This window comes from Papio anubis, chromosome 9, assembly GCF_008728515.1.
Source record: "Papio anubis isolate 15944 chromosome 9, Panubis1.0, whole genome shotgun sequence".
Taxonomy (NCBI): domain Eukaryota; kingdom Metazoa; phylum Chordata; class Mammalia; order Primates; family Cercopithecidae; genus Papio; species Papio anubis.
Genome location: NC_044984.1, coordinates 38,361,814 through 38,505,992, shown reverse-complemented (window position 1 = coordinate 38,505,992; position 144,179 = coordinate 38,361,814). Strand labels below are relative to the sequence as shown.

At 36.6% G+C, this 144,179-nt stretch overlaps 1 protein-coding gene, 1 long non-coding RNA gene and 2 pseudogenes across 5 annotated transcripts in view; 3 read left to right on the top strand and 1 right to left on the bottom strand.

The window, feature by feature from the left end:
* The window catches only part of PUS7L (pseudouridine synthase 7 like), a 78,424-nt gene extending 68,772 nt beyond the window's left edge, over positions 1 to 9,652 (top strand). For 2 of the 3 annotated variants that reach the window (XM_003906232.5, XM_021922219.2), the window contains 3 exons: positions 783 to 1,063; positions 6,589 to 6,642; positions 7,644 to 9,652. In XM_003906232.5, the coding sequence (XP_003906281.3) occupies positions 783 to 1,063; positions 6,589 to 6,642; positions 7,644 to 7,976 (668 nt within the window). In that variant the 3' untranslated portion in view covers positions 7,977 to 9,652. The remainder of the gene's footprint in view (positions 1 to 782; positions 1,064 to 6,588; positions 6,643 to 7,643) is intronic. The other variant, XM_021922218.2, reaches the window with a different exon arrangement.
* A 64,431-nt stretch (positions 9,653 to 74,083) lies between these two features.
* LOC103875720 lies at positions 74,084 to 74,866 on the bottom strand (annotated as a pseudogene).
* A 12,872-nt stretch (positions 74,867 to 87,738) lies between these two features.
* On the top strand, positions 87,739 to 115,213 carry LOC110740667. The gene is made up of 3 exons (XR_002515622.2): positions 87,739 to 91,697; positions 108,335 to 108,647; positions 113,536 to 115,213. It is a non-coding gene; the product is annotated as an uncharacterized LOC110740667 (long non-coding RNA).
* An 8,572-nt stretch (positions 115,214 to 123,785) lies between these two features.
* Positions 123,786 to 124,605, top strand: LOC101009460 (annotated as a pseudogene). The gene has a single exon (XR_634631.4). The product of XR_634631.4 is annotated as a peptidyl-prolyl cis-trans isomerase A pseudogene (transcript).
* Positions 124,606 to 144,179: the final 19,574 nt, after the last annotated feature.

The window sequence follows — 144,179 nt, the reverse complement described above, 5'->3', positions numbered from 1 at the left end:
GCAGCTATTCACAGGAAAGTAATATTTTTGTGCCACACCACAATGTGTAAACAGTGTGGGCACTTCTAACTCTTATGAGTAATTTAAGTAATACTAAGGAAAATTCAAAGTGATTTATTTGTATCTGTTGTAGAGTCCCCGAGATGAAAATTTCCTTATGGTAATGATTCTTCAACATTCATATGCATAAGAAACACCTGGTACATTTATTTCAATGCCAATTCCAAGGCCATACCTGAATAAGCATCTTTTTGCTAGATTCCAGTCATCGGCATTTCAAAGTGCATCCTATTTTGTGAGGCATAATAGTGTGCCTGAAGGCTCCAGATCTCAACCCTTTCTTAGTAAAAAAAATTATGTGTTTATGTCCAGAATAGCTCTTTAAAAAACTCTAGTCTCTGCTAGCTCAGCAATAGCAATTAAATTATTTAATCCTTGAGGGTTTTTTGTTGTTGTTGTTGTTGGTTTGATTTTGTTTCAACAGTCCTGTGAATAACTTCATTAGTTTATCTCTATTCTGAAGTAAGGGACTTTAGTAAGCTGTTATGAATGTTGGATTCTTGCGTTTTTCTTTTTTTTTTAATAACAGGAAAAGTGAAAGTAGGTACATATTATGCTTATTATTTTTTTAAGCTCTTCAAGTGTAGCTTGATTTAACCGAAAGCATTAAATATCATCTTAATACCCATGTTCATTGCTTCAGTTTGAGATTAGAACAAAAGCCTTTGTAAATTGGTCTTTAAATAAAAGTGGCTAACTACCTGATTTACCCTTTATTTCAGAGGATGCTAAAGGCACGCTTTCCTTGATGCCTGAATTCAAAGTGCGGGAGAGAGCATTGTTGGAGGCATTGCATCGCTTTGGCATGACCGAGGAAGGTTGTATCCAGGCATGGTTCTCTTTACCCCATTCCATGCGCATATTCTATGTTCACGCATATACCAGCAAAATTTGGAATGAGGCAGTATCTTACAGACTTGCAACCTATGGAGCAAGAGTAGTGGAGGGTGATTTGGTCTGTTTGGATGAAGATATTGATGACGAGAATTTCCCAAATAGTAAAGTAAGTATCATTCCATCAGTTTTCCAAGAGTAGTTACTATACCAGAACATGAATTTTCAAAAGCCCTGATTATAGAAACACTTTAAACATACATGTAATTTATTTATCTGTTTGTACTTAAATTTACTCATCTCCTGCTTCAAGTCTGCTGTCAGTTTAGGCTTAGCACATGTTGGTAAATGGAAAGATAAAAATAGTGGTATGGAGTGAAAGATATAGGTAGTAAAGCTTCCTTTAAAAAACTCATTTTAAAAAGGATTACGCAAATAATGCACAAAACAGCCCATCAAAATAAAAATCAAGGCCAGGCGTGGTGGCTCATGCCTGTAATCCCATCACTTTGGGAGGCCGAGGTGGGCGGATCACGAGGTCAGGAGTTTGAGACCAGCCTGACCAACATGGTAAAGCCCTGTCTTTGCTAAAAATACAAAAATTAGCGAGGCATGGTAGCACACGCCTGTAATCCCAGCTACTCAGGAGGCTGGGGCAGGAGAAACTCTTGAACCCCGGAGGTGGAGGTTGCAGTGAGCTGAGATCGTGCCACTGCACTCTAGCCGGGGTGACAGAACGAGACGCTGCCTAAAAATAAAAATAAAAACATTGCAGATGACTCTGCAATCCCTGCTAGTATCCTAATGTGATTCCCTCTGCTTCCTCCAGAGACTCAACCTCCGTTGTTATATGTCTTTCTAGACCTTTCTCTATGCTTTCACATAAATATCCATTGAAAATCTATTTTTATTATATTAGTTAACACTGAGAAAATAAAAGGTAGGATTTAGAGACTCAAAACTTAAAGTATGGAGAGGAGAAGGAATATGATTTTTATAATGGTATAGGGAACATGTAATGTGTATTTCTTTTACGGAAATGTGATTTTATCTAAATGTGATTCATAATTTCCTCTTAGCAGTGTCTTAGAGACATTTATATTAGTGAAGTTATAATATAGTTTATATTTTAAAGCTTGGTTCTTCCATTTCCTCCTTGTCAAGTTTTTTTTTTTTTTTGAGACGAAGTCTTGCTCTGTCACCTAGGCTGGAGTGCAGTGGCGAGATCTCGGTTCACTGCAAGCTCTGTCTCCCGGGTTCACGCCATCCTCCTGCCTCAGTCTCCCAAGTAGCTGGGACTTCAGGTGCCTGCTACCACGCCTGGCTAATTTTTTTCTATTTTTAGTAGAGACGGGGTTTCAACGTGTTAGCCAGGATGGTCTTGATCTCCGAACCTTGTGATCCCTCCGCCTCGGACTCCCAAAGTGCTGCGATTACAGGCGTTAGCCACTGTGCCTGGCTGTCCAGTTGTTTTTATCTCTGTGGATTTGAACTAATGAAACTGGGTTCCATAAATCATGCAAGGAAGTTCATTTAATAGTACTGTAATACAAAAAGAACAAATTATTTTCTAAAATTATCATGTCAGTCTCATAAATTTTAAAAATTAGTGAAAATTTGAATAACACTTTCATATGTAACCTAATAAAATCATTGGATTTTAGAGAAGAAAAGGATTTTTAGAGACACTCTTTTTAAATTCCCATTTGAAGGGGTGGCCTGCCCCTCCACACCTGTGGGCGTTTCTCATTAGGTGGAAGGAGAGACTTGAGAAAAGAAATGAGACACAGAGACAAAGTATAGGGAAAGAAAAAGTGGGCCCAGGGGACCGCTGCTCAGCATACAGAGGACCCGCGTGGCACCAGTCTCTGAGTTCCCTCAGTATTTATTGATCATTATCTTTACCATCTTAGAAAAGGGAAGTGGCAGGATAATAGGATTATAGTAGGGAGAAGGTCAGCAGTAAGACATATGAATAAAGATTTCTGTGACATGAATAAGTTTAAGGAAAAGTGCTGTGCCTTGATATGCATATGCAAACATCTCCATAAACCTGTTTAGTGCATAAAGAGCAGTATTGCCGCTAGCACGTCCCACCTTCAGCCCTAAGGCGGTTTTCTCCTTTCTCAGTAAATAGAACATACAATGGGGTTTTACACCAAGATGTTCCCTTGCCCAGGGATGGGCAGGAGACAGATGCTTTTCTCTATCTCAACTGCCAAGAGGCCTTCTTTCCTCTATTACTAATCGTCCTCAGCACAGACCCTTCATGGGTGTCAGGCTGGGGAATGATAAGGTCTTTCCCTTCCCACGAGGCCATATTTCAGACTATCACATGGGGAGAAACCTTGGACAATACCTAGGTTTCCTAGGCAGAGGTCCCTGCGACCTTCTGCAGTGTATGTGTCCCTGGGTACTTGAGGTTAAGAGAATGGTGATGACTTTTCACAAGCATACTGCCTTCAGGCACTTCTTTAACAAAGCACACCCTGCACAGCCCAAAATCCCTTAAACTTTGAGTCACCTCAGCACATGTCTCTTGCAAGGACAAGGTTGGGGGTAGGGTTACAGATTAACAGCATCTCAAAGACAGAACAAAATGGAGTCTCTTATGTCTACTTCTTTCTATATAGACTATATAACAGTCTGATCTCTCTTTCTTTTCCCCACACCATTTTATAGAATGAAAATTGGGTCCCAGATTGGAGAGGAGACAGATTCAGAGTCACACAGGTAGTGGAATTAAAAAGACCCAGCTGCCTAACTCCTAGCCCAGTTTGGTCTCTACTAGAAAAATCATGGAGTATAGAGAAGTAGTCTGTAGTGAGAACTAGAACATGGTCCAGTTTTTCAAACATAGAGGTAAAACAGACTCTGAACTCTACATAAAGGAAACATTATCTAAATTAATGTCAGAATTCTTGACGTATTAATTGAGGTTTTTTGGTTTTAAGTGATAGAAAGCCACCTCAAACCTACAGTAATTTAAAGAAACACGAGAATTTATTGGCCCTTGTAACTGAAAGCCCGTGATTGATTCAGGCACAGCTGTATTTGGGACTTAAGTGTCCTAAACGATCGCCGTTTTTTTGATCATTCAGCTCTGCTTTTCTCTGTGTTAGATCCATTCCCAGTCTAGCTTACACCTTTGGTGGCAAGATGGTTATTAACCACTCTAGACTCATTTGTCACCACTCTAGACTTGCTTCTCTGCAGAAGAATGATTTTTCTTTCCCAACAGTGCCGACAAAAGCTGTGTAATTGAGTCTCAGTGGCTAGGAATGGCCTGGCCTGGATCATATGTACAGAACCAAACCAGAAAGTGTGAACTGCAGTATGTGATTGACTAAACCTGCATTCCTGGGACTCCTTCCTGGGACCCTAACCCACATCTGACACCTGGGAGAGGTCCCTTGGAAAACGAGAGTGCTACTACTTGAAAAGAGGGAGTAAAGATTGCATAAGCCAGAACATCAGCTGTCTGCTTCACTGTTTCATTAAATGGATGAATAGGCAAAAACTGCGATTACTTTTGCTCCAACCTAATAGGAAAGAAATAAGAAAATGGTCACTAGGAGGCAGCATATGTTGCTAAGAATGGTAATTTAGTTGAGATACAGACTCAAACTCTGTGTGAAAAGAAACCTAGCAGCATTATAAGTTTTATTTTACCTCATGTGGGGGAGAAGAGATGTGCCAATGATCCCCTTTTGATAAATAACAAAAAATCGTTATCATTTCTTAACACCTCCCAGATAACGTATCCATTTAAATATTGGAAAGCACACTAATTAGTAAGTCATCCATTTCTAAATCAGATTTTTGGAAGTTAAAGATTACTTTCACAAGATACAGCAACAATTTTTGAAATGCATGAGTTTTATAAGACTTCTTCATTCAGAATAACATTTACAAGGATAGTTTTGTGACTGGCATTTTAGCTGCTTTCTTTTTGGAGCTGTAGGAGAAGAGAAAACATTTTCTCATACATATTTTGCAGAATTTCCTTTTATGAGCAGCAAAAACAATGTTTCTATATATTTTAAAATCGATCACTTATTTTATTAGCACTGAGGAAAGAAAAGGCAGGACATAGAGGCCCAAAATATAAAATATGAAAAGGAAAAAGAATACAATTCTTAATAAATGGTATATGGGGCATGTAATGTGCATCTGCAATGAAAAATTATAGAAAACTAATCTGATTCCTTCTTTTGATAGGATTACTAGACTAACAGGTGTAGCTACATTTCAAATCACTTGGTAACTTCTTTTTGTGTGTGTGTATGGGCAAGATGGAGAAATGTGAGTTAGACAATTAAAAACGTAGGTGAATTTGTAGTTGGGGAGCAGCTATACAAGGAAAACATGTTTGCTCATGAATTGTTGGATATCAACCTGGAGGGAATTCTCTAAAGACAAAGCATGGTGTTTTATACCTTGACCATGTTTATTCAATGTTTTCATAAATTACTTAAATCACAGTATGTAGGTATACTTATGACTCTGTGAAAGAGAAAAGGCTAGAAATGATAATGCAAGAGAGATCATAATTCCATGTAGTATGTCTCTTGTAGTTTGATCAGATCACATCTGAAGCTTTCTATCTGTTTCTGAGTGCAGTAATTGAAAGAGGTTAGTTACCAATAAACAAAAAAAAACCCCAAATTATAAACAAAAAAGGTGTGACATTGTTGATAAGATGAGGGAGAGTTGAGGGGAAAGCAGGTAGATTTAGAGGGGCTCTAGACACTGTACCATGTGATGAATACATATGAGAATGCTGTGAAACCTTGTGGAGGGAGGATAGATGCCTTTCTGTTTGAGCTTTCATATATAAGAGAAAGCAAACTACTTATTCTGTGATATCCTAAAGCAACATTTCATAGAGTTAATCTATCATGCACCTTTTTTTCCTCTTGTATGTGGCAGTTGTTACCATTCTATGAAACAAATGCTGAGAAATACCACTTCTTTAAATTTTTTTTTTTTCAATTTTATTTTAAAGACAGAGTCTTGCTCTGTCACCCAGACTGGAGTGCAGTGGCACCATCGTGTTTCACTGCAGTCTTGAACTCCTGGGCTCAAGCGATCCTCCTGCCTGAGTCTCCTATGTAGCTGGCACTACAGGCATGTGCCACCACACCTGGCTAATTAAAAAAAATTTCTTTAAATAGAGACAGGCTCTCCCTATGTTTTCCATGCTGGTCTCAAACTCTTGGCCTCAAGCAATCCTCCCAAAGCACTGAATTGCAGATGTGAGCTACCACATCCAGCCAGAGAAACATCAGTTCTGTAGAGAGTATTATATTTTCGGGGGACAGAGATAAGTGGGGGTGGGCAGTGGGTTGATATTATAGAAGCGGATTTTTGATTCAGCCTAACAAAGAAAAACTTTGTGATTTAGAAAAAGATTGCTGGTGATTGAGGTGAAAGTATTGCCTCAAAGTTTTCAGCAGTCCACCTTTCTCCATGTTATCCAACGTCAGTGATTAGTGGTTAAAGCAGGAAGAATCATTCTAATTTTTATGTATTCTACACCTCCAGAAACAAATTATGATAAGATCTTGTTTGGGTCTATGTATATTCCAGCGTAGGAACTGATTTATATGTAATAGAGTTAGGGAAAATTGAAAGTGGAGGAAATTTGGAACATGTGGAAATCGTTCATATTTTCATGTTTTTTAAAACTAGGTTCACCTGGTAACTGAAGAGGAGGGATCAGCTAATATGTATGCAATACATCAGGTAAATTTGCTTAAAAATTAGTATCACTTAGACCTAAGTGTAGATGTTGTCCCCAAAAAGCAAAATGTTGACTAGTTCCCCTCCTCTTTTTTTTTAAACAACTTTTAAATTAAGGTATAATTTATATACAATTAAATTCACGTAGTTTATAATTGTCTAGGCTTTGATCAACATATTTTTGATAAATGTAGGACTGTGTGTCCGCCACAAACATCAATCATAAAGAACAGTTTCCTCCCCTCTCCAAATTTTCCTGTGCCCATTCCCATCCTTCACCCTGGGCAACCCCTGGTCGGTTTTCTGTCACTATGGTTTTGCCTTTGAAATAATGTCATATAAATGGAATACTACAGTATATGACCTTTTGTGTCTGGCATCTTTCACTTAGCATAGTGAATTTCAGATTCATTCATATTGTGTATATTTGAATTTTTTACCTTCTTCCTTTTCTTGACTACCTTTTGGTATTGTTCAAGAAAACTGTCTAGAAGACACCAGCAAAGGAAGAATACCCCACAAAATGCAATGTTTACTCACAAGCAGCTAAGAAAATAAATATTGAATGTGTTGCTATGTGTTTGCTTTCTTGTTTGGAAGAAATAAGAAAATGTAAGATTGCCCACCAAGATACTGGTAATGTGATTGAGCAGTAGAGGTTACTCTTCATGTTACAGACAGTACATGCTTTATTCTATAGAGATTAAGTCGATATCAGCTAATTAAGTGTACCTAAACTTCTTGAATAGTGAATTGTCTAATAATATCTGATTTGAGTTGGTTACCTTAGTTATTTTGAGTCCTTGATTTTAGTTAGCTATTTTCTTTGGCAGCATAAAAATATCATAGCATATTATTTAAAGTATGTTTTAGGCTGATTGTGATGTTTATATTCTGAGACTGTTTTTACAAATCCGGGTCCCAGTCATAAAAGTACGTTAAAAATATGATCATGTATCTTTTTGAAGGCTATTTTCATATTTTTTCCGTCTTTTGTTTCACAGGTGGTTCTTCCAATACTTGGATACAATATTCAGTATCCAAAGAACAAGGTAGGGCAGTGGTACCATGACATACTTAGCAGAGATGGACTACAGACATGTAGGTTTAAAGTACCTACTCTGAAACTGAATGTACCAGGATGCTATAGACAGATTTTGAAACATCCCCGTAATCTCTCATACCAACTAATGGAAGATCATGACATTGATGTCAAAATGAAAGGTTCCCACATTGATGAAACAGCTTTGTCTCTTTTGATCTCTTTTGATCTTGATGCTTCATGCTATGCTACCGTTTGTCTGAAGGAAATAATGAAGCATGACGTTTTAAACTGATACGCTTGGTATAACCGTATATGTGTCACTCTTTGAAGGAAAGGGAACTAAAATGTCTTAAGCACCTCCCATGTGTTAGGAGCTTCATAATTGTTATCTCTTTTAATTTTCACAGCATCCTGAGAAGTTAGGATTTGATACTATAATTTTATAGAGGACATGTAAGTGTCAGGGTCTAAATTTAAGGTCCATGTGACCCCAAAGCCGGGGTTTTTTTTTCTATTATATGTTTCAGTGACCTTTATTCTGTGTCATAAAGTTACAATCTTTTGAAACCATTAGGAATATATATAATACTGCAAGAAAACATTTAAGAAAAAAAGTTGTGAATGTTCATATCCTCCAGCTCCTTGCTTAGAACCTTGGTGAAACTAGGTTGCAGTGAAGCAAATGTTGGAGAGAAACACAGATGAAGCATTTTGCTAATTATTATTGTCCTCCTTTCCTATTTTTGAAATTATTGATCAGAACAATATACAAGGGAACTATCATCCCTCTGTATGTGATAGGTACCCCAGAGTAGTTATTACCTCTTTGTGAGACATAATCTTTGATGAAGACTGAAATAAAATTTCTCATCCAATTTTTATATCTTGGCATATGCTGATCCTCTTGACCATTTGTAATTTTTTTTCATATTATCTAAAACAGGTGTTAGAGTCAGGCAGATTTATGCTTAGATTCTGGCTCTGACACTTACTGGTGACTTTGAGTATGTTGTTGATTTTTTTTGTGTGTGGGTTACTGATAGAATCAAGACAATGCCAAATAATAGGATTATCTCCACATTTTCTGTTGCTGGAGGAATAAAACATTGTGCCCATTTGAAAATTTTAATTTTTGTTGATTTAGCTATCCCACATTATAAATCATCCTTAACCATTTTATATCAGTTAAATACAGGGGTAGGGTGGGGGAGGAATGACTGGCATGTAGGCATGTATTGATTTGGGAATATCTGAGCATTTCTTTCATTGTTGGTAAGATATCATGATGAAATTAAAACAGCAGTATGGAGCATTATATATCAGTAATGTGATACTTTATATACTTAAGCCAGTTTAACCATTTTGGGAAATGTTAGCATAAGGAAATAAAATCCAAAAGAAGGAAGAGAAGCTATATGCAATGCAAAATTCGCTTATTGCAATATTTTTATATACAAATAAAGACATTAAAAACAGTTTTCACAGTCCATCATTACATAACTAAAGTAAGTGAAATGATATGTATCAACTTGATGGTAAAATATGTAGTTATTTAAAAAAGCAATGAACAATTTAGTTTCATGAGAAAATGTTGTCCCCAAAAGTAGAACACATATATTGCAACTGCAATAATTCTCTGAATTCATCTTTCACAAATAAGAGACATGTTAGCATAGTGATGAAAAACACAGATATTGGAGGCAAACTTACCCAGTTTGAACCCTGGCACTGCCACGTATAGCACTACAGCCTTGGGAAAGTTATTTAAACTCATGTGCTTCAGTTTCAACATCTGTAAAATGGGCATGTTAACATTGCCTACCTCATAGGCTTACTGTGAGAATTTTCTAAGTTAATATAAGTAAAGCAGCTTTAAAAAGTGCCTGGCATTTAGTTATTGTTAAATAAATGTCTGCAGATGCAAGTTTGGAAGAGAAAAACAAATAAATAAAAATGCCTTCCTGTTAAGATGATGGGGTATTTGGATTTTTTTTAATACTAAAAAGTTTTTTTTGTTATATGTTTTGGCAATAAATAATTCTCAACACACAAAAATTGGATATTGTAGTAGCATTGATTTTCTTTGGATTACTGCCATCATTTTAATATTATATTGAGAATGAAGTGATGCTCTATTAAGTAGTAAAAAAATTTAGAAAAAATGTTTTATTTTATATGATAAATTATGTCCTATAAATGCAATCATAAAATGAGTTATATACATTATTAAATCCTAGTTTTTAAAAGTTTTGAACAGCAGTCAGAAAATGTGAAAGCATGGAAATGCATCATTGATACTACGTTCTTTGCCTGCAGATGGCACTGTAATTTTAGACGTATTTATTTATTTAGTAAATATTTCAGCTGTGTATAAAGGATCACTAAGTTTATTTCATCACCATAAAATGTATTGAGATATCATTCATATGGAATATTATTTTATATGCCAATAAGACTTGCCATGTTAAATTTTTTTTTGTTTAAGGACTTTTATTATTAATAGTATGCTTTGGACCAGCTGATCACTAGTCACTTAGGTTTTTGCAGTTTTACTGGGGCATTTCAGACCTTCATAGGCATGATCTTTGGATTAGGTTTTTTTTTTCTTCACATCATTATTAGGAGATAATTTATTTGTGAAGTGTCATGTTAAACTGCAAAGATGTCCTTTAAGCATCACTATTAAACATGCCAAAGGAGAAGCCATATCTTCAAAATACCCACTTAACCTACCCAAACATCTCAAACCCACCTTTTGCTGACCTTCTATAACCCCATTTCCAAAGTTTTGCTTCATTTTTATTGTTTCTTCCAACTTTTATTTTAGGTTTGGGGGTACATATGCAGGTTTGTTACATGGGTAAATTGCATTTTGTGGGGGTTCAGCATACAAATTATTTCATCACCCAGATAATGAGCGTAATACCTGATACATTGTTTTTCTATCCTCATCTTTCTCCCACCATCCACCCTCAAGTAGGCCCTGGTGCCTGTTGTTCCCTTCTTAGAGTCCACGTGTACTCAAAGTTCAGCTCCCACTTAGAAGTAAGAACCTTTGGTATTTGGTTTTCTGTTCCTGCGTTAATTTGCTTAGAATAGTGGCCTCCAGCTACATCCATGTTGCTGTAAAGACATAATTTTGTTCTTTTGTATGACTGTGTAGTATTGTCTGATATATATGTACTATATTTTCTTTATCTAGTCCACTGTTGATGGGCATCTAGGTTGGTTCCATGTCTTTGCTATTGTCAGTATTGCTGTAATGAACACATGTGTGCATGGACTTTATGGTAAAGCAATTTATATTCCTTTGGGTATATAACCAATAATGGAATTGCTGGGTCAAATGGTAGTTCTGCTTTAAGTTCTTTGAGAAATCTTCTAACTGCTTTACACAGAGGCTGAACTAATTTATATGCCCACCAGCAGTGTATAGCATTCCCTTTTCTCTGCAGCCTCCCCAACATCTGTTATTTTTTGACTTTTTAATAACAGCCATTCTGACTGGTGTGAGATGGTATCTCCTTGTGGTTTTGATTTGCATTCCCCTAATGATTAGTGATGTTCAGCATTTTTTCATATGCTTTTGGCCCATGGATATCTTCTTTTGAGAAGTATCTGTTCATGTCCTTTCTTCTTTTTTTAATGGGCTATTTTTTGCTTGTTAAGTTCTTTATAGATTCTGGATATCAGACCTTTGTTCATGCATACTTTGAAAATATTCTCTCCCATTCTGTAGACTGTCAGTTTACTCTGTTGGTAGTTTCTTTGGCTGTGCAGAAGCTATGTAGTTTGATTAGGTCCCACTTGTCAATTTTTTTTTTTTTTTTTTTTTAGATGGAGTTTCCTTCTGTCACCCAGGTTGGAGTGCAGTTGCTCATTGCAACCTCTGCCTCGCAGGTTCAAGCCTTTCTCCTGCCCCAGACTCTCGAGTAGCTGGGGTTACAGGTGGCCGCCACCATACCTGGTTAATTTTTGTATTTTTATTAGAGACGGGGTTTCACCATGTTGACCAGGTTGGTCTCAAACTCTTGACCTCACGTGATCTACCCACCTCGGCCTCCCAAAGTGCTAGGATTACAGACTTGAGCCAGCATGTCACTTGTCAATTATTGGCTTTGTTCCAATTGCTTTTGGAGTCTTTGTAATGATATCTTTGTTAGGTCTTATGTCCAGAATGGTATTTCCTAGGTTTTCTTCTAGGGTTTTTATAGTTTTAGGTTTTACATTTGAGTTGTTAACCCATCTTGAGTTGATTTTTGTATATGGTAAAAGGAAGGGGTCCAGTTTCAATCCTCAGGATGTGGTTAACCAGTTATCCCAGCACCATTTATTAAATAGGGAGTCCTTTCCCCATTGCTTGTTATTGTTGACTTTAACAAAAACCAGGTAGCTGTAGGTGTGTGGCTTTATTTCTGGGTTTTCTAACCTGATCCATTGGTCTATGTGTCTGTTTTTGTACCAGTACCATGCTATTTTGGTTACCATAGCCTTGTAGAATAGTTTGACATCAGGTAGTGTGATGCCTCCAGCTTTGTTATTTTTGAATTAGTTTTAATTGCCAAGGTTGTTTGAGCTAGCAGTAGTGCCTGGGAGTCGGTTAGGTGAAACAAATTGAGGTCTTTTTATTAATATTAAGATTAAAACACCTTGATTTTTTTGTGAGTTGTAAAAAACTGAAAGTCATGTAACTTTTGATTTAACTAACATTTTCTGAGTATCTATTATGTCAGTATCTCACATTTTAATCCATATTCCCACCCTGTGTGGAGGTATTATCTTCACTTATTTTGCAGATTGGAAACATACCTGAATAGTTTACTAACCTAATCAAGGTCAAACAAAATAGTGTGTGGGGTGAGCGTGATTATACTTCCTAAATCAGTACTGTTTTCATCTACCTAACATTTGCCTTCTGAGAACAAGTTTTTGGATAATAACTTCCATTTAGGCTGGGCGTGGTGGCTCACGCCTGTAAGGCCAAGATGAGTGGATCACAAGGTCAGGAGTTCAAGACCATCCTGGCCAAGATGCTGAAACCCTGTCTCTACTAAAAATACAAAAATTAGCTAGGCTACTTGGGAGGCTGAGGCTGGAGAATTGCTTGAACCTGGGAGGCGGAGGTTACAGTGAACCGAGATTGCCCAGCCTGGGTGACAGAGCAAGACTCCATCTCATAAAAAAACAAACTAAAAATTAAAATATAACTTCCATTTCTACCAACTTGATATTACTTGCCATTGATTTAATAGGCATATTGGGCCATGTCTTGGCAGAGACAAGATACCTTTTGAGATTCTGAGACCAAAATATAAAGTAAAAGGGATCCCTTCAGGAAATCCCCAAATCATTTTGGAGTTTTCCCAAAATATTTTGGGATTTGTATCGTAATAATATGTAAAATCATTGTAGATCATAGGAGGTGTTTTAGATGGTACCTGGCACAAATATCATTGAAAAAGCATAGTGAGAAACTTGTTCTTTCGCAATTCATTTTCAGTCTTTGCATCAATCATTCTGTTTAAGGAAGGAGAAAGCTGCTTGATACTATTTACATATATCAACATTTGCTAATTTACCTTTTTAGCCAGCTATGCAGGCTTCAGGCTCAGAAACATCAGCAGGCAACAATATAATATGTAGCTAGAATTTAATAGGATTGCATTGTTTTATTGAATTTATTTTCCCTTTTATTTATGGCAATCAGTTCTGGCTTCCTGTTTATGTGATGGTATTATGTTTCCTTTAAAACTAAATTTAATTTTATTTATTTTTGTATTTATTTTATTTTATTTTTAGATGTGTGATTTCATTTCTTTTTTTATTATTATTATACTTTAAGTTCTAGGGTACATGTGCACAATGTGCAGGTTTGTTACATATGTATACTTGTGCCATGTTGGTGTGCTGCACCCATTAACTCATCACTTACATTAGATATATCTCCTGATGCTATCCCTCCCCCCTCCCCCACCCCACCATAGGCCCCGGTGTGTGATGTTCTCCTTCCTGTGTCCAAGTGTTCTCATTGTTTAGTTCCTACTTATGAGTGAGAACATGCAGTGTTTGTTTTTTTGTCCTTGCGATAGTTTGCTGAGAATGATGGTTTCCAGCTTCATCCATGTCCCAATTTAATTTTAAAGAGGTAGAATCAATTTAAAGGTATTAAATAAATAATAGTATAGACACAGCAGTAATTATGATACCAATACCTGAATGATTAGAGTATGGGAAATATACTGGTACAGTTGAGAATCCCTGAAATCAGAGATGGGCTCTACAACTGCTTTAATATGTGACTTTAGTAACCCACTGACTCTGTTGTAGAATTCTCAGACTTGAAGTACTGTTAGTTATCATTTTTCAGTCCAGGATAGTGTTGCATCAAACAAAATTATGAAATATGTACACATTTAAGACATTATGAGCAGAGGCATTGATGATCACATGCTATATCTTAAGATTTTACTGATAGAGATTTGATTTTAGAAAATCGTATGAAACACTAAGAACAGTGTCTGGTGCCTAGCAAATTCTCAGTAAATTTCAGCTAGTATTATTATAGCTAGTATTACTTTACTATGCTCCCTGATAAAATTTTTATAATAAAATGGTTAGTGACTTTTCATTGAGGTCTGATCTGACTTAGTCTTAGCATAAAGTAATTACAATTCATATTTTTAGAGGTTTTTTTTGTAGTAGTAGAAACAACTATTTCTAAATCTGGGGATTCAGTAGTTCATTCAAATTGGAATCTTTAAGAGCTGTCTAGGTCAATGTTCCTTAACATTTTCTATCTGGGAGCAATCTTTAAGAGAACAGAAAGAAAATGAAACTCTATATAATTTAATGCAAAGTTTTTTTACATTAATGTAAGAGTAGGAAAAGAGGTTGGAGGAAGATATGGGGAGGTAGGAAAATAGGACTTTTTTCTTCCATTTACTTTTGATGTTTGAATTTCAAACATGAGTATATAGTGTATTATTTTGCAGTTAAAAACACTGAAGACTACTTAAAGATCAAAGAGGGAAATTTTAAGGGAATTAACGGGTTATGATTGCATTTGTTCAGAATGGTTTTGGTGGCTCATGACAACATTTTGAGAGAGAGAGATTTTTATGCATTGTACATTTTAATGGCACCAATGGCAGCTAGGATAACTAGTTTAAAGTTTTGGGCCTGTGTTAATAGATTTTGCTTTCTAATTTCAGAAAGATTCTGTCTTATAGTACTGTTTTAATCTGTTTTTCTAAGCCCTCTGATTTATATGTATTTAATAGGCCACAAAATAATGTCAAATATATGGCATAATAACCAACAAATATTTGAATAAGTGAAAGGTACTCTATAAAATGCTATGGGAAAGACAAAAATAAATAATATCCATGTGTTTGAGGGATTAACAGTGTTATATTCCTTAAGTTTTCATTTGATTTGAAATGCCACTTGCAAATGGAATATGCAGACTAAATGGCAAAGAGAAAATCAAGCAGCATCTTTTCATTTCACTTACAGCTCACTGTATGACCAGTATGTTACTTGACCTCTCAGCACTCCATTCTAAATCCTTAAGTGATACTTATTTAGCATTTCTAAGCATCTTGAGATCTCCTCTTAAAATATGCTTTGAACTATTCAGTCTAAATGCTGCTTTCTAAAAAGCTACTAGTTTAAAGAATGGGAAATGGTGTTAATGGAGTTAATCTTGTGTAATTTCAGTGTGGGTTGTCAAGAATACCTCTAAGTAAAGAAAATGACTCTAATCTTCTTAAGCAATTCATTTTCTCAGCAACTTTGAGGCAGGAGTTAATTTACTCTGCCTGTGTACACAGGCCGCCTCTTACAAAAGGAAAATTTTACTATGGAAAGAAGTCAGGATAGCCATGAAATTATTTAAATTTAGTCTTTAGAACATATTACAAAATATAAGATACATTAAATTGTCTTTTTTGTTAGAAACTCAACTACCAATGTAGAAATAAAACTCCTGTTGCAAGGATGGAGTTTAGCCATGGAGTCAAAACAAGAGCTATTTGGTTATTTTAAAAGAGAAGAGATCAAAGAGCTGATCACTCCTTAACTAAGGGTGTTTGGGCAACAGGATAGGGTGAAGAGTGGAGGGGGTTAGAACTCAATTCTTTATGCTTTTATACCAAGGCTCCCTTTTCTAATAAGCCTTACTGGTATCTCCTTAGACTAGTTAAGTCAGGATTCTGAGTTTTTTAGTACAATAGGGTTTTAATCTGAGCTGATCATTGTTTCCAATGCCTCCTCTGTGGCAGGGGAACGAAAAGGACTAGTGTTCTTTTCTAAAAAGGGAAGATGGATATTTTTTCTATAACTTTTATAATTCCCTTATAATAAAATGAATGATAGGTTATAATAGAATGAATTTTTTTGCATGTAATTTTCAAAAGGAAATTAATTTATTTTTCTGTAAAATATCTCAAAGGAATCTAATGCATATTTATTCTATGTAAATAATAATGTAATTTTCGCATTTAGGAGGCTATAGCAAATCTGGGAAGCAGTTATTCTAAGTTGGAAGAGCATTCTCTCAATGCATTGAAAACATTTGATGACTATTTTTTATCTTTTCTTTATTTTGATTATCATAATAATGCTCTAATTGGCTGGCCTTCGTTTTTCACTGTAGTCAGTCCATCTTGTTTACTATTGCCAATTATTCTCCAAAAAGTAGAAATGTGATCCTGTCATTGTTTTGGGGCCATAGAACATTTCAGAAGCTTCCCAGTATCTATGTAGTAACAGTCCAAACCCCTCAACATAGCACATTTAGACCTGCAAGTATGGCCCCAAATCTTCAAGTGGCATCTGTCACTACTCCGTAGTACATACCCTTTGTTACAGCTGTTTCACAAATACAGGTTGAATACCCCTTATCTAAAATGTTTGGGACTAAAAGTTTCAGATTTCAGATATGTTTGGATTTTGGAATATTTGTACATGTATAATGAGATACTCTTAGAGTTGGAACCCAAGTCTAAACAAAATTCATTTATGTTTCATGTATACCTTATACACATAGCCTGAAGGTAATTTATTTTTCCTTTGGGAGCACTGAATAGACTACGTGTTGTGCACCTACATTTTGACTGTGACCTATCATATGAAGTCAGATGTGGAATTTTCCATTTGTGGCATCACATCAGTACTCAAAAAGTTTTGGATTTTGGAGGATTTTGGGTTTTGAATTTTCAGATTAGAGATGCTCAGCCTGTATAGCAGATGTTCCCATGTTATACACCTTAACCTCCCCTTCCCATTGGCTGGAACATCTCTGCTTATATTAAATGTCTTTTCTGTGAAATCTGTGTTCTCATAGCCTTTTGTATAGTTCTCTACCATCTCATTGCTCACATTGTATTGTGCTTATTTGGTTAAATATCTGGATCATCTACTGTGAATTATTCAGGAGCATTGATCTTTATACCTCTGGCACCTATCAGTGCCTGACATGTAACAGGGTTAAAAATGCTGAGTGAATACTGCAAATATACCTTAGCAAATTTATTTGGTAAACACTCATCTCAAGAAAGTTCTAAAATAGTTCTTTCCCCTCATAGAGAGTTTAGAATATTAAAATTGGGTATCATTATAATGCTCTTTCTTTTGTAATAGTTACCTCTTTGCCTTTTATTGAAATATTAAATGCATTATAGAATTTCATTTAAAATTTAGAACGAGCTGTCAGGTATGATAACTATTGTCATTTAACAAATGAAGATTCTAGGGCTTGAAGAAGTTAAGTAGCTTCCTCCAGGTTGTAAAGAGAGTTTAACCTGGCCCTTTTTGGTTTTAGGGCCATGATGATAACCACTTTGCTCTACTGATTTCTAATGGAAAGTGCTTCAATTTTCCACTTTGCCTAGCTAGTGATTATGTAATTTCTGCTTATCTCTGAATTTATCTGCATATTTCTAAAACTTTATGACATTAAGGAAAGTTGGGGAAAATTCATTTTAAGTGCTGTAATGACAATAGCTGTCAATCATTGAGTACTGTGTATTTAGCATTTTATATTTTATCAACAAGTACTTACATGTGGGATGAGTACTGTTATTATTTTCATTTTATAGATGAGGACACATATAGAATGCACTTAGGAAACTAGAGAAAGAGAAAACATGGATAATTATCTGGAACTAATAAGACAGTAAAGTACAGATTTAAGAAGTTCAGTGAATCCCAAGCAGTATAAAATAAAAAAACTACATTGAGATACATCATAGTGAATATGCAAAACATCAATAATAAAAAGAAAAACCTTAAAGGCAGCTTTAACAATATACTGAATGACCAATATACTTAGCAGCCATAGAACCTCTATTCTTTTAAAGCATCCATGGAACATTTGTAGAAACTGTGCCCTGGACTATAAGCATATGCAATAAAATTTCAAATGACTGAAACCATATGAGTATATTCTTTTGCCACAACACAATTAGACTAGAAATGAAAAACAAAAGGATAACAGGAAACTATCTATATATCAGAAATTAAGAGATACACTTATTTATTTTTTATTTTTTGAGATGGAATCTCACTCTATCACCTGTCCAGTGGCACAGTCTTGGCTCACTGCAACCTCTGCCTCCTGGGTTCAAGTGATCCTCCTGCATCATCCTCCCAAGGAGCTGGGATTACAGGCATGTGCCACCACACCCAGCTAATTTTTGTATTTTTAGTAGAGATGGGGTTTCACCATGTAGGCCACGCTGGTCTCGAACTCCTGACCTCAAGTGATCTGCCAGCCTCAGCCTCCCAAAGTGCTGGGATTACAGGTGAAGAGATACACTTCTAAGTAATCTAGATGTCAAGTAAGACATAATGAAATTAGAAAATATTTTTAAGTCAATGATTAAACCATACTACATGTCAAAACTTGTGCAATGCACTTAAAGCAGCATGTAGAGGGAGATTACATTCATAAATGCTTATGCTAGAAAAGAAGGAAGCCTGTACATTATGTAGCTATGCACCCATCTAAAGAAGTTAGGAAAATGACATCAAGTAGAACATCAAAAGAAAGAAGGAAAGTATAACTTAAAACAGAAATGAATGAAAAAAAAAAAAAAACAGAATAAAAGAGAGTATCTGCAAATCCAAAAGTTGGTTTGTTGAAAATACTAATAGAGCTGACATACCTGTAGTGAGACTGATGGAAATAATGCAATTACAACTAACGGATATCGTAATTATAAAGGAAATCACTATAGGTGCTATAAAAATTAAAAAGATAACAGAATATTATGAATGATTTTCTGCCAATATTATTGAAAGTTTAGATAAAATGGAAAACTCATTTAAAAATATAATTTAACAGTATTGTGTTATGTGAATACTATAACGATAATCCTGTAATCATTAAATGAACCAGTAGTCTAAAATTTTTCCATATAGGAAAAGTCAGGCCCAGATGGGTTCAATGGTTGGTTCTACTAGACATTCAAAAAAATAATAATTCAAGTCTACACAAACTGTTCCTGAGATTAGAAAAAATAAGGAAGAGTCCCCCCACCTATTTCTTACGTTATGAGACCACAGACCTCAAAGATAGAAGACAGCTTTTGCATCCAAGAAATCCTCCATGAACACCTCTTTAATCACAAGTCCTCAACTTCAAGGTTAGTTTTATTTCAACTTTTATAATACTTTTCTTACTTTTCTTTATAGCTTTCCCACCCATGTATTCTTTCTTAAAAAATATACAGTTTTGTCTGACTTTGAATTTTACGTGAATGGAATTGTACATGTCTGTGTTTTTGTGTCTTCCTTCTTTTACTCAATACTGTTTCTGAGATCAGTCATATTATTTGTTAATATTTTGTTTAGGATTTTTGCATCTCTATTTCAGTGTGAGTTTGGAATGTAAATTTCCATTCTCAGACTATCTTCTGGCCTGAATTTGGTTACATGAGTATATGTTTTAAAAATATTACTTACACTTTCAATAAATTTTAAGGACTTTTATATTGTTATGTGTCATAAATTTTTTAGAATGCAAGAATAAATATAAAACATCCTTTGGTTTGAGGAAACTGCTAAATCTAAATCTGTTAATAATCCTTTCAGCTCTGTTGAAACAGGTTCGTTTTTAAAAGCTGCCCTGTTTTCTCTTTGCTTTGCTGTATTTGGGGTTTGGGGAACACACACACACACATGCGGATGCACACACATGAACACATATATTGAACTTGCATATATATATATATATATATTTTTTTTTTCTTGAGATGGAGTCTCACTCTGTCACCAGGCTGGAGTGCAGTGGCACAATCTTGGCTCACTGCAACCTCTGCCTCCCGGGTTCAAGCAATTCTCCTGCCTCAGCCTGCCGAGTAGCTGGGACTACAAGTGTGTGCCACCATGCCCAGCTAATTTTTGTATTTTTAGTAGAGACGAGGTTTTACCATGTTGGCCAGGGTGGTCTTGATCTCTTGACTTCTTCATCCACCCCCCTCAGCCTCCCAACGTGCTGGGATTACAGGTATGAGCTACCGTGCCCAGCCAATGAACTTGCATTTTAAATGTACTAGGGAGGTAGTCTATGAGAAAACCCATGGTGATTACCATGAACACAACAAAGGAAACCATCAATAGAATGAAGACACAACCTACAGAATGGGAGAAAATAATTTGTAAACCATACGTACCGTAAGGGGTTAATATCCAAAAGTAATAGCAAAAACAAAAACAAAAACAAAACGATTAAAAAATGGACAAAGGACCTGAATAGACATTTCTCAAAGAAAGACATATAAATAACCAATAGGTATTTGAAAAAAATCCTCAACATCGCTAATCATTAGGGAAATGCAAATCAAAACCACAGTGACTGTCATCTCACATCTGTTAGAATGGCTATTATAAAAAAAGACGAAAGATAACAAATCTTAGCAAGGATGTGGAGAAAAGGGAATCCTTGTACATTGTTGGTGGGAATGTAGATTAGTACAGTCATTATAGAAAATAGTATAGAGACTACTCAAAAAATCAAAAATAGAACTACCATATGATTCAACAGTCTTACTACTGGGCATATATCCGAAGGAAATGGAATAAGTATGTTGAAGAGATCTTTGTACTCCCATGTTTATTGCAGCAGTATTCACAATATGGAACCAACCTATGTGTCCATCAGCAGATGAATGGATAAAGAAAAGGTGGTACATATACACAATGGAATACTATTAAGCCTTTTAAAAAAAAGGAAATTCTGTCATTTGCCACCATATGGATGAACCTGGAGGACATTTCAACTCCTGTGAACTTTGAATGACTCTAAAAGAAGACTTTAAAATTTTCCACAAAATTTTATATGCAGTTAAATAGCATTTACCATTTGCTAGGCACTCTCACAAACACTTTGCCTGTTATTCTTTTAATCCTAAGTTTAACCAAGAAGTGTATGTAGCCATTTCACACACAAAACCCACTATTAAAGTATTATGGTCAGAAAAGCAAGCTCGAATGTCCCGTTAAAATTTCAAAAATACTTTATTTTGAAATTTTATACAAATTCTATACTTAATATCTTCCCTAGTAGTTGTATTTTGTTTTTCTTATAATTATGTAAAGAAAGGTAATCATTTTTCCCCACTAATACCCCTAATCCTCTCCAGTCTACTTTAGAGTGACACAATTATCATTTTCTTCATGTGAGGGGAAAAAGTTGGGGAGCAATACCCTATATGGAGTCGGATAAAATAGAGGAAGCGGCTGAAGGCAAGATTCCTCATTATTCTTAACCATTCTGCATTTTCAGGATATATTAAAAATAAATAATGTTATAAAATATGATGTCCATATAAAAATGGCTGTTTATTGCCCTGTGTGTTTCTCCTTTGTTTTTCCTCTCTCTTTTTGGTCATGTCCCCATGCTCTCAGTCTTCATTGGACTTGATCAGTTCCACAGCCACAGAAAGCCATAGGTGGTTGGTTGGCTTCATAAGATACTTCTGTGACCTTTGTACTGCTGATTACTTAGTGTTCCCCAAAGAAAACTCACTAGGAGCCATCCTTCAACTTCAATGCCTGCTCTAATTTCACAGGGAAATATATCCTTGCACTTATAACCCCTCATAGCTCATGTAACTCTACTAGGTATACTTGCATGACTTAGTGCACTAAGAAAAGCTGGAGGCTACCCTACAGTTCACTCTGCCTATTTCTGGAGTTTTAGAATGCTTACTTTTATTAAGCAATCACTTTTTAGATGACGAATTAAAGTATTTTGATAATCAGCTGAATAGCTCTAGCAATTGCAGTTGATAGAATTTCTTTTAGTAGGAACTACTGGGAAATACTCTGTATGTGTTCTTTGATAAGAAAAATTAGCAAACTTAGCATTTTCAATCCTTGACTACTGCATTTACAATTACATTTCATGTTATTCAAGAGACTAGATATAACACTGTCTTATGAGACATGAGTTAGAATTTAGATTTCTGCCAAAACATGTTTAGGTGACTTCTGATATGAACATGGCTGTGTAAGTGGGGATTTTTCCCCCTTCTGGAAATCATACAAAAGTAATGAGAAAAATGACTTTGGAAAAAAAAAAAAAAACCTACAAACAATATATAAGCAAATTTAACGAACATCTATGAGCTACCAAGAGCAGATGAGACCTGAAAATTTGCATAGTAGAGAATGAAAAAAGTGGCAAGACTGTTCAATAATAGCGGATCTCAAAAGCAGCAAAAATTGCTTTTTCTAAAGAAAAAAAGTTAATTTGCTTATTTTCAAGGGTGTAAAAAATTAAGTAAGCAAAACTGGCAGCAGAAACCCTGCTGAACCTGATTTGGGGCTAAACAAAGCATCACAAACAATGGTGTGCTATATTTGTAGAAGAGGGAATCTTTGAGTTATAAAGCTTGGAAGATTATCTTGGCCTCTCCCTCCTAATCAAGATCTTCCTGCAAATAGCTGGTCTGGGAAATTTAACTCATTGAATTACAAGTAATAAAGGATATTGGCACGGCCTCAATACATAGATACTGTAAGATAAACATGTGGAAGAGAGCAACAAGATTTACCAACAGACTACACAAAGGTGGCCATAAAGAAGATAAAAAATGTGATAAACACTTACAATTTTTTTGTAAAACAATAATTTTTATAAAGGATGACTATAAAAAAGAAATGGATCAAGTATAAAAGAATATAGGAAAGATACGACAAGACAAAAGGAGGAGGAGATGAAACCTGAGATAGTGGATCTTAGGAAAGATGCAAAAGACAAAAGCAAAATCATCAGAAAAATGGAAATAAATTGAAAGAAGCACAGGTAACAATAGACAATGAGGAAAGCAAGGAAAAACAAAGACTATCACTAGAACAAAATTGAGCTCTCACAAGTATGAAGATTTAAACACACAACAGATACCCACAAATGGAAGAAAAACAATAAAATGAAATGTTAATGGGTTAGGGTATACAAGACTACAAAAGACCTTTATGTTTGTGCTAACAAGAATCTCTGAGACAAAACAAAAATTATACTTTCCTATGGAATTAACAGAGGGTCTTGGATTTAAGGAAAGCTTGATGGACTGACTACAAGGGTGAATTTTTTTTTTTTTTTTAGCAACACGGTCTTGCTATGTTGCTCAGGCTGGAGTGCGCTGCCTATTCACAGGTGTGATTATCATAAGGCACTGCAGCCTCAAACTACTGGGCTCAAGCAGTCCCCCTGCCACAGTCTCCAAGTAGCTGGGACTACAGGCACATGGCACTGCCGCAGGCTGACATGAATTCTTTATGGCTAAGCAGAGAGCCATTTTAGCTCCCGTTCTGAGGGTACTTAAACTGTGTGCCAGCCTAAGCTCAACTCAAACTCTAGAAAGAATCAGAATAAACAGCCTTTCTTCCAACAGCCAAATAAGGAAAGAGCTTGTACTGTTTGAGAAATAAAACAAACCACCACTGATATCTTATACTCAATGTTGGAATTGAATTTTTAAAATAAGGCATTTAATGAAGGAAGAAAGTGTGATCCATAATGAAGAGAACATTTAATGTTAAAATATTGAAGAGCTTCTCCTAAAGATCAGAAAGAAAGCAAAAATGTCTGCTCTCACCACTTCCGTGATAGTAGACGTCCTAGCCAGGGAGGTAAAGTAAGGAAAAGAAATTACATGTAAATACATAAAGTTTGGAAAGGAATAAATTTTTATCTTTGGAAGACAACATGATGATGGACATATAAAACACAAAGGAATCTACAAACAAACAGCCAGAAGTAATCGATGCTTTTAGGAAGTTCACAGACTAAAAGGTCAATGTGCAAAAGTTAACTTTATTTCTATATAATAGCAATGAATAATTGAGCAATGAAAATTTAAAAGCAATAATATTTACAATAGTATAAAAATATAAAACAATTCAGAGTGTATTTAACAAGTGATTACATGTTCCCTACACTGTTAACAAAACGTTTCTGAGAGAGAAATTCAAAAGTCCTAAATAAATGGAGAGAGGTATGATGTTCATTGACTGGAAGACTCAATGTTGTTAAAATGGTTTACCCCAAATTGATATACAGATTAGATTAAATGCCAACCAAACACAACCTGTGTTTGATAGCCTGTTGTTTGTGAAAAACGGTACAAATCAGCAGTCTCCAACCTTTTTGGCACCAGGAACTGGTTTCGTGGATGACAATTTTTCCATGGATGGGGCTGGGGGTTGTGGAGAGATGGTTTTGGAATGAAACCGTTCCACCTCAGATCATCAGGCATTAGGAGCCCAAAACCTAGATCCCTCACATGCACAGTTCACAATAGGATTTGCACTCCTATAAGAATCTAATGATGCCGCTGATCTGACAGGAGGAGGAGCTCAGGCAGTAATGGTGGCTTGCCTGCCACTCACCTCCAGCTATCTGGCCAGGTTCCTAACAGTCCAGTGCCAGTACAACTGGGTACCAGTCTGTGGCCCAGGAGTTGGGAACCCCTGGAACAAATGATTTGGAAAATTGTCATTTTCTCATAAATTTCACATACACTTGCAATATGATTCAGTAATTCCAAACTAGATATTTACCAAAGATTAACGAAAATACATGTCTACCCAAAAGAAGGATAAAAAATGTTCATGGTAGCTGGGCGCGGTGGTTCATGCCTGTAATCCCAGCACTTTGGGAGGCCGAGGCGGGCGGATCATGATGTCAAGAGATAGAGACCATCCTGGCCAACATGGTGAAACCCCGTCTCTACTAAAAATACAAAAAATTAGCTGGGTGTGGTGGCGTGCGTCTGTAGTCCCAGCTACTCAGGAGGCTGAGGCAGGAAAATAGCTTGAATCTGGGAGGTGGAGGTTGCAGTGAGCCGAGGTCGCGCCCCTGCACTCCAGCCTGGCGACAGAGCGAGACTCCGTCTCAAAAAAAAAAAAAAAAAAATGAATAAATAAATGTTCATGGTAACTTTATAATAGTCAACAACTGGAAGCAACCCAAATGTCCATAAAAGTAATATGTATAAACGAGTGACGGTGTATTTACATAATGGAATAAAAAACAATTTTAAACTACTGATCATGCAACATGCATGCATATTAAAAACATTATGTTACATAAGAGAAGCCAGAAACAAAACAGAACATGTGCTATGATTCCATTTATATGAAGTTCAAAGCAGACAAAATAAACTATGGTAATAAAAATAAGAACAATGGTTGCCTCAGTTTGTAGGAGGGGAGGAGAAGCCAGTGTGCAGAGGAAAGGAGTTTTGATTTGATCCAAGGGCCACAGGGAATTTTTCGTGTGAAAGAAATGTTTGGTACCTTGTTTGAGATGGGATAAATGGATTTATTAATTTGTCAAAACTTGTTACACTGTACACACTAAAGATCTGTGCATTTCTGAATGTAAATTATACATGAATAAAAATATTATAAAATGTGTGTGGTAGCCATGGCAATTTTTCACTCAAATACTTCTCCAAGAGTGAGAGTGGCAGGCGGCATGCAGTTAGCTACAGGCCTGCATTTAGTCACCTACATACTTTCAGGTTGTACTGCAGCGTTGACGACAAGGACATGTTCTCTCCTGCAACTCCACCAGTGCTTAGCAGGGCAGGGATATTAAGGCCACATCTCTGCCCAATGTGAGACTTCTCTAATGCACAGTCTTTGTTCTGGAGCTCCCTGTAAGGTTGGCCATGACTTTTTCAGAGCTGCACTGCAGTCAGAGGATCTTCCTACCCAACTGTCCTTTCCTTCCCCGTTTCCTTCCCCTCCCTCTTCTTAAGTTTCAGACCCATACCATGGTCTGAAGGCTTTTCCTGCCTACACTTGCTCCTTCTCTTCATTATCTGTCAGTCATTAGCCCCCAAAACCTTTTGCTTGTCTAATTCCATCTTGGCTTCTGATGCAAACTGTCAGTTTAAAATAAAACTGTGAGGAAAATGAGGCCATATATATGTCATATCATAGCAGAAAGCAAATCTCACTCTATCCTGTATACAGGCTCACTTAAAACAAATGATTCAAAGCGATCATATATAAAGTTGTGAACAAAGGTAACTATGAACAGAAAGTAAAGGTCATAATGTTAATATCAGTATAGAATGAATTCAAGTCAAAATACATTAAATGAGACAAGGATGCTTTATAGTGCTAAAACTTCCAGATTACAAAATTATAATGAGCTGGAATAGTTATGCATTGAATAAAAGGAGTTTCATCAGTCCAAAAGCAGGTATTATATAAATAGAAGGAAAAATAGAAATATACTACTTTTAGGACACTTCACTTCCCTCCATCCATGACAGGGTAAGTTGGAAAAAATATGTTTAGATATAAAAGAATTATGTTAATTCATAAGGTAGATATTTTATATAATATAAAATGAGCTATATACATGGAGAATATAGAATAAAACTTGTTTTCATTGCCAATGTAGCAGTCTATGGAAACTGGCCATATATTTACAAACATAAAAAATTAAATCCCAAAACATTGAAAGAGTGGAAGCATTTTTCAACCATAATTTAATACGAGTAGAAATGCTTAATGAGCATAGCAAAAACACAGGTACTGTGAGGTCCCATGAGAGCCGGGACATTATTGGTTTGTGGTTTTTTATCATTGTATCCTCAGCATCTAGCACAGTGCCTGGTGCATAGTAGGTACTCAATAATTCTTATGACTGAGTAAATGAAGAATAGAAGACAATAATATTGATGTAATTCTTTGTGAAGGACTACAACTAAATTTATTCCATGTAGATGAAAGTCTCTCTGGAGGCAGAGAGATGCTATGCTCATTGATTGGTTTATTTGTTCATTCTACAAGTATTTACTTACATGGCAGACACTAGGCTAAGCATAAAGTAAACAGTGATAAGGGGAATAGATATGGTTCCTGACCTCAAAGAATTCACAGCCTGGGAGGTAACTGTTGAAGAACTTAGCAATTCTCTATTTCTAATATTTTATGTACAACTGTAATTATACATTTGTAATGGTGCTGTAATAGAGGGTTCTCACAACTGTTTTCTTGATTCTCACAGTACAGATGTTGTATCCAATATACAGATAAAGAAACAGATACTTAAAAAGTTATGCTTTGTATTTCATTTAATTTAAGGAATATTTATTGAGTGCCCACTATATGTCAAATATTTCTGTAGGAGCTGGAGACACAGAAATCAACGAGACAGAGAATGATCCTTCTAGTGAAGATGGTGGGAGGGGGCTGGCAAACAAGAAACAAGTAAGTTTAAAAAATCAATTTTAGGCCGGGCGCGGTGGCTCACGCCTGTAATCCCAGCACTTTGGGAAGCCGAGGCGGGCGGATCACGAGGTCAGGAGATCGAGACTATCCTGGCTAACACAGTGAAACCCCATCTCTACTAAAAATATAAAAAATTAGCTGGGCGTGGGGGCAGGCACCTGTAGTCCCAGCTACTTGGGAGACTGAGGCAGGAGAATGGTGTGAACCCAGGAGGCGGAGCTTGCAGTGAGCCAAGATTGTGCCACTGCACTCTAGTCTAGGTGACAGAGCGAGACTCTGTCTCAAAAAAAAAAAAAAAAAAATTAATATGGTATTACAGAATAAATAAACAGATTGATGCAAGTAGAAAGTGACTATAGAGAGGGAGTTCGAGGAAGGACTTTCTTAAGGTGGTGACATAGAAACTGAAAAATAAAGAGTTAGGGGAGGGGCGTGGAGCAAGATGGCAGAATAGAAGCTCCACCGATGGTCTCCAGCCCCCCAGCAAGGACACCAATTTAACAACTATCTACATGAAAAAAGCACCTTTATAAGAACAAAAAATCAGGTGAGCACTCACAGTACCTGGCTTTAACTTCACATAACTGAAAGAGGTACTGAAAAGGTAGGAAAAACAGTCATGAATCACCAACACCACTCTTTCCCCATTCTCTGGCAGTGGTGGCATGGTGTAGAGAGCGTTTCTGAGCACTTGAGAGGGATTGACTCAGTGCTGCCCTGTTAGAGCAGAAAACAAAACTGGACCAAATTCAGCTGATGCCCACCCACAGAGAGAGCATTTCAATCAGCCTTAGCCAGAGGGGAATCACAGATCCCAGCGGTCTGAACTTGAGTACCCACAAGCCTTGCCATTGTGAGCTAAAGTGATCTTGGGCCCTAAATAATCTTGAAGGGCAATTTGAAAAGATTGAAAGGACTCACCTGAACTCCTAGCTGAGTCCTAATGTGGAACTGGACCCAGAGGCAGTGCACTGTGGGAGCATGCGACCTACTGACACACTCGCGGGGCAACCAACAGAGTGCTGGCATTGCCCCTCCCCTATCCTCAGGCTCCACGGCTCATGGCTTCAAGACTCCTTCCCTCTGCTTAAAGAGAAGAGAGGGAAGAACGGGAAGACTTTATCTTGCATCTTGGATACCAGCTCAGCTACAGCAGGATAGGGCATCAGCCAGAGTCGTGAGGCCCCCCATTCCAGGCCCCAGCTTCTGGATGACATTTCTAGATACATGCTGCACCAGAAGGGAACCTGCTGCTTTGAAGGGAAAGATCTAGTCCCTCAAAGGATTCATCAACTGCTAAGTGAAGAGCCCTTGGGCCCTGAATAACCAGCAGCAATACCCAGATACTACATCAAGGGGGTGAGCCTCTGAGACTCGCTGGCCTCAGGTGAGACTCAGCACATTCCCAGATGTGGTGGTTATATGATGAGATTCCTCCCCTGGTTACAGCTTGAGGAAAAAATGGAAGCAAAAGTAAAGGGGACTTTGTCTTGCACCTTATGTACTAGCTTGGCCACAGAAGGGTAGGGCACCAGGTGGGCTCTTGGGTTCCATGATTCCAAGACTTGGCTCTTGGATGGCATTTCTGTACCTGCCCTGGGTCAGAAGGGAGCCCACCGTCTTGAAGGGTGAGTCCCAGGCCAGGCAGCATTCAGCATAAGCTGACTTATGAGCCCTTGGGCCTTAAGGGAACATCAGTGGTAGTCTGGCAGTACTTCTTGTGGGCCTGTGGTGGTAGTGGCCATGGTGTGAGGCTCCTCTGACTTTGGAAAGGGAGGGAAGAGTGGGAAGGACTGCATCTTGTGATTTGAGTGCCAGCTTAGCCTCAGTACAATAGAATACCTGGTAGACTTCTAAGGTTGTTGACTCTAGTTCCTGGCTCCAAGATGGCAGTTCTGGACTCACCCAGGTCCTGAAAAAAATTGCCATCCTGAAAGGAGGGACACAGACCTGGATGGCTTTGCCACCTGCTGATTGTAGAGCTTGCAAGTGATAGCCAGGGAGTGGTTACAGCAGGCTGTGCGTGAGACCCAGTGCTGTGCGGGCTTCAGATCTGACCTCGCACAGTTCCTGTATTGGTGCCCACAGGAGAGCTTGCATCACTCCACCCCCAGCTCCAGTTGGCTCAGAACAGAGGAGAGAGAGAGAGAGAGAGAGAGAGAGAGAAAGAGAGAGAGAGAGAATCTGTTTGGGAAAAAGTAAGGGAAGAGAATGAGAGTCTCTGCCTGATAATCCAGGGAAATCTTCTGGACCTTTCCAAGACCATCAAGGCAGTACCTCTGTGAGTCTGCAAGAAGCACAATATTAAAGGGCGTGTGGTGCCCCTTAACACTGATTCAGCTTAGATCACAATACCCACATCATTTCAAACATCTGGAAAGACTTCTCAAGAAGGATGAATATAAAAAAGCCCAGAATGAGAAGACTACAATAAATCCCTAATGCTTTAATGCTCAGACACAGACAAATATCTACAAGTTTTAAGACCATCCAGGAAAACATGACCTCACCAAATAAACTAAATAAGGAACCAGGGACCAATTCTGGAGAAACAGAGATATTTTACCTTTCAGATAGAAAATTCAAAATAGCTGTGTTGTGGAAACTAAAAGAAATGAAAGATAACACAAAAGGAATTCAGAATGCTATCAGAAAAATTTTATCAGACAAATCCGATAGACAAATTTTATCAGAACCAGGGACTGATTCTGGAGAAACAGGATATCTGATGTTTCAGACAGAGAATTCAAAATAGCTGTGTTGAGGAAACTCAAAGAAATTCAAGATAACACAGAGAAGGAATTCAGAATTCTATCAGACAAATTTAACAAAGAGATTGAAATAATTAAAAAGAATCAAGCAGAATTCTGGAGCATAAAAATGTAATTGGCATATTGAAGAATGGATCAGATTCTTTTTAATAGCAGAATTGATCAAGCAGGAGAAAGAATCCATGAGTTTGAAGCCAGGATATTTAAAAATACATGGTCAAAGAAGATAAAAGAAAAAAATAAACAAAAAAAAATAAAGTATGCCTTCAGAATCTGGAAAGTAGGCTCAAAAGAGCAAATCTAAGAGTAATTGGTTTTAAAAAGGGGTAGAGAAAGAGATAGGGGCTGGAAGTTTATTCAAAGACATAATAACAGAGGTCTTCCCAAACCTAGAGAAAGACATCAATTTCCAAGTACAAGAAGGTTATTGAACACCAGGCAGATTTAACCAGAGGATACTACCTCAAGGCATTTAATAATCAAACTCCCAAAAGTCAAGTATAAAGAAATAATCCTAAAAGCAGCAAGAGAAAAGAAACAAATAATATACAATGGAGCTCCACTGTATCTGGCAGCACACTCTTCAGTGGAAATTTTATAGGCCAGGAGAGACTGGCATAACACATTTAAAATACTGGAAGAAAAAAAAAATTAACCCAGAATAGTATATCTGGCAAAAATATCCTTCAAACATGAAGGAGAAATAAAGACTTTCCAAGACAAACAAAAGCTGAGGGATTTCATCAATACAAGACCTGTCCTACAAGAAATGCTGAAGGGAGTACTTCAATGACAAATAAAAGGATGTTAATGAGCATTAAGAAATCCTCTGAAGGTAGAAAACTGACTGGTAATACAAAAGCACACAGTAAAAGACAGAATATTATAGCACTGTAACTGATAAACTACTTTTATCTCAGGTAGAAAGACTAAACAATGAACAAATCAAAAATAATAACTACAACAACTTTTCAAGACATAGGTAGTACAGTAAGCTATAAATAAGAACAACAGTAGTTAAAAAGTTGGGGGACAAACTTAAAGAGTAGAGCCTTTAGTAGTTTTCTTTTTCTTGTTTTTTCCTTATGCCAACAGGATTAAGTTGTTACCAGTTTAAAATAATGTGTTATAAGATAGTATTTGCAAGCCTTGTGGTAACTTTAAACAAAGAAATATACAATGAACATAATAAAAACAAAAAGAAAGAAATCTGAACACATCACCAGGAGAAAGAAATCACCACTCACTAAAAAAGGGAGGGAAGGAGGAGGGAGGGAGGGAGGGAGGGAGGGAGGAGGATGGAAGGAATGGGAAGGAAGGGAAGGGAAGGAAGGAAGGAAGGAAGGAAGGAAGGAAGGAAGGAAGGAAGGAAGGAAGGAAGGAAGGAAGGAAGGAAAAGAAAAGAGAAGAAAAGAGAAAAGAAAAGAACAAGAAGACCATAAAACAACTAGAAAACAAACAACCAAAGAAGGCAGGAGTAAGTCCTTACTTATCAATAATAACACTGAATGTGAATGGACTAAACTCTCCAATCAAAAGACCTAGACTGGCTGAATGGATGAGAAAACAATACCCAACGATGTGTTGCCTACAAGAAACACACTTCACCTGTAAAGACACACATAGACTGAAAATAAGAGTATAGAAAAAGATATTCCATGCCAATGGAAATCAAACAAGAGAAGGAGTAGCTATACTCATATCAGACAAAATAGATTTCAAGACCAAAACTATTGACAAAAAAGGCTACTATATAATGGTAAAGCAGTCAATTTGGCAAGAGGATATAATTGTAAATATATATGTACCCAACAATGGAGCACCCAGATATATAAAGCAAATATGATTAGAGCTGAAGAGAGAGAGAGACCTGAATATAATAATAGCTGGAGACATCAATACTTCATTTTCAGCATTGGACAGATCTTCCAGACAGAAAATCAATAAAGAAACATCAAACTTAATATTCACTATAGACCAAATGGACCTAACATATTTACAGAACATTTCCTTCAACAGCTGCAGAATAAACATTCTTTTCCTCAGCACATGAATCATTCTCAAGGATAGATCATATGTTAGGTCACAAAACAAGTCTTAAAGCATTCAAAAAATTGAATTATCTAACATCTTCTCTGATTACAGTGGAATAAAACTAAAAATCAATAATGAGAGGAATTTTGGAAACTATACAAATACATGGAAATTAAACAGTATGCTCCTGAATTGCCAGTGGGTCAATGGAGAAATTAAATAGGAAATTGAAAATTTTCTTGAAATAGCAATTGTAAGGCATTGAACTCAGTGCTGTCCTGTTAGACCAAACTCACTTGATGTCTACCCACAGATGGAGCATTTAAACCAGCTCTAGCCAGAGGGACATCGCAGATCTCTCTGGACTTGAGTTCCCACAAACTTTGCCACTGAGGGCCAAAGTGCTCCCAGTCTCTAAGTAAACTTGAAAGGCACTCTAGGCCATAAGGACGGCAGCTCTTAGGCAAGTCCTAGAGCACTTGGCCCAGAGACAGTGGACTAGGGTTACATGTGACATACTGAGACACTAGCTGGGGCAGCCAAAGGAGTGCTGGCATTACTCCTCCCCTACGTCCAGTCTGCACAGCTCAGGGCTCCAAGAGACATTCTCCTGTTTGAGAAGAAGAGAGGGAAACGTGGGGAGGACTTTGTTTTGCATTTTTGATACCAGCTCAGCCACAGCAGGGTAGGGCACTGGTCAGAATCACGAGGCCCCTATTCCAGGCCCTAGCTCCCAAATGACATTTCTAGACACACTCTGGGCCGGAAGGGAAACTGCTACCTTGAAGGAAAGGACCCTGTCCTACCAGCTGAGATCAGGCCACTGTACTCCAACCTGGGTGACACTAGCGAGACCTTCTATAAAAAAAAAAAAAAAAAAGAAAGAAAGAAAAAAAAGGACTCCATGAATAAACTATTAGAACTGAATAAACAAATTCAGTGAAGTTGCAGGATATGAAATCAACATAGAAAAATCAGTACCATAGCATTTCTTTCTTTTCTTTTTTTTAGTTTTAAGGAGCAGGGAGTTTAATAGGCAAGAAAGAAGAGGGAAGAAAAAATAAGAAACTCCCCTTTACAGAGACAGAGGGAAGGGGGCTCCAAAGCTAAGAGACAGAACCCCACCTGCCACAGATACCAGCCAGGTATATTTGCAGAGGCTGGAGGAGGCAGTGTCTGTTTTTCACAGGGCTCAGGGGATTGGTTTGACTAGGCATGTCATTCACATAGCAGGTGAAAAAAGCTAGCCCTTTCACCCTAGTCTTTTAATATGCACATGGAGGGCACCATGATGTTCTCCACACGTGGGGATATGTGGGGGAAGCCATGTTATCAGGAACATGTGGGGCAAGGGCAAGAAGGCTATGGGAATCTCCATGTTGGGTGGACTCAGTTTCTAACAGCTGGAGAAACTTTTCCGGAGATGCTTTAAAGAATGAAAACTTCCCAAGACCCCTTTTTCTCTCTATCTGCCTAAAATAATTTCTTAATAATTTCCTAATAACTCTTACAACATTCCCCTCTGTGGAGATGCCACACTGACTGCTATTAGAGGGTTTTGGGCAATGACTCTTTCTGGCTACTTCCTGCTGAAAAGGGGCCTCGAATGGGGAACAGCAGTTAGGGCTCCTCCTGGGGTTGATTTAAGGGTCCTCGGAAGAATGACATGTCCATGTGTGGTTCAGTTTGCAGCACCATTTGGAGTTTGATTGCTTCTAGGCGAGAAGAAACAATTCAAGTTATAGCATTGAGTATACAGGGTCCAAATATTAATACAAGACATATAAGCAAAAGAGGGCTTAATAAAGTGACTAACCAATTCCATAAAGAAGACTGGAATTCATTAAAGAGGGATTGTAGCCACCCAGGGCTGGAGCCAGCATTTTCCCTGAGCCTGTTAATAATTTTGATCTGATTTTTAAGTACTTGTAGATTTTCCTTTACTTTACTAGAGGTGTTAATCCAAAAGCAGCATGTTTCATTTAAAAGTGCATCAGTATATTCAATAAAAAGTCCTGGCAGACTTAATGATAGTAAAACTTTTATGCTTCCTTTTTGTTAGTAACTATTATCCTGGTTATAAGGTTAATAATTAATTAAAATACGACAGCAATGGAAACTCTCTGTCTAATATTTTAGTTAGAAGGTGCTACCGTGTATAACCCTATTGCAAATAGTAGGGTGAGTATAGCAATTCCCACAAGTGTAGTGTAGTAAATAATTTCCATTGAAAAATTTACTTGCCAAGATATAGAATTTTCCTTTGGGGGTGTCTATGAAGTTCCTTGGTTTTATTTTCCTAAACAAAGAAATCTTCGGGTTATGGGCACCCTATTCACTTTCATTATCTGGCAGAGTTTGCAAGATAATTGCCAGAACTAGTATATTGATCCAGATATTTACATTCCCCATCCCTTTTTGTTTCTTCCAAGCTTCAGGCTTCAGGAGATCACCACTTGATTCACAGGAATAAGCAGGGTCTAAAATGCAGGCCAAAAGCTTAAAAACAATTAATGACTAGGATTTAATGACAAACGTATGATAAGCTTTGGAACAAATTTTTTCTCTCCGGTCCCCATTTTTGGTAAAAACTAATTATGAATAAACTTCAGTTTTATACTTGGCCTGATTATTTGCATAAAGTGCAGCAAGAGTGGTTAATTTTACATAGGCCTTTTGGATTAGCTTTGATGAAACTCTGTTTCACAAGGACTCTCAGGTAAGACCTTTAAAGTTGAGCCCAGCCATGGGTTTGTATCCTCTAATACCTGTGACTTGAGTGATCCTCTCCTCTTGAGGTCCCAAGGTAAACTCAGAGCTCCCAGACCTGTTAGGAAGTAACACTCTTTACTGACCACAGGTTAGGAATCCTGTGTGGGGACTGTGTAGGCAAGGTATGAGGCCAGCTTTCCCCAAGGGGCTTTTATTGGCTTTGCATGTCAAGCTTGATTTCTTAAAGGGAAACACACCATTTCAGTTAAAGCCTTGGTAAAATAACCAGTTTTTCCAATTGTGTCCTGTTGACAAAGAAAAATGGATTCTTACTGCACTGTTGCAAACAAGTATATTGCCATAGGTTAAGAATACTTACAGGTAGTCTCCAAATTTTAGAGGAACCAGGCGGAGAAAAACGAACATGCCCCAAATTTTGTTCACAGTAGTATACCTTACTCAATTATTAAAGGCCATAAACAGTTAAAAATAAGTTTTCTTGACTCTGAAAAACAAAACAAGGATCAGCAATATTCCAAGGAAAAGTTGAAAAGCTTGCTTAAACTGTTTGAGTGGAGTCCATTTAGTTAACTCTTGTTTTGCTTAATATTTGTGAACATGTCAGTTCTTTAGGAGTCCTGTACGTTCTTTCTCTATTCCAGTGTTACAATCTTCAAAGCTATTAAAAACCTGCATTTGAGAACACCTGTTAAAGTCCTTAATATGGCTTGATTATAAACCATCTTTTGAGAAGGTACAAAGCAAGACAATTGTCTGTGAATGGCAATATTTCCAGGATAGTTACAGTTAAAAACATGACTGACAAAGAAGTTTGTTTATCTCCATGGTTTACAACAACTTTACCCTTAATTATGATTGATAGCATTTACTTAGACATTAGAATTTTAGAAATCCCATACAATATTTGAACATATATTAGTATTATTCCCCAAAATATAACTTAAAGAAGATTGAACATCATTTTGGCAATCTCATGTGACTAAACATCTATACATGTCAAATAATCCTGTTTACTTCTTTTTCAAATGTTTCAGGGGCCCTCTGAACCATCTAAAAAGCCAGGCATCAGGAAGGACAATTTCCAGATTGCCATAAATTATTTTGCAAAATGATTACTCAAAAGGCAAAAACCTATCATTAGCCTTTACTATGACATGCAAATCCTGTTCAAAGCCAAACTTTACCCTTACATTCGTTTATTAACGTTAACCCCAACTTGTTTAAATGAAACTTTATAGATCATTCCTTCTTATTTTAATCAATTTGACAATGAGGTGAAATCTTTACAAACCTTTTATAACCCTTTTACTATAGGGCAGATTAGTGTCTTAAAGCCCTCTTTGCTATGCTTTTATTTCAATGCTCAATTTATGAAAAGACCATATAGATATGATGGAAAAGGACAGTATAGTGCTTTTACCATGGATTTCATTGCAAGGCAACCCAAAGTTAATTGGCTTAGTTTGTAATCAGCTCATCCCTGATGGGAGTCTCATCTCCCAGTCAGGGGTGGGGACATTTCCCTGTTTTTCAGATGGCCAAGAACATGCTTCTCTGATTTATTACCATTAGCCATCCCTTATAGCGTATTTTCTACCTAGTTATTACACACCAAAGCTCTCTCATAATGCGAAGTAATTTCTGATATCCCCAAGACTCAAAACTGTCAGATAACACAATGCAAAACAGAACAGAGCCTTTGATTTTGAAAGGGATCTATCTCCTTTTAATTCCTGGGGTTTCGTGAGGAAAACAGTTTTTTTCTGAAATCAAGATCTGGGGTCTGTGGCACCTCTTCTGTTTTCCCCCAGGAATCCCATACTACCAGAAGTTACTTTAGGGCCTCTTATGCATGCATTAAGAGTGGTAAGACAAAAAATGGAGAAACATAATTCAGTCAACTGAGAAGAAAAGAGCCTTTTTCCAGAAAAACAAGATCCAAGAAGAGAAAAACATAAAGGCCTTTTAAATATACCTATAACTTGAATATTCGCTCTTAATTAAGCTGAGCACTCTTTAAGAAAATCCTTTTAAATTCCTTGTTACTTGACTTTAGCCACACCAAGCAGTTAAGATTTTTGGCTTTTGAAATTTACAAAAAATAAGCTCACAGGTGAAACCAACGAGGCTTAATTAAGTTATGACTTAATCACAAGTGTACAGGGTATTTTTAAAGGTGTGATAGGCAGCTTTTGAAACTGTCATTGCAAATTTGTGACAGTGGAAGAGATTGAACCTAAACAACTCCATTTTGTTTCCAACCCATAAGCTGTCCTTGCCCATCCCTGGGCATAGGCTGAACCAACTTTAGGAGGAGCCTGGTTTACAGTTTATAGTCTAAAACAAAGATGATGACAGGCACTTCCAAGATATACTTCCTTTTTCCCTGGGGACCAGACCAATAAACTAAGCACAAGACTAGAAACCATGACCCAGAAGCCATGCAGCTAGAGGCTACAAGATTTTTTACCCTCTCTAAACTGCTGTCAAGATCAGTGCCTAAGATATTTTGTAAACTCTGCCCTTGATGGATCAGCTGGCACCACCCAGATTGTCAAACTGGCTTATCTGATTTAGCACAAGAAGAGGCTACTTCCTGCTGAAAAATGGCGGAGACTAAAACAAAGTATTGCCACGCGGTTATAGATTATGTTCCAAGGACATAAAATAAGATGGAGGCCTGTAGCCAAGTTTGTTACTGACCATTTTGCTGGGTTGGCTTGAACAGCAGGCCCATGGGATCCTGGGCCTGGTTTCTAATCTTATCCCTTTTACTAGTTTGCACAGGTAAAGAGAAGCCAAAAGCCCTAATGGTAAGAAGTTTTTATCCTTTTGCCAGCATGTCAGACTTCTGGGTTCCCTTCCCCCTAGCTCAACTCTAAGCCAAGCATTTTTAAGGTTTGGAAAATTAACTTCTCCCAGGTTGGAAAAACATTATAAAAGAGATAGAAACCATTTTAATTCACAAAAGAAGGAAAAACACCATAAAAAGGAGTTCCAATTAGGGTTTTTTAAGAGGTATTTCCTCTCTTCCTATTGGGAATGGTGTTTCTCCTATTTCTCTGCCTTCGCTATTTTCTCTTTTCCCTTTTGGCCTACTACAGGAGGCATATTGTTCATGTCCAAAATTTTCTCCTGCTTGCAGAGCTGCCTGTTTTAACCGTAGTTAGGGTTTGGCTTAGCAGCATAACATTCCTGCATGAGAGGTCAAATACCTGAGTTAAATTTTGGAAAGCTTCTATATACCTATCAGGGTCATCAGAAAATTGACCCAAGTCTCCCTTTACTTGCCTAATGTTCTGCAATGAGAAGAGAATGTGAAGGGGCCCCAAATAAGGGGAACCCTCAGATGATTTCCCTGAAAGTTACCTTTTTAAATTTTGAGGAGCGATTTTCCCTCGGCCTGCCGATATGGCCACAAAAGAAAATAAGCCACTTTTTCTTCAAAGTTTCAAGGTTGAAGGAGTCCCAGTGCTTCAAAATACTCTTCAGGGGAGTGCATGTTGAAGACGATCTGTTACCCATCTAGAAAAAGAAGTGAGAAGAAAAGCATCCTTTTAGTCTCTTTCCTTTCAGTATGCAATCCAGGATGGAGGAGAAAGTAGTAGGAGGCGTCCATCCCCCCAACTATCTTCTCTGCTGCTTTCCTGGATTCCCAGCACCCATTTAAATGTGCCGCCCATGACTGCAGGTGTGACCCTCCAAGCCCTGGCACCAGAGGAACTGAGTTTGGGCCTTAGTCATGCTGTCCCCAAGCAATCAGTTCTCTGCCTTTTATTTCCCTTTGACCTTCTAGAGTTGTGTAGCCTTGTGCCTTCCAAAAAAAAAAAGACCGATTTCAAGAAAAACCACCTAATCGGGCAAGGCCCCTTTAAGGGAGAGGGCGTGCTAGATTGAACTCTGTATCCTGCTATTACAGCCCATACTAAAGCGTTTACCCTTTAAAAAATGGTTCTGGTTAACATCTGGACTTAAAATCCCTTACTAATTAAGTACTGTCTTAATAGGAGACAAAATTAATGCCTTAAAGGAACTTAGGAACCAGAAATTCTCAGTTGCTTCTGAACTTTTCCCAGCCTTGTGCAATGGCAAGGTTCCCCATGGAAAGAAACTATTTCAAACATGCCCAACATTCCCAATACCCATGGGTAATGGGGGTTCTCCACATTCTCCCCAGCAAGCCTCACATCCGTGACTTGAGTACGGCAGCCAACGCTAAGCGTATGTGCTAGGCTGACAGATGCCCATTGATTTATGGGATTTATTTAAATATAGAGGCAAAGAGCACCTCGGAATGATAGAACAGATTTTAAGCTTGCTCCCATGCTCACTACTCCGATGAAGGCCGTACGCGGATTCCAAGTCAATGCACCAAATGATATGGCTCTGATGGGTGGAGGAATGCCAGGTTCTTTGTCTCGAGTTGAATTAGAAAAAACCACATGGACGCATGAGGAGTAGTTTTAAGGAGCAGGGAGTTTAATAGGCAAGAAAGAAGGGAGAAGAAAAAAAGAAGCAGCTCCCCTATACAGAGACAGAGGGAGGGGGGCCCCAAAGCTGAGAGACAGAACCCTCAGTAGCATTTCTATATGCCAGTAGTGAACAATTGGATAAGAAAATATAAAGTAATGCCATTTACAATAGCCACAAATAAAATTAAATACCTTGGAATTAACCAAAGAAGTGAAAGATCTGTTACAAAGCTATAAAAGACTGATGAAAGAAATTGAAGAGGGCCCCAAAACATGGAAAAAATATTCCATGTTCATGGATTGGAAGAATCAATATTGTGAACATATTCCTACTACCCAAAGCACTCCACAGATTCAATGTAATCCCTATCAAAACACCAATGACATTCTTTACAGAAACAGAAAAAAATTCCAAAAATTTATACGGAACCACAACAGACCAGAGTAGCCAAATCTATCCTAAGCAAAAATAACAAAACAGGAGGAATCATGTTACCTGACTTCAAATTATACGACAGAGCTATAGTAACCAAAACAGCATGGTACTGGCATAAAAATAGATACATAATCCAATGAAACAGAATAGAGAACCTAGAAACATATCCACATATCTACAGTGAACTCATTTTTGACAAAAGTACCAAGAATATACACTGGGGAAAAGACAGTCTCTTTAATAAATGGTGCTGGAAGAACTGGATATTTACATGCAGAAGAATGAAACTAGACCCATATCTTTCACCATATACAAAAATCAAATCAAATGGATTAGACTTAAATCTCAGACCCCAAACTATGAAACTACTATAAGAAAATATTGGATAAACTCTCCAGGACATTGGTCTGGGCAAAAATTTCAGCATAGGCAACTAAAGCAAAAATGGATAAATGGGATCACACCAAGTTAAAAAGCTGCACAGCAAAGGAAACAATCAACAAAGTGAAGAGACAACCCACAGAATGAGAGAAAATATTTGTGAACTACCCATATGACAAGGGATTAACAAACGGAATATATAAGGAACTCAAACAACTTATAGGCAAAAATCTAATAATCTGATTTAAAAATGAGCAAAATATATGAATAGACATTTCTCAAAAGAAGACACACAGATGTCAAACAGGCATATAAAAAGGTGGTCAACATCACTGATCTTCAGAAAAATGCAAATCAAACTGCAGTGAGATATCATCTCACCCCAGTTAAAATGGCTTTTATTCAAAAGGCAGGCAATAACAAATGCTGATGAGGATATGGAGAAAAGAGAACCCTCATACACTGTTGGTGGGAATGCAAATTAGTACAAACACTATGGAGAATAGTTTGGAGGTTCCTCAAAAAACTAAAAATAGAGTTATCATATGATCCATCAATCCCACTGCTGGGTATGTATCCAAAAGAAAGGGGAATCCGTATTTCAAAGAGATATGAGCACTCCCATGTTTGTTGCAGCAGTGTTCACAATAGCCAAGATTTAGAGGCAACCTAAGTGTCCATCAACAGATAAATCGATAAAGAAAATGTGGTACATATACACAATGGAGTACTATTTAGCCATTGAAAAAAATGACATTCTATCATTTGCAACAACATGGATAGAACTGCACGTCATTATGCTAAGTGAAATAAGCCAGGCACAGAAAGACAAACATAATAAGATCTTATGCATTGTAGGATCTAAAAATCAAAACAATTGAAATCATGGTGATAGTGTATAAGGATGTTTACCAGAGGCTGGGATGGGTAGTTGGGGTTGAGAGGGAAGTGAGGATGGTTAGTGGGTACAAAAAATATCTAGAAAGAATGAATAAGACCTGGATTTGCAAGCACAACAAGGTGACTCTAGTCAATAATAATATCATTTGCAACAACATGGATAGAACTGCAGGTAATTATGCTAAGTGAAATAAGCCAGGCACAGAAAGACAAACATAACATTAAATTGTTAAATAATGATTTAATTGCACACTTAAAATGACTAAAAGAGTATAATTGTATTATTTGTAACACATAGGTTAAATGCCTGCGGAGATGGATACCGCAGTTTGCATGATGTAATTGCTACACACTGCATGCCTGTATCAAAACATCTCATGTACCCCATATGTACATATGTACATATGCCTAGTATGTACTGACAACAATTAAACGTTAAAAAAAAAGAAAAGAAAAGTGAAAAGTTAGAACCAGCCATGGGAAAGTCTTCAGTGGGAACATCAAGTTCAAGGCAATTAGCAGGATGTGAGGTTGGCACATTCAAGGAAGAAAAAGTCTAACGTCAGTGTTACACAGTATGAGATAAGATTCAGAAAGCCAAATCACGTTGGGTTTTATAAACCATGGATTCTTTTCTGCATGCAACAAGAAGTGACTGAAAAGTTCACACAACTTACTTAGCATGGGTACTCACGGATGAGGATTGTGTGGCATTACATATAAAACAAACTAATTGTGCCTACACTGATTTCAAACACAACGTGGACTCAATAGAGAGGTTGTAAGTTATTATCTTCATTATCTGGGGAATTTCTTTAGGCCAGTGAATCACCTTGAAGACACTGAATGTTGTCCTTCAAAAGTGTGTGTGAAAGGAGGGTGGGAGGGGGTAATGCCCAGGAGACACTGAGGGTATTGCTCCTTAGGAAAATGTTTGAGAAGCCCCATTATCAGAGGGAAAAGGATGTAACCAGGACTTCTGGATCTGGGGGATTTAAAAGCAAAACACTCCCAGATCTTTAGGGAGGGAAGAAAGACAGTGATTCTGTGTCTTTAAGTACTTAATGTGGTAGAGAATGGAAACAGTCCTATGAGACTCTGGGAAGCAAGTATCAGGCAATTTCAGCACAGCCTAAGCAGGAGTGTGTGTCACTGCTGGACATTCACTATCTGTCAGACTATAGGACCAGCAACACCATGTAGCAGAAAGAAGCCAACTGCGGAACCAGCTCCCTTTCTGCTTGAGTGCAGAAGGCAGAATGAACCTCTCTTCTACTGGATAAAGCCCAGGGATTTTGGAAAATTCAGGGGAAGGGTGGAGCTCAAAGAAGAATGTTGAACTTACTACTAAAATGGCAGGCATGTGCTTAAGCTATCAATTGGGAAAATAAAAAAGAAGTGACCTAAGGTATATCCCAAGCTTGTAGAGCAGTTTGTAAGTGTGAAATATACAACTCATTTCAGGAATATTGCCTTGTCTGGAGGGATGAAAATAAGATTTTTGGTACAAAAAGTTACGTAAATCATTTGAGATTCAGTAGCTCTTTCAGGATTGCAAAATCAAGCTGGCACCAGAGTCTGTGCTCTTATCCAATAGTATTTTTTTTTTTTTTGGTCTATCCATTAATTAAAAAAAAAACTGTTATAATTTTAAAAAATACCATTGTCTTTATTTGGCATACAGTTTTTATTAAATATTGGTTCCTGGTTAGTGTATTTTATATTCAGTCATTTTCACCATTGCTCAAATAGTAATTAATGAGTTATCCAGGTCTGCTGCCCTTGAGAACCTTCCATAAATACTCTGTATTGTGGCTGTTTATTATGATTATGATTATTATTATTATTAGTTTTTGCTGCTCAGACCTTGTTCTTTTTTTTTCTAATCATACCTTGCTTTTGCTCATTTTATGTTAACTCTGCTTCATTATCTGTATTCTTGACATGATGAAAATTCAGGTTCATATCTGAGCAGTGGTGGTCATGTGGGATTAGAAAGACCTTTGGGGGTTACCTGGTTTCACTCTTACCATCCCTTTTCTTCAGCTCTCTCTTAGGTCCTATGAGCTGCTCATATGTTTTCTTTTACTTAAGTTAGCCAGGTTTGGTTTCTGTTGCTTGTTACTTAAGTATCCGAACTAATACATAAGTCATGACAGGGTCTTCTCTAACTTGCCATTCCCATAAATAAGTCCTCTAGGGAAGTAAGACCTGCCAGGAAAATACATAGTTAAGCTGATCATGAATGTTAATCATGGTTTTAATAGTGATATGTATTATTCCTGCCCTATATTGTATGCATTTTCATAAGAAATGTTTTAGTGGAAGAAATACGTTGCTCATAATATAGTAAGGTCTAAATCAAAAGATGCCCAGAGACCATCTTGAACAATATTTCTCACTGTTGTAGTACACAGAGATAATATTCACAGCTCATACTTTGGACAGGAGCCAAAAGAGCAAAGAAGAAGGGTGCAGAGAGATGAAGTAAGCAGGAATTTATTCCAGATGTCTGCTGCCTAAAAGCACCTTAAAGCTTTGGTAAACTTAATTTTAACATAGACACAGATTCCTGTCTTCTTATGGTATTTTATATTTGTATTTCCAATTTGACTTTTTTTTTTTTTTTTTTTTCTTTTTTTGAGTCAGCGTCACACTCTGTCCCCCAGGCTGCAGTGCAGTGGCGCAGTCTTGGCTCACTGCAACCTCTGCCTTCCAGGTTGAAGTGATTCTCCTGCCTTAGCCTCCTGAGTACTGGGATTACAGGTGCTCGCCACTATGTCCGGCTGACTTTTGTGTTTTTGGCAAAGATAGGGTTTCACCATGTGGGCCAGGCTGGTCTCAAACTCCTGACCTCAGGTGATCTTCCCGCCTTGGCCTCCCTAAGTGCTGGGATTACAGGGGTAGGTCACCGCACCTGGCCCAGTTTGACTTTTGACTTTTCAAAATTCCCGCAAAATAAATATAGATTATACAATGCAGTTTTTATACTTTGTAAGACCGTTTTGTAGTAAGGCTTAACAGTTTTTTTAATAGTATAAAAAGTCTTAAGATTAAAATTTTCTTTTTATAATTTCTTTCAAGGCCAAGAAACGCAAGTCTTTTTGAAACTGAATATAATTTTGTTAAATTTTAAATCTGAAATAAGCATTAAAAACAGGAAGTAATATTCTAAAATAAGGTTATTTACTAATACTGTTATTTTTGTCTCAATATAAAATACTTTATTTAAAAAATTATAGTTGTATTTATTGTGGTTTATATTTTCTTTTATTGATTTTCTGGTTCCTGGTTGGTGTATCCCAGAATCATTTATTTCAAAACATCCTTCAAATAGTAAATAACAACAATTTTAGGACCTATATTCTAATGTTGTAATTGAATAATTATTTACTATATTTAATATAAATAAATACTAGTAATTATTATATAGCTTAATGAAAGCAGTATTTATAATTTTTATTAAATTTTGTTTTCAAGCCTTTAACATAAATGGTACTAAGTAATCTGAATATCTATGGTTTTTTTTTTTTCCTCATTATTTTCGTGTTCTTCTGTTTTTATTCCTCATTCTTATTTGCCAATTCCAACCATTCTTATAAATGTTTTTTCTCTTCTAAGAGGTCTTGTAACACTATTCCAGCATAACGTTCCCTGTCTCCAACAGTCATCTAACATGGGATCACAGGCTCCTTTGTGATAAGTTTTTTGTTGTCTTATTAGTCAGTATTCCATATATTTTACCTCAAACTAAATGGTAAATTCCCTGAAATCAGGGACTGACGCAGTATAAACAAATAGTTTAGAATCATGGCCTCTACAGCTGTATGCCTTGGGTGAATGTCTGCTCGGTCACTATTTTCTTATGGGCATAGGACTCAATTTCTCTAAGTAGTTTCCTCTTTCTCTTAAAAATACTCTAAAAGAAATACCTGCTTTCAGTTTTCTTTTTTCTTTTTTTTCCTTTTTCTTTTTTCTTTTCTTTTTTGTTCTTTGAGACAGAGTCTCACTCTGTCGCCCAGGCTGGAGTGCAGTGAAGTCATCTCTGCTCACTGTAAGCTCCGCCTCCTGGATTCACGCCATTCCCCTGCCTCAGCCTCCTGCCTAACTGGGACTACAGGTGCCCGCCACCACACCTGGCTAATTTTTTTGTATTTTTAGTAGAGACGGGGTTTCGCTGTGTTAGCCAGGATAGTCTCGATCTCCTGACCTTGTGATCTGCCTGCCTCGGCCTCCCCGAGTGCTGGGATTACATGCTTGAGCCACAGTGCCCGGTCACCTGCTTTTATTTTCAATAACAATAAGCATCAGTTTATCCAGAATATTAGCACGATTTACTGGATTTATTTCTGATGATATTCTATTAAATATGTGTTATCCTCACTTTATAGATGAAGATTCTTTTGCTCAAAGAAGCCAAGAACTTCCATGAGGTGATATTGTAGGAGGTGAAACCAAAGCTTGAACCTAAGGCCATGACCCATGCCAAAGTACTTTGCATACTGAAAATACGAAATTAGGTGATTAGCTAGCTTATAGTGTCAGCTCCTCAGGACTGAGACTGGAGAATTACTTGAGCCCAGGAGTTCGAGGCTACCATGGGCTATTATGACACCACTGCATTCCAGCCTGGGTGACACAGTGTGACCGTATCTCTAATAATGATAATAATAATAGTAATGATAATAAACAATAAATTTAAAATAAATAAGTTAGGTGATTGATGAGTTGTCCGTTTTTCAAATCTTTGCCTACTTAGGCTTTCTTACATGTAGACAGTTGTTAATTTCTTTGAGTTTCTCCCTAGTTTATTGCAAACTCCCCTCTTCCAACCTTAAGAATTTTAAGAATAGGGTAGGGCAATTATCTATCAGCTACCATTTGATTTCTAATCAAATTCTGAAACTAATTTGAAATTTCCTGCTTGACTTGCAAAGTCAGTCTCTGTTCCTTCATTTCGTGCTTTCCAACCTCATCTTTTCTTAGATCACCTCTCTGTGACTGCATAGCTGAGTCACTCTTTCCTGTTCACTGCTCCATTGCTTACTTCCTTTCTACCCCCAAGCCGTTACATCTGTCCTTCCTCACAAAATATGTTTCTTGTCGGTTGAATCTGTTTTTAATTCAAGTCTTCAATTATCCTCTGTTGCCTGGAACACTTACAGCTTGTCTGAAATCCCATTTGTGATTTTACCCCTTTACTTTAGATTTCTTCTTCTTTTTCTTTTTTTCTTTTAGGAATCTTTTTCTATTTATTTTCTTCTAGAATTATCTCTCATCTATATTGCTTGTTCAAATGACTTTTTTTTTTATGCTGGCTATAGCAGAACAAGTTAATCTGTTAATCACATATATATTAATTAGAGTTCACTCTATAATTTTAACTATCCATGGATGGAAAAAATCTTTCTGCCTCTTTTTATAAATCTAAATATAAAAACTAGCATTTTATATATTTTTTAATGATAATGAAATTTTAGGAGTAAGTAAAATTTGGGTAACAGAAATTTCTATGGAAACTCTAGTAGACTTCAATCCTACATTAAGGTACATAAGCAGATTTGGGTGTAAATGAGTTCAGTGTCTGTTAAAAAACTTGAGCATCTCTGTGTGTTGTTGTAGAGAAACAATTATACTGCCTATTCCTGCATACTGATTGCTTTTTTCTGATAGCAGCGATCACAGTGGCTGTTATGACCCAAGGGAGCTCAACCTCTTGGGTTGAAGGGTTTGTCCCTTCAGATCTAGAGCCTGAGAGCAAAACTCCATATTCTCACATGTGAAACCAAATGTCTTGTTTCAGGTTTTTAGCAATAATTTAGATTGTGAATTATCCTTTTGAAGACACAAGACTAGTCAGCAACATTTAATTCTACCAAAGTAAAAATGTCTTATCAGAGTCTCCATGAAATTGACCCAACTATTGATTTTAAGAGATCCTAATTTGACAATTTTATAATCCTGTATTTGCTAAAACTCTATCATGCTCATAGATTAGCTCAAGAAAGTCTAATATACCTAGAGTTTGGATCCCTATATCAAGAATTGCTTTATTCTTCATTCTCTTAATTCTTCTTCCAAGCCAAAGGTATCTGAAATTTCATGCCAGTCTCTTGCTATCAGACAAATTCTAGCCCTGGGCTAAACACATAGAAAGCCCTACGCTCACTGAATCTTTAGCTCAATAATAAACCCCATTTATATTGTTGATTTCCCATGCCTATTACTAAAGCCACCAACTTGGAACCTGAGCCTTGCTGCTACACTTCGCTTTTTGGCTTGAGTTTCTGATCTTGTGTTGACCAGAAACTCTAATTTTCAGCCTCTGTCTTCTAGCATGGCTTCAAGTCCTCCCAGACAACTGACCTACCTGTTTTCTCATTAGATTCCAAGGAACTTGCCAACTCCAACCTGTCTTTGTTAATGTTCTTGATTTGGATCTTTGCCCACTTAGATATTCTTTAATTTTAGCCTTAACATTTACTCTTTCATAGCCAGATTCTTAGTTCTATCCCTGAAACTTCCAGCCTTGTTTGTTTCAATCTAAATTCTGGTGAAATATCCTGGTCAGTCATTCAGCAACTTGAACATTATGTATAAGGGAAGAAATATTGCCTTTCTCAACCCATAGCCTTTATAATTTATAATTTAATCGCAGGGGAGTCACAAGGGTTTGGTGTACAGATTATTTCGTCACCCAAGTAATAAGCATCGTACCTGATAGGTAGATTTTGATCCTCGCCCTCCTCCCACCCTCCACCCTCAAGTAGGTCCTGGTGTCTGTTGTTCCCTTCTTTGTGTCTATGTGTACTCAATGTTTAGCTCCCACTTATAAGTGAAAATATGCAGTATTTGGTTTTCTGTTCCTGTGTTAGTTCCCTTAGGATAATGACCTCCAGCTTCATCCATGTTGTTGAAACTTCATCCATGTAGCTCTTTTTTATGGCTATGTAGTATTTCATGGTGTATGTGTACCATATTTTCCTTATCCAGTCCACCATTGATGGGCATCTAGGTTGCTTCCATGTCTTTGCTACTGTGAATAGAGCTGTGACAAACATATGCATACATGTGTCTTTATGGTAGAACAATTTATATTCCTTTGGGTATATACCCAGTAATGGGGTTGCTGGGTCAAATGGTAATTTTATTTTAAGTTATTTAAGAAATCACCAAAACGCTTTCCACAATGACTGAAGTAATTTACATTCCTATGAGCAGCATATAAGCTTTCTCCTTTCTCTGTGACCTCTTCAACATCTGTCATTTTTTGACATTTTAATAATAGCCATTCTGACTGGTATGAGATGAAACCACATCTCACTGTGGTTTTGATTTGCATTTCTCCATGATTAGCGATGTTGAGCATATTTTCATATATTTATTGGCCTCATTTATGGCTTATTTTGAAAAGTGTCTGTTCAAGTCCTTTACTCACCTTTTAATGCACCTGTTTGTTTCTACCTTGTTAGCTTGTTTTAAGTTCCTTATAGATTCTGGATATTAGGCCTTTCTTGGATGCATAGTTTGTAAGTAGATTCTCCCTTTCTGTAGGTTGTCTGTTTACTCTGTTGATACTTTCTTTTGCTGTGCAGAAGCTCTTTAGTTTAATTAGGCTCCATTTGTCAATTTTTGTTTTTGTTGTGATTGCTGTTAGTGTCATGATCATGAAATCTTTGCCAGGGTCTATGTCCAGAATGGTATTTCCTAGTCTATCATCCAGAGTTTTTATGGTTTTAGGTTTTATATTTAAATATTTAATCCACCTTGAGTTAATTTTTGTATATGGTGAAAAGAAGGGTTCCAGTTTCAATCTTCTGCATATGGCTAGCCAGTTATCCCAGCATTATTTATTGACCAGAGATTTCAGACTCCATTGTTTGTCTTCATTGACTTTGTCAAAAACAGATGGTTGTAAGTATGTAGCATTGTTTATGGGCTCCCTATTCTGTTCCATTGGTCTATGTGTCTGTTTTTGACGTCAGGTAATGTGATACCTCCAGCTTTGTTCTTTTTGCTTAGAATAGCCTTGGTTATTTGGATTTTTTTTTTTTTTTTTGGTTCTATATGAATGTTAGCTTCCAAGTTCAGACAAGATTAAACACATTCAGGGTGGTATGGCTGTAGACAGGTTCCATACGAATTTTAAAACAGTTTTTTTTCTAATTCTCTGAAGAATGTCATTGGTAGTTAGATAGGAATAGCATTGACTCTGTAAATTGCTTTGGGCAGTATGGCTGTTTTAACAATATTGATTCTTCCTATCCATGAGCATAGAATATTTTCCATCTGTTTATATCATCTCTGATTTATTTGAGCAGTGTATTGAAATTCTTGTTTTAGAGATGTTTCACCTCCCTTATTAAATGGATTTCTAGGTATTTTATTCCTTATATGGTTGTTGTAAATGGGATCGCATTCTTGATTTGGCTTTCAGCTTGGATGTTGTTGGTATATAGAAATGTTACTGATTTTTGTACATTAATTTTGTATCCTGAGACTGCAAAAGTTGTTTATTAGTTTAAGGAGCTTTTGGGCAGAGAATATTGGGCTTTATAGGTATAAAATCATGTCATCTGCAAAAAGAGATAGTTTGACTTCCTCTTTTCCTATTTGGATGCCCTTTATTGCTTTCTCTTGTCTGATTTCTCTGGCTAGGACTTGCAGAACTATGTTAAATAGGGGTTGTGAGATTAGGCATCCTTGTCTTGTTCTGAATGTCAAGGGGAATGCTTCTAGCTTTTGCCCATTCAGTATAATATTGGCTGTGAGTTTGTTATAGATGGCTCTTATTATTTGGAAGTATGTTCTTTGATGCCTAGTTTGTTGAGGGTTTTTAACATGAAGGGATGTTGAATGTTATCAAAAGCCTTTCTGTACCTATTGAGATGATCATATGGTTTTTGTTTGTAATTCTGTTTGTGTGATGAATCACATTTATTGATTTGCATATGTTGAACCAACCTTGCATCCCAGGGAAAAGCCTACTTGATCATGGTGGATTAGCTTTTTGATGTGCTGCTGGATTTGGTTTGCTAGTATTTTGTTGAGGATTTTTGCATCTATGTTCATCAAGAATATTGGCTTGAAGTTTTCTTGTGTGTGTGTGTGTGTGTGTGTGTCTTTCTGTCTGTCTGTCAGGTTTTAGTATCAGGATGATGCTGGTCTCAAAGAATGAGTTACAGAGCAGTCCCTTTTAAATTTTTTAGAATAGTTCCAGTAGGAATAATACGAGCTCTTCTTTATATATCTGGTAGAATTTGGCTGTGACTCCATCTGGTCCTGGGCTTTTTCTGGTTGGTAGAGTTTTTATTACTGATTCCATTTTGGAACTCATTATTGGTCTGCTCAGGAATTCAATTTCTTCTTGGTTCAATCATGAGAGGTTGTATGTTTCTAGGAATTTATTCATTTCTTCTGGGGTTTCTAGTTTGTGTGCATGGAGGTATTAGTAGTCCCTGAGATTTTTTTGTATTTCTGTGGTGTCAGTGATAATGTCCCCTTTGTCGTTTCTCTTTGTGTTTATTTGGATCTTCTTTCTATTTTTTTCCTATTAGTCTAGTGTGAGCAGTCTATGTATTTTATTTATTCTTTCAAATAATGAACAAACTAAACTTATTAATCTTTTATATGGTTTTTCATAGCTCAATTCCATTCAGTTCAGCTCTGGTTTTGGTTATTTCTTGTTCTCTGTTAGCTTTGGAGTTGGTTTGCTCTTGTTTCTTTAGTTTCTCTAGATGTGATGTTACATTGTTAATTTGAGATCTTTCTAACTCTTTGATGTGGGCATTTAACACTATAAACTTCCCTCTTAACACTGCATCAGCAGTGTTTCAGAGATTCTGGTATGTTGTATCTTTTTTCTTATTAGTTTCAGAGCATTTCTTGATTTCTGCCTTAATTGCATTGCTTACCCAAAAGTAATTCAGGAGCAAATTGTTTAGTTTCCATGTGATTGTATGATTTTGAGCAATTTTCTTAATATTGATTTCAATTTTTATTGTACTGTGGTCCAAGAGTGTGATTGGTATGATTTCAGTTTTTTTGAATTTGATAAGGATTGCTTTATGGTTGGGCATGTGGTCAATTTTAGATCATCGCCATGTGCAGATGAGAAGGATGTATATTCTGTTGTTTTTGAATAGAGAGTTCTGTAGATGTCCATTAGGTCCATTTGGTCAAGTGTCAAGTTCAGGTCCTAAATATCTTTGCTAGTTTTCTGCCTTGATGATCTTTTTAATACAGTCAGTGGGCTGTTGAAGTCTCCCTCTATTATTGTGTGGTTGTCTAAATCTCTTTCTAGGTCTCTAAGAACTTGCTTTATGAATCTGGGTGCTCCTGTGTTGAATGCATATGTATTTAGGAGAGTTAGGTCTTCTTGTTGAATTGAACCCTTTACTATTATGCAATGTCTTTCTTTGTTTATCTTTTAAAATTTGTGTTCGTTTAAAGTCTGTTTTGTTTGAAATTAGAATAGCAATGCCTGCTTTTTTTCTGTTTTTCATTTGCTTAATGGATTTTTCTCCACCCATTTATTTTGATCCTGTGGGTGTCAGTGCATGTGAGATGGGTCTCTTAAAGACAGCATATAGTTGGGTTTTGCTTCATTATTCAACTCACCACTCTATGCCTTTTAATTGGGGTATTTAGCCTATTTACATATAAAGTTAATATTGACATATGCGAATTTGATCCTGTTATCATGTCGTTAGCTGGTTATTATGCAAACTTGTTTGTGTGGTTGCTTTATAGTGCCAGTGGTCTATGTATTTAAGTGTATTTTTTTGGCAGTCAGTATTGGTCTTTCCATATTACTCCCTTCAGAACCTCTTGTAAGGCAGGTCTGGTAGTCAAATTCTCTTAGCATTTGCTTGCCTGAAAAGTATCTTATTTATCCTTTGCTTATGAATTCTGTTTCTCTTTAAATATAAAAATGCAACACCCTAGGAGGGATATGTTTTATTTATATGTGTATGAATAAATTGGGACAAGAAGTAGTACAAAGAATTTTAACAAATGCCCATTAAATAAATGAATGGTTCAACTAGCCACATTATTTGCTTTTCATTGTTTATTTTTGGACCTGATTATTTTATTTATTTGTATCTATCTAGTTTATTTCCTCAAAGGTTATGATGGAATTAAATTATTGGCCAATTAATAACAGAGTAATTTAAAGACTCACACCTGATTGGAATGTCATGTGCGGAGTTTAACTTTTGAGTATAGTTCCAAGGTAGTTTTCTCCTTGAATATGTTTGCTGCTTTTTCTGTAACTAGTAGTAGTAACTTCAGCTTTGCAGTATTTATATCAGGCATAAATATAAATTCATTGCCTTTATAAAGCTTGTAAACACTGTGCAAAAATGTTATCTATACTGAAACTTTTAATAGGACCTACATGCTAGATAGGGATCTTTGTATTTGGTGCTTACATCCAAGGAAATTAGCGGGTACAGTACCATGTATCGGATACGGCAATGTTCAATTACCAGTACCAGAAACCCAAAATACCAATGACTTAAATGAGAGTAATTTATTTACATCTCAAGTAAAATTCCAAAATAGGCAGTACACTGCTGGTAAGAAAGATCTGTTCCACAAAGTTCTTGGGAAACAGATTCCTCCTCCCTTTTTGTTTGACAATGTGTTGATTTCCATTCCCAGTGTCTACTTGTGGTCCTAGTTCACTGCTCCCTTCACATTTGCTAAGGCATGAGGGGAACATTGACCAAAAAAGGAGCAAATATGTGGGCCAACTACTTTTACAGAAAGGTTTTGCTTGTATGTTCTTGCTAGAATCCAGTCACATGCTGCTTGAAGATGCAATGGAAGCTAGGAAATGTAGTTCTTATTCTGGACATCTGTGAGTCTAACCAAAAAGTCAAGAATTTTTTGTTATGGAAAAGGAAAAGAACTATTGGAGGAAATGAGGAGTCTGTACCACCATATGAGAATTACTTTAGGTTAAAGATGCTCTGAAAATAAAAGTAGAAATACTAAGTCATTGGAGAATAACTCAGGGTAGTCATTGGAATTTTTTAATATCAAAATCACAATGTGTTCACATCTTATAACCTGCCTTGTGCCCTGTCAACTTAATATATAAAATATACTTGGAATAAGTGAAAGAAAAATAAGTAAATAGTAAAAATAACACATTATCCATATGTCCTCATAATCTGCTTATCAAAGCTGGTTAGGTATAAAGAATATGAATTGTTCAAAATTATCTGAAATTGAAATAAAACTCCTTAATAAAATAGAACTTCAGTAGTTTTATATTCCTATATCATTGCTTTGAGTGTGGGAAAAAGAACAGTACACTTCACTGAAACAAAGGAGATGAACTAGAAATTCTGACAAGCACCATTTGACAGAAGGTGGGGGCTGGTTGGGCTAGCATCAAAAAGAATTAGGAAGACATGCAAATGTTGCAGAACAAAAACTCTGTGGTAAATACTGAATATAACTCTATTACCTTTTGAATTTCTTGGTTATTTTCATATTGAATATGAATGAAGTTTTAAAATGATGAAGAAATATCTAGAAACATATTTCATGCCAGTTTAAAGAAAATATTAATTCAACAATGTTCCAACTTTAGTGGTCTCTTAAATCATTACTAGTACCACTTGTTTTTCACAACTTTCTCCTTTTTTGCACCTGTACTTGCGAGATATGAAAGATGTGCTACTCTTCCCCTGACAAAAAAACCCACTTTATTCAATTTATACCTTACTTTGTGAAGGAAAGCTTAGTGTTCTTAGAGCTTCTGCTCTTGAAAGGATTGAATTCTCTAATGTTACATTCAAACAAATGTCATTTATTAAATAGTTGTATTTCCTCATTAATGTTAGCATTTTTCTTATCTACCTGCTATGAAATTGTAACCAAAATAAAACTTTAGAGACAATGTGAGGTATCTATTGCCTACTCTTTTCCTTTCTTTGCATCTGAGAGCAGCTGTGTTTTAGAATAAGGGGGATAATAACACAAAAGAGGTCTTTCTTGATCTCTTCCTCAAATATAGCTAGGAATTTAAAATAATGTTGACATATATTTTGTAGCACACAAATATTATAATCTGGCCGTTGACATTCTGTGCAATAAAATTAGGTCTCCCCCCCAACCCACCCTCACTCAAACTATCCTTTTCTCTTTCTAATTAAGTTTAAATGAGTTGGAAGTTATTCATCCTTCTTCTTTCCTTTGGGTTACCAGGGCAATGGGATGCAGATATCCAACAGCCATGAAGATTCTGACAATGCCAAGAAAATGCATTCCCTTTACATTTATTTAGTGAGAAGTCTCAAAAAATTAAGGATGGGGTGTGACTGTTAGAAGAGGGAAGAGCAGGAGTGGATTCAGGTTTTGTGAGGCCTGGGATTTATTTAATAGGGAACAGAGGAGGTTCCTGTTTAAGAATAAAGATACAAAATATCTTTACAAGCTTACAAAAAGGATCATGCAACCATGGTGGCCTGTGCAAAGGAGAGGTCCTGAAATGTTTAGCATCACAGAAAGTCTGCATCTGTTCCAGTGTTCAGATGTATTTTGTGGGGATTTTGCCATTGATTTATGTTATACTTCACCTGGTCCCCCTTTTGACTCACTCGACTTCCTTGGGCAAAACACTGGGTTTGTTAAATGACAGAATAGAAGTTGGGCAGTGCAGCCCAACTTCTCATGATTCCTGTACAGCCTGTTTCAGCATATGTGCTGGAACCCAGAGGCTGCTCTTTCTTTTTTCTAGCAAGAGATAATATGAACTTAATCTGGAAGGGGAATGATTAATGAAGAAATTTTCCCTTGTAAAGAATCATGTTAGATGGTGCCCATTTATCCTATGCATATTGACTATCCATTATAAACAAAGTATTTCAAGTAGAATTCCAAATGCCATGATATCTAAGACAATAATCCTATAACTTCTATGAAGTTTTCATAAGCTAAGTTAGGAAATAGAAATTTGGGTGTTTTTGTGTATGTGAATATAAATGATAATTTCATCAGTAAAGTGGTCAAGTATTATTACTTAAAAAAATTCCTGACACTTTATATTTACAGGTTACTAATAAATAGTTTAACAATAAAGTAATGAGCTTCATCTTTAAACACACTCATATTTTGAAATAAATATGCTTCTTCTTTAAATGGAGTCATTTTTGAAAGTGATATGCTTATGCATTTATTTCAATATTATTGAAATACTTGTTTTGGAATTTCCCACATAACTTGTTTTATACATAAATATATGTATGCATGTATGTATAAATAAAATGTAAATATGTGTTTTATCTCTTGCGAGGCCTATATATACATGCACACACATACACATACATTCATGCAAAAAGTTTTATCTTCTGCATGACCTATATATGTAAAACTACAAAATATACTGCTGTGGTTGTATTTATTTTTGTGTGCAGATATAAGAGTAAAGTAAAGGGAAATAACATAAACATGGATATGGGACATCCTCAATATTGTTACAACGTTGTAATTTGTAATTGTAAGGTGTAAGTTCTCCATATTAATCTATAATTAAATGTAATTCCAAGTCTTGTTTTTGGAATATTTTACTTTAGAATTTGAAAACTTAAAAAGACATTTTATAGTGCATTTAGGAAAAATTTATAAGAAATATTAAGAAAATGTTTCAAACAATAATAACCAAGAAATTTATCCTATCATTGATGCATATTTTAATATGTAAGACTTCAGCAATGAATATGTTCTATATTAACATATATTATGTAATCAATTTAGTATTGTACCAGTGTCAGATTGTACAATTAAAAATAAGCCAAAATATCTATAATGATTTAGTGTGTGGATACGATGACATGGAAAGTCATTGAGCAAGGTCGCATAATAATAACAGCATTTACTGGTTACTTACTGTGTTCCAGGTGCTGCTGTAATCACTTAACATGTATTATTTAATCTCCACAGTAAACTTGGGAGGTTGCATTAGTCTTATTTGGTAGATGTGGAAACTAAGACATAGAGAGATTATGCAAATTGCCAAAGATATCAGTGGTAAGTAAAACAGGCAGATTTTTAAAAATGTTTAATTTTTAATTTTTCTTTCCTTGTCTTATGGTGTTAGTAACAGGCAGGTTTTGAATCTAGGCAGTCTGGCTCTCAATTCAAGCTCTTAGCCACCATGTATTATTGTTCACAATGCCCCTTATCCATTTTGGATGCTGATTATTTTAAAACATTGTTAGTATCATAGGCAAAAATTTAAGAAGTGTTTTTCATTTTTAATAGAATTTTTTTAGTAATGGGATTGAACATTTAAAATTATTATATATTTATATTTCTTTTTTGGTGAATTGTCTGTTCCCACTGATATGTTCAAACTTTTCTTATGATTTGTAAGAATTCTTCATAAGGATGCTAATTTTTTATCTGCGATACAGATGGCTTTAGCCAAACTGGACTTTACTTATTTTCCCCAAATGGCATATTCTGTCTTGTCCCTGGTTCATCGATTATACTGTTTTCTCTCTTTCTGAAACACGTTTTTCCTGTGTAACCTGTACTCTGCAGGATCTCAGTTTAAACATCTCTTAGTAAAGCATTGCCTGAACTGAACAGAGAGGCACTGCTGCTAGGCAAGTAAAATGCCCTGTGTTTCCCCTCTCTGAAACACAAATCATACCTATATTTATTAATCCAAAATCCATCCTAATAGAAGGCAAATTACCTAAGGATCACCATCTTGTTAATCTTGTACACCTCTACAACTGGGGCAGAGCTTGGTACTACTCAGTTTTGAGTACCCTTATCATTTTGGATTGTGCTTATTTGAATCTTCTCTCTTTTTTTCTTAGTTAAACTAGCTAGTGGTCTATTGATCTTATTTATCTTTTCAAAGAACCATCTTTTAATTTTGTTGATCCTTTGTATCATTTTTTTTGGTCTCGATTTCATTTAGTTCTGTTTTGATCTTTGTTATTTATTTTCTTCTTCTAGCTTTGGATTTGGTTTGTTCTTGCATTTCTAGTTCCTTGAGTTATAATATTAGGTTGTTAATTTGAGATCTTTCTATATTTCTAATATAGGGGTTTAATGCTATAAAAATTTCTCTTAGCACTGCTTTTATTAAATCCAAGAGGTTTTGGTATGTTGTGTCTCTGTTTTCATTCATTTTTAAAACATATTTGATTTCTGACTTAATTTCATTGTTTACTCAAAAATTATTCAGGATCAAATTGTTTAGTTTCCATGTACTTGTGTATTTTTGAGAGTTCGTCTTAGTATTGATTTCTAATTTTATTCTACTGTGGTCCAAGAAGGTCCTTGATAGGATTTTGATTTTTTAATATTTATTGAGATTTGCTTTGTGGCCCAAGCATATGGTCAATTTTGGAGACTGTTCCATGCTCAGATGAGAAAAACGTGTATTCTGCGGTTGTTAGGTAGAATGTTCTGCAAATGTCTATTAGTTCTATTTGGTCCAGAGTCCAATTTAAGTCCAGAGTTTCTTTGCTGAATTTCTGACTTGATTACCCGTCTTGTGTTGCTAGTAGGGTGTTGAAGTCCCCACTATTTTTGTGTTTCTGTCAGCCTCTTTTCTTAGGTCTAGTAGTTTTTATTTTATGAATCTGGGTGCTCCGGTGTTGGGTGCTATCTATGATTGTTAAATCTTCTTGCTTTATTTAATCCTTTATCATTATATAATACTCCCTTTCTCTTGTTTTCCTGTTGTTGGTTAAAAGTCTGCTTTATCCAGTATAAAAATGGCTACTCTGCTTGCTTTTTTTTTTTTTTTCATTTGTATGAAATATCTTTTTCTACTCCCTTGAGTCTGTCTTTAGTTATTTGGGAGGTCTCTTGTAGGCAGCAGATAGTTGGGTCTTTTTTTTTTTTTTTTTTAAATCAAATTTGCCACTCTCTATATTTTAAGTGGAGTATATAGGCCATTTATGCTCAAGGTCAATATTGATATGTGAGGTTTTTTTTCTTCTGGTCATAGTTTTTTTAGCTAGCTGCTTTGGAGTCTAAACTGTGTAATTACTTTATGGGATGTGTGAACTTTCTACTTATATGTGCTTTTATTATGGCAAGTATCACCTTTTCATTTCCATGTTTAGGACTCCTTTGACCATTTCTTGTAGGACCTGTCTAGTGGTGATAGATCCCTTAGCATTTGCTCATTTGGGAAATACTTCGTTTCTTCTTCATTCATGAATCTTAGTTTGGCAGGATATAAAATTCTTGACTGGCATGTTTTTTTCTTTTAGGAGGTTAAAGATAGGCCACCAATCTTTTCTGATTTTTAAAGTTTCTGCTGAAAAGCCTGCTGTTAGTCCGATGGGATTTCCTTTATAAGTGATTTGATGCTTCTGTCTAGCTGCCTTTAAGATTTGCTCTTTCATGTTGACCTTGAATAGTCTAATAACTACATGGCTTCATGATACTTGTCATGTAGAGTATCTTGTGAATATTCTTTGCATTTCTTAAATCTGGATGTCTACATCTGTAGCCAGATCAGGGAAATTTTCCTGAATTATTCTCTCAAATATGTTTTCCAAACCTCTTTTTCTTCTTTTCCCTCAGGAATGCCTAAAAGTTGTAGGTTTGATCACTTTACATAATCCCATATTACTCAAAGTCTTTGTTCACTTTTAAAAATTCTGTTTTCTTTATTTTTGTCTAACTGTGTTAATTTGAAAGACAGGTCTTCAAGCTCTGAAATTCTTTCTTCTGTTTAGTGTAGTCTTGTTAAAACTTTCAATTGTATTGTGAAATTCCTTCAGTGTATTTTATATTTCCAGAAGTTCTGTTTTTCAATAAAACAGAACTATCTCATCTTTCATCTCCTGATCTGTTTTTCTGCCTTTCTGTGTTATTTTTCGACTTTTACTTAGATCGCACTGAATTTGCTTACAACCCATACCTTAAGTTATTTATCTGTCATTTCAAAGTTTTCATTTTGGTTAGGACCCATTGCTGGAGAGCTGGTGTGGTCTCTTGGGGGTATCACAACATTTTGTTTCTTCATGGTGCTGGAGTTCTTGTGGTGGTTCCTTCTTATCTGTAGAAACTGTCACTTTTTATTTTTGAATTTACTTTCATTTGGGTGAGTTTTTTTTTCTTCTCTCTTTGAGCGTATGACTGTTGCATATACTGGGTAGGGTCTTTTGGCTTTGCTTCTATGTAGTTTTAGGGGGCCAAAGCTCTGTATGAATTAGTTGGTTATAGATAGCATAGTGGTTTTTTCAAATGCTAGTTGTTTGTAGGTTGTAGTAGCAGTGTGCTGTATGTGTGATCAGGTTCACTGTTTCCAACAAAGATAGAGAGAGCCATATTTTGTTCTCCAGCACTTGGGAGCCATATTTTGTTCTCCAGCACCTCTGTCAGCAGGAATTACATTGGTTTGGACAGTTCACCATGCGTGCCAGTAGGTGGTGCTTGTGAGCGACAGCTGGCTGTTGTACATTAATGTCAGAAGTTGTAATGGACAGTAGGGTTTGACCTCCCAGCCAACAGATGGTGCTTGTAGGCAAGATGAAGTTACAGTGACAGTAATGGCCTTTTTTTTTTTTTTGAGGCAGAGTCTTGGTCTGTCACCCAGGCTGGAGTGCAGTGGTGGGATCTCGGCTCACTGCAACCTCTGCCTCCTGGGTTCAAGCAATTCTCCTGCCTTAGCCTCCCAAGTAGCTGGGATTACAGCTACCACCATGCCTGCCTAATTTTTATATTTTTAGTAATTTTTAAAAATTTTAAAAATTATATAAAAATATAATTTTTATATTTTTAGGGGTTTCACCATATTGGTCAGGCTGGTCTTCAACTTCTGACCTCAGGTGATCCACTCACCTTGGCCTCCCAAAGTGCTGGGATTACAGATACAAGCCACTGTGCCCAGCCGGTAGTGGAATTTGTACTTGGTCTTTGTTGATATGTTGACAGGGGAAGTACTGGGGTGTCTCTGACAATGGGTGGGGTGTGTGGCTCTCAGGGGTCACTCCCCACACTCTGCTGCCAAGGCAGCTAGAGGCGGCAAAGCTAGACACTGCTGGGTCAGGCTGGTCCAGGCTCTCTGGAGCAGGTACAGGTTCTGACCTTGATGAAGTTCTGGGGCAACTCTCAGGCCACTGGGACAACTCTCCAGGGAAGGGCAGAGGCATCTCTCCTGTGCCACAGAGCCAGCTCAGAGGAAGAGGGGTGGTGTGGGGTTTTCAGCACAGTAGGGAGCTGTGGGGCCTACCCAGCTACCACACCCTGGTCTGGTGGGTCTTCCTCCTCTCAGTGTCTGGCCCTCCCGACAGGCCCAACCAGTTAGGCTGCTTCCAAGTCATCTATATCCAGATCGCTGAGCCATTCCAGGCATTCCAGAGTATAAAATTCCCTGCGGCAGAAAGTAAGGCTTTCAGGCCAGACACATTCCAGGTCTTGTGAAACGAGGGGTGCCCAACTTCTGCGCCATGACAGGGACCTGCACTAAACTCTTCTCTGTGTTCTGACAGTGAGGGCTTCTCTACTGCTAAAGATCAGGCCACTAGTCTCATCTTCATACCCCTAGGCAGTATGGTCAAGTCCTGGGGAACTGGGACCAGACCAGCAGATTGTCCTCTGGCCACTCAGGGTCATGCACGAGCTGTGATGGAGGTGTTGAACTGCTCCTAGGCTACCAACAAACAACTCCAGGCAGGGCAGTGGAGGCTGTGCTGTGGGTGCCCACTTGCCCAATGTGGGAATGACAAGCAGGTAGTCTTGAGAGGACCAGCAGGCATGAGGGGCACATGATATGATGCATCTCAGTCCTGTGACAGTGATGGTTCTGTCTTGGGCCCATGAGCACACCCAGCCTCAGATCCCTTCTGGCCTCCACAGATGGCAGGAGCTGCAGCCACTTAGGGCATGACCCAGAGCCTCAGGGGATGGGTGCCTAGAGTTATGTTTTGCTATAGCTGCCCAGCACACTGAAGTCTTGAGGGCTCCATGCAGGTTTAAGCGGTGCCTCTGCTTGTTCTCCAGACAGCATTCCTTGCCACTCCAAAGATCTACAGGAGTCATGGGAACTCCCATAGCTAGGATCTTAGAGGTCCATGGTGAAAATGTGGTGCCCTGGGTTTCCTTCATTCATCCCTTCCTGGGGTTCAGTCTGGGTCTAGGGGTTGGTTCTGGTACCTAGCAACACTCAGCAGGATACTCCATTTCCTTTCTCTTCAATCACAGTGTCTTCCATCACATCTCTATTACATTTCAGTGTTTACTCTCTAAAGATCCATTTGAAGTGTGAAGGTTTACTTGATATTTTGGTTCCTCTCTGTGGAAGAGACACATCTTAGCTGCATCTAGTCAGCTGTCTTGAATCTAATCTCCTGGACTCATTTCTATTCAATTGATCTCTATGTCTATCCTTATGCCAGTACCACACTGTCTTGATTACAGTAGGTTTGCAGTAAGTTTAAAAATGAAGAAGTGAGAGTTTCCTAGCTTTGGTTTTCTTTTCCAAGATTGTTTTGGCTAACCTGGGTCCCTTGCATTTCTGTATAAATTTTAGAATCAGCTTGCCCATTTCTTCAGAAGAACCAGTTGAGATTTTACTAAGGATTGCATTGCATCTGTAGATCCACTTGGGCAGTATTGCATCTGAACAACATTAAGTTTTCCAATCCATGTACAAAGAATGTCTACCATCTATTTAGGTCTTTAATCTGTCTCAGTGGTGTTTTCAGTATACAAGTCTCGTACTTAAAAATAATTTTATTCCGGGCCGAGCGCGGTGGCTCAAGCCTATAATCCCAACACTTTGGGAGGCTGAGGCGGGTGGATCATGAGATCAGGAGATTGAGAACATCCTGGCTAACACGGTGAAACCCTGTCTCTACTAAAAATGCAAAAAATTAGCTGGGCATGGTGGCACATACCTGTAGACCCAGCTACTTGAGAGGTTGAGGCAGGAAAATCGCTTAAACCTGGGAGGTGGAGGTTGCAGTGAGCCGAGATCGCACCACTGCACTCCAGCCTGGGTGACAGAGAGAGATTCCATCTCAAAAAAAAAAAAAAAAAGTAATAATAATAATTTTACTCCGAAGTTTTTTATTTATACCGTTGTATTTTTAGACTACTTAATTGAAATGGTTTTTTGTTTTTTAGTGTATACAGCCTGAGTTATTTATCAAGCAGTTTTGGTAGGTTTTGTTGATTTATTCAGTCTCTTACCTAATATTTCAACTATTGTAATTCCATGCAAAAAGATGTCATTACCACGTCAGACAAGACAATTTTATGTGAAAAGCCAACTAGTTCATTTTTGCACTGCTCTGTTATTACTTATATGCCAAGTTCATATTCTAACCAAATGTCTTCTAATCTTTATTTTCCTTTTTCCTTTATGACTCTTGTCATATCTACATGCCATTTAATATACTTTTTAAAAAATCCAATCACTTTTTTAATGTAAATGAATTTATCTAAAAGGAAATGTTATATCACAGATTTAAGAAGGCAATAATGTCTTCCCCTATGCATTACAATAAATATATTACTATTAAAGTAAAAAATGTCATGTCTGTGCCACCTAAAATTATTTTTAGGCAATCATAAGTTTACTACCCTTTGGGAAGCTCTATTATAACCAGTTTAATTAATCGAATAAATAAAAATTTCCCTAAAATTTATTATTTCCTGATGGCCAGATGATTACTTAGTGACAGAAAGCAAATAATTAGGGTCACTATCAGATCATCTATGCAAAACACAGGAATAATTCTACCAGTTTTTAATTGTGTTTTCTAGAGAATATCTAAGGAATATGTATGAGTTTATAATACTCCTATGAGTAAAATCTGCTCTCATTCAATGCTACATTGGATAGCATGGATTATATCACACTGTTATCTGATAAATATGATTAATTCCCTCTTAGAAGGTAGGAGCTGTGTCTATTTAACTTGCCCATACAGCATGCAGCGTAACTTTATGTTCATTTGGGAACTTAATAAATTCAAGTGGATGATATAATTTATTTGTTAATCACCAATCATTCTGAAAAATAATGATGTACCCAGGTCTGATGGTTCCACCCCACAACAGTTGTTTTTTTAAATTGAGGGTTGAATATTATTGAAAGATCTCTACTTAAAGGGAAACACAGTAGAAAATTGTTCGGCTTTTCAACAAAAAGAGGGAGCTTTCGTCTTTGATAATTAAATTCCTTTCAAAGACAAGAATTAACTGAACATTTATTTTACTTGGAGAATAACAATATTTATTTAAGTAACAATTTAAAGCATTTTATCTAAAAAAGAAAACACTTCTTGTCTGGATTTTTAAACAATCCTTCAGTAAAAATCAGGCCACAGAATTTTTTGCAGAAATAATTAGCTATGTGTTTCATGGTAGGGAAACAGAGACTCTTGGCTTGTCTCCTTTTTTTGTTTATTTGAGACAGAGTCTCACTCTTGTCGCCCAGGTTGGAGTTCTGTGGTGTGATCTGGGCTCACTGCAACCTCCACCTCCTGGGTTCAAGCTTCCGCCTCAGCCTCCTGAGTAGCTGGTATTACAGGGGCTCACAACCATACCCAACTAGTTTTTGTACTTTTAGTAGAGACGGGGTTTCACCATGTTAGCCAGGCTGGTCTCAAACTCCTAACCTCGTGATCCACCGCCTCGGCCTTCCAAGTGCTGGGATTACAGGCACGCGCCACCATGCCCGGCGGCTTATCTCTTGACACTACAGTTTTGAAATGTTTAGAGAAATACCAAAACTAGCTTCATTCTATCCCTTTCCATCCCATGACACTCCTGCCTCAAATCTAGGTCCAGCTTCTGTGAAGCTAGAGACAACTTCCAAGTGTAGAAATGGTCTTTCTTATAGTTACTCCCATGGTCTAGTAATGCAAACGCTAAAAGAGTAATTGTAATCTAACCAGGAAGTAAAGAGACACAACTCACATAATTTGATTTTGAACATAAAATTTCCTAGATGTGGCACTTCAGAAAAAAGAATCAGTGAAGCCAAAGAGGCTGGGGAGTGTATTGTTCAATAAATACGCAGAGTATTTGAGAAGTTTTATAATCTAATATAGGCTGTGACTTATAGCTTGGCACCATATTGTTATAAGCAAAATATACCTGAAATTAATTTTAGTGAGGTTTTTAAATTTTGTTAAAAATAGTCAGGGAAGATCCTTTTAACTAAGAGCAAACAGCTAATTGTACTGTTTTATAATCTGCATCTTCACCACTTATAAAGTGTATGTTCCCATATTTCTTTTGGTTGCATTGTAACTGTGGTGGTAGAGTTGTTTATCTTGATTAAAAAGATGATAGAACATCTATCTGACTGGCAATCTAAATAGAAATTCCTGTTCAAAGGTGACAGGAAGCTCTTTGATCAAATGTCCAAACTAAAGGTAATGTAATCATGTGTCTTCCTGTTGAAAATGCCCTTCATCTTTCAAGATGTTTATACACTTGAATGGAGTGATTAGGATTAATGAAACTGTTGGTATTCCAAAATCCTAAATTAAACATCTATAAGGCCATAAATTTTATTTTTCTGCTCTTTTAAAGACAGTAGGAGGATAAATTGTTTTGCAACAGTAAAACTAAATCTGGATCTATATTTCCTCTCGTACAACTTTTTTTAGAATAGCAAACACATCAAACAAGACAGATAAAGCAGAGGACTTGGTCTTTTAAGTAATAGAAAATTGAGGTGAATGTCTAAAATCTCAGGCCTAATGACTCTTGGTAATGGAAAAACTCAGCCCCTTTGCCAGTACACATATACTTTTGCTTTGATTTAGTCAAGGTTGTTGAAATAATTTTGCTTCCCCAGTTTGTGCCTCCTTGGTATTGGACACAAGTCTTGCCCTCCTTTGTATTAATATTAGCTTGCCCTTCTTCCCTGCCTCTTTTTCCTTCTCCCTTTTTCCTGATGCCCTGAGTTCCCATCCCTCACTAAGGTGATAGCTTTAGACCATCACTTTAGGCTAGGCTAAGATAAGCATTCTTTCATATTTATTTGTCATAAAAATATGTATATAAATTAAGATTTAACTTTTTATGACCTGTGACCATAAAGTTCTAAGTACAAAGGTGTCTGAATTAAATTATTATAATTATCAAGAAAATACAAATAACAAAAACTTGAATATGTTATGCATTTGATAAATGGGTGGTAAATATAAAAATAAACTTTTATTGGTATCCTGGATCTTAATGAGATGGATATGGAATATTTTCTCTAATTAGTTTGTATGCACAGATGTGTATTAGTTAACACTAGGGTATGTCCTACGGGAATATATCATGGTAAGGTTCAGGATGGGTGAGAAGGACATCTTTCCTTGTAAGGGGGAAAATGACTATCATGAAAGGGGATATAGGAAAGTAAAACCTACTTCTTAAGCAGAGATACTTTTTCAGTCAGTGTCTTGGTACATTTCAGGGTTCTTATGAAAATTATTACTTGAAAAATATCCTTATTTTGTGCCACTTGGGTGTATATTTGGGAATAAGTATAAGCCAATTCAAAGACTGCTAGTATGGACAGTTACAGGTCACTTCTTTGTGGCTATTAGCCTAGCCCAAGCCTTGTGTTCTCCATTAGAGACGAAGGACCGTCTTTGATATAAAAGTCAAAACTGAGCTATTGTCTGTGGAATGCTAATTGCAAGGTATCTGGAAACAACCAGGAGATGCCAAGAGTATTCCAGATAACAGATTTTCCTCAAGGTATACCAGAAGTATTGGGATTGTGTATCAACCAAATTTATTTAAGACAATGGCCATTTGCTTTACAGACATTAACCCATCTTAGACAGTACATAATATTTAAATCAATTTTCTATATTTAATTCCTTATCTGAGAAACTTTAGCCTCAAAGTAAAACTGTTTGTGTAAATGTTGATTTTCTGACAGTTCCTCAGAGTGAATCTCCTTCGCATCCTCCTTGTTCTGATGTTTGTGCTGTTGTCATTTTCTCTATGTGTATTTTTAAAAAAGATTTCATAAATGACAAATGGTATTAGTTTCTTGTGGCTGTTGTAACAAGTTACCACAAATTGGGTGACTTAAAAATGTATTTTCAGTTCTGGATGCTTTAGGTCTGAAATGAGTTCCACTGGGCAGAAATCAAGGTGCGGTCAGGGCTATGATGCCTCCAGAGGCTCTAGGGAAGATTCTGTTGCCTGCCTCTTCCAGCCTCTGATGGCTGTTGCCATTCCTTGGCTTGTGACTGCATCGCTCCAACCAGCAACTTCCAACTTTTTTCTCTCTTTTTTCTGTCTTTGCATTGCCTTCTCCTTTGTGTGTCTGTGTCAAGTCTCCGTTTACCTCACTGTTATAAGTACAGTTGTGATTACATTTAGGACCCAGTCTGATAATTCAGAATAATCTCTTTATCTCACAATCCTTAAATTAATCACATCTGCAAAGTTTTTGGCATATCGGTAATATTTTTAGGTTCTAGGATTAGAACCTGTATCTTTGGGGGTTGGGGCACTTTCAGCCTACCACACATTTGAATATATAGTCTATTTAAATTACAATTTGGGATTTTAGAGATAAAGCTAAAACCCCACTTGCTCCCAATTTTGGACCTCTCCAGATTCTCCAGAGATCACCACCATGTTTAGTTTGCCATCCTTCTAGAACTTTTAAAAGTCTTTCTCTCTCTCTCTCTCTATATATATATATATACACACACATATACACACATATATGCACACATATACATATACACATATATACACACACACAGATATCTACAGATGTAGATACACACATATATGTATATTAGAGATAGATACACACAGATGTGTATCTATCTCATCTATCTATCTATCTATCTATCTATCTATCTATCTATCTTTTTGTCTATCTATCTATCTATCTATATCTATATACAGCAGGTATATTTACTGTCCAATATAATAAATATGTTTCTTTTTGGTGCAAGATTGGGCAGGTTTAGTGCCTGCTATGAACAGATTCGAGTTCCCTAAATTCTGAATTCCACTCCCACAATGCAACCTCCTACATGTGCACGCTTCACTGGGTCTCTCTTTGTCACCTTATGGGAATTGGGGCTCAGAGATAGAGCACAAATTTGCTATATTGCTGTGACTAATAAATAGTTTGCTGCTATTGCTGCTATTGCTGTGACTAATGAACTATCCTGTGTCTCTGATTCAGGAGACTCATGTCTTCCACAAGTATCCAGTAAACTATGGTTGGCTAATTTGCTGGCTTCTAAGTAGAATAAAAGCTCTGACATTTCATAGTTCTTTCATTTCCAAATTTAAAGCTAGTATAGCTGATAACTGCAGAAAAATGCTATGTGAGCCCTCAAATTTAGATTTCAAAAAAGTTTAGATAGAAAACTGATTTTTTAAAAGTAAATCATATATGAACAGGAAAATCTATACTTTTAGACTTACACCTACATGCACACATACATATATAACACACACATATATACACACACACATATACATTATGAAAATATCACATAAAAACTTTAGAGAACACTTGTAAAAACAAGAAGAGAAACAAGTTACTTATACTGTCATCATTGTGAAATAACAACTACTGTTAAAATGTCTTGTTCTTAAAAATTGGCTTTGAAATTCCTGCATCTGACTGATTCTGCTACATTTTCTTGACAGTGAAACTATGGTCTTTGTTGGGGACTAGTGGTAATTGTGTTTTATATCAATATCATAAAGGTAAGATGTATCTCAAATATGCTATATTTTCTTTACCAATGCGTACTATACCTGTAAACTGCATTTTTTTCTTTTTTTAACCTTAGATATCTATTTTAATGTTTACCTTATAAAAGAACAAACATCTAATAACAAACTTTTTATCTGGCCACATTTGTATTGTTCTAAAATTCTGAGAATTCTTAAATAATACATATTCATTCTATTGATATAATTATTGATTTTCCTCATTCTTAATCCTGTTCTTTTTTTTTTTTTTTAAAACTGTCAACTGTCATTCTCACAGATGTTCTACTTTTTCCTATCCCCTGGGTCAGCTTCATTCTTTTCCTAAAACATCTTTAAATTCATTTTGAAGATTTGAAGAAATGTACTTTTTACTTATTGAGAGAAAATAACTTTTTAAAATAAACTACTAGTTTTTTAGTGGAATCCTGGACCATTAATCTGAAATTCTGCAGTGAAGGAACATGACTATTTTCTGTAATAAGTATAACACTATTCACAGCTCAAAGAGAAGAAATAAATGCAGAAGAGATCCTTGGACCTTAGTTGAAAGAAAGTTCCACCTGAAGTCTAAAATAAAAAGAAAATGAAACAAATAATTTTTAATATTAAAGTATTGAATAAAATACATCATAAAAATACCATTTACATTATTTAAACAAGCTCATATTTATACAAAGTCTATAAGAACTCCCCCACATATATACATTTTTAATGAATACAAACCCGTACTTTATATTCTTTTAAAAATCGTTTAAATGATCCCTCATAGTCAAAGCAATGTTGCCAGTGTATTACTATTTGCAGCATATTTTCAGAAAGATAATATGTCAGAGACAATGACATGAGTCAGTATGAGTGATTTTATAAAAAGTTCATGTAAATGAGAGGATTTTAAATGTTTTCACTTCCGAGAAATGGTAAATATTTGAGGTGATCGATATGCTAACTGGCCTGGTTCGATCATTCTACAATGTATATATGTGTTGAAATATAATAGTGCATCCCATAAATATATATGATTATTGTTTGTCAATTAAAAATAATAAAATAAGAACTTATCACAGATGATGAGGCCTGCTATGATCTGAATGTCTGGGTCTCCCAAATTCACATGTTGAAACTTAACCTCTAGGGTAATGATATTAAGAGGTGGGGCCTTTAGGAGGTGACAGGGCATGAGGGCTCCACTCTCATGAATTCGTACTATTGTAACAAAGGCCTGAGGGAGCTTGTTTGCCCCTTCTGCCTTATGAGAACCCATATAAGGCACTATCTCATACACTGAATCTGCTGAAACCTTGATCTTAGACTTCCCAGCCTCCAGGAACTGTGAGCAATAAATTTCTGTTGTTTATAAATTAAAAAAAAAAAAAAAAGAGTTCATGACCCTTCAAGGTAAGTCATTTTATCATGAAAATAAGGAAGGATAAAGGAGACCTTGTTTCAGAAATAAATTTTCATCTATTTTTACATTTGAATGGAATAATATTTTTCTAACAATAGATTTTTTGAAAAGACGGAAGCCAACATATAGCATGGTTGCAATGTTTAAATTAATGTGAAGAATGTGTTCCAAAGAAGTGAACCATTTCAAAGAGATAAAGTCCTCTTTGTCTTTTTTAGCAACAAGAACAATGGTTGTAAGATCTAGTTTAGGTTTTTCTAGGACCATGTGGTTTTGAGGTACTCAGTCATTTTACTTTCTTATTGCCAAAGAAGTTATCATTCAGATAAAAAGATTCTTGGAGGCTTTAAAATAAAATACGTGATTATACTTTATCAGTAAATCTTGCTGTATAAGTCAACTTGCCACCATTGGTCTTTCCATAGTAGCTCAAGTCAACATTAACCATGGACCACTATGACTACTTGGAAATTTTGTCACTCCTAGTGATTCTATTTTTCTATTTCATGACTTTCTGACCCTTTCTTTAATGTTAACCTCCTTTTTTTTGTGATGGCATTTCTGGGAATTGGTGGATTTATTTCACTTCTTCCTTGTTTCCCACAGCTATGCCAAAAGGTTGCAGTTATATCACTACGTGTTTATTTCTTTGCTGCCTGCTTGGCATATGGACAATATATTTCTGCTCTTGAACCATCTGAAATTCAACAGTCTTCTCTTCACACAAGCAAAACCCAGCTTTGATGATGACAGCTTGGCCACATGCCAGGGTCTTGCTTTTAGTTACTCTTGCTTGGTAATTTATTATAAAGAAAGTATAACATCTGGTTCATTAGGAAAAAGTTATCAATTGTATATAGTTAAAGCTGTGATAAATTTTAAAATGTGGTAGTAAAGAATCTGTTCACTGATTAAAACGAGAAAAAAGTATCATCATGACTAGTAAGTTAAGGTCAGATAATAGAAGTGGTGGGATTTGTGGTAAGACTAAATAACAAACGGGGAATTTTAAACTTTTTTGTTGCTTTTCATATTCATGAAAAGTCAGTGTGATTCATGCAATGACTCTATGAGTTAGATATTTTATGAACTCTATTTACAATTGGTGGGCATAAAACTTAGGAAGATTAAATGACTTGTCCTAGGAAATACACCTAGTAAGTTGCAGAGAGGGTCGCAAACTCTGATACCTGACTTTTTTTATGGCAGCGTGCCTATCTGAGGAGTCAACAAAAAATATATAAGTCATATCACAAGTGGAAAAAAGGAGGGAAGGATATTTAGGTTTCATCTAATCTCTAAATGTCTTCCTTTTTGGGGCCAGAAATATTATCTTTCACTATTCCAGATTATTGCTAAAATGTATTAAATTTATTGGGCAACAGGGAATGGTTTTAGGGTTCCCCATCCATCTCCATTAGGATGTATTAATTCATTACAGTTGTTACTTCAATTCAGCCATTTTGGAAGAAGCAGAGGTTGTTGGAGGTTGAGAACTGAGAAAGTAGATTTTAATAGGAAACAGGGATTTGCCTTGAAGGTGGCTGTGGTACTGTGACCAAAGAGTTAGATCAAGAGGAGAGTGTGAGAGTTGACAGGGTATAAAAGGCAACCCTAGATAAATTTAGACCACTCTCTGCTCAGGTAAGGGCCAGACAAGAAACCTGGGATGGAAGTAAATCAAGGCTAGAGTTAGCAAAAATCATACTCTGATTCAATATTTGTTCTTGCCTTGTTCATCTTTTTCTGGTTCTGCTAGATTTTCAAAAAGTCAGTCCCAAAAGCTACTGTCATATGATATGGCAGAGCACTTCTGTTCCTGTCAGCTAAGGGAAAAGTCTGCTGCAGTTAAGATTGACAGGGGCAAACTGAGGTGGGTGGGAGACATAGGCAGTAGTTCCTTTGTTCTGTCGTTAATGGGAAACAGACATCTAAACACCTCTTGTAAATGCTCGAATTTATCTCAAATATATTAGGCACCATTATGGTATCCTTTATTCAGTCTTTGTACCATGAGTATGAAGACCCTTCCAGCATTTTTACAATGTGCTTCACTTTATGAAGACATGTTCCACCTTAAGAAGACTCATCTAAAATGAAATTAATGAGTTAGTTCCTTCTTAGGATTGGGTTACATGCCGATGCACATATTTGCTTTAGACACACCCTTTTTCCACAGCGACCCAAAGGGCAGCTGGGCATTTTATGTAGGAAAAGAGAATTCTTTGTGAGAATAGCCTCACGTTTGGTGAAGAAATTTTACCCAAAACTGAAATACAATGAAGGAGGTGCAGATTCTGTTTCAGCTTGAAAAGTTCATGTTCTTTAAAACATGAAAATTTATTTAAAAACCTTAGCTATACCTTTCCAAGTAGAATAATTTTTCTACACAAATTCCTTCTCATTGATTTTTTTCCTACTTAGAAAATTTCCACTTTTTAATGATTTACATTTATTCACTGAAAGATTTATGATAATTAAAGTCAAACTAAAGAATAAGGATTTTTTTTTGTTAGACAATATTTTAAAACTGTTTTAAGAAAGATTTAAAAATTGAGAAAAAACATCCTAAATTTTGGTCTATGGTTTTCTCTGATTTTGTGGACTAGATCGTTAATCAGAAGGCTATAATTTATTAGATGAGTGAGCAACTGCCAATGTGAGATTGTAATTTGTAGACAAATAGCTGAAATTATTGGTTTGGGTGAATTCAACATATATTTTACCATTTTGTAAATTTGCCCAGCTTGAGATACTGCTTTCAGAGAATTTATCAGAATCATATATATTAAGTTCGTAGATGATTATTTTTGTGTGTTCCTTATTTTGAGGACACATTTAGACTTTAAACTGTACTCGCAGTTACAGCGAGGTAAATAGCACTTGCTTTTCTGATTCAAAAAAGTGTTTGATAAAACTACTTCTCAACTATTTTTTTTTCTCTTGCAAAAGGACAAGTTAATATAAATACTTTCTGGTACTTAGAAAAGTCATAATTTTCTAGCATCTCAGTCAGGACTCTTTTGGCACATATTTTGCAGTCTCCCTTTAATTGTTGACTTGTATATTCATGTGTAGTTTAATTCAGTTTAAACTGACTACCAGGGAAAGGCTTCAGGCTATTAGGTGGAGATTACAATTATGTTCTTATTTCACTTGTGGAAAGGGCCAACTGTGAAGTACTTCTAGGAAGACTTTATCTCAGTCTCTGTACTGCGTATGGAGCTGTGCTGGTGAATAACTGGTTTGCCTTTTAAAAGTTTCATAGAAAGTAATATATGTCTTGTCTTATCAACCTTGTCACTTATATTCTGAAGGCTGAAAATTCTGATTGTCTTGAAAGCAAGAAAGGGTCATCCCTACAGTTTCAAAAGATGAGCAAGACAGAAGTTTAAATGTGTAGCTATTTTTTCTTCCGAATATTGTTACTTATTTTAAGGATAGTAATACAACTTATCATGATGAATTTAAAATGTTTTAATCAGTGAAAGGTAGAGTTGGTTGCAATTCTAATTAATTTAGATTCAGACAAATTAATTAAATCAGAATTTCAGATAGCATGCATTAAATATTATTTCCAGACTATTTACATTTTTCATAATAAATTCACAGAAAATGGGAGGCAATATTTAATCAATTTAATAAAATGTTTCTTCAAAGCTTTAACAGAGCAATTATAAATACGTAAATTAATTTGCTAAATAAAAATATTGCATATGTTAAAAAGTTGAATAGAGCACCTCTTTAGAAATATATTCATGCAATTCTACTTCATTTATATAACTAGTAAATTTGCCTTCCTTAAATTTTTCTGAAAGGCTGTTTACTTTTTGAAACTGTACTCATATAGTCTTCACATCTCTTGGGCCCCTGAAGGAAAGATATAAAGTAATCAAAGGAGGAAGGATCCAAAGAAGCAGAAATATAATGATTAGAGAGCCAGAGATGATATTATTTAAATTGTCAATGGAGTAAAGTTTCAAAAGCAGTTCCTCATTAACAGTGTTAAGTGCAGCAGAAAGGTCCAGTAAAACAAAGACTAAGAAGCTCACATTGCATTTGGCAATTTGGGGTTCATTTGTGATTTTTCTGAACGCATTTTGAGTAGAATTATCGAAATCAGATTGCTGAAGCTAAAGGAGAAAATGGGAAGTGAAAAATTAGAGACAAAAGATCCGGTTAATTTTTCAAGTCTGGATGGCTAAGGTAGGGAGCAGATGGCAGAGGAAATGACGGGGCTAAAGAGAGTTTTGAGGAAGGAAGGCAATTGTGCATGTTAATACACAGAGGGACAGCCACTGTCGGGGAGAAGTTAAAAAGAAGGGAGAAGAGAGGTATTCAACAAATACTGTATACATGAATTTCTTTATTCTATTAGTAAAAATTTAGTTACACCAAGAAGCAACTTTTTTTGGGCTTTAGAGTTGACAATCAGAACAGTTATAAAATTGTATTTGTTTCTAAAGTTTATGGTGTGTACTCCCCCAAACTACTTTAAAAATCTACTCACATCATTCTTTCTCACCAAATTTCACCTAGTTGGGAAGTGTTTACTATTTCCTATTCTTGGGGAGAGCTTAGGTGAGATTACTATTACTTCATATATATATATATATATATATATATATATATATTTCTTAGTAAACTTCATTTTAATGGGTCTCAAAATGACAGATTTTTGGTCAAGTTTTTTTCATTAAAAAGTACTGATTTTAAAAACTAATCACTTAAAATGGCCACACACATTAAAAAAAAAAAAAAAAAAAGAAAAGAAAAGAACAACAAAAACCAAAGTGGTCCACAAAACATTCTCCTTTCCTTCTGAAGGTTTTATGATGCATTGTTATCATTAACCAGTCATTTACTATTAAACTTAAATGGCCAATTGAAACAAACAGTTCTGAGACTGTTCTTCCGCCACTGATTAAGACTAGGGTGACAGGTATTAGGGACAATATTCATTTAGCCTTCTGAGCTTTCTGGGCAGACGTGGTGACCTTGCCAGCTCCATTGCTTTGATGATACCCACAGCAACTGTCTGTCTCATATCACAAACAGCAAAGCGACCCAGAGGTGGGTAGACTGAGAAGCTCTCAATACACATGGGCTTGCCAGGAATCATATCAACGATGGCAGCATCACAAGACTTCAAGAAAGTAGGGCCATCTTCCAGCTTTTTACCAGAAGTGCTATCAATCTTTTCCTTCAGCTCAGCAAACTTGCATGCAATTTGAGCCATGTGGCAATCCAGTACAGGAGCATAGCCAGCACTGATTTGGCCTGGATGGTTCAGGATAATCACCTGAGCAGTGAAGTCAGCTGCTTCCATTGTTGGGTCGTTTTTGCGGTCACCAGCAACGTTGCCATGACCAACACCAGCAGCAACAATCAGGACAGCACAGTCAGCCTGAGATGTCCCTGTAATCATGTTTTTGATGAAGTCTTCATGTCCTAGGGCATCAATGACAGTCACGTAATACTTGCTGGTCTCAAATTTGCACAGGGAGACATCAGCGGTGATACCATATTCACACTCAGCTTTCAGTTTATCCAAGACCCAGGCATACCTGAAGGAAGGTAATTTTAATTACTTTTTCTTATTCTTGTATTTTTAATAGGTATTGTAAAATTAACGTAGTCCAATTTACTCAGAATTTCTAGGAAGTTATTTTGGACAGTGCCATAGCATTTTCTAGTATCTTCAAGCGAAATTAGTGAAGGTTGTTATTTGGATACATTTGAACGAGATAATTTTAAAATAGAAAGTCATGATGGAAATAAAATATGCAGATTTAACTTTTGATCCCTCTTGTAGGTGAGAGGCGATTATGATTAAGTTTGATTGTTGCCAGTGAATTCTTAAGATCCTGCTTCCTTTGGCAGAAAAGGTCTGCCTCAAATCAATGGGGTAAAAGGAAAGAAAAAGGAAGTTAAATAGCTACTCTGTTATTTCCAAAGTAAATAATTATGGAATAAAATGTATGTAACTACCTCAGCCTGTGAAAGGTCAATTACTCCTTTAAATACTTCAGAGGTGGGTACATTAATTGTTGTATTCCTTGATTCTTACTTTTGTTATTGAGTTAGTATACGGACAATGCAGCAAATATAGAAATCTTTCTTTTGTTCCAATACTTTTTCCTGTTAGACTCCAGGCAAATTTCTAAAAATATTTGTACCTATCTAAGTAGGATAACTAAATGTCCCATCTTAGAAGTTTGATTCATTCTGTCAGTCTGCTTGGACTGCAAAGGCAATTATGAGGTAAACCAAAACTTTGAATTTGTTTTGTTTGGGAGCCCCTGAAATTTCCAGTTTTTTCTGAAGTCATTCATTTTAGTTAAGGGCAAATTTGGATTGTAATTTGCATCTTTTTTCATCGAGACTTTAAGCTTGGCTTTAATTTCCTCACCTGCTGGTTAAGAGTTCATAAAATGTTTGTGTGTGTTTGTTTCTGTGATACGAAATAATTCCAGTATGTTTAACAGTTTCCCAGAACGAGAAACTGTGCATCCTGGTAGATTTTCAATCTACTGATGGCAAGGAAAAGCAATGATATTAATATAGATTATTTCCACTCCTCTATTTTTCTTTCATCTTATCCTTAAATGTGACCAAGCAACATAAACTAACTAAAGTCTTCTAAATGTATGAGACATGTTAGAAATGATAAATCAGTGAGAATGAAAAAAGGATTTGAAGTTATCTCCAAGCAGAATACTTACTTAATATATACTTATGCAGCATTTACCATGTGCTAGACCTTGTGCTAAATATTTGCAAATATTAGTTCATTTTGAGCTCCTAATACCCAGAGAAGATAGATACCATTGTTATCATTCACATTTTACATATGAAGAAATGTAGGCGTTGAGAGGTTGAGTAACATGGCCAAATTCACAAAACTTCTGACAATGAAGCTGGGATTCAAGCTCTCCGATCTGTGTTCTTAATTATTCTGCCTAGTTATTCTGCTTCTCATTATGTGGTGATGAGTTAACTGCATTGTTGTAAGAAAAAAAAAATGATGACCTGGTGAATTTCAGTCTTTATAGTGAGTTCTTCAAATTATAATTTGTGAGTGAACCACTGGCCTCTCTCCTTAATTAAATATTAAGAAATATAAGTGCAGAAAAAGTATCTGATCCATCCTTGTATCCTGAATTTCTTAGCAAACTAAAAACATAAGCATGTGATCATTGTACTTCAAAGGGAATCTTTTTTGCAGATAGATGAATAGTCCCAATTATAAACCTTGTATTCCTCCTGAATTAGGCTTTTTACTTCTCTGATTGCCTAACTGTCCAGCAATTAGGCTTAGTGTTAGGCCACTGCACTGAATACCTCTAGGAGGTGCCACTCATAGAGCACACACAGCAAATGGCACAAACTACCTATATGGCTGAGTGCATTGGCTCTGCTATGTAAGTCAGTATTCTTTGGTCTAAGTCATTAATGATGAATGGCTGCTTCATTGTAGACAATGTGTGCTAGTAATCCCAAGAAAGTGAATAGAAGGTTTGATAGGGTTAATAGCAGTGATTAATTCATTAATTCTTTAATTCATTGAGACACTAGAATACAGAGGTTAGGAACTGGGGTCTAGAGTCAGAATATCTGGACTTAAATCCCAACTCCATACCTTAACTAGCTGATGACCTCTGACAAGTATCTTTCTCAAGCCTTCGGAGTTCTCACTTATAAATAAAGATTTTAGTTCCTACCTCTGGGATTTTTGTGATGACAAAACAATTATATTACAGTATGTTAAATATTATATTATATTGAAAGTTACTTCACCTCCCCGGGCCTATGTTTCTTCATTTATAAATGGAGAAAAGGAGGCAGGAGATAGGGATGTGAGTGAGGCAGGGTAGAGTTGGGGTATGCTGGAGGTGGAAATAAAGGAGGATGAACTGAGGTCAGTGGTTATCAAGGTTTTGAGTTTGACAACCAGTGAATCACATATACCCATATATGTTGTACTGGGGGTCCCCATCAAGATTTGATGCTTCACTGGAAGGTTTCACAGAACTCAGAAAGCTGTTATACCCATGGTTGCGGATTATTACAGCAGAAAAGATACAGATTAAAACCAGCAAAGGAAAAACACACAGAGGGTGAAATCTAGGGATAAGCACATGGTTTCAGATATCTTCTTCAAGTGAAGTTGTAGAAACAGCAGACAGTGCTTCATTCTCTCAGTAGCAAGTTGTGACAGCATGTGTGGCCAACGAGAAAAACTCACTCCAGCATTTTTGGGATCAGTCTTGGGGATCAGTCATGTAGGCATGAGGTGCTGTTGTGACTGACCTTAGCTACTCAGTCTCTAGTCCCTCGCAGAGGTCAAACTGACAGAAAATGGTCCTAGGTCCCAGGTGAACAAAAACAGGCATTCACCATACATCACATTGTTAGCAGAAACACTTCCGGTATGGCCCAAGGCTCAGGTATAAAATAACATGTTTATTAGGTAGGATATTCCAAGACCTTATGGGTTATCTCTTAGGAGCCAGTGAAGGCCAGCCTTGAAGACGGTTGGAATGCACAGGATTTGAATAGCCCAAGTCCAAGTTAACTCTTTACTGCACATACATATATACTTATACATATTGCTTAGGTCTAATTCTTCCAAAATTTACGTTAAAACCTAGTTCTTGTGGTGGTGGTATTAAGAGGTGGAGCCTATTTGGAAATAATTAAGTAATGAGGTCTCCACATTCATGAATGGGATTAGTCCCCTTATAAAAGAAACTTAAAAACAGTTTCCTGGCCCCTCCTGCCATGTGAGTTCATAGCATTCTCTGCTGATGCCATGTGAGGATGCAATAATAGGTGCCATCTTTGAAGTACAGAGCAAGCCCTCACCAAACACTGAGTGTGCTAGTGCCTTGATATTGGACTTCCCAGCCTCTAGAACTGTAAGCAATGAATTTCTATTTTTATAAATTACTCAGTCTCTGATAATATTTGATATATAGCGAGCCATATATGAGACTATAGGCGATATATATCACATATATGTATGCATACACATAAACAGATCATATATATAAGATATATATGATATATATATGATATATATACACACACATATTTAAGGTTTTGATGAGGCTGGAGTAGAATAAAAATCATCAAATTGCCAACTTTTTAGTGTTGCAGATAAAGCTTTTAAATGAACTGTATTCAACTGTCACCATTACTTAATAAAATGAAGGTCATTTTTACTAGCAAAAAAGGTAGAGGGACTCAATTGCAGAATATAGATGTCCTTATTGAGATGAGACATTCATGCATACATATGCACATATGCATTCACAGAGCAAAAATATTAAAATGCATACATTTATAATATAAAGGCTTCTTTTATACCATTTCCATAAATAATTATTTCCTTGAACAATTATCAGTTTGGAAATCTATATTTGATTATATATCACAAAGTAGAGCTTATTTATCCAACTGTTTCCTATAGTATGTTATTTTTTCACAGTTTAACATAGAAAATACCGTTTGCAATACATAGAAGTGTTGGCCAAAAATAGAAAATAAAACCTATTTTATTTCATTTGGAATATTCTGGGAAAACTAAACTGAAAGTCCAAGCAATGATTGTGTCATACCTTTGGCTGCAGTTTGGATGACTCACTAGAGCAGCCTGTGCTTAGGAAGCTCAAGGGTTCCCCTTATACTGAGCACGGTAAGCTTGAGGGTTGGAGGTGTGTGGGCATTACGTGCCTCAAAAAGAGCAGTGCGGAATTTATCTGAGAAGAATGTTTTGGATCAGACCATGAAAAAGTGTTTGGGAACAACTGGGCCAGATGGACTTCTTCAGTCTTAATGTATATTACCTGACTTGTGGAAATACAAATAAGAAAAACAAAGTGGATGCTGCTTTAAAGGAGTTAGTGATATAGCTACAGAAATAAAACTAATGGGAATGAAACAGTACAAAGTAATGAAATGCTAAATAAATGGACTAACTACATAGAGATAAGAAGATCTTAGAATGATGGAATTTTCAGGGAAGATGTGAAATCTGATCTGGACTGTAAAGAACTAGCAGGATTTGCATAAGGAGAAGGAGAGAGCTTTCTAGGTGGGAGAAAGAAAAGGAACTGAGGCCTAGAGGAGGGATTAGTCATAGACCATGCCAGCACCAGTGGTGGCCCCAGAAGCTTAAGTGGAATTCAGTCTTATTTTTAATTTTTTAAATGAGAGTCTTGCTCTGTCACCCAGGATGGAGTGCAGTGGTGCCATATTGGTTCATTGCAATGTCTGCCTCTAGGGTTCAAGCGATTCATGTGCCTCAGACTCCCAAGTAGCTGGATTACAGGCATGTGCTACTGCACCTGAGAGACAGGGTCTCACCATGTTGGCCAGGGTGGTCTTGAACTCCTGGCATCAAGTGATCTGCCCACCTCAGCCTCCCAAAGTGCTGGAATTACAGGTGTGAACCATGGTGCCCGGCCCAGAACTCAGCCTTATAGAAGAATAAAAACATTGACTTCCTAGTGAAGGACCAAATGAGGCAGGTCTAGAAAGCTAGGTAGTAGAGTTGGACTATGAATTGTGCAGACAAGACATACAGATTTGTGAGGGGGCGAACATCTGTAATTTATTGAGCAAATGTATATTGAGTACTACTGTGTGTCAGACGCTGTGTATTGTACCTGTAAGTAGTGACTATGTCAGATGTAATCGGTGCTGTCAAATGTTTAACAATAAGCTCCCTGGGGGAAAATATGCCCTGAGTCATAGTGTTTGCTGATGTCTATGGTATAAATGCACCCTCAATGGACAATTTAAAGTTATCAACATGACTTTGTTGAAGGCAGTGTTTGAGAAGACATGCACACAATCCACTTTCTCCAGCTGGTGAGAGCCAGGTCCAGCACACCACTGGATAATCCCAGGCATCGTAAATCTGAAAATTGATATCTCTGGGAGAGCCATCTAGCAGTATTGTTGAGGGTAATTGGTAGAGGGAGGAGATAACAGCCTAAGCTTATTTGCTGTACCAGGCATAGAGCAATAAAGGCTGTGCTGGAGTGTTAGCAGTGAAAATGGGGAGAAAAATGTGTACAATGGAAATATTTTAAGGGAAGAAAGAGTGAGACTTGGAAAAATAGCTGTGGATGATGAAGGAAAAGTCAAAGACTGACTTCAGCAATACTACTGAATTCAGTAGTCAGGGAGGCCTATGATTAGAAATAGTGTGGTTGGTGTTATAGTTCTCCACTCCCATGACCTTTCACCCTAGCAGCTGAGGTTCTTTTGCTTCTTTTAAAAACTTAATCCTATCCCATGCCCTGGGACTAATCCTGGACTATGCAAAGGAAGTTCTTAAAAACTTTACTGGAAGCAGCTGTGTGATAAGATGAACTAAGTCATGGGTTCAGGAATTGAAGGTTTGGTTTTTAAACCCTGGCTCAGCTACTTGCTGGTAACATGACCTTGAATAGTTTGCTTTCAACTATTAGCCTTTAGTTTCCTCATCCGAAAAGTTAGGACTATAATGATGGACATTTCACCTTCACATATACTATCTCATTTAATCCTCAAAACAACTCTGTACAGAAGACCATTCAAGTCCTATTAATGCCCTGTATTACTCACAAGGAAAATGTAAGTCAGAGGATCTTGATGACTTGCCCAGGACTCATAGCTAGTGATAGAAATAGAAATGCAGATGCATTGATGGCAAATATTAATGATTGTTATGATTTTTTGAATCCTACCTATGTGCGAGGGGCTTTATATATGCCATAGCATTTTACTTATGTTACCTCAGTTATTCTTACAATCACATTGTGAATTATCACCCCTATTTAAAGAAGCTGAAGTTTAGAATTTAGGTAAGTTGCCCATGTTCAGAGAGCTACTATGTAATGAAATGCATGTTTTCTACTTGACACATTAGTTCTTTTCTCTTTTAAGGGATGGTGTATCCAATATAAGTAAAATCACTTGGTAAACTGAACTCCATTGTGGATTCCATTTTGTTATTGCTTTGTTATTATCTATCTTTTAAGTTGCATAACCAACTATTTGATTTCTTTTGAAATTAATAATCCACAAATATTACAAGTATGCAAATAGTGCAAGTGAGTTCAATATACTCACCATACTTTAATAAAACCATGACTTTACTGCTCTAAAACCAAAGTATAAGATCAATATCTGTTCATAACATATTTTAATAAAACCATTTTTATTAAAAAGTGCACAATTAGCATTAAAATTAAAATTAATATTAAATTGATAAAATCAAAATCTTAAGGGTAAGACTATTTTGCATTTTAACACATGTATTACAACCAAAATTTCACATTGCATGAAGTTATTTGTGTGTTTGTGGGAGCTATGAATTTTTTAAAATGTGGAAAACTGATTCCAAAAATAAATTAATTAATTTAAACACAATTACTAGACAGTTGGGTTCAATTCCCTTCAAAGAAAATATTTCTAGGCACTGCCTGAAGAAAATGCCATGATCAAGGCCATGCAAACCTCCAGGATCCAAGAACATACTTGAGCTATTTCAGAAAATTATTTTTCAGTTGCTTAATTAACAGTTTTTCCTATAACTCTGATTAAAAATAAATTCACAAGTATGGACAATTATAAGTCTATTTTAAACACTACAAATGATTGGAAATAAATAGACAAGCTAGGCAAATTCCTTCCTTTTCTTGGGATATTGGGCAAAATTGCTCTATGGTATAAGGCCAGATTTATAATGTAGCCTCTGAAGGTTCAATCTATATATTGTTATTCCAATGCCTTTAATTAGAATTACTCTTTCATCATGCCACTGAAATAGCTTTATTTGATCTATTTGGTCAGAATTAATGAAAATTTCTGATGGATAGAGAAGTGTTGATACAGCATGTTTTACTCCCTAGATAACTCCTGCAAAATGCTACTAGAAAAAGAAGTTATTCCAATATATCTGTAAGGTTTTCTGTGTGTTTGATCAAATTAGAGAAAAATATTTAAAAGGAACTAAGTAGAGTTCATGTTCTTGAAAATCAATTATATTCAAAATGCTCATTACGGCATGGTATATTGAGTTGTCCACATTGCAGCAAAATAGAGGTTGAATTTCATGACTCTGCACTTGGAACAGAAAGAAAGCAGAACCCGTCACTGGAGGAGAAACGTTGTAAAGTAGAGAACTTTTGAAGGAACATAGAACTTGTTTAGTGCCAGACTCCTCTTCTGTGTAAAGTCTGCCATCTACCAAAGAGCTGGTCTGTGGAAAAACATTCATAAAAGAGACATTGAGTAGGTAGATAGCGATCTTCTTAGGGTTTTGTGTATGGATCTTGGCCTTAGCAGAACGCTGCAACTCTCTTTACCATATTGGTTCTCTCTTCTGAGCAAGCATTAGGTGCTCTTCTGGTTTTCATGCCAGTAAATAATCCCCTAATTTATTTGATTGAATACATCTATGTAATATATTGTTTTTAAAAATTGCAGAAATATTTTCATAAAAACAATAAATTACAGAAATCATATAGAATACTATCATTCTTCCACTTTCCATAATTCTCTGTGAGACTGTTTAAATCTAAACCAAATATTCTTCAGACTCTAAAATTAACTTCTAAAATTATAATCTTATCTTACGTAATGAAATATTTCCTTAAATAATATTTTCTTCATAATTTAAATAAAAAAAACCGAACAATGAAACTGGTGAAATGCTGTGATTCTGATCTCTGCCTATATCTCAGGTACCCCAGGAACCCATGTGGAATGTTTATTAGGAAGTATTCTTGGGACCGACACAGAGGAAGGGATGTGATGGAAGCAAGATTGGGCATAGGGAGAAGTGGAGCTGTGATGTGATCCCAGTGAAGGTCTCAGCCAACACGTGGGGAGCTCTGGATCTAAGAGGGTCATTCCAATTATTTTGAATTGTGGCTAGGGCTGGACTTTATACCCCATGTAAATTAATTACTGGATATGAACTGACCTTGGAAGGAGATGAAACTTTGGGGGAGGCAATTTTCTAGAGCCATGACATTCCAGCTAAAGAAGGCTGATAAGTGAGGGCTATTTTCAGGCCATATTCCCAGCAGATGGGAAATAAGCCCTTCCTCCTTGAAGAGGGATCTAAATGTCCATAACAATCCATCTTGGATTTCATTTATTCTGACCTGATTTTATTTGAGCTTTCTTTCTCCCTGATGTTCAATGAGAGTGAAGATAATCCAAGCAAGTGGCCAATTACTTAAAATCACAGAAACTTTGAATTAGAGATATTCCGTGGCAGTAATAGATTTGGTTCAACTTTTCTCCAGTAACACTTGTCTATCATCATAGTTGGATTGATACTTGGGAAATAAAGCGAAAATACAGATGAGAATAAAATACTGACTGTACAGTTTACTTTGTCACCACAAAGTTCCAGACTCCTATGGATTGATGAAGAATGGGATAAGATGGAAAGGTTTTTTTTTTTTTTTTTTTTTTTTTACAAGATAAACTCTTGTAACAGAAAGTCAAGTGATATTTCTCCTGTTTTCCTCAAATTTCTGCTAAGGTAAAAAACTGAAACAAAAGTTTCTAAGATATGAAACAAAAGTGTCTAAGCTCTCTATATTCTACATTGAAGGAGCTTCCAGAAGTTAGGTTAGCTATCTTCCTGCAGATCTTAATTAATTACATAGCTAACCCTGTCACCAACAACCACTTTCACCCCTTCTTCCTCAAGCCCAAGTGAAAGAAGGGTCATCATCAGTCTTTTGGAGATAGTAGTGTCCATGCAGAGAGGCGAGAGGGAGGGAGTTGTTTTCAATCCTCAGTATCAAGGAGGGTTGTTTTAAGATAATCACTTACACAAGGTTAAGGATGCAGCAAAGGGAGATGGGAATCTTGTTCCCCAGTTGGAAATCAGCTTATCAGCAGTTTTGCTGAATTGAGTCTTCACTACCTGAACAGGGGAGGGAAGAATTGGAGAGAGATGTGAGGCTCACAGCAGCACAATGCCCTCACTCTCACTTTTTGGCGTGGCAAGAATATGTGAGTTTCTCACAGAGGAGAGCTGGTCTTGACCTGTGTTGCTGATATCAAAGCTGGATGAAGAACCTCAACAGCAAAAGGCTGCAAACAATCTTCCTTTGATGGGGAGCTGATTTTCTGCTTCAGGGAACTCTTTTGTGGTAAGGACCCTGGAGGAGCCAGCTTTTGGATACCAGCCACACTGAGGTCATTGAGAACCAGTGTTGGGCAGTGAAAAGGGTGACGTCTCCAAAGAGGGCCCACTATGGGAAGCCATGTGAGGTTTCAATAAGCCAGACACTTTTCATGCTCGTCCACCCTTCTCAGTTCTGAAAGTTGAGCTTCAACGAGTCACTGTCCAGTAATGGAAGCACGGCCAGGAGATTCTACTGTTCTAGGATAGTCTCCTCCTTTGTTGGTTTTTGCTTTGTCTGGCAGAACTTACTCTACAAGTGGAAAGTTCTCCCTGATTGCAGCTGGAGGCAGATTGCCTGGATTTATATAAACTCTACCTTGCTAATTGTATAGTCCTTTGGTAGTTTAGTGAATGATTCCGTGCCTCAGTTTTCTTATCTGTTATTTGGGGATAATAAAAATGTAATGTTATGGAGTTGTTGTGAAGTTTAAGTGCACATAGATTGTATAAATCATTCAGTCTAGAGCCTGGACTATTGTATAACCTCAGTAGATACTATTAATGAGTGCTGCCACAGCTTGTCATCCTTTTTTTTTTTTTTAGGTGAAAGCAAGTTTATTAAGAAAGTAAAGGAATAAAAGAATGGCTACTCCATAGACAAAGCAGCCCCAAGAGCTGCTAGTGGCCCATTTTTATGGTTATTTCTTGATTATAAGGTAAACAAAGTGTGGATTATTCCTGCCTCCCTTTTTAGATCATATAGGGTAACTTCGTGATAGTGCCATGGCATTTGTAAACTGTCATGTACTGGTGGGAATGTGGCAGTGAGGACAACCAGAGGTCACTCTCATGGCCATCTTGGTTTTGGTGGGTTTCAGCTGGCTTCTTTACTGCAGCCTGTTTTATCAGCAAGATTTTTTATGACCTGTATCTTGTGCTGACCTCCTATCTTATCCCGTGACTTAGAATGCCTTAACCATCTGGGAATGCAGCCCAGTAGGTCTCAGCCTCATTTTATCCACCCCCTATTCAATATGGAGTTGCTCTGGTTCAAATGCCTCTGACACTACTGGACATTTGATCTCATTTTAACCTACTCTTCTATCTTCTCAGGCCTTTAAAGAGTGACTAACGTCGTAGGACTCCAGAATATCGAGTCTTGGAGAATAGGTATCAAGTTATCTTTCAGGGTCATTTAGGACATCACTAACCATTACCAGGTTTCTGGAAGAAATTTGTAATTGTGTAATACTATTTATCAAATGGTTAGCATTCTAGGAAGTGAAACTTTTAGATTTCCATAAGGAAAACAGCTCTATTGAATAAGCATTGCAGAGTGGCAGAGAGCACAGGCTCATAAATGAAGTTACTCTGCTTCTTTATTTGTATATGAAGTTAGGGACCATTTCTATAGTTCATCACAGCTTGTCATTTCATTGTTTGATATTGCACTCTGCCATGAATCTGCAGCACACATAGTTGGGACTCTGGTGACATCCTTCTCAACATTTGTGAGGTAACTGAACCATCTGGATTTCCTGCTGTTGGCTAAGTTCATGATTCAAATCAAATGCCTGACATTGCCATTGTCTTGGCTTAGACAAATGACTCTCAAATATCAGGGTAATTAAACACCATTTGGAGGAGCTTCTAAAAACACATGTCTTCATATTTCACCAACAGAAATTCCGATTCAGTAGATCTGGGGTTGAGCTCACAAGGTAGTCTATAGATCACACTTTTTTTTTTTTAAATTTTGCTTTGTCACCCAGGCTAGAGTGCAATGGTGCGATCTCGGCTCACTGCAACCTCCGCCTCCCTGGTTCAAGCGATTCTCCTGCTTGAGCCTCCCAGGTAGCTAGGATTACAGGCATGTGCCACCCCAGCCAGTTAATTTTTGTAATTTTTAGTAGAGACAAGGTATCTCCATGTTGGCCTTGAATTCCTGGCCTCAAGTGATCCACCTGCCTCAGCCTCCAAAAGTGCTGGGATTACAGGCATGAGCCACCACGCCTGGCCAGATCACACTTCTTTAGTAGAGACAAGGTATCTCCATGTTGGTCTTGAACTCCTGGCCTCAAGTGATCCACCTGCCTCAGCCTCCAAAAGTGCTGGGATTACAGGCATGAGCCACCACGCCTGGCCAGATCACACTTCTTTGAACACTGTCCTAGAGCAGAATTGTAGAATTCTGTTGGGACTCACTCATTATCAAGCACCCATTTGGATATTGATGTTAGCCTGGAGTTAACATATTTATTGAGCATGTACTACGTGCTCAGAATTTGCCTATATTTACTTATTTTTACATTCCAAGCACCTAGTACTCAATTATTGACTGATTAAATAAACACAGGATGGGATAAATTCTCTGATGGAAGCAAATAAAGGGCAAAATGCAACTGGTCTTAGAAGGTCAGAGAAGTTTCCTTCAGAGAAAGTACTAATAAACTGTATTCTGAAGAATGAACAAAAATGAGCCATGTGAACAGGTGATGCATCAAGAGTGATCTAGTAAGTGTTTGCTCTATGGCATGGAGGCTGAAATATTTGTCATGAGTGTACAGATAATGATTGAAGCCAAAATAGTGAAGAATATGACTTAAGGGGAGTGCATAGTGTAATGAGTTTTTTTTAAAAAAAGGCTGGGCAGGGCACAGTGGCTCACGCCTGTAGTCCCAGCACTTTGGGAGGCTGAGGCAGGTCGATCACGAGGTCAAGAGATCGAGATCATCTGGCCAACATGGTGAAACCCCGTCTCTACTAAAAATACAAAAATTAGCTGGGCATAGTGGCGTGCGCCTATACCTCAAGCTACTCGGGAGGCTGAGGCAGAAGAATTACTTGAACCCGGGAGTCGGAATTTGCAGTGAGCCAAGATCACACCACCGCACTCCAGCCTGACAAAAGAGCAAGACTTCTGAGATGATAAGAGACATAACCATACCTCCATACCTGGAGTTAATGGATTTCTCCTTTTTGTTTTGTTATATCCTGTTCTAACAGGAAATTCTCAATAAAGTTAAATTTTTAAATGAACAGTGATCTTTACAGTCATTCTTACTTCCTATTTAATGGGAAATGTATTTGAGAATTTTATCAGTAGTCGTATATTCAAGGTGAAGTCCACTTCCAACAAGCCAGAAAACAAAATTCTTAATTATGGCTTGTGCAAGCTTAGCCTCCTTTGGACAGCATATAACAGTATATGAGTGGGAATGTTCACAGATCCCATGTAAAATGTTGGCCAGGTATTTCCCTGCTCACTTTTTCTGCTTTTTCTAGATGGTCAAGTAACACTTGATGTTCAGACTTATAAGCGTGGGCTACTTAGTTGGAATAGCATTTGAGAAATACTTTCAAACTGTAGTTTAGAATCCAGTGAAAGCTAAGGAAGGGGTTCACCCAATGCATGTGACTTCCCCCTCTCCAGGCTCCCTGATTTGTCATCCAAAAACCCTGTAATCCATCACCTCCCACAACTGTGGGGAGAGTATGAATGAAGTTGATAAGGTAAGAACAGAGATGGGGTGAGAAGGAAACTCTGGCTGAGGGAGGAAACTTGAACCTGAATCCAAGATCCCAAGTAAGTAAACAAAATGTAGGCTCCTGTGGGCTCTGAAAATTGAAACCAGAGGCTTTCTTCTGACAAGCACTCTTCTGCAAGTCTCCTACCAGTGAACAGCTTAGACGTGTCAATATGTCATACATAAAAATACTTACATGTGAATTGAAACTCCATGTTAAACACCTGCTATGGTATCAGATATTATCATGGGTATTTAAGACAAGGTCCTTCCCTCCAGGAGCTTACATTCTAGTTGTGTGTCCTTTATACTGGAGATTGTATGCAAACCACTCTGAACTAAATCCACCCCGCTAGATTTGTTTTGTGCAATCCTTACAGTGTTTTAATAAAATCTTAAATTTGTTGGCTTCATTTAAAAAGTTTTTGTATGAAAATTTGGATTTCTCAGTTGTCTTGAAAAATCAGAAAGTCTGGCAATTCTAGACAAAATATTTATTCATGGCAAAAATCCATGTCATGAATGGGAACCATGAAGCAACTGTCCCTTTAAGATGAGGCAAACCCTCCAGTGCCTATTCCTCAGGTAATATATCTGTCTAGCATCTGTGGACTTAGGAGTTTGTAACTCTTACTCTGCCTCTCAGGCACTGTAAAAACCCTTCTTCTGCAGTCCCCAAGTTGCAGTGTTCAAACCTTTTCACGCAGGAAGTCCAAAGGTACAGCCTATCCCACTCCGAGACTCCAGTTTCTCCAAAATATTGTCCAGGAATGCTCTAGTTGTAAAAGTGTCCTTACGGCCTCCTTGCAGGTCAGATCTTCTCAGGTGACCAAACTTTTCTACACTTGAGTGAGACAGTTTTTCAAAAAATTTGTCAAAACAAAATTGGCATTGCTAGCTGAACATCTATATACCTAAGAGAGATGATGTAAGTCTTCACAAAACAAGAAAGATCTATCTCTTTAAAGTTACTTATCTTCTACTTGGAATAATGGAACCCATAGACTTGACACTTTCATCACTATAGAAGATCACTTAAATGAGTCTTCACCAAACAAAGCTATAAATCTATTCTCTCCTGTGTGACCCTATTAATTACTTGCTACACATATGGGAAGACAATTAGAACAAAATGAGGAAAATATTATGAAGATATGAGCCTGGTATTTGAAATTTAGTCAATAACCCTTAATAAACTCATTGACCCAATTAATAAAATAGTGTACATTTTCTCCCAAAATTATCACCTTTAAACATTAAAACTCATGGAATCTTGCCTGAAAATGATATAGCATTGAAAATTCTCATTCAACTTAAAATACTTATACCTCAGCCATTTGCCATAGCCCAGTTTTTCATTGCTAGGTGAGGTACTTTTTTTTTTTTTTCCACATTAGAAAGTACCAACTCGAAGATATACAGGTCCTTTTAGTTGATATTTTATAGTATAATATTATACAACAGTAGAACTGTGAAAGTCTTTAAAGATCATCCAGTACAGCCAAAGTATTTCTTTTGTGCACATTAAACCCTTGACAGCTGTTTTTAGACCTAGTTGCATTTTGCTAGTATCCATTGTGTTGCCAGGCTTTGATCAAGAGGATTCCTTATCTGTGGCCTACAGAAAATGAATTAAAAATCATGTCCTTTCATCTACTGTGAGCTTAGCCTTGTGAATCATTTGCTTAGCCCTGCTCCTTTTAAGAAGATGTGTTGTTTCTCTCACTGGTTCCTGGTAAGAATCTTTTTTTTTTTTTTTCTTGATGAACCAATTCCTTTATCCTTTTCTACAAAAGGGCCCAGCAGATGTCACTTCACATTTGTCAAGCCTAAACCACATAATCTTTTTAGCATGGGATATTTTATAATATCTTCCTGGCACTTTCTCTTTACTATCTTTAATTAATCCCCCAAATTGCTAAGTAGTTGAACTACATGATCAAAAAATATTGGGGAAACCTTGGGAAGAGGGCTCAAACTCCATTTATATCTTATTTCCATATACAGGGAACAGACTATGATGATTTGGGGCAGCTCATTCAATTGTTTGAATTAAATCTATAATTTGAGAACTTATATTGGCCTTACATTAAAAGTAACTACAAAATTTCATTACATATCATACTTGGATGTGAAAAAAAACCAACCATGAAATCTATAAGATTTGGATATTTAAGTTGCTCTCTTAATAATACTATAAGACAGTAAAATATCACCATAATATTTTTATAAGGCAGTACTTGATAATACTATAAAATTCTCTACCATGGTGCCATTAAAGAAGAGAAGTTGAAAAATAATTTTCCTTGCCTTGGGCATAGTTCTGTTCTGCTGTTATTCAATATTTGATCTAAATTCTTATTAAAACAAGTTTAAAACCCATAGTTAATACTCTAATTGTTCCCTAGGAGAATATTTAATTTGTTCATATATTCACAAGAATTAAACATATATATTTCCTAGAAAGCCACAAGTTTAAAATAATTCTGTAATTTAAAGTTTAAAATTGATCTGCTTTAAAAATAACGGTAATCTGTTCCAAATGTCAATTTGACTTCTTAAAATGGTAGTGTTATTTTTTTAAACAAAAGCTTCAGAGCCAATTTGTTCATCAAGTATACAGTTGTGACTTTGAAACAACAAATTGATATGTCTCTTCCTAAAATTGTTATATAGGTAATACATTTTTCCTCTGTAACTCATGAGTTCTATGTACAAACTATTAAAGGAAATGTAAAAATTTTATTTCTGAAGTTATATTAAACTTGATTTTATAAGAATTACACATGAAAACAGCCTATATCAGGTAACTAGCAACCTGAAATTAGCCAATACGAATCTGAAATAGGCACCTTTGAAAAAGCTATAAAAGCTGAATTCCTACGTAATTGTATTTGGCTCTCTGTGTCTTAGTTGAGGTTGTTATTGCTAGTTTCATAATTAAATTATATCCATTCCATATTTTAGCCTTAGCTGAAAGTAAAATTTTCTCATCAAGTTATTAATTACTAAATGTAAGGAGTTAAAAGGAAATGTTGACAACTTATAATTTAATCATCCCAGAGCTAATAGTTCTGATATAATTAAAGGCTAGTTTAATCCAACCATTCTACAAAATGTCTTAGTTTAAGTTAAAAAGTATGTTTATTGTGTAGTTTGTTTGATTAGAAAGGCTCTCTTTGTTTCTCTCTAGTGCAATTAAATATTTCTCCAGGAATATATGTTATTACCAATGTGCTAGATGTCAGAACACAAGGCAAAGTTTGTTAAAACCCTCAGAAAATCAGAACATTTAAGATATCTACAAGTATTTTGACTGCTGACATTTAGTGAGTCGAAGATTTCCATATGATTTCTTCTTTTCTGAAGTGTAGATGTTAGAATAAGACTTTTCTGAAGTTTTTGAAATTTTCTATAAACAGATTGACCTGTGTCGTTTTGAAAGGACTCATTGTATGATAGTCAACTGCTATTGATTTAGAAAAATTATTTATTTATTATTCTTATTATCCAAATAGTTTGAATGAATTAACGTTTGAGAGAAGATAAATAACCTTATGTGCAATACAAAATTATTTGAGATTCTCTTTTTATGGATTAAGCTGACTATTCCCTGTGCTTTGCCAGTCTTTCAGGACTTTCTGTAGTCTGATTCACGGGCTAGATCAGCATTTCCACATATTTCTGCATAGTTCAGCCCTTACCTTCCTTTTAAACATTTAGCATTAAGGTATGTATATGTAATATACATTAAGCATTAATAAGCATTAAGGTACAATATGTAATAGAAATTTCTGCTGAGTCCAGGCAGTCTAGTCTACTAGGAAAGTATTAGGACTGATGGTGTTCTAAGTGGAAGTTGTTTTCTAGGGTCTGTCTGAAGCCTGGGTTAATACTAGTCCTAAAAGTCCTCAGCTTCTGGTGGCATCATGCAACCTGACTTCAAACTACACTACAAGGCTAGAGTAACCAAAACAGTAAGGTGCTGGTACCAAAACAGATATATAGACAAATGGAACAGAACAGAGGCCTCAGAAATAACATACATCTACAACCATCTGATCTTTGACAAACCTGGCAAAAACAAGCAATGGGGAAAGGATTCCCTATTTAATAAATTGTGTTGGGAAAACTGGCTAGCCATAGGCAGAAAACTGAAACTGGACCCCTTCCTTACACCTGATACAAAAATTAACTCAAGATGGACTAAAGATTTAATTGTAGGACTTAAAACCATAAAAACCCTAGAAGAAAACTTAGGCAATACCACTCAAGACATAGGCATGGGCAAAGACTTCATGACTAAAACACCAAAAGCAATGGCAACAAAAGCTGAAATTGACAAATGGGATTTAATTAAACTAAAGAGCTTCTGCACAGCAAATGAAACTATCGTCAGAGTGAATGGAAAACCTACAGAATGGGATAAAATTTTTGCAATCTACCCATCTGACAAAGGGCTAATGTCCAGAAACTACAAGAACTTAAACAAATTTACAGGAAAAAAAGAAAAAAACCCATCAAAAAGTTGGCCAAGGATATGAACAGACACTTCCTTTTTTTTTTTTATTATACTTTAAGTTCTAGGGTACATGTGCATAACGTGCAGGTTTGTTACATATGTATACTTGTGCCATGTTGCTGTGCTGCACCCATCAACTCGTCAGCACCCGTCAACTCGTCATTTACATCAGGTATAACTCCCAATGCAATCCCTCCCCCCTCCCCCCTCCCCATGATAGGCCCCGCTGTGTGATGTTCCCCCTCCCATGTCCAAGTGATCTCATTGTTCAGTTCCCACCTATGAATGAGAACATGCGGTGTTTGGTTTTCTGTTCTTGTGATAGTTTGCTAAGAATGATGGTTTCCAGCTGCATCTATGTCCCTACAAAGGACACAAACTCATCCTTTTTTATGGCTGCATAGTATTCCATGGTGTATATGTGCACATTTTCTTAATCCAGTCTGCCACTGATGGACATTTGGGTTGATTCCAAGTCTTTGCTATTGTGAATAGTGCCGCAATAAACATACGTGTGCATGTGTCTTTATAGCAGCATGATTTATAATCCTTTGGGTATATACCCAGTAATGGGATGGCTGGGTCATATGGCACATCTAGTTCTAGATCCTTGAGGAATCGCCATACTGTTTTCCATAATGGTTGAACTAGTTTACAATCCCACCAACAGTGTAAAAGTGTTCCTATTTCTCCACATCCTCTCCAGCACCTGTTGTTTCCTGACTTTTTAATGACTGCCATTCTAACTGGTGTGAGATGGTATCTCATTGTGGTTTTGATTTGCATTTCTCTGATGGCCAGCGATGATGAGCATTTTTTCATGTGTCGAACAGACACTTCTTAAAAGAAGACATTTATGTGGTCAACAAACAAAAAGCTCATCATCACTGGTCGTTAGAGAAATGCAAATCAAAACCACGATGAGATACCATTTCATGCCAATTAGAATGATGATCATTAAAAAGTCAGCAAACAACAGATGCTGGAGAGGATGTGGAGAAATAGGAACACTTGTACACTGTTGGTGGGAGTGTAAATTAGTTCAACCATTGTGGAAGACAGTGTGGCAATTCCTCAAGGAGCTAGTATGAGAAATACCATTTGACCCTGCAATCTCATTACTGGGTATATACCCAAAGGATTATAAATCATGCTACGATAAAGACACATGCACACGTATGTTTATTGCAGCACTATTCACAATAGCAAAGACTTGGAACTAACCCAAATGTCCATCAATGACAGACTGGATTAAGAAAATGTGGCACCTATACACCATGGAATATTGTGCAGCCATAAAAAAGGATGAGTTCATGTCCTTTGCAGGGACATGGATGAAGCTGGAAACCCTCAGTCTCAGAAAACTAACAGAGGAAAAGAAAACCAAACACTGCATGTTCTCACTCATAAGTGGGAGTTGAACAATGAAAATGTATGGACACAGGGAGGGAAACATCACACACCAGGGCTTGTCAGTGGCTGGCGGGATAGGGGAGGGGTAGCATTAGGAGAAATACCTAATGTAGGTGATGGGTTGATGGGTGCAGCAAACCACCATGGCATATGTGTATCTATGTAATAAACCTGCACGTTCTGCATATGTATCCCAGAACTTAAAGTATAATTTAAAAAAATAAAAAGGAAAAAGGAAAAAAAAAAGTCCTCAGCTTCCCTGAAATCAGTCTTGAAAGTCCCACAGAGCCTTCAAAGACTCTGGATTCAGGATCATCACAGATGAACTTCTTCAAGGGAGGTAAGAATTGATCTCATACTTCTGTGAGGACTGAGGAAGTGTTAAGGAGTGATCAGTGTCCATTAGCATGAAGTCCCTAGACTTGCCCTAACTGCTGCTCTGACCTTAGAGCCTGGAGGCAAGGACAGTTCTGATGAGCCTTAGGAATGCTACCAAAATAAGTAACATATTGGAACTCTCTCTGAGCACTCTCTGGTACACTTTCCAAGTTGAAGAGTGGTACCGACCCACATTTGGCATTAACCATTTTATGTTATCAACTCTTCATAACCTCAGCATATATGTACAATGATAACACACACATGTTCATGCCATATATTTTTATATTTATTAGTAGATTACATATGCAAATGTACTATTAGAATATTCACTTAGGATAAAATGCCTGTGTATTAAAATGTCAGTCTAACTTGAGGATTAAGTAATTTTTTGTTGTTAAAAATGTATATATTTTTATTGTATATGTATGAGAGAGAAAGAGAGAGAGAGAGAACAAGGAGGAGGGAAGAAAGGAGAGGAAAAGAAAGAGAGCTTATGTGCTGACTACATTTATGAAAATACAATCAAAACATGTTATAACTTGAAAGGACATTCATGAGCTTCTTATGCAACTCCTTTATTTTCTAGTATAGGCAAAAAACTCCAGAATGGTTTGTGATCTGGTAATATTTTTTATTCTCTTTGATCTATTAACGTGGGGAAATTTCAGTGACTATAACAATAGGAATGCTTAAAAAAGAAGTTATCAAAGCAAATTAGGGATATAACTTTACTGTTGAATGATTTACAATTCAGTAAGAAAGTCTTGTGCATTTATATTGACATTGCTTACATATAATATACTTGTCTCATCTTCCTGTTTGGCCACCAAGCTTATTTAGAGCAGAGATAATGCCTTCTCTACAGCCTGTGAACCTACTCTGTGACTCTGTGCAGTGCTACATCATTTGTAGCCAAACAATCACTCTAGAATGAAGGATAAATAATGACCTTTTAGGAAACAAAGACTAAGGGTCTACTTTTTGTGACTTGTTCTGAAAATACACTCTACTTTCAAGCTTCAGTGAATTTTGTTCCAGCTTTTTCTTCATTTACACTATTCCCCTCTTTTCCTTCTATATTTTTTGTCAAAACACTGCTGATTTTTCAATGTACAATGCAAATACCAATTCTTCTGTGATGTCTATCTAAATACCCTAATAGAACTTAAGATTTCCTTTATCTATATTCTTGATTTCTGCTTTGTATCGTATTACTTACATGTCTTTCTCCTCTATTAGTCACAGAGTTGTCTTTGGAACTAATGGGTGATTTAAAGGCAGGTCTCTGGGGAGGTGAAGTGGGTAGGATTCAGGCTTTTTACGGCTATTGTAAACAGAGATGCTTCGCTTTTGTGTTATAAACTTGGAAAAGCCAATACAAGTTCTTTGATACAATCTTTTAACTGCTGAAAGCCAAAATTTAAAGATGACTACCAAAATTTGTAATTACTTGAAGGATTATTTTATTAATTTCTATATTTTGGCAAACACGGAACAGAAAGTTTTCCAATAAAGGGCTATATCTGCCCAATGAGATCATTTAAAAGAGCTGTATTGCATTTTAGCTTAAAGCATAGTGAATAAAGTCAGTATTCCTGCCTTAACAACAGTCTTTTTCAAATGTTAAACTAGTAGAGTGACAGAACCTCAAGTACCAGTGGAGGGGCAGGGAAGAAGAAAAAGAATCAGGGCCCCTGGAAATGATTTATGAAGAAGAGTGGTGAGACTTCATGGAGCGGACACTAACAGATGGTTCATACTTTTTCATTCCCACAATGATCCCTCCTCGACCCTGCTCCTGGAATATACATTCTGCACTAACACAAGGGCAAAAAGCTCTTTGGAAGATCTATTGGAGCCATGTGTAAATAGCGCTTGGGCTCCTAACACAATGACAACTCTCAGCATCCCCAGGCTCCAGATTCATATTTCTGGGTATTGTGGGTGATAAGGTTTTTGTTTCTCATACTCTTGTGTTAACAGACATGATTTATCAGAGTCTTGCAGAGTCACAGGTGTGCTTTTTTAAGCTTCTAGTCTAGACAGAAAGTATGAAAACATTAGTCAACCTCCTCCAAATTGATTTAAATGAATCATGAGTGGATTTCCTCCAAATCCGTTGAACAAACCTCAGTCATTAATATTTTTCATTCTTTAAGGAATCAGAAGTGATTTAAAAAAAAATACAAAACATTCTTTTTAGAAACCAGATATCCTTAAAAAAACTAATTTATACTTCATTCTGCTTAAGCATATCACTAAAATTAAATGGAACTTATAAAATATGTATTTTACTCCTGGAAATCTTTGACTTAATTTATTAATTTTGGCTTAAACGTAAAACATATTTCTAAAAATATAATACTATTAAACCTGAACATAGAATTTGAGATTGGAAAGATTTTAGCAGTTTCTAATCTAACCATCTTTCAATGCAAGATCATATCTAATAACATAATCCTCACACTTTGGCATTTTTTGTTAGAAAACTCTCTTTTCAGAAAGCCGGGCACCTCATAAGACAGCCAATTTCTTATCCAGTGCTACTTGTCATATCTTGACATTGCATTCTATCAAGCCACAATCTGCCTACAGAAATGATGTTCCCAGAGATCAATTGTTGTTAAACCTTCTGGGAACTTGCAGAAGCTTAATCTCTCTCCCAGAAAAGTTATTTAAATATGTAAAGATACATACAGGCATACTTCAGGCATACTGTAAGTTTGGTTCCAAACCACCGCAATAATGTGAATATCACAATAAGCCAGTCACACAAATTTTTTGGTTTCCCAGTACATATAATAGTTATGTTTATACTATACTGTATTCTATGAAGTGTGCAATAACATTATGTCAAAACATTTATATACCTTAGTTAAAAATATTTTATTGCTAAAAAATGCTGACAATCTTCGGAGTCTTCAGCAGGTTGTAATCTTTGGTGGCTCTTGCCTTGATGTTGATGGCTGCTATCAGGTGATGGTTGCTGAAGGCTGGCGTGACTAGGGCAATTTCTTCTTTTTTCTTTTCTTTTTTTTTTTTAATTATACTTTAAGTTCTAGGGTACATGTTCACAACGTGCAGATTTGTTACATATGTATACATGTGCCATGTTGGTGTGCTGCATCCATTAACTCGTCGTTTACATTAAGTATATCTCCTAATGCTATCCCTCCCCTCCTGCCTCCACCCCATGATAGGCCCTGGTGTGTGATGTTCCCCTTCCTGTGTCCAAGTGATCTCATTGTTCAATTCCCACCTGTGAGTGAGAACATGTGGTGTTTGGTTTTCTGTCTTTGCAATAGTTTGCTGAGAATGATGGTTTACAGCTTCATCCGTGTCCCTACAAAGAACATGAACTCATCCTTTTTTTATTGCTGCATAGTATTCCATGGTGTATATGTGAAACATTGTCTTAATCCAGTCTATCATCGATGGACATTTGGGTTGGCTCCAAGTCTTTGTTACTGTGAATAGTGCTGCAATAAACGTACGTATGCATGTGTCTTTATAGCAGCATGATTTATAATCCTTTGGGTATATACCCAGTAATGGGATGGCTGGGTCAAATGGTATTTCTATTTCTAGATCCTTGAGGAATTGCCACACTGTTTTCCACAATGGTTGAACTAGTTTACAGTCCCACCAACAGCGTAAAAGTGTTCCTATTTCTCCACATCCTCTCCAGCACCTGTTGTTTCCTGACTTTTTAATGATTGCCATTCTAACTGGTGTGAGATGGTATCTCATTGTGGTTTTGATTTGCATTTCTCTGATGGCCAGTGATGATGAGCATTTTTTCATGTGTCTGTTGGTTGCATAAATGTCTTCCTTTGAGAAGTGTCTGTTCATATCCTTTGCCCACTTTTTGATGGGGTTGTTTGTTTTGTTCTTGTAAATTTGTTTGAGTTCTTTGTAGGTTCTGGATATTAGTCTTTTGTCAGATGAGTAGATCGCAAGAATTTTCTCCCATTCTGTAGGTTGTCTCTTCACTCTGATGGTAGTTTCCTTTGCTGTGCAGAAGCTCTTTAGTTTAATTAGATCCCATTTGTCAATTTTGGCTTTTGTTGCCATTGCTTTTGGTGTTTTAGACATGAAGTCCTTGCCCATGCCTATGTCCTGAATGGTATTGCCTAGGTTTTCTTCTAGGGTTTTTATGGTTTTAGGTCTAACATTTAAGTCTTTAATCCATCTTGAATTAATTTTTGTATAAGGTGTAAGGAAGGGATTCAGTTTCAGCTTTCCACATATGGCTAGCCAGTTTTCCCAGCACCATTTATTAAATAGGGAATCCTTTCCCCATTGCTTGTTTTTGTCGGGTTTGTCAAAGATCAGATGGTTGTAGATGTGTGGTATTATTTCTGAGGACTCTGTTCTGTTCCATTGGTCTATATATCTGTTTTGGTACCAGTACAAGTACCATGCTATTTTGGTTACTGTAGCCTTGTAGTATAGTTTGAAGTCAGGTCACGGGATGCCTCCAGCTTTGTTCTTTGGCTAGGATTGTCTTGGCAATGTGGGCTCTTTTTTGGTTCCATATGAATTTTAAAGTAGTTTTTTCCAATTCTGTGAAGAAAGTCATTGGTAGCTTGATGGGGATGGCATTGAATCTATAAATTACCTTGGGCAGTATGGCCATTTTCACAATATTTATTCATCCTATCCATGAGCATGGAATGTTCTTCCATTTGTTTGTGTCCTCCTTTATTTCATTGAGCAGTGGTTTGTAGTTCTCCTTGAAGAGGTCCTTCACATCCCTTGTAAGTTGGATTCCTAGGTATTTTATTCTCTTTGAAGCAATTGTGAATGGGAGTTCACTCAGGATTTGGCTCTCTGTCTGTTATTTGTGTATAAGAATGCTTGTGATTTTTGCACATTGATTTTGTATTCTGAGACTTTGCTGAAGTTGCTTATCAGCTTAAGGAGATTTTGGGCTGAGACGATGGGGCTTTCTAAATAAGCAATCATGTCATCTGCAAACAGAGATAATTTGACTTCCTCTTTTCCTAACTGAATAATTTTTATTTCTTTCTCCTGCCTGATTACCCTGGCTGCAACTTCCATCACTACGTTGAATAGGAGTGGTGAGGGAGGGCATCCCTGTCTTGTGCCAGTTTTCAAAGGGAATGCTTCCAGTTTTTGCCCATTCAGTATGATATTGGCTGTGGGTTTGTCATAAATAGCTCTTATTATTTTGAGATACATCCCATCAATATTGAATTTGTTGAGAGTTTTTAGCATGAAAGGCTGTTGAATTTTGTCAAAGGCCTTTTCTGCATCTATTGAGATAATCATGTGGTTTTTGTCTTTGGTTCTGTTTATATGATGGATTACGTTTACTGATTTGTGTATGTTGAACCAGCCTTGCATTGAGTGTGGCAATTTCTTAAAATAAGACAGTGATGAAGTTTGCTACAGAAGATTTCTCTGTAGCATGTGATGCTGTTTGATAGCGTTTTACCCACAGTAGAACGTTCAGAATTTGAGTCAATCCTCCCAAACTTTTCTGCTGCTTTATCAGTTTTATGTAATATTCTAAATCCTTTGTTGTCATTTAAATAGTGTTCACAGAATCTTCACCAGGAGTAGATTCCATCTCAAGAAACCATTTTCTTTGCTCATGTATAAGAAGCAAGTCTTCATCTGTTAAAGTTTTATCGTGAGATTTCAGCAATTTGGTTACATCCTCAGGCTCCACTTCCAATTCTAGTTCTGTTGCTATTTCTACCACATATGCAGTTACTTTTTCCATTGATGTCTTGAATCCCTCAAAGTCATTCATGAAGGTTGGAATAAACTGCTTTCAAATTCCTGTTAATGTTGATATTTTGACCTCCCCCTATGAATCACAATATGTTTTTAATGACATCTAGAATGGTGAATCCTTTCCAGCAGGTTCAATTGACTTTGCTAGATCCTTCAGAGGAATCACTATCTATGGCACCTATAGCCTTTAAAAAATGTATTTCTGGAATAATAAGACTTGAAAGTCAAAATGACTCATTGATCCATGGGCTGCAGAATGGGTGTTGTGTTAGCAGGCATGAAAACAACATTTATCTTCTTGTATGTCTGCATCAGAGCTCTTAAGTAACTGGGTGCATTTGTCAATGAGCAGTACTATTTTGAACGGATTTTTTTCTGAGGACTTCTCAACAGTGGGCTTAAAATATTCAGTAAATCATGCTATAAACAGGTATGCTGTCATCCAGGCTTTGTTGTTCTATTTAGAGAGCACAGACTATTAATTTTTTTTACCCAGTGTGTTCTAATTCAAGCAGATATGATTTGCCGTTTCTCTGATACCTGCTTAAATGGTATCCATCTGTATAGGATAAGCCCTGTCATCTGAGGATTTTGAAGCAGACTTAAAAGTCCACGGCATGTAATATTTTGCTGAGGTATCATTTTGAATTGTGAGTATTGCAAGGCTGGTGTGTGAACATGAATCATAGAGCAGGGAAGAAAGGCTAAACAAACACACAGAGCCTATGCCCCCCAGTCCTCAGTGCTACTCTCTGTGATACATTATTTCATTTAGTTGTCAAAATATCCCATGATGCTTATATTATTCCCCCCATTTTAGCTATGAGGTCACTGATAAATTACATGCAGGTATTTGGTGACAAACATCTTTGGACATGTGTGTCATAATTTCAAGACATATACTCATTTTATCCTTTATTCTAGATTACATGCCTCTTGTGATCAGAGACTATTTGATGGCCCCATCCTTTACCACCCTCAGTACTTAGGACAATTTGTCAAACTCTATAGGTTCTCAATCAATGTCTGAGAAATGAATGAATGATAAGGTTTAAAAATTCAGACAGAAGAAGTGTATAGGGGTCATTAATTGGCTAACTTAAGTGGAGAGGAAATATTTAAGAGGAAAGTAATATGTGGTTTAAAAAAAAACAAAACAAATTAGTAGAGCCAGAGAAAATGCAAAATAAACCCCAAGTAGCATAATTGTGATTTTTAATTTAATGAGATATTTTCAAGATCCACTGAAAATATTAATGGATTATGACCAGAGTACATTGGTAGTTGTATTTTGACTCACTAAACTGGACAGATATTAGGAGAAAGAAATTTAATGGTAAAATATTGCCAACACTAGGTCTACTGCAAGTTGCCCAGAGTCCAGGTGAGTGATTTAAGTAAAGATTTAATAAAAATGACAAATTTATTTTAATGTAAAAAATTATTGCTAAATTGCAATGTGTATTTTTTTTTTTTTTTTTTTGCTAGGGCTGCCATACAAAGTACCACAAAGTATTTCTGTGTGGCTTAAACAACAGAAATGTGTTGTCTTATAGTTCTAGAGACTAGAAGTCCAAAATCAAGATGTTGGCAGGTTTGGTTCCTTATGAGGGCTGTGAGGGAAGGATTTATTCCCAACCTCTCTCTTTGGCTTGTAGATGACTGTCTTATTTTTATATTTCTTCACATCCTCTTCCCTCTATGCATGCCTGTCTGTGCCCAAATTTTCTCTTTTTATGAGGACACCACTCACATTGGATTAGGTCGTACCCCGACAATTCCATTTTAACTTGATTATTTTTGTAAAGACTCAATTTCCGAATAATTTCACATTTGAGGTGCTGGAGAATCAAACTTCAGTCTATAAATTTGGGGTAGGAGTACACAATTTAGCTCATAACACAATGTGTAAGGTAATCCTGAATAACAATAACAAGAATTAAAAGATGAACACATCTAATAATTATTTACTGAATTCCACTTATACACCAGACATGGTGCTAGGCATTCAAGGTACCAAACTAAGTAAAGATAAGATACATATATCCTCAAGGGTTTTATAGTCTCTTGGATGAGGCAGATAAGTAAGCAACTAATTACAATGCAATTCATTTAGAAGTATAATTTAAATATTTACAAAGTACCATCTAAGAATAGAATGGTGGGAAAGTTAAAAAATAAGAAAAGGCATCAGTGAGGAGATCACTTTTAGGTTAAGTTTTGGATGATGTAAAGAAGCTTGAAAAATTAAGTTGGAAAGCAAATTCTACCAGAGGAAATAGTATGGTTTATTCTGTCAGATTTTTAGTATGAAGTACATGTTGCGAGTAAAAGGTGAAAAGTTTGAAAGTTAGCTAGGGAGCCTATCAAGAACGTCAGGCAAATGAGATCCACTAAATTATTTTAAGTAGAGAAGTAATTTATAAAGATTACCCTGAAGGCTATTTTAAGAGTACCTTAGGAAGGAATAAAGAGCCACAGAGCCCAGGTAAGAATACATTGCACTAGTCAGATGAGAGACCAAGAGTGCCTTAATGACAAGAGTAGCAAGATGGAGAGCAAGGTATGGAAAACAGAGAAATGCACACGATAGACTTGACAAGATTTAGTGAGCAACATGTGGAATTAGGTGGTTGTTTAGTATGACTCCTAGATTTCTGAAGTGTGTACTGGGTGGATAGAGTTTGTATTAAATAATATAGGAATACAAGAACCAAGATTTGGGGATAAAGATAATTCATCCAGTTTTGAACACATTGAGTTTGAGATGCTTGTGAGGCATCCAAGTAGAGCTGTTTAGTAGAAAGTAAGAAATACATATAGGCAGATCAGGAAAGACATGTGGTAGAGATTAAGCTTTGGTAGTCATCAGCATACATATTCACTCACTTGTATAGCAAACGTTTGTTGAGTACCTACTAGATCCCAAGAATTATGCTTTTGGTGAACATTAAAGCTAGGGGACTAGATTGCGGTACTCTAATGAAAACGTGAAGAAAATATGACCCAGGTTCTGGAAAACATCAATATAAAACAAAGTGACAGAGAAAGAGGAACTGATAAAGTAGGTAAGAATGGTCAATCAAAAAGTGAAGAATTTGAGAAATTGAAGAATAGCAAGAAGGAGATGTTTAACAGTATTAAATGTTATTGTAAGACAAGATAAGGACTGGAATCAGGCAGGGTTCTGCCAGGAAATAGCTGCCCCCCTCAAATGGGGTAATTAAGGAGAGAATGAGAGAGAGAGAGAGAGAAAGAAAGAGCGAGAGAGAGCTGTAGAAGAAAGCCAAGAACCTCCTGACATAGGTGATTGTGGTCATGAATAGAAAAATAAAGTTGCAGCCAAACCACAGGATGGCAGGAAGGGAGCTAGGTGAATACCTGCCATACTCTGGCCTCTTATGATGTCTCCCATTGACAAAACCCAACAGGATGTCAGAGGAAAAAGTTATTGATGTAGTTTATATAGGTCAGCTTCTCTGATCAAGAAGCAGAGTGGAGGGCCAGGCACGGTGGCCCACACCTGTAATCTCCGTACTTTGGGAAACCGAGGTGGGCAGATCACGAGGTGAGGAGATTGAGACCATCCTGGCTAACACGGTGAAACCCCGTCTCTACTAAACATAAAAACATAATAATAAAAAAAAATTACCGGGGTGTGGTGGCGGGCACCTGTAGTCCCAGCTACTCGGGAGGCTGAGGCAGAATGGCGTGAACCGGGGAGGTGGAGCTTACAGTGTGCTGAGATCCTGCCACTGCACTCCAGCCTGGGCAACAGAGCGAGACTCCATCTCAAAAAAAAAAAAAAAAAAAAAAAAAGGCAGCAGAGTGGAAAAGAGAGAGTAGACTGGAAAAGAGAGAGTAGACTTGTTAGGGTCAGTGGAGAATATTCTGTTTAGATTTTAAAAGATATTGTACGTGGCAATTTGATGATCAAGGGTAGAGTGAAAGGAACATGATAGAATGAGGGTAGAAGCCATATTGCATTAGGCAGAGGGACAAATGAGGTGTGAAAATATAGATACACCTGTAGCCTTTCAAGCAGCACTGAAGGAAGAAAAATAAGGTCTGTTTTTTCAGGTACAAGAAGATGAAGTGTTGAGGGAGTTAAGACGTGAGAGATTTAGTGATATATTTAGGCTGAATGAAAATATTGAGTGGGGAGATGCATATCTGCATTTCTGATGAAGCAATGTGTAAGGGGACACAGGTGATTAGAATCAAGAACAGGAGAAAAGAGTAACTTTTGACATATGTCCCTCCTTCTGACCAGCGAGCTTGTCTATCTTCTTGTAGCACTTGACACCGAGTTGGATGTGCCCATTCTAGTCCCCAGTGACAACAAATGCCTTGAACCTGGTCCAATGGCAAGTAGAGGTCTGCTTTTGCACAGGCATAATTTTTGAAACCTTATCCTTGAGGAATGTCCCCAGGAAAAATTCAGTGACCTCAGATTCCCTGATGTACAGAGAGATACAACTACTCTTTCTATTTTAGATACTCCTCAGTCATCTCCGCTTTTCTCTATGCTTCTGTTCTTTCTCTCATTCTCTCTCTTAAAAATTTCCCTTGATTACTTATCTTACACATGGTTCAAAATTAACCCCTTTAGCCATCTATAGCCTAGAGAGGTAGAAACATAGGGTGCATTATTCACTCAGCAGTTGTGACCAGCAGAAGATCCCTTCAAGAAGTGTGAGTAGGGTAGACATTCCAGAACACCACCATTTCTCTTTTAATCAGAATTTTAATTTCTGCTTCAATCCATCCATTTTACACCATAAGTGATATTATTTTATTTAAGAGCTTTCACGAACACTCATATTTGAACAAACTTTGATTGAATATGAAACTGCATTTATCAGGTTTGGTGCTTGTGATGTACAAATTCTAATTTACTTTAAGTTTTATATAATGGGCAGATTGAATTTAAATGATCATACTCAGAAAAATCTCTGTGTAGTCAAAACCAGAAATAAACATGTAAGATTCTGTTACTGCAAAATAGCAATGTTGCACTGTGATCAGCAATTTAAACAGCCTAGCACATATTTATAGTTGGCATCACATATAGTGTCTGTTTCTGCCTCACTTAAATCTGGGATTAAGATTTGAACCTGACTTCCTTGCCCTTGAGTTTATCTACCTTTCAAAGAAAACAAATCATTCCTGCCCAAAGTTAATTATAATTCACATGCAGTCGATTTACTAAATTGCTTTCAGATCTGCATTTTAAAAATAAGCAAACTAGAAAGAAATATTTGCTCTTTAAAAAGAGTATTTGTTTTTGTCCAAATGTACATTTTCTTTAGCTACATATATTCAGTTAATTTTCTCTGTAGTTTAAGATGGTGCCTAGAAAACCTTTGAAGAGTTAAAATGGACATTGCTGTAGAAGAGTGCCTTAATGTTCTATTTTATCACTCAGCTATTATCATCTGGGAATGCAAATTTACTTGTAAAAGTTGGCAAAACACAGCTTTCTGGGAAAGTTTTATCTATTAACCAAAAGTAGAGAGGACACACACAATTCCTTTCCTGTATCAACACTGATTGTGGCTATCTTAGGACTGTGTTGGGAAAGATTTTGAAGGTGGGGGTAGAGTGTTGCAGAGAGCTGTTTAGTTGTTGATCTCAGCCAGATGCATGGAATGGGAAGCTGTGCTGTAGCTCCCATCTCAATATTAATGTCATATCAGAACTAAGCGAGTAACATTTCTCTTAAAAACAAGCATGTCAGTAACAAAATACAGCATAGGAAAAAAGCATGTGTTGCTATATATATTTTTGTGTATGACTGTGTATAATTCTTTGATCTACTTAGATATTAGCTGTCCAATAAGTAGTCAGAGGCATTTGAAGAGAGAAAAAACATGCCCTCATACCTGCTACCTTCACTACTGGGGGCTACCAGGATATGAGGACATAGGACCTAGCTCTACTCCTTTCCCAAATGCAGGAGTTACAGGAGGACTCCCAATAGCAGACCAAGACCACAAATTTTACCTGTCCCCAAATATAAAGGAACAAATAGGCTTTGTTGCTAAGGGAGAATAGAATGATAGATGGCTACAGAAAGGGTTCTCATGTTGATGTACCATTAACTCAGGGGCAAGAAGTTGAAGAAAGGAAAACTGACACTGTCTTGTATAAACAAACAGGAATGTAAGGATAGGGAGTAGCAGAAAAGAGAAGGGAGAGAGGGAAAAGATAGGCCAGACACTATTTTAGGAGCCTGCATCCTAAAAATAAATGTGCTAAGCAGAGAATTCCTGACTGTGGGGTAGTAGAATTTTTAACAATAGGGATTCTAACTTTCCATTCTATGCTGTGACAAAAACCTTCTCCATCTTCATTTTCACAAACCGTGTAAAACCATCAGCCTTCAGCACATTTTGGGGGAAAAGAGTCTTGTTTAAAAATAAAAGAGGTTTGTTTATGGAAGCTCTGGAGACAACCCACACTGCAGCTATTTTTCTGTTTGCTCTTGCTCTAATTTGGACCACCATTCACATTGCTGCTAATCACTGCCTAGGAAACTTAGATTTCCATTTATTTTTGTACAGTATAACTATCACCATGTGGATGTCAGTAGAGTGAAGAATTTTAGGAGGTAACACTTTTCTTTACTATTGCATCCCAATATTCCCCACAGAATCCCTCCTCATGAGATTAGACAGGTTTGGAGTACTTTTTTTCTCTTGTTTTTCCAACACACTATATGTTGTACATTTTTTATCTTCCAACTCATTTATTAAAAAGAGTGCATGTTCGTATATTATTTTCACTGCTATATTTCCCACAACCTAATAATCTTTAACAAAGTAGGTATTCAACAAATAGTTGTTAAACAAAAAACAAGTAAACAAGTATTTTATATTTTATAAAATAATTTACATTTCTTACATGTGATGCAATAAGATATAATCTACACTAGTCTCAAACGTACTGAATTCTAAAAATGTGAATCAACAATCCACAGAACTAATTTCATGACCCACAAATGATCATGATCCATAGTTTGAAAAACAGTGACTTAAACATTATGCAAGAATATTCTATGTCCAGCATAATGGCAAGAGCCCACTAGGACCCAGATTTCCAACTAATTACAACAAAAGGATCTTGACAAAAACAAAAAGGAACTACCTGAGGACTGTAAGAAAATTAACAAAATTAGGAGACAAAGAGTTGAAAGTAAATGTACAAGGTATATTTTCCATTTTTTTCTCTTATGCTTTGCTCCAAGGGTGAGCCCCAGGCACAGAGCAGCACATCAGCAGTGGATGCATAATAGGTTAAAACTTCAATAGGAAGCTCATCTTTACAACCAGAGAAACCAACAAAGAAGATTCTGGGGCCTGGAGAGAGGAGAGAATCTCAGAGAAGAGAGAACCAGAAAGGAGAATCCCTGATTCTGTGTAAAATCTGCAGATGTTTCAGGTGCACTTATTCTTTATGGATGCAAGAGACAAGCTCAAACAAGTGGACTAAGTGTTTTTGGAACTGAACTGAGATTTTAACCACCACACAAAGAAAGTGAGACAGAATTTATGATCTGAACCTAGCCATGATGACCTGCTAAATAAAAATCAACATTCTCCAGAGTATTATAAGAGAACCTAGAGTCTACGCAACATGGCATTCACAATGTCCAGGATACAATTCAAAATTATTCAGCATAAAACCAGGAAAATGTGGACAGTTATCAAGATAAAAAAATAAACAGGTTTCCTAGATAACCCAGATGTTGGAATAATCAAAGATTTTAATACACTTATTACAAGTAGGTTTTATGAAGAAAGAACATACTTGAAATGAATTAAGATAATTTGCCATCGCAGAAAAGAAACTTTAAAATTAACTAAATGGAAAGGTTAGAATTTAAAAAGTAGTTTCCCCAAAATAAAACAATTCACTGAATGTGCTCAATGGCAGAATGTAGGTGACAAAGTAACCTGAGGACAGGTAATTTGATCAAATCTGAAGAACAGGGAGAGAAAAAAAAAGAAATGTGTGACAGTATAAAAAGGTCTAATGTACATGCAATAGAAGTTCCAGAAGGAGAGGAGAAAGAGAATGGGATAGTAAAAACATATATTTGAAAAATAATGGCTTGGAGTTTTCCAGATTTGTGAAAGATAAAAATGTACATATTTAAGAAGTTCAGCAGATCCACAAACCAGATAAATTTTTAAAAATCAAATTTAAACAGATAATACTAAAAATGCAGGAAACCAAAGATTTTCTTTTAATCTTATAAGTATGTTTTTTTTCCTTTTAAGGTTACATTTCATACATCCAAAGGAGCAATGATTTGAACGATGGCATGTTGCTCATTTAAAACCTGGGAGATCAGAAGACAGTGCGGTAACATCTTTAAAGTGCTGAAAGAAAAGAACAGCCAACCTAGATTTTTACAGCCAATGAAAATATCCTTTAAAGATACAGGTAAAATAGGAAACTTCTGGTCTCTATTCCAGCTTCATTCTGACAAGTAAAAGCTAAACAACGGAAAAATCAACAACAATTTCTTAGCTCTATCAGGGAAGTGAGGACACAGAAAAATGCTGCTTCCCAAATTGGAGAGACAGACAGGTAAATACCTATCATCACAATTTACTGGAGTAGAAACCCATGAGCAGAAATCTCTGAGGGAACCAGTGCCAGGGTATGAAAACTTGAATTGTATTTCATGAATTACTGGAGGCTCAATGTGAACAAGTCTGAGTTAAGAACTCCAGAGGACCCAGTTGTAAGGAGGCCTCCGTAATTTTGTGTTTTACCTGCAGCAACTCTACCACATCCTTACAGTGAATGTTGGAGAAAAATCCTCTCATACATGTAATAGGAGGAGGGGAAAAAGAACCATTTTGAAATACCCTTGAGCGTTCTGGTTTTAGCAAAGCTTGTCCTCAGGAGAAACTATTTTACCCCAGCCTATTCTGCTGTTTTTTTTTTTTTTTTTTTCCAGAGCCTAAACCTCCCTTTGGGAAGGGAAATACCCATCTCCAGCCAGCTGCAGCCTTCCACATACGGAAAGGAAATTCCCAACTCCAACTCCCTTTAGCTTTACACGTGGGAGAAGGGAAATACCCAAGGCAGGTTTCCTCTAGCCATCATATCCCATCCAGCAGGGTAAAAACTGTGAAGTACTGATAAAGTTGACAGTCCAGGGGCACAACCTTACCAAAAGACTGACACCTTATCATAGGACTATAGAATGCTTCCTGATATGGTTTGGCTGTGTCCCTGCCCAAATCTCACCTTGAATTATAACAATCCCCACGTGTCAAGGGCTGGGCCAGGTGGAGATAATTGAATCATGAGGGCAGTTTCCCCCATACTGTTCTCATGGTAGTGAATGATCTCTCAAGATCTAATGGTTTCATAAATGGCAGTTACCCTGCACAAGCTCCCTTGCCTGCCGCCATGTAAGACATGACTTTGTCTTTCCTTTGCCTTCTGCCATGATTGTGAGGTCTCCTCAGCCATGTGGAACTGTGAGCCCATTAAACCTCTTTCCTTTAAAAATTACCCTGTCTTGGGTATGTCTTTATTAGCAGTGTGAGAACAGATGAATACACTTCCCCTCCCAACACATGTTACCAACATATTACTAAAGGCCTATTTACCAGAGTTCTTTCACCTAGTGTATCATGTCCACCTTTCAACAAAAGGTTACAATGCACACTAAAAGCCAACCCCCACCCTTCGCAATTTAAAGAGATGGAAGAAGCATCAGAATCAGAGTTAGATATAGCAGGAATGTTGAAATTGTCTAACCAAAAAGGTTTAAAATCTGTAATTGATACGCTAAGAACTTTAATGACAACATGCAATAATATATAAATAACATAAGCAGAGAGAATGGGCATGGTGGCTCACACCTGTAATCTCAGCACTTTGAGAGGCTGAGGTGGGTGGATCGTTTGAGGCCCATGCAAAACCAGCCTGGCTAACGTGGCAAAACTCCGTCTCTACTAAAATACAAAAATTAGCTGAGTGTGGTGGCATGTGCCTGTAATCCAAGCTATTCAGGAAGCTGAAGTACAAGAATCATTTGAAACTGGGAGGCAGAGTTTGCAGTGAGCTGAGATATTGCACCACTGCACTTTAGCCTGGGCAACAGAGAGATGGAAATTCTAAGAAAGAATAATAAAAAAAAATGCTAGAGATAAAACACAGTAGCAGAATTAAAAACATCCCTTTGATGAACTGATTAGTAGGTTGAACATGGCTGAGGAAAGAATTGCTGAGCTTGAGAATATGATAAAAGAAACTTACCAAACTGAAAAGCAAAGAGAAAAGAGACAGAAAAAACCCTAGAATATCCAAAAACTGTGGGGCAACCAAAAAGGTTTACTATATGCATTATGAATATAATAGAAAGACAAGAAAGAGGAAAAAAGACAGAAGAAATATTTAAGATAATAATGACTGAGAATTTTCCCAAATTAATGCCAGACACAAAACCGTAGATCTAGGAAGCTCAGAAAATACCAAGCGGGATAAGCACCCGCACCCCACCCTCCAGCAATAACTACACCTGGGCATGTAATAGTCAAATTACAGAAAAATCAAAGGTAAGTAAAAAATGCTGCAAAAATCCAGAGGAGAAACACTTTATCTTTAGCAGAGCAAAGCTAAGAATTACACCCAGCTTCCCCTCAGAAACTATGCAAGCAAGAAGAGATTATAGTAGAATATTTAAAATATTTGGAGAAAAACCCCACCAATCTAGAATTATGTACCCTGTGAAATTATCCTTTAAGTTGAAGGACAAATAAGGGCTTTCTCAGACAAACAAAAATTCAAGGACTTTGTTGCAAATTATATAGGTGCGTGCACACACACACACACATATCCATATATATGTGAACACATGAATGTTTATGCATAAGTGAAATGAATGACAACAATTATACAAGGAATGGGAGAGAGAAATTAGGAGTAAAGATATAAGATACTTGTACTACCTGTGAAGTGGTATAATGTTATTTGAAAGTAGACTTCAATTAGTTGTAAATATTTATTGCAAACTCTAAGGAAACCACAAAAGAAAGTTTAAAAACAAGTATAATTGATATATTAAGACAGGAGAGAAAATGAAATCATATAAAATGCTCGATTAAGACCATAAAAGGAAGAAAAAATAGGAACAAAGATGCCAATAAAAGACATGGATTGCCAGAGTAGATAAAAAAAGCAGGGTCCAACTATATGTTGTTATGAGAAACTCCCTTCAAATATGAAGACATACGCACATTAAAAATAAAAGGATGGAGAAATATTTACCATACTATCACTAATAAAAATAAAGTGGGAGTAGCTATGTTAATTTAGAGCAGAAAAATTACTAAGAAAAAAAAAAGAGAGGCATTAGGTAATGACAAAGGGGTTAATACTCTGAGAAGACATAACAATCCTCAATGGGTATGTGCCCAACAACAGAGCATCAAAATACATGAGGCAAAATTGATAGAACTGTAAGGAGAAATTGACAAAACTACCATTATATTTGTAGACTTTTACACTCTTCTAATAGAAATGGACAGTTCTAGCAGGAAGAAAATCAGTAAAAACAGGATTGAACTCAATCTCACCATCCATCAACTGGATAAGAATGGGACACATGGGCCAAAGAATAATTCTGGAGAGAAATTTCAAAATATTTTGAATTAAATGAAAATGAAAATGCAAATTATCAAAATTTGTGGATGCAGTGCTGAGGGAGAAACTTATAGCATTAAATACAGAAGAAACTTCTTTTCTAATATATGCATTCAATGCTATATGGTGGTAGTGGAGGGGGAGTTGTGCATGTGTGGGGACAGGAAGTATGTAAGAACTCTATGTTCTTTCCACTCAATTTTAATATGAACTTAAAACTGCTCTAAAAACTAAATTTTATTAATGAAAACAAACCAGATAACACTTCATACCCAATGGAATAAGCTGAATCTAGGGTGACAATAGCAAGTGTTATTGAGATTATGTTACGGAGAACTTGGGTTGCAACATATTCTTAACAATCCAAGTTTTGTTGAGAATATGAAGTAATCCAAATTCTTCTACATTGTTGGTGGGAATGTAAATTAGTACAAACACTTTAGATCATAATTAGATATTATATACTAGTTCCAAAATATGCATACCTTATGATCCAGAAATTCCACTCATAGGCATATAGCCAATAGAAATACATATATATGAGCACCAATAAATATGTACAAAAATATTCAAAGCAGAATTATTCATAATAGCCTCAAACTTGAAAGAACTCTAATACCTGTCAATAGTAGAATGAATTAATAAATGCTATACATTCATTGATGGAATGCTAGATGATAAAATTAGCAACTAGATAAATATAAGCAACATAATATTGAGGTGAAAGGTGCCCAAAATTTAAAATATATGATCTTATTTATTTAAGTTAGTTTAAAATAAATTGAAACTACAATATTTAGAGATAATGTTTGTGTTACAAAATTACAAATTAAATAAATAGTTATAAATTTTAAAACTGATAAAATAAAGATATACTCAAATAAAGGTAAAATAAGATAATTTGTTGTTAGCGTAGTCTACAAGAAATTTTTAAATAATTTATTCAGGGAGAAGAGGCATAATAGCAGAGGGAAAGGTATGTCATCAGGCATGAAGAAAGAACAATAGAAGTGGTAAATATATCTGACTAAACAGAAGAGATTATTTTTTACTCTTAAATTCTTTAAGATATGTATAACTCTTTAAAGTAAAAATGACAACACTGTCTGCTGTGTTTTTGAGCAACTGTAGATTATATTATATCAAACAAAGTTTATAGACAGAATGTCAATAAATAAGTTAAAATGGAACATTAAAAATATTCAAAAATCCCAAAGAATGCAGGAAAAGGAGAACAAAGGAATGAAGTCAGTGGGAACATATAAAAAAGAAATAATAAAATGGTAGACTCTTAAACCAAACCATATCAATAATTATATTAAATGATCATGTTCTAAACACACCAATTAAAGATAGAGATTGATAGAGCACATAAAAAAGCAAAACTCAACTACACTTTGAAATAAACCTCAAATATACCAGCACATACAGACAGAAAAAGATATACACATGGATGGAAAAGATCTACCATACAAACAGTATACATACAAAAGCTGAAGTGAAAACTTTAGTATCAGATAAAATAGACTTTAAGACAAATGGTATTGCCAGAAATAAATATTTTATAATGACTGAAATGCCACTTCACAGTTCTCTTCTCCTTTCTATGACTGATCCTTCCACCTGGCTTCTAGATTCCTTCTCCTCCCTGCTTCTCCAATGATCCTCTCTCTCAATCTCTATCTCAAAACTTCACTTCTTCCCCTTTTAAATTCCTTTACATTACTCTGCAAGTATATTCAAGCATTTCCTATCTTGAAAAAGCAAAAACAAAAACAAAAAACCTGGATACTGTTTCAAAATTTCTGACTAGATGCAGCTAGTATGAACCTCCTCCACAGAGAGGAACCAAAATGGCAAGTGGATATTCACATTTCAAATTGATCATCTAGAAGATAACACTGGGATTCAGCAGAGAAGTGATGAGAAGCACCAAAAGCAGGTAAGGGGAGAGTGAGTCCTTGCTTGGTTGGAATTGACTGGGATCCAGAAGAAGCTTCTGGGTGCAAGGAAAGCGTAAGAGAGAGGCCCCCAGGGCTCCATACTTCCACCACCGTCCTTTAAAATGTTAACTATGGGAGAATGTCTCAACCCATACACATTTTGAAACTAACATAGGGAATGGCCTAGAGATTGCGCAGACACATTGCTAGAAAGAGGGAACTCATGTAAAGTCTCACAGACTTCCAAGCCCTGAGCAGCTGCAACTTGGCACCATCCTAAGAGCCAAATCCCCAGAGAATTGTGTCTTGCCCTGGGAACAATGCCACAGCTTTTGCCACCAGGCTAAAGAGGGAGAAGGGAGGCTGGGTGCTCCCATGCACCCCAAGGACAAATACCACTGTGCTGTTATGGGCTGCTGTGGGATAAGGTACAAGCAAATTACACTCCCCGTAGCTACCTGCCTTTTGCTACAGCCAAAGGGAGAGTCCTCCCTTCCCTGGTGGTAAGCCCACAGTCAGAACTATTCTGAGATCCTAGCCTTCAAAGGTTTACATTCCGCAATGGTGCCTGGACTTCCACTACCATTGCCACTGCTGGGCCAAGGAGGAAGAAGGAAGGCTGGACACACTTACATACACCTAGTACAAATTGTACTGCTGCTGCTGTAGGCTGCTGTGTGACAAATGCATGAGTCAATTGCTCTCCCCACAGCTACCTGCTTATACTGTTCCAGTTGAGGGGGGACCCACCTTCCCTGGTAGGTATGCAGCATAGACACTGCTGCCCACACCAGAGCATTCTAGCATTCTGCCATGGCCTGGGGACCACCATCCCTTGCTTATCACAACCAATACCTGAATGCGCCACCATGGGGCCTGAGGACAAGTCTTCCAGACTGGGCCCCTCTACCCAGTACTTGAGCATGCCATCCAGAACTGTGGAAACTTTCCAGCCAAGCCTACTATTGCTAACACCTGAGCACTCCTCCCAGACTCTGAGGTTGGACTGATTCAACCTTCCAATACCACCACAGCCAGTACACACTCACACATGATCTCAATACTGGAATAATCAGCCCTCCTGGAACCAATAATACTGTAAGTTGTCCTGGGTTGCCCAAAAGGCAGGCTCAGTCCATTGCTGCCACCACTAGGGCCCAAAGACTGGCCAAGCTGACATCCTAATCACCAGCAAAACACAGCACAGCCTCCACTATTAACTGCACTTCATTAACTACCACCATTTATTGAACACTGTCTTCAATAAATGATTCTGGGAAACATGGATAGCCACATACACAAGAATGAGATTGGACTCTGTCACTCACCGTATACAAAATCAACTTACAATGGATTAAAGACTTAAATGTAAGACCTGAAGCTAAGACAGTATTAGAGGAAAACCTAGGAAAAAATTTTGTGGACATTGGCCTAGACAGTGAATTCATGATGAAGGCTCCAAAAGCAAATACAACAAAACAAAAAATGGACAAATGAGGCTTAATTAAACTGAAAAGCTTCCACACAGAAAAAAAATCAAGAGAGTCAAGAGTCAATTTGCAAAATGAGAGAAAATATCTGCAGATTATTCATTAGCATGAGATTAATATTCAGAATATACAAGGAGCTCAAACAACTTACCAAGAAAAAACAAATAATTCCTTTAAAAAGTGGGCAAAGGAAATGGCTAGACATTTCTCAAAAACAGACACATAAATTGCCAACAAGTATATGAAAAATTGCTCAACATCACTAATCATCAGAGAGATGCAAATCAAAATCACAATGAGATGTCATCTTATCCCAGGAAGAATGGTTATTACGGATACTGTGAGGATGTGGTGAAAAGAAAACCCTTATCCACTGCTGGTGGGAATGTAAACTATTATAGTCACTATGTAAAACATTACGAAGATTTCTTTAAAAATTTCTCATGCAATTCAGCAATTCCTTTGCTATGTATCTACCTAAAGGAAAAGACATCAATATATGAAAAGGGTATTTGTACTCACATGTTTATTGCAGCATTATTATCAATAGCAAAAATATAGAATCAAGGTAGGTGCCCATCAACAGATGAATGAATAGAGAAAATGTGGTGTATATACACAATGGAATACTATTAGGCCGTGAAAAGGAAATAAATCATGTCATTCACACAATCTAGGTGGAACTGGGGGTCATTATTTTAAGTGAAAAATAAGCCAGGCACAAAAAGACAAATATTACATGTAAATAATTTCACATTATTCACTTATATGTGGAAGCTAAAATACTTGATCATTTTGAGGTAGAGTGAAAATATAGATAACAGAGACTGGAAAAAGTGAGTATGGGGGAAGTGAGGAAGATAAAGAGAAGTACGTTAAAGGATACAGGCATTCAGTTAAAATGAATAAATCCAATGTTTGATAGCAGAACAGGGTGATTGAATTTACAAAAATGTACTGTACTCAAGTGATGGATACCGTAAATACCCTGTGATCACAGTGACTCGATCACTGTGCATTATATATATGTAACAAAATTTCACATGTACCCCATAAATTTGTACATCATCATAATAATGATAAAATGATCTTGCTTGAAAACAGATCATTCATCAGGAAGATACATAATTATAAGTATGTATTCCCCTAATCACAAATCCATAAATATATGAAGCAAAATGGACAGAATTAAAAGGCAAGTAGTAGTCTACTCCTACACAAATATAGTAGGAGATTTAAAACCAAGTATTTCAGCAACTGACAGAGCAAGGAGTCAAAAAAAAAAAAAAAATAGTAAAGACATAGAAAATCTCAATAAAATTACCAACTGCTTTGATCTAACTGACATTTTAAAAATACCACATCTAATAATTGCAGACTTCACATTATTTTCAAGTGTGTATTGTGGATTTACCATAATAGAGTATAAATTAGAGAATAAAACATGCCTCAATCATTTAAAGGGATCAAGAATCACACAAAGTATATTCTTTTGCCAAAACATAATTAACTTAGAAATTAATAAAAAGCATTTAGGGCTGGGTGCGGTAGCTCACACCTGTAATCCCAGCACTTTGGGAGGCCAAGGCTGGCGGATCACCCAAGATTGGGAGTTCGAGACCAGCCTGACCAACATGGAGAAACCCCGTCTCTACTAAAAATACAAAATTAGCTGGGTGTGGTGGCGCATGCCTGTAATCCCAGCTATTCGGGAGGCTGAGGCAGGAGAATTCCTTAAACCCAGGAGGCAGTGGTTGTGGTGAGCTGAGATTGCACCATTGCACTCCGGCCTGGGCAACAAGAGCAAAACTCTGTCTCAAAAAAAAAAAAAAAAAAAAAAGTATTTAGAAAATCCTCAAATATCTAAAAATTAATCAATTTATGAATTATTTACAGGTCAAAGACAAAATCACAAGAGAAATGTAAAAAATATTCTGAACAAAATGACAATGAAAATATTATGTCAAAGTAAAACATAGCTAAAGAAGTACTTTGGGAGAAAATTTTAGCTTCTAATACTTATATTAGACAAGAAGAAAGAGGTAGAATTAATGACCTAAGTTTCCACCTTAAAAATCTATAATACGAAGAGCAAAGTAAGCCCAAATTAAGCAGCAAAATGGAAATAATGAAGAGCAGAAATCAGAGAAATAGAAAACAGACCAATAATAGAGACAAGAAGGAAGGCAAATGCAGATTATATGAAAAGATCAACAGTATTGACAAATGTCTAGTTAGACTAATCAAAGGGAAAAGAATCACAAATGAAAAAGGGATTGTTACCACAGATCACATAGACAGCCAAAGGATAATAAGAGACTACTATAATCAAACGTATGCCTGACAGATTTGAAAACTCCGATGAAATAGACATTTATTCAAAAATACGAAAATTTGCTGTAAAAGAAACAAGAATTTCAACTACCATGTCAATGAAATAAATGTATTTATTTTATCTAAAATCTTCCTAAAAAGAAAATCTGAAGCCCATAGATTATAACCAAAAAGTTTCATTAAAAATAAAGAAGGAAACAAGACCAATATTACACACACATTTTAAGAAAATAAAGGAGGAGGGATCACTGACTAATGGCCAGTATTACCTTAATATGACAAACTGACACAAATGTTACACACACATAGGAGAAATTTAGAAGCCATTATCCTAGAAAAATTTATAGGCCAACATCCTTCATGAATCAAAATGCAAAAATCCTTAACAAAATGTTTGTAAATTAATTTTAACAACATTTTAAAAGGTCGAGACATTATAATATAATGGAACTTATTCCCTGAATGCAAGGTTGATTAACATTAAAAAAAATCAGTGAAGTTTGCCATATTCATATAATGCTAAAAAAACCCCACATGATCTTTTCAATAAATGCAGAAGAAGCTTTTAACAAAACTCAGCATATATTTGTGAGAGTATCAGCAAACTAGAAATGGTGTGAGTATCAGCAAACTAGAAATGGTAGGGAATTTTCTGAAAGAAATAAAAGGTACCAGCAAACAGCTATCATATTTAATGATGAAAAACTGAATTGTTTCCCCATTTGCCTGGGAGCAAACCAATACTGCCTGTTTTAGTACTTCCATTCAACATTGGTCTAAGGTCTTAGACATTGAAAAAAGGCAATTAAACTGTTTCTATCTGCAGATTCTGTAATTGTTTATATAGAAAAACCTCTGGTAATTGACAAAATAATCACTAAATTAACTAATGGATTTAGCATTGTAGCAGGATACAAGGTTCATACACAAAAGTTAGTTATAGTCTTATATACTTACAAGAAACAACCAAAAAAAATAAAAAAATTTTTTCTGAGTAACACACAAAAAAAGTCAAAACATAAAATACTGACGAATGACACTAGCAAAGGGTGTCCAAGATATCTGCACTGAAAACTGCAAACATAGCTGATAGAAATTAAAGAAATGCTACATCTATGGAGAGAAATTAAGACTCAATATTATTAAGCCAACTAATATTCTTAAAGTCACCAAATTTATCTGTAGAATCAATGCAATCCCAAATAAAATTCCAGCATGGTTTTTTTTTTTAATAGAAATTGACAAATTTTCCCTAAAACTTCCATGGAAATGCAAAGGATCTAGAGTAAACAAAACTTTTTTTTTTTAAAGAAGAAAGTTGGAGGGCTTACCCTATAGTTTGGTATTCATGATAATAGAGACGTATAGATTAGTGGAACTAAACAGAGTCCAGAAATAGACTATACATATATAACCAGTTGATTTATAACAAAAGTGCCAAGGCAGTTCAATGGGACATGTCTTTTCAACAAATGGCACTGGATTGACTGAATGGAAATAAATAATGAATCCTTGCTGAACACCATGGATAAAAATTAGCTCAAAACCAATCATAAATGTAGGCAAGATGGTGGAATAGAAAGCCCACCGATCGTCCCCCCCGCAAAGAGACCAAATTAACAACTATTTATACAGAAAAAATGCCTTCGTAAGAAACAGAAATCAGGCGAGTGCTCATAGTACTGGTTGAATTTAACTTTTTATCTCTGAAAGAGGCGCTGAAGAGATTAAAAAAAAATCCTGAGCAGCCAACACCACCACGCTGGCACTCTGGGCAGCAGCTGCCTTGTGTGGAGAGCTTCCCTGTACACTGGGGGAGGGAGAACACAGCAATTGTGAGACACTGAACTTCAGTGCTGTCCTGTTAGGGCAGAAAGAAATACTGGACCCAACTCAGATGGCACCCACCCACAGAGAGAGCATTTAAATGAGCCCTAGTCAGAGGACAATTGCAGATCCCAACAGTCAGAACTTGAGTGCCCACAAACCTCACCACTAAGGGCCAAAGTGCTCTTGGTCTCTAAGTAAACTCGAAAGGCATAAGGACTGTAGTTCTTAGGCAAGTCCTAGGGCATTAGGTCCAGAGACAGTGGATTGGGGTTGCACATGACATACTGAGAGACACTAGCTGGGGCAGCCAGTGGAGTGCTGGCATTCCCATTCCCTAAGTCCAGGCTGCACAGCTCAGACACCAAAAGAGACAGTCTCCTGCTTGAGAAGAGGAGAGGGAAGATGGGGAGGACTTTGTTTTGCATCTTTGATACCAGCTGAGCCACAGCATGATAGGGCACCGGTTAGAGTCATGAGGACGCCATTCCAGGCCCTAGCTCCCAGATGGCATTTCTAGACACACTCTTGGCCAGAAGGGAACCTGTTACCTTGAAGGAAAGGATCCCATCCTACTAGCATTCATCGTCTGCTAACTGAAAAGCCCCTGGGCCCTGAATAACCAGCGACAATACCCAGGTACCACACTGAAGGTCTTGAATGAGCCTCTGAAACTTGCTGGCTTCAGGTGAGACTCAGCACATTACCAGCTGTGGTGGATACAGGATGAGACTCCTTCCACTTGAGAAAAGTGGAGGGAAAAGTTATTCTCAAGTATACATTGTATGTTAGGTCACAAAACAAGTCTTAAAACACTAAAAAAACCCCAAAAAACAAATAACAACAACAACAACAAAAACTGGAGTAATATCAGGCATCTTCTCTGACCACAATGGAATAAAACTAGAAATTAATAATAAGGAATTTTGGAAACTATACAAACACATGGAAATTAAACAATACACTCCTGAATGATTAGTGGGTCAATAAGGACATTAAAAAGGAAATTGAGAAATGTCTGTTCATATCCTTTGCCCACTTTTGCTATTGTGAATAGTGCTGCAATAAACATACGTGTGCATGTGTCTTTATAGCAGCATAATTTATAATCCTTTGGGTATATCCCCAGTAATGGGATGGCTGGGTCATATGGTACATCTAGTTCTAGATCCTTGAGGAATCGCCATACTGTTTTCCATAATGGTTGAACTAGTTTACAATCCCACCAACAGTGTAAAAGTGTTCCTATTTCTCCACATCCTCTCCAGCACCTGTTGTTTCCTGACTTTTTAATGATCGCCATTCTAACTGGTGTGAGATGGTATCTCATTGTGGTTTTGATTTGCATTTCTCTGATGGCCAGTGATGATGAGCATTTTTTCATATGTCTGTTGGCTGTATGAATGTCTTCTTTTGCAGCACTATTCACAATAGCAAAGACTTGGAATGAACCCAAATGTCCATCAGTGACAGATTGGATTAAGAAAATGTGGCACATATACACCATGGAATACTATGCAGCCATAAAAAAGGATGAGTTTGCGTCCTTTGTAGGGACATGGATGCAGCTGGAAACCATCATTCTTAGCAAACTATCACAAGAACAGAAAACCAAACACCGCATGTTCTCACTCATAGGTGGGAACTGAACAACGAGATTACTTGGACTCAGGAAGGGGAACATCACACACCGGGGCCTATCATGGGGAGGGGGGAGGGGGGAGGGATTGCATTGGGAGTTATACCTGATGTAAATGACGAGTTGATGGGTGCAGCAGACTAACATGGCACAAGTATACATATGTAACAAACCTGCATGTTATGCACATGTACCCTACAACTTAAAGTATAATAATAATAAATAAATTAAAAAAAAAAAAAGGAAATTGAAGAATTTCTTGAAAAATAATAATGGAAATGCAACATAGCAAAATCTAAGTACTAAGAGGGAAATTTATAGCTGTAAGCACCTATATCAAGAAAGAAGAAAAAATTCAAATAGGCAATCTAATGTTTGTTTTAAAGAATGAGGAAAGCAAGAGCAAACCAAACTCAAAATTAGTAGAAGAAAATAAACAAGAAAGATCAGAGTAGAAATAAATGAAATTGAAATAAAAAAATACAAAAGATCAATGAAACAAACTGTTGTTTTTCAAAAAGTTAAACAAAACTGGCAAACCTTCTTAACTAAGAAAAAAACAGAGAAGATCCAAATAAATAAAATCAGAAATGAAAAAGGAGACGTTATAACTGATACAGCATAAATTCAAAGGATCCTTCATAGCAACTATATGCCAATCAATTGGAAAATCTAGAAGAAATGGACAAATTCCTAGATACATATACCATGATAGAACCAGGAAGAAATCCCAAACAAGAAAAGACCAATAATAAGTAGTGAGACAAAGGCATAATAAAAAGTCTGCCAGTAAAGAAAAACCTGGGACCTGACAGGTTCACTGCTAAATTCTACCAAACATTTAAGGAAGAACTAATACCAATCCTACTCAAACTATTATGAAAAATAGAGAAGGAGGGAATACTTCCAAACTCATTCTATGAGGCTGGTATTACCCTGATACCAAAACCAAAGTTATATCAAAAGAAAAAGAAAACTATTGGCCAATATCTCTGATGGATATTGATTCAAAAATCCTCAACAAAATACTACCAAACCAAATTCAACAATACGTTAGAAAGATCATTCATCATGACCAAGTGGGATTTATCCCTGGGATGCAAAGATGGTTCCACATATGCAAATCAATCAATATGATATATCGTATCAACAGAGTGAAGGACAAAAACCATATGATCCTTTCAATTGATGCTGAAAAAACATTTGATAAAATTCAACATCCCTTCATGATAAAAACTTTCAAAAAACTGGATATTGAAGGAATATACATCAGCATAAGAAAAACCATCTACGACAGACCCACAGCTAGTAACATACTAAATGAGAAGAAACAGAAAGCTTTTCCTCCAAGATGTGGAAAATGACAAAGATGCGCACTGTCACCACTGTTATTCAACGCAGTACTGGAAATCCTAGCTAGAGCAATCAGACAAAAGAAGGATATAAAGTGCATCCACACTGCAAAGGAAGAAGTCAAATTATCGTTGTTTACTGATGATACAGTCTTATATTTAGAAAAATTGAAAGACTCTAAAGGCAAACTATTATAACTGATAAACAAAGTTAGCAAAGTTGCAGGATACAAAATCAACATACAAAAACCAGTAGCATTTCTATATGCTAACAGCAAACAATCTGAAAAAAAAGTAATTCCATTTATAGTAGCCACACATACAATTAAATACTTAGGAATTAACCAAAAAAGTGAAAGATCTCTATAATGAAGACTGTAAAATATTGGTGAAGAAAATGGAAGAGAACACTCCCAAAAATGAAAAGAACAAAAACATAGCATGCTCAGAGATTGGAAGAATTAATATTGTTAAAAGATCCAAACTACCCAAAGAAATCTACAGATTCAATGCAATCTCTATCAAAATACCAATGACATTTTTCACAGAAATTAAAAAAAAAAAAATTCTAAAACTTACATGGAACCACAGCAAACCCAGAATAGCCAAAGCTATCCTAAGCAAAAAGAATAAAATTGGAGGAATTATATAACCTGACTTCAAATTATAATACAGAGCTATAATAATCAAAATAACATGGTACTGGCATAAAAACAGACATAAGACCAATGGAACAGCATAGAGAACCCAGAGACAAAGCCATATACCTACAGTGAACTAATTTTCAACAAAGGTGCCAAGAACATACACTGGGGAAAAGACAGTCTCTTTAATAAATGATGTGTGGAAAACTGGATATCCATATGCAGAAGACTGAAACTAGACCCCATCTCTCATCATATACAAAAATCATATCAAAATGAATTAAAGACTTAAATCTCAGACCTCAAACTAGGAAACTACTATAAGAAAATATCTAGAAGACTCTGCAGGACATTGGTATGGGCAATGTCCATTGGCCCCAGGGTATCGGGTATTTCTTGAGTAACACCCCACAAGCACAGGCAACCAAAGCAAAAATGGATAAATAGGATCACATTAAGTTAAAACTTCTGCACAGCAAAGGATACAATCAACAAAGTAAGAGACAACCCACAGAATGGGAGAAAACATATGCAAACTACCCATCTGACAAAGGACTAATAACCAGAATATATAAGGAGTTCAAACAACTCTATAGGAAAGAATCTAACGATCCAATAAAAAACTGAGCAAAACATTTGAAAAGACATTTCTCAAAAGAAGACATATGAATGGCAAATGGGCATATGAAAAGATGCTCAACATCATTGATCATCAGAGAAATGCAAATCAAAACTACAAGGAGATATCATCTCACCCCAGTTAAAATGGCTTATATCCAAAAGACAGGCAATAACAAATGTTGGCAAGAATGTGTAAAAAAGGTGTACACTGTTGATGAGAATGTAAATTAGTACAACCACTATGGAGAACAGTTTGGAAGTTCCTCAAAAAACTAAAAGTAGAGGCTTTGCAGACGCTGCCGCCGAGGAAAGTCCTGTACTACTAGCCATGGTCAACCCTACCGTGTTCTTCCACATTGCCGTCCACGGCGAGCCCTTGGGCCGCGTCTCCTTCGAGCTGTTTGCAGACAAGGTTCCAAAAACAGCAGAAAATGTTCGTGCTCTGAGCACTGGAGAGAAAGGATTTGGTTATAAGGGTTCCTGCTTTCACAGAATTATTCCAGGGTTTATGTGTCAGGGTGGTGACTTCACATGCCATAATGGCACTGGTGGCAAGTCCATCTATGGGGAGAAATTTGAAGATGAGAACTTCATCCTAAAGCATACAGGTCCTGGCATCTTGTCCATGGCAAATGCTGGACCCAACACAAATGGTTCCCGGTTTTTCATCTGCACTGCCAAGACTGAGTGGTTGGATGCCAAGCATGTGGTCTTTGGCAAAGTGAAAGAAGGCATGAATATTGTGGAGGCCATGGAGCGCTTTGGGTCCAGGAATGGCAAGACCAGCAAGAAGATCACCATTGCTGATTGTGGACAACTCGAATAAGTTTGACTTGTGTTTTATCTTAACCACCAGACCATTCCTTCTGTAGCTCAGGAGAGCACCCCTCCACCCCATTTACTCGCAGTATCCTAGAATCTTTGTGCTCTCGCTGCAGTTCCCTTTGGGTTCCATGTTTTCCTTGTTCTCTCCCATGCCTAGCTGGATTGCAGAGTTAAGTTTATGATTATGAAATAAAAACTAAGTAACAATTGTCAAAAAAAAAAAAACAAAACTAAACTAAAAGTAGAGCTACCATATGATCCAGCAATCCCACTGCTGGGTATATACACAAAAGAAAGGAAATCAGTATATGAAAGAGATCTGCATTCCTGTTTGTTGCAGCACTGTTCACAATAGTTAAGATTTGGAAGCAACATAAGTGTCCATCAACAGACGAATGGATAAAGAAAATGTGGTACATATACACAATAGAGTGCTATTCAGCCATAAAAAAGAATGAGATTCAGTCATTTGCAACAACATGGATGGAAATTGAGATCATTATGTCAGGTGAAATAAGCCAGGCACAGAAAGTCAAACATCACACATTCTCACTTATTTGTGGGATCTAAAAATCAAAACCACTGAACTCATGGACATAGAGAATAGAAAGATGGTTACCAGAGTGTGGGCAGAGTAGTGGGGCGGGGGGGGGGGGGGGGGGGGGGGGGGGGGGGGGGGGGGGTGGGTGGAGGGGATAAAAAATAGTTAGAAAGAATAAATAAGACCCACTATTTGCTAGTAAAACAGGGTGACTATAGTCAATAGTAAATGTACATTTTAAAATAAAGAGTAACTAGATTGTTTGCAACTCAATGGATAAATGATTGAAGAGATGGATATCTCATTCTTCACAATGTGCTTATTTTACATTGCATGTCTGTATCAAAACATCTCATGTACCCCATAAATATATACAATTACTATGTACCCACAAAAATTAAAAAAAATTAAATCATAAATTTAAATATAAAATTTCTAGAAGAAACGAGAGAAAATATCTGTGATCTTGGGTTAGGGAAACGTCTCCTTATTAGAACAATAAAAGCATGAGTCATGAAAGAAAAAAAGTGTTTTGAAAAATTTGTCAGGCCGTACATGGTGGCTTACGCTTGCAATCCCAGCACTTCGGGAGTCCGAGGTGGGTGGATCAGTTGAGGCTAGGAGTTTGAGACCAGCCTGGCCAACATGGCAAAACCCTGTCTCTACCAACAACATAAAAATTAGCTGGTCGTGGTGGTGCATGCCTGTAATCTCAGCTACTTGAGAGGCTAAGGCACAAGAATCACTTGAACCCGGAGGTAGAGGTTGCAATGAGCCCATATGGCACCACTGCACTCCAGCCTGGGTGACAGACAGAGACTTTGTCTCAACAAACAAAATAAAAAAAAATAGCCAGGCATTGTGGTATCCACCTGTAGTCTCAGCTACTCAAGGAGGCTCAGGTGGGAGGATTGCTTGAGCCCAGGAGGTAGAGGTTGCAGTGAATCAAGACAGCGCCACTTTACTCCAGAGCCTGTCTCAAAAAAATTTTGTTTCAATCAAAATTAAAAAGTTTGCTCTTCAAAACACACAATTAAGCCAATCAAAAGGCAAGCTGCAAACTGGTAAAAATTATTTGCAATACACATATCAAACAAAAGACTTATATACCAAGTATACAAAGAACTCTTACAATTATCAACAAGCAACCTAATGGAAGATGGGAAAATGTTCAAAGTTACTAGTTATCAAGGAAATGCAAATTAAAATCACAAGGAGATGCCACAACTCAGATACTAAAATGTCTAAGATTTTTTTTTTTTTAATTATACTTTAAGTTCTATGGTACATGTGCACAACATGCAGGTTTGTTACATAGGTATACATGTGCCATGTTGGTTTGCTGCACCAATCAACTCGTCATTTACATTAGGTATTTCTCCTAATGCTATCTCTCCCTTAAACCCCATCCCCCGACAGGCTCCAGTATGTGATGTTCCCCTCCCTGTGTTCATACGTTCTCATTGTTCAACTGCCACTTACGAGTGAGAACATGTGGCGTTTGGTTTTCTGCCCTTGTGATAGTTTGCTAAAAACGATGGTTTCCAGCTTCATCCACGTCCCTGTGAAGTACATGAACTCGTCCTTTTTTATGGCTGCATAGTATTCTATGGTGTATATGTGCCACATTTTCTTAATCCAGTCTGTCACTGATGGACCTTTGGGTTGGTTCCAAGTCTTTGCTATTGGGAATAGTACTGCAATAAACACACGTGTGCATGTGTCTTTATAGTAGCATGATTTATAATCCTTTGGGTATATACCCAGTAATGGGATCGCTGGGTCAAATGGTATTTCTAGTTCTAGATCCTTGAGGAATCGCCACACTGTCTTCCGTGATGGTTGAATAATTTATACTCCCATCAATGGTGTAAAAGCATCCCTATTTCTCCACGTCCTCTCCAGCATCTGTTGTTTTCTGACTTTTTAATGATCGCCATTCTAACTGGCATGAGATGGTATCTCATTGTGGTTTTGATTTGTATTTCTCTGATGACCGGTGATGGTGAGCATTTTTTCATATGTCTATTGGCTGCATAAATGTCTTCTTTTGAGAAGTATCTGTTCATATCCTTTGCCCACTTTTTGATGGGGTTGTTTTTTTCTTGTAAATTTGTTTGAGTTCTGTAGATTCTGGATATTAGCCCTTTGTCAGAGGGGTAGATTGCTAAAGTTTTCTCCCATTCTGAAGGTTTCCCATTCACTCTGATGATAGTTTCTTTTGCTATGCAGAAGCTCTTTAGTTTAATTAGATCCCATTTGTCAATTTCAGCTTTTGTTGCCATTGCTTTTGGTGTTTTAGTCATAAAGTCTTTGCCCATGCCTATGTCCTGAGTGGTATTGCCTAGGTTTTCTTCTAGGGTTTTTATGATTTTAAGTCCTACAATTAAGTCTTTAGTCCATCTTGAGTTAATTTTTGTATAAGGTTTAAGAAAGGGATCCGGTTTCAGCTTTCTACTTATGGGCTAGCCAGTTTTCCCAGCACCGTTTATTAAACAGGAAATCCTTTCCCCATTGCCTGTTTTGGTCAAGTTTGTCAAAGATCAGATGGTTGTAGATGTGTAGTGTTATTTCTGAGGCCTCTGTTCTGTTCAATTTGTCTATATGTCTCTTTTGGTACCAGTACCATGCTGTTTTGGTTACTGTAGCCTTGTAGTATAGTTTGAAGTCAGGTTGCGTAATGCCCCCAGCTTTGTTCTTTTGACTTAGGATTGTCTTGGAGATGCGGGCTCTTTTTTGGTTCCATATGAACTTTAAAGCAGTTTTTTCCAATTCTGTGAAGAAACTCACTGGTAGCTTAATGGGGATGGCATTGAATCTATAAATTACCTTGGGCAGTATGGCCATTTTCACAATATTGATTCTTCCTTCCCATGAGCATGATATGTTCTTCCATTTGTTTGTGTCCTCTTTTATTTCACTGAGCAGTGGTTTGTAGTTCTCCTTGAAGAGGTCCTTCACATCCCTTGTAAGTTGGATTCCTAGGTATTTTATTCTCTTTGAAGCTATTGTGAATGGGAGTTCATTCATGATTTGGCTCTCTGTTTGTCTGTTACTGGTGTATAAGAATGCTTGTGATTTTTGCACATTGATTTTGTATCCTGAGACTTTGCTGAAGTTGCTTATCAGCTTAAGGAGATTTTGGGCTGAGACGATGGGGTTTTCTAAATATACAATCACGTCATCTGCCACCTGCAAATAGGGATAATTTGACTTCCTCTTTTCCTAATTGAATACCCTTTATTTCTTTCTCTTGCCTGATTACCCTGGCCAGAACTTCCAACACTATGTTGAATAGGAGTGGTGAGAGAGGGTATCTTTGTCTTGTGCCAGCTTTCCAAGGGAATGCTTCCAGTTTTTGCCTTGGATATTCAGTACAATATTGGCTGTGGGTTTGTCATGAATAGCTCTTATTATTGTGAGATACATTCTATCAACATCTAGTTTATTGAGAGTTTTTAGCATGAAGCACTGTTGAATTTTGTTGAAAGCCTTTTCTGGATCTATTGAGATAATCATGTGGTTTTTGTCGTTGGTTCTATTTATGTGCATTTATTGATTTGCATATGTTGAACCAGCCTTGCATCCCAGGGATGAAGCTCACTTGATCATGGTGGATAAGCTTTTTGATGTGCTGCTGGATTCGGTTTGCCAGTATTTTATAGAGGATTTTTCACATCAATGTTCATCAGGGATAGTGGCCTAAAATTTTCTTTTTTTGTTGTGTCTCTGTCAGGCTTTAGTATCAGAATGATGCTGGCCTCATAAAATGAGTTAGGGAGGATTCCCTCTTTTTCTGTTGATTGGAATAGTTTCAGAAGGAATGGTACCAGCTCCTCTTTGTACCTCTGGTAGAATTTGGCTGTGAATCTGTCTGGTCCTGGACTTTTTTTGGTTGGTCGGCTATTAATTATTGTCTCAATTTCAGAACCTGTTGTTGGACTATTCAAAGATTCAACTTCTTCCTGGTTTAGTCTTGGGAGGGTGTATGTGTCCAGGAAATTATCCATTTCTTCTAGATTTTCTTTTTTTTTTTTTTTTTTTGAGACTGAGTCTCGCTCTGTCACCCAGGCTGGAGTGCAGTGGCCGGATCTCAGCTCACTGCAAGCTCCATCTCCTGGATTTACGCCATTCTCCTGCCTCAGCCTTCCGAGTAGCTGGGACTACAGGTGCCTGCCACCTCGCCCGGCTTTTTTTTTTTTTTTTGGTATTTTTTAGTAGAGACGGGGTTTCACCGTGTTAGCCAGGATGGTCTCGATCTCCTCACCTCGTGATCCGCCTGTCTCGGCCTCCCAAAGTGCTGCGATTACAGGCTTGAGCCACTCCGCCCGGCCTAGATTTTCTAGTTTATTTCTGTAGCGGTGTTTATAGTATTCTCTGATGGTAGTTTGTATTTCTGTAGGACTGGTGGTGATATCCCCTTTATCATTTTTTATTGCATCTATTTGATTTTTCTCTTGGTTTCTTCTTTAGTGGTCTTGCTAGCAGTCTATCTATTTTGTTGATCTTTTCAATAAACCAGCTTCTGGATTCATTGATTTTTTGAAGGATTTTTTTTGTGTCTCTATCTCCTTCAGTTCTGCCCTGATCTTAGTTATTTCTTGCCTTCCGCTAGCTTTCGAATTTGTTTGCTCTTGCTTCTCTAGTTCTTTTAATTGTCATGTTAGGGTGTAAATTTTAGATCTTTCATGCTTCCTCTTGTGGGCATTTAGTGCTGTAAATTTCCCTCTACACACTGCTCTAAATGTGTCCCAGAGATTCTGGTATGATGTGTCTTTTTTCTCATTGGTTTCAAAGAACATCTTTATTTCTTTTTTTTTTCTTTCTTTCTTTTTTTTTAATTATTATACTTTAAGTTCTAGGGTACATGTGCATAACATGCGGGTTTGTTACATATGTATACTTGTGCCATGTTGGTGTGCTGCACCCATCAACTCGTCAGCACCCATCAACTCGTCATTTACATCAGGTAAAACTCAGAATGCAATCCCTCCCCCCTTCCCTCTCACCATAATAGGCCCCGGTGTGTGATATTCCCCTTCCCAAGTCCAAGTGATCTCATTGTTCAGTTCCCACCTATGAGTGAGAACATGCGGTGTTTGGTTTTCTGTTCTTGCGATAGTTTGCTGAGAATGATGGTTTCCAGCTGCATCCATGTCCCTACAAAGGACACAAACTCATCCTTTTTTATGGCTGCATAGTATTCCATGGTATATATGTGCCACATTTTCTTAATCCAGTCTGTCACTGATGGACATTTGGGTTGATTCCAAGTCTTTGCTATTGTGAATAGTGCCGCAATGAACATACATGTGCATGTGTCTTTATAGCAGCATGATTTATAATCCTTTGGGTATATACCCAGTAATGGGATGGCTGGGTCATATGGTACTTCTAGTTCTATATCCTTGAGGAATCGCCATACTGTTTTCCATAATGGTTGAATTAGTTTACAATCCTACCAACAGTGTAAAAGTGTTCCTATTTCTCCACATCCTCTCCAGCACCTGTTGTTTCCTGACTTTTTTAATGATTGCCATTCTACCATCAGAGTGAACAGGCAACCTACAGAATGGGAGAACATTTTTGCAATCTACTCATCTGACAAAGGGCTAATATCCAGAACCTACAAAGAACTCAAACAAATTTACAAGAGAAAAACAAACAACCCCATCACAAAGTGGGCAAGGGATATGAACAGACATTTCTCAAAAGAAGACATGTGTACAGCCAACAGACACATGAAAAAATGTTCGTCATCTCTGGCCATCAGAGAAATGCAAATCAAAACCACAATGAGATACCATCTCACACCAGTTAGAAGAACATCTTTATTTCTGCCTTCATTTCGTTATTTACCCAGTAGTCATTCAGGAGCAGGTTGTTCAGTTTCTATGTAGATGTGCAGTTTTGAGTGAGTTTCTTAATCCTGAGTTCTAATTTGATTGCACCGTGGTCTGACAGACAGTTTGTTGTGATTTCTGTTCTTTTGCATTTGCTAAGGAGTCTTTTACTTCCAATTATGTGGTCAATTTTAGAATAAGTGTAATGTGCTGCTCAGAAGAATGCATATTCTGTTGATTTGGGTGGAGATTTTTTAAAGTAACCATGTTAAGTGTTGGTAAGGATGTGTATCAACTGAAATTCTCATTACTGCTGAAGGGGATATAAAATGATAGAACTACTTTGGACGAGTCTGGTACTTTCTTAAATGAACATACATATACTATATAACTCTACCTTTTAATTCCCAGGAAGATAGTCAATAAAAAGTCTAAGATTTGTACATGATACATTATAGCAGCTTTACTTATAGAAGCCTCAAACTGGTAAATACCCAAAAGCCAATCAAAAGAAGAATGGGTCAACAAATTGTTGTTTAGACCTAAAATGGATACTAGTCTTCAGTTAAAAAAAGGCAAATGAATGCAAACAATCACATGGGTGAATCACAGAATCATTAGGCTGAATGAAAAAAGCTGGAGAAAATAGAGTATGTATTCTATGATTACATTTATATAAAATTCTAGAAAATGTAACCTAATCTACAGAACAAAAAACAGATAATTGGGGAGAGGGGTGGAGAAAGGGATGGATTACAAAGGGGCATATGAGTTGATGGAAATGTTTTTCTTGATTGCGGTAAGGATCTCACATGTATATACTTATGTCAAAGATGATTAAATCATAAAATTTAAATATGGGAATTTTATTGACCTCACTCATACCTTAATATAGCTATAAAATAAAGCAATATAGATGGAAGTTTCTGATGGTTCTACACTAAGTAATAGCAAAACATATTTTTGCCCTTGAAATATAATATATAACTTGATCATTAAATATTAATTTGTAAATCATGAAAAAATAAAAAATCTGAACAGACCAATAGTGAGTGGAGACTGAATCAATAGTAGAATGATTCCCATCAAAGAAAAGCCCAGGACCTGATGACTTCAATGCTGAATTCTACTAAACATTTAAAGAAGAACAAATACAAATCCTTCTCAAACTTCTCCCCAGAAAAATGAAGAATAAGCAATACTTTCAAACTCATTTCAATAGATGCAGAAAAAGCATTTGACAAAATTAAACATCCATTCATGATAAAAACTGTCCACAAATTAGGTATAGAAGGAATTTACTGCAACCCAATATAGGCCATATATGACAAACCCACAGCTAATATCATATTCAATGGTGAAAAGTTGAAGGCTTTTCCTGTAAGATCAGGAACAAGACAAGAATACTTTCTCATCACTTACATTCAACATAGCAGTGGAATTACTACACACAGCAATTAGGTAAGGGAAAGAAATAAAGGCATTCAAATAGAAGGGGAGGAAGTTAAATTGTCCCTGTTTGCAGATGATATGAATTCATATGTAGAAAACCTTAAAAATTCCACCCAAACCAGTTAGAACTAATAAACACAATCAGTAAGGTTGCAGGATATAAAATCAACATACAAATATCAGTAACATGTCTATATACTAGCAATGAACTATCAGAAAAAGAAATCAAGAAAATAATCCAATTTAAAATAGCTACAAAAAATACTTAGGCATAAATTTAATTGAGGAGATGAAAGACCTGTATACTGAAAACTATAAAATATTGATAAAAACTAAAGGCACAAAAAATGAAAAGATATCCCATGTTGATAGGATGAAAGAGTTAATAGTGTTAAAATGTACATATTATGTATAGTAATTTACGGATTTAATGCAATCTTTATCAAAATTGCAAGGACATTTTTCACAGAAATACATAAAAACAAATTTAAAATTTGTATGGAGTGCACAAGAGACCTTGAATAGCAAAGCAATCTTGTGCGAAAGGAACAAAGCTGGAGACATCATACTCCTGATGTCAAAATATACTGTAAAACCACGGTAATCAAAATGGTGTGATATTTCCATAAAAACAAACACATAGACCAAGGGAATGGAAAAAAGACATAGAAATAAATTCATGCATTTAGAGTCAATTGATCTTTGGCAAAGATGTCAAGAACACAGAACGAGGAAAGGACAGCCTCTTCAATAAATGATGCTGGGAAAGTAGATATCCATACGTAGAAGAATGAAATTCAGCTGTCATCTCATACCACACATGGAAATCAACTATAAATAGATTAAAGACTTAATTGTAAAACTACTAGAAGAAAACAAGTTCCATTACATTGGTCTAAGTAATGACTTTTTTGAATATGACTTTAATAGCACAGGCAACAAAAGCCAAAATAGAAAAATGAAATTACATCAAACTAAAAAGTTTCTGCACAGCCAAGGAAACAATCAACAGAGCGAAGAGACAACCTACAGAATGGGAGAAAATATTTGCAGACCGTATATCTGTTAAAAGATTACTTTCCAAAACATAAGGAACTCAACTCAATTGTGAGAAAACAAGTCAATTTAAAAAGAGCAAAGGATCTGAATAGACATTTCTCAAAAGAAGACATACAAATGGCCAACAGGTATATGAAAAATGCTCAATATTACTAATTATGATGGAAATTTGTAAACTCACATCACAAGGATACATCACTTCACACCTATTAGGAAGGCTATTATCAAAAAGACAAAAGATACATGTTGGAGAGGATGTGAATAAAAGGGAATCCACCTGCTGGTGGGAATGTAAATTAATACAGTCACTATGAAAAACAGAATGGAGGTTCCTCAATTAAATAAAGAACTACTATATGATCTAGGAATTCCATTACTGGGTATATATCCAAAGGAAATGAAATCAGTATTTTGAAGTGATATCTGTATTCCCATGTTCAATGTGGCATTATTCACAATAACCAAGACATGGAACCAACCTAAGTGTCCGTCAATGGATGAATGGATTTAAAAATTGTGGCATGTACACCATACCACATATATATATATAAATGTGGTATGTGTATACACACACAGACACACACACACATACACACACACACACAATAGAATTCTATTCAGCCTGAAGAAAGAATGAAATCTTTTCATTTTTTAAGAATATGGATGAACCTAGGGGACATTATGTTAGGTAAAATAAGCCAGGCATGGAAAGATCAATACCAAGTGATCTCACTTATGTGTGGAATCTAAAAATGTTGAACTCATAGCGGTAGAAAATAGAATAGTGGTTATGGGAAAATGTTGGTTAAAGGATAAAGAATTTCCGGTAGATTGGAGTTCAAGTGATCTACCATAATCTACTGTACAATGTGGTGACCATAGTTAATAAGAACGTATTGTATTCTTGAAAAATGTTAACAGAGTAGATTTTAAGCATTCTCGCCACAGAAAAATGATAAGTATGTGAGGTAATGCATATGTTAATTAGCTCTATTTAGTCATTTCACAACGTATACATACTGTATTTCAAAACAACGTATTATACATGATAAATGTATACACTTTTTATTGGCAACTTAAAATATAAAAATTTAAAAAGCATTGAAGAATAAATATAAATGTAACTTCCCTCATTATATGTGCCATTATATAATGTGGAAGTCAAATATAATGTGTTTGTATATTTATACATAAAATATTTACCTAAAATTTATCTTGTAGATTAATTTATAAGCCTCCTGAAAGTTGATGACCAGAACTTTTGCATCTATATCTCCCACTGGCAGTGTACAGTGACATTAATAAACTTTTAATGTTTATTTTCTGAAAAATAGCTTTTATTAGACTGTAAAATAGTGGAAACACCTTTTCTGATCAAAGGCATCACGTTTTCTGATCAAACTCTATTGAGAATTGCTTAGAAGAGTGATAAGCATAAAACATATATTAAAATGAAGAAAGAATAAAGGGTTACCCAGAAACATATCAATAGAACAAAAATATATCTCTCCTAAGAAGACCATTAGTATCCTCTAGGAAATAAACATATTAAAGCCTTTCAACTGAAACACACTCACATACATATACATGCACACACAGTACTTTTATCTTTGCCATAAAGAAAAGGAGAATCATAAATTGGAGACCCCTCACACTGTATTTAAGAGCAACCTACAATTAACTTTAAAATGAGTTACTTTATCCAGACTAAATGAAGGGTAAAAGCTTTGAAAAAAACCCAGCTGTTCCAGTGAGTGCTTTCATGCATTTAAGTAATGGGATGTGCTTAGAAATGCTCCATTTCCTGCCTTACACCAGGAAAGCATGCATTATACAGCTGCCTGACACCCCATCCCTAGCACACTTGCTAAGTATAAATTCCAGCTGAGGATTTCTTTGTCACTTAAAAATTTTCTCTCTATATTTTTCTGTTTTGTTTTGCTTTGGCTGATGGTTTCCACACACAAATTTCTGAAGAAACCCTTTAGCAGAATAATTTCCTCCTAATGTTGATTTATAGTAGCTGACTGTAGAGAAGTTTTTTTCCTTTAATTTGTTGTTTTTACCCCCTCTGGGGGGCAGTGGAAAGACTAAAACTACTAGACTTGTCTCAAAATAGAGGGTATTTGTGTATCGTTTCATAGTACACGGTACATCAGACACTTGACATTCCAAACTGCTGTTATAATTTAAAAATAATACATCAGTGAAATTTAGTCTTAGTGTAGAACATTCCAGTCCTCCACAAACATTTATGCTTTCAATTATTTTCTGCTTATTAAACAGCAATCTTCCTGGCAAGTATATACTACTGTGCATCCTAGCCAAATAAACCACTGTCAGATGAAGTTAGTTAAATTTAACGTAAATTTCGTGTGATATAACAAACAAATTTAATATGTACCTTCTATAAATAAGATCATTTGATATCAGCATGTGAAACTTCGGTAATCTTAATTTTTTGTCTTAATAAGTTAATTAATTGTAGATTTGTTAAGTTATTGTGCATTTTTATTGTCATTAGATCTAATGATATGATACCCAGAGGTTATTTTGCAGCTGGGGAAAGGATTACCGACAGTTTTGCTCCGCCAACAGTTAACACTCGGAACGAGCATGAAATACTACAGTTCATTTCTCTGTGTGAACACAAGCATGTTATACTGAGCGGACTTGTAAAGAACTGTGATCTTTGAATTTTGGGAGTTACTCAGACTCTGCAGAAATCATAGAGTAGTTAAGTGGGAAAGTTTCAAAGTTTCAAGATAATTTTCCCAAAATAAATACATTGAAAGAAAAAGAGGGGCCAGGTACAGTGGCTCATGCCTGTCATCCCAGCATTTTGGGAGATGGTTGGATCACCTGAGGCTAGGAGTTTGAAACCAGCCTGCCCAACATGGTGAAACCCCCTCTCTACTAAAAATACAACAACAACAACAACAACAACAAAAATTAGCTGGCTTATGGTGGCACATGCCTGTAATCCCAGCTACTTGGGAGGTTGAGGCAGAACAACTAGAACCTGGGAGGCAGAGGTTGCAGTGAGCTGAGTTTCCACCACTGTACTCCAGCCTGGGAGACAGAGTAAGACTCCGTCTAAAAAAAAAAAAAAACCAAAAGAAAGAAAGAGGAAGGAGAGTCTTAGTCTTCTGAGACTCAAAGAATGAAATGATGAAATTAAAAACTTAATTTTCTCTCAAACTGTCAGAATCTATTTTGGAGTTATTAGGAGAACTCTTACTGATACTTTCTGCTTTCTCGACCCCTTTCATTCACATAGAAAGCACAGGAAAAAACAAGTAATATACTCAATGCTTGTGTGTTTGCTGTCAAGCAGCATCTGTGAAACAGAACAGAGAGTGCTTCTCTCTGTAGTAATGGTCCCTAGGAATCTATATCATCTCCTGAAAACACACCCTTCATGTTCTGTGGGATCTCAAGCTCACTGCTGAAATTTAGCCTAGTGACCAGATGAGATTCTGACCTGCCAGTGAGCAAAGACTGTGTCATATTTAGAACACCCATAGACCACAAGCATAGCAAAAATTTGCCTGTTAAATTGACCTCATTTGTTCATAAATAAATAGATGTATATTTATTCATTCATACAGCTATATATAGCTGTATATTTATCCATAGCAGTATGGAACGACTTCATTCCATACTTCAACCCACTCTCTTTCATATTCCTTTTTTTTCTCTTCACTTATTTCATTTAAACCTCACTACTATTTTTTGACATCGTTTTTATGACAAATCATTGAAAAAAGGATATTGAAATTGGAAGGGACTAGAAAGATCCGATTTCTCATTTTACAGTTGAATACATGAGGGTCCAAGACTTGAAGTAACTCATCAGTGATTGCCAGAGAATGGCAGAACCTAGGACTAGCTCTCTGAGTTGCCAGCTTGTAGTTTAACGCTCTTTTTGTCATACCCACTTGCTCTCAATATACATGACTTTTAAAAAAAAATTTGAACTAGTTCTTTACATAGGCAGCCTTACCCGGTATGATTTAAAGGCATCTATAATCCTGCTTGAAGCAACATTTCTTCACTGCTTGCCAGTGTGCAGGGAATTTTCACCATTCGATTATCAAAAGAGAAGTTCTATTATTTCTTATGAATGGACATTGGGCCTGACACAAAGATTTGCCTTATTTAAAACAATGATTTTGGCAAATGGATATTTTATTCCTTGATCCCAACCGTTTGACATTCCTTATTCCCTAATCTCATCTGATACAGAAAATTGCAGTCATATTTTCTGAGGATACTGTTTATCAATCTGGAAGAATGTACAAGGGAAATTCTTATATTATATTTCCTAAGTATGTAGATTGCACAATGGTTTAAACAAAGAGATATTTACTGTATTAATGGTTTAGAAGTAATAAGAAAGAAGTAGGGAAGAAAGCAAGAAATAAAAAGAGGAAGGGAAGGAGAGGGATGGGGAAGAAAGGAAAGAAAGAAGGATGAAAAGAATGAAAGAAAAGAATAAAGACTATATAAAAAGGAAGAAAGAGAGTAAGAAACCAAGGCACTGGACATCTAATTGTCATAAATTGTTATAGGCTTGAGTTTTTCCAAACTTAAATATAAACACAGTGACAAATTTTATGGGCAAAAAGAGTCACACAAGAATTGTTCAAACTGATGAAGAGTTCAGAGTTGGAACAGTTTAATTAGATGTCAAATAAGGCTCTCTGCTGAATCTATAAGAAGAATAAAAAATTATAAGGATTTTTGCTATAATAAGAATAACCATATAGAGTGAATAAGGAGCTCATGAGCTTTAATCAGTGCTTTAAGGTGCCCACATCTAATCCAGGATGTCTTTGATCATAAGTGGGTTTGTGATTCCTCATTCCTCCACCTCCTAAGGACAGATATAAATGCTAGGCATATATTACTTTTGGAGAAATGCTTATAGAGGATGAGCTCACAGTAGGAATGACTCTGCCAATGCAAATACTTTAAGACTGACGTCTTTAAACTCTACTGGAATAGATTCTGATCATTTTCTTCTGGGACAAGCATTTTAAAAATAGTGTTCATAATTGATCAATATTCCTTGTTTGATACATTATTGTTTGAGATATTTAATACAGCTCATCTCACTTTAATATGCATTAGAATCACCTAGGGATCTTGTAAAAAGATTATAATACAGTATATCTGAAATGGAGCCCTAGATACTGTATTCCTCACAAGCTAGCAGTTATGTCAGTATAGCTGGTTTGTAAACTACACTTTGAGTATCAATAAGTTAATACATTTAATGAAATTATCTTCACCTCTTGTAGGCCTAGGAGCTGGTCTGTCTCTTTAGGGAATATATAAATCTGACTTTCTTTTGAGATTAAATATAAAGAATGTGAAGCTAATTTACCTTTCCCCAAGTAGTTCTCCCTAGTCACTCATCATTACCAAAGGTGAGGGTCAAAGATAGTCCAAAGAAAAAGGTCATTAGCTGTGATTGGGGGGTAAGCTCAATATCTCAGGTGGATTTGGACACTTTTATCATGGAAAACAAAGGTTTGGCCAAAATGTAGAGTTAACAATTCCGGGATCATATCAATGCTAACACAAGCAGCATACCTCTTACATTTAGAATGTTGAAGAAATAGATGGCACACAAAAGGACAATTCCAACAAGGTAACGTTCAGTCAAGACAGAACTAAATTTGCTGACACATTCTTTCTTCTTTTCTGGTTTGTCAAGATCATATACCAATTTGTAGATCTAAAACTATACTGAATGTAGATAAATCTGACTTTAGAAGGTACGAAAAATAAGGTTAAATAACCCCAAATCCTCTCCTCTGTCCAACTTCTTCTATTCCCTTGCACTCTCTAGTAATTTTTGCTCAGCCTGAGTACTCAAAAGAAGATGAAATCCATGTGCCAATGGAACTCTGATATAATACATCTCTGGCTTATAGTAAATAGAGTAGAAATATTTTCTATGGATTTGATCAGCATCGTTTTATGATTCAGTGTCTTATCAAAAATCTGGCCTCATGAGTATGTGAGAAATTTGCTAAACAAATGATATATAAAATGGTTAAAATCTATATTAGATCTATTAAGTGTATTCTACTTGGTGAATTGGGTGATCAAGCAGTTAACAAATATTTATTGAAAGCATAACTGAGAGTCTATATCTAGTAGTCTTCTAGGATCTTGGGCTATCCTAGTATATTATAAAGGAATTGTCTAAGGGAATGGGCAGCTTTGAGATCTAGATACGAAAAGAATTTAGAAGACCAGAATTGTTCGCGTTGAGGTGACGAAGAAGAAAGAAGCCAAGACCTCAGTGTTGCTTTTGATGATTAGGTGAATGGTGACGGCATTTGCTGACAGCGTACAAAGATAAAGAACACTATGGGTAGTGGAGGTGGAATTCATTCAGATTTGGAAATGTAAAGTAGGAAAGATGCAGGATATTTAGCAGGCAGTCACATATATGGGTCTGGAGCTCAAATGAGTAGACCAGTTCAAGATACAGATTTGGAGATTATAAATCTACTGATATAACTGGAGTCATGAGAACAGAAGCTGCCCCCATGGAGATTGTGAGGTTGAGGATTAATGAGGATTGAAGGCTGAAATCTGGTGAATACCTAGATTAATGGGATACTTAGAGAAAAATGTACATTTGTGGTGTATGGAGATAATTTTTTTACTTTTAAATTATAAAATGTTAACATCTGTACATTCATACAGCCCGTTCCCTGTTACTTTGGTTCTTTTAAAATCAATATACTATTAAATTATCACAAAATGACTCAATTCCTACAAGTTTGTGCAACAATATAACTAGAAACAACAAAATCAAAGCTATAAAGTCTAGACAGGGTGGGTGGGCCTGGTTTGTCTCTGGCTCCAGCTTGGTGCCTTGTATGGGCTGCTATCTCATCAGCCTTTACAACACCTCCTCAGCAGGAGTCAAAGTAGCCATCAGACAAGCCAAGTATAAACCTCCACATGCCTGACATTCTCCACCAAGAACATGGATTCATTCTCTCTTCTTAAATTCCGCATTGGTGCTTCTGTGTCTTCCACAAAATGTAACAAAAATATTTCAAGAACACATAGCATTTATAACATGTTACTAGCCCATATTTTTGAACAATGATAGCAACCGAAATTATGAAGATACCTATGAGTTAAAAGCAATTATACTGTTTTTAGGGACTGTTAATGACTGACACAAACAGCCAGTATTAGATCCATGTGAGCAGTCTGTTTAGAATAGTTCAAAAGAAGAAAATAATGGAGAATAGGAGAGAAGTAGCAGCAAATTAAAAGAAAAAGGACTAAATAAAGGTGAATTCTGTTGACCATCAACTATTATTTGGCTAACCTAAGGGTTAAGAAAATTTTCACATACCTTTGAAATATTTTATGTGTAATATTTGCTCTGCAGATTTAATGTGACATTAGAGGGCAGGTCTCTGTTATTGTCATGGAAGCATGTCAGAAAAACAAGGTATTATTTTAAGATTAGAAGATATATTATTAACTTGTTTTACTTCCACAATTTGGGAAAGAAAACACTGTAGCCTTTTACTTACCTCCACATATTGAAAATCGTTGTTATGTACAAAATTACAGCCATGTCAAATAGTGGGAGATCTGAAGACAACGAGGGCAAGATGCACTCTCTTAAATTGGAAGAAAAGGTGAAAACTATCCACTGAATAACTCCAAGCTCTATATTTATAGACAAAATGAGGTACAAATTAATTTTGAATTCAAGGTGGAAAGGCACAGTAAATTCAAACATTCTGTAAGTGGATAGCTCTTTACAATCTTCAGTAGTAGCATAGCTGGTTTGAAAGTTATTTAGGCCATTCGACCCTGTCTTCAGTTTTGCCCATGCTATGACGCTTCACTGTGCCCGTGTATCTTTAGCAAAGAGCAAAGAATTGAAAGAAAAGATAAATGCTTGCTCCTAAATGTCCTGTTTAAGCCTGCATCATTCCTGATAACAAAGTCATGGAATCAGCCTAAATATCCATCAACAGTATATTGGATAAAGAAAATGTGGTACACATACACCATGGAATACTACACAGCCATAAAAAAGAAAGAAATCATGTCCTTTGGAGCAACATGGATGCTGCTGAAGGCCATTGTCCTAAGTGAAATAACACAGAAACATAAAATCAAATGCCCCATCCTCTCAGTTGTAAGTAAGGAACAATGGGTACACATGAACATGAAGATGGAAATAATAGTCACTGGGAGCTCCAAAAGAGGGGAGGGGGACAAGAACTGAAAAACTATCTGTGGGTAGTTCACTACTTGGGTGATGGGCCCACTGGAAACCCAAACCACAGTACGACCCAATACACCCATGTGACAAACCTGCATGTGTGCTCCCTGAAGCTAAAACTTAAAAAAAAAAAAAAAAGAAGGGCAACAAACATACACAATTGTACCAAAACCTGTCATGGGGCCCATGTGGACAATGGCATGCAGGATGATACTCTGTGTTCTTTATAACATAGCCAGAATCACACGTCTGACTATTGTATTTTTTACGTAGCTGGGATACTTTTTCATTTTATATCTGTGTACCTAGTTGAATAGAGGCTTTTGTCTTAAAACAAATCATCTTTTACTTTTGGAATATCTATAATACCAAAAAGTTGTTTTAAAAATTATTTCATAGTTTTCTCAATGCAAAATGGGTCATTATTTATGGTTGCAAATAGATTGATAAATGAATACAATAGTGTCTTAAACTCATCATTTTCCGGACAATGTTATCTAAAATGATTTAAATATGTATATTTTGTTTCCATACTGTGGAAGATAAATTTTAGATCTAAAAATCTAGTGGTATTATCTTTGGCTCTGACTTTGAGGTACTTTCTCAGAGTAATTTTGTTACTTTTGAAAATTTCATGGATTATATTATCTACAGTTACATTGTCACTGGCACTTTGGCTGAGGTAAATTTATTCCTCTCTGTCCTGTTGTACTGACCAAAACTCTTTGATTAGGCAGCAGCTGTTCTGCTATAAGCTAGTGTGATTAGCATTCTGGGGGCCAAGCCATCCATGTTTCATTTTATTTATTTTTGAGACAGGGTCTTACTCTTTCACTCAGGTAGGAGTGCAGTAGCATGATCATGGCTCATTGCAGCCTTGGCCTCTTGGGGCCAAGTGATCCTCCTGCCTCATTTTTTAATTTTTTGCAGAGACGAGTTCTCACTGTGTTGCCCAGGTTGGTCTTGAACTCCTGGGCTCAAATGATCCTCCTGCCTTGGCTTCCAAAAGTGCTGTGATTACAGACATGAGCCACCACCCTGGCCCCATGTTTTAAAGGAAGTGTAATTTGGCCTGTTAAAGAAAGTTTACTTTTTATTTTTATTTTTTACATTTGATGTGATAGCCACATAAAGGGAAGATGCTTTCTTTGCTAAAATTCTAGGAGAATGGGGCATAGTTAATTTAATGTTATTAAATAATTAATTTAATATTATTTTCCAAAACTCTTATGTGAATAAATGTATCAACAAAGTAGACATCCTCCACCACCTAGAAGTTGAACTGCTTTTTCATTTTTTTAATAATTCTAGTTCATTTTGCATAGTACTACTGGAAACATACATGTTGGGAAGGTGCACAACTTGTTTATCAAATCAGCTATGACAAAAATGACCTTAGGTGGAGGTTGCAGCAAGCCAAGATCATGCCACTGCACTCCAGCCTGGATGACAGAGTGACAGTTTCAGGAAAAAAAAAAAAAGAAAAAAAAGATCTTAGGGTTTCTCGAGTTTGTGATCTAAAACATACACCTGCTTTTTATTTTTTAAAATTATCATCACTCTTTAGTGACATTATGCAGTGGCATTTTTCCATTATAGAGATGAATATAGATTCTGTAAATACAAAGTGCACATAGTAGCAAAAAATCATCTCATATTTAGGGTGATTATACGTTTGTCTCTCAATAAAAAGGGACAAATAGTTTTGTCATTTAACAAGAGAAAAACATTGAAACATAGATATTTATAGTCTAAGGGAAATTATAAAAGAAAACCCAGGATTCATAGTCTTCTTGACTCTACCTTGCCTTTCAGAACATGGCAAATATTACCCCCCTTCTGATCCATCATGGTGCCCCAAGAAGGAGCAAGTGAATGACCCTTTTCTTATCTTTCTCACTTAAATATATTTCATGTCCATGTTAATATTCTGTCTATATGATCTGGGTTATAATTATATTTTTAAAGGGAATTTGCCTGTGTTGGGCAGCTAATCTATAACGAACAATATCAAATGCTTATAAGCATCTTGTTTTCACTAATTGTACCATGGGTAATTTAATTGCAAGACACACTTCCCAAAGATGAACCACTGTAAGACAAAGTATATTATACATTGTACGTCAGTTTGTACACAGGTACCCAAACCAAATCCTTGCTTCTTATTGGATTTTCTTTATTACATTCCTGGCATTTATAACTATCTGAAATTACCAAATTTACTTGTTGGCTTATTTTATTTTATTTTTTTTGGAGATGGAGTCTCGTCGCTCTGTCTCCCAGGCTGGAGTGCAGTGGCCGGATCTCAGCTCACTGCAAGCTCCACCTCCCGGGTTCACGCCATTCTCCTGCCTCAGCCTCCGAAGTAGCTGGAACTACAGATGCCAGCCACCTCACCCGGCTAGTTTTTTGTATTTTTTAGTAGAGATGGGGTTTCACCGTGTTAGCCAGGATGGTCTTGATCTCCTGACCTCATGATCTGCCCATCTCGGCCTCCCAAAGTGCTGAGATTCCAGGCTTGAGTGCCCGGCCGGCTTATTGTTTACTTCCCATCATGAATGTATAAATTTCGGAGAGTAGGGATTTCTGATGGTCTTTTCCAC